Consider the following 127,117-nt stretch of genomic DNA (forward strand, 5'->3'; position numbering starts at 1 on the left):
ACCCCACCAACATATTTCATGAGAGCTCAGCATCGAAACCGGTCGATTGGGAAAAGAAAATCGATATTATTGATCTCGACGCGGCATGGTTCGATTCTTCAGTCTGCCGTCAGCATCTCTGTGGCAGATGAGGAATGTCGCATCCATTGTCGAGTGAGAGTAGAAGGCTGTTTTAGGGTTGCAAAGTAAGAAAAAGAAGACGTGAGGAAGAAAAAGAAAAAGAATGGGGGTTATTAAACTTAATTATAAACGGCATCGTTTGACTTTCTATAAGTTTTTTTTTTTTAACTTCCACCTGATAAAATGACGTCGTTTTACTCATTTAAGTGAAATAGTGCCGTTTTATATACATATATTCAAAAAAAATAGACCAGATCAGCTGAAGGGTTCAAATTGGCGCCAAACGGCTCAAACCGCCAATAACGATTTTCCCTCAAATCCTCTCGCCCGCCGACTGGTTCCGGCCTGTTCCGTGCTTCGACGACCTGTTTGATTGTTTCACAGCCGGTTTCAGCGGTTCCTATACACTTGTAACAATTATAAGATGACATAAAGGGTCCATTTGGATACAGTGGTGACCTCATATCATCTAATTTAATTTTAACTAATAATCTCATTACTATTCATAAATCATCTAAATTCATCTCATATCGTCTCACTATTTAAACGAACCCAAAATTAAAAATATATTCAAAAAAATGTGGCATATAATAGTTAAAAATGGCTGAATTGATTATAGCTTGACAAAAACAAGACATAAAAGAAGGGAAATAAGATTAAAAATGCAAGACACACATCACGATGGTACTTCTTCACTTATACACAATTTGGACATCTTTTTTAACCTTTCGTTCATCTTTCACTTCAAGTTCCATCATCATTATATTAGTGAGTTAAAAGTGATTATGGAAGTTTGTATAAACACAACATGTCGTGGGTTTATGCTTATAAGACTCGTGAATGTAAGCCTTGGTGTGCCAAATCATGCAGATTATTATAACTTTTAATAACTTAATTTCTTGAACTTTACAAAGTGTTCAAGCTATAGAGGAACATTTCAAACATTACACCACCGTCCAAGCACCATCAAGGAATTGCTCGTCCAAATAAAGCTTAATTCATTGGAGAAGAAAATGTAACTACTCATGCATTTGAAGCATGAAGATTACGAGTAATGAGATTGATATGTGTTGTCCACCTGAGAGCGATAAAAAACAATGGCACTCCGTATAGAGCTTAATTCATTGGTTAGAAAAACGGAATTGACCTCACTAAATTTGCCAAAGGAAATTGTGCCACCCAATAAGTCATTGTGCATTCCAATCACCCAAACTAATCTAAATTCTGGCACTACTTTTATAAGAGAGTGATCACATTGTCCTATGTTTGCCTTGCTTTTCTCACCCATTCTGGAATCGGATATATAATATGTTAAAAATATTATATTAGAGTATGCAGTGAAAGCGATATTACTTTGTCAAAAATATATTGGATCTAGTGCAGTTGTTCCACGGATTTTCTGTCATCATTGTTCATATGAAATTTTCACATATCGATAGTAGAGTGTGCTACGTAATAAGACCAGAGCAACACCCGTATATTTCACATCCTAAATGCCGAAACTAGAGAAAATTATATTAGAGAGAGATTTTCAACTTTTGTGCTACATATCCATCTTTTTCACTAAGGGAGGAGGGGCTATATAATAGCCCTCTATTTTGTAACACGCGTCTGGGCTTAAATGCCCAACCATAATGTACAAACAAATATGCGAAGCATAACTGCTATGCATATGAATAGCAAGGGGTACTAATTATGGGTGTCCCTTTATTACATCTCTCACTCGTACATAGTGGATAAGACCTAAAGTTTGCTTCTCTCAATATATTTTCAATCTTGTTCATACTGGCAAATAGGTTGTGCGACCACTGAGCACACCTATAAAAGAAAAATGGGAGCATTATACCAAATTTCTCTAAAAGAAAATCGATATAGTAACATCCCTAAAAGTGTCTCGTTATGCCCCGACTCATTTGGTCACATCAAATTAAGTATATTTAATCCCTTCTAAGTCAAAATGACAAAGAGCAATGCTCAATAATCATAAAACATGATGTACTCATAGCTATGTCGCAATTTCCAAGAAGCAACACAACTTGCCAGCAGTGAGTACATACAATTATCGATGTATTATCAAATAATTTTCCCTTTGCCCTTATGTTATTTAGTTTCATACCAGTCGTTTTTTCAGCAATATTTCTTTAGACCGTATCCTTCATTGTCATAGATAACATGTTAAAGTAAAAGACACTAAAATATCAATCACGTGACATAGTCAAAGGTATCCTAAGGGCATAAATAAATTAAAGTCATCAATTATGACATACAGGACACACTGTGAAGAAGCAGGGATCCATTCACTCGCCTCTATTGTTAATCGCAAAAGCAAATGTAGTATGAAATACATGCTATGATGGAGTTCTATTTATAAAGAAAGAGGGTATATATAATCTCAATACATCGTACAGGTTTATAGTCGCTATCTTAGCACTTAACTTGAATCCCTCCATTTACTCGCTATCCACAGCTTCAAATAGGATCTCGTATCTGGCTAAACCACTGGTTACATGGATTATGAGTAACCACGTATGATCCTTTTAAATATGATGGATCTTATCTTAGCTCACACTAAGGCGATATATCTTTTGTGTCTTACAACTTATTATCTCTGAACAAATACCGAGTGACACATTGTCTCATCTTTACTCGCTACTCCTTTATAGCGTCAAAGACGATCACTCGTTTGAGTGAGATTCTACTTTTATATATAAAAGTTATTTGCACAAGTATGAAGTCAGCGATGACTCATCACGAATCTCATTTAAGGTCAAACTCATAATAAATAATCTATAAGGTGACCTTAAATGCCATCCAACAAACTCAATTTGCGACTTCAAGGTTTCATATGAATCTCTTGCACTTAACAACAACATGTGAGATACCAATATTTATTTTTTTATCAAGGCTAAAACGATTAAAGTCTTTGCCCCCAAAGACAATCACAACAATCTAGCCATTACTTATAATAACTTGTCTAAATCGCATCACGAACTCAATTTATCAAGTAAGCTATATTTACCCCTTAACAAAATTTCAACATCTAACTCCCAAGCAAATTATAATGAAAATATCAAATAGTATAAGTAAAACTAAATTCTTTAGTATTTTCTATCTCATTAATTGTCTATGAATTCTGAATAAGAGTTCTTAGAAGCTGTTTTTCTTGTAAACAGTCTCACAATAAAAGATATCTGAGCTACTTTTCATAAACCCATATCCATTACTCCGTAGTATGGAAAACCTCTCATTAGGTAACAATTAATAATTTAAGACAACTAGATCCTCATCAACATCAACTCTTTTTAAAAACACACTTTTATAGGATTGTCAACAGTGTTCAAAGAATTCATTTAATTTAATAGGTCATTAATAAAAACGACTAGGTATATTGGGTATATTTGAATAGATGATTGGTTTAGGTTGTACAAAAAAAGGTACAAGCAACAATCATAGGCTCAAAGTACTTTGCCACTAAACATCACAAAAAACAAACTATATAATTCTTCTGTGAGAATCGACTATTTCACTCTTTCTAGAAAAGTGTCAATAAATGTGTGATCAATGGTTATCTAAATGTAACTCTATTAGTGTCAAGAGATAGATCTATACCTCTATTAACTCTATTTTTCCTTTGTCAATCAGATAAACAGTCCCAAATTTGATCATATAAGTGAAGTGAATCTAAAATTCTATGTTAGAGTTCCTACTATGTGAATTTAATACATTTAGCGGAATCATATTACAAATATTTTCATATAATCTCTAAAAGACTAGAGATTACTTATATATAGCTTCCACACTATTTATGAGAATATTTATATACTATAACTTTTTGAAGTCATTATCACTAATGGTACATCATCGCTAATTGATGAATTACCCACACTATTTTAGGCGTTCTTTTATAAAAAGTTTTGAAAAAATAATATTAAGATAATGTGGAATGAAACGTAACGAAATGTTCTTTACAAAAAATAAGTGTTACAAAAATTCACAATATCCCACTCTCACCGAAAATACGAGTAATTTTTTTTATTCAACAAAAAATATTCAATGTTAGATCCTCCTCATGTCCATCTTAATTGAATTTGTGTATACACAAAATAATCACTCAACCTTACTTCAAAGTGAATAAACTTGATTTAAGGACCACAAGTCATAATTAAGGTCGCAATCCCATATTACATCAACCTAAGTGTGATGTAACAATAGTTTTGCGCTATAATTCACTTATAACTTCATTTTCATAAAGTCATAAAACTACGAGATAATTGTTCTCATCATATAACTTATACAATTTACAATTTATAAAATATTTTATCTAAAAAATATATTTTTCTTATGGTTAACAAAAAGAAACTTTGGAATCGCATTTATATAATGAGATCATATTTATTATTTCATGTCCTTAGTGTGCATGTATATGAACTTTAACGTAGAAAATGTTCGTATTGTATTTTCTCTTTGACTTTTCTAAATAAAGGAGAAAGATCTCATTAGCGAGAATACATTTCATTTCCTAAGTTTCACACCCATCATCATATGTCTCCATAGCACATTTTAGCATGTCATCTCTCAACTCGAGAAATAATATCACTGACTCAATAAGTGATCATCCAACTTCTAAAAATCTCTAGGAATTCTCACTAATATTACTGTTTTCAATGAGTCTTAAATCAAACTAGGTCTAGGCTTCTCTAATATCGCATTAAAAGCGCTAAAAAAATATTGTTCTATGCAATAAGTGCAGTATGTGAAGTTTTAGATGCTAACTAGTGATATATCCCTATTTCTCACTTATTTAATATTTTTTATATTCTACAATCCACTGTAGGATAGAAAATAAAAATTTTATGAGAAATTATCTTAACTTAAAACCTATATTGCATCAGTACAACCACGAGCAAGATTTTTAGACTTAATTAAATTGTACCTAATTATTATTTGCCACAATTACCACGCAAACTTCTAAAGTACTTGGTATTAAATTACTCTCAATGGGCGCTCTTAAGCTCATATATTTGTAAGAACTTATTTGTTCTCGCTAGAGATAAATAAAACTTAAGTAAGATTACCAGTGCTAATACCAGAGAGGGGTGCATTGTTAAAACTTATAAAATGAATGTGACAATCAGGAATGTCCTCAATACTCTTGTACACTCAGATTTTAATGTCCTTACTTGTCAGACATAATAGTAAGTTTTAGAAAATATGTATTTATCTGTGAGTTAAACTAAATTATTTTAATATTATAATACTCAACTTCAAATATAGGAGCAATTCATTTTTGCATTACAAAGAAAATAACATCCAACTTTCGTTAGTATCCACGTGATTCTCAAAGATAAAATAATAATTTAATTTTATCTTATAGTTGATTCTATTTATTTTTATAAAAATTATAGTGCATGAGTCATATTTACATTTTTAATTTTACTCTAGACTTTTCAAAAGTCTTCACAACAATGATGATCTAAAACTAACACACACATCACACTCAACTAATAATTAACTCCAAACTTGAGGGATAGCACGCAGAAGTAGCAGTGATCGAACATTATTGCCAATCTGTTTTTTATTTGTATATATTTTTAATAATTTTTTATGTATATTTTAGACAATTGGTTAAAAGAAAATATTCCTCCCCCGTATTTGAAATATCGAAATTATTTTCATGAAAAATTATTTTGAAAAACTCTAGCTTGCACCTTTATAATTACACGTGCATTACACGCGCTGCATGCCTTGGAATCTTCAATATTTTTCAGCTCTCCTGTCATGCTGACACCGAAAAAGGAAAGATAAGAAAAATGCTAGTCCCTCACCGACAGTTATATGCCGACAACATGGAGCATAAAGATCGATCCCACCCTAATTTTTCTCTGATGGTGCCAGTTTATTTTGGAAGTTAGTGAAGATAAAATCCAAATTTTTTGACTTTAACTAATTTATTGCAGTCGATTTTTATTATTTAATAATTAAATATACGATAAATTTAACTTTAGCTAATGACGCTCCGAGACGCGTGTTCTTTTCTCGAACATAGACTTCCAATCTTCACTCTCTTCTCCGTAAATCAATTATTATCGGGAGAACTGCCACCGCTATAAAAAAAAAAAAAAAAAAAAAAAAAAAAAAAAAAAAATTTAAAAATGTGTCCTAAACGTATATTTTATTTTTTTATTTTTAATATATTTTTTAATCATTATTAATATTTTTAAAAAAATAAAAAATTCACAATATCATTAAAAAAATATTTAAAGATACTGCTTCGAAACCGAAACTCCAAATCAAAGCATTTCACTTATCATCGGTCATCGATTGGCTTTCTTTTTGGCCTATAAATGGAAACAGCAGTGATACACTGACAATTGATCTATAATTTGTCTACTATTTCTTTATAAAACATAATTTTTTTCAAATTTTATATATATCAAATCAAAATCAAAATTAAAATTAAAATTAAAATTAAAATCCAATTTAAAAATTATTATTTTATTTAATAGTAATTTAAGAGTAGTAAATTAGTTGGTAATTTATCATTTCTCAAATGGAAAACGCTCGGATTCCTTTCAAACATCGTTCCAATTTTTTATTTTTTTTAGTTCTTTTACAAAAGATTAAGAAAATATTTTTTGAAAAAATTTATAATATTATTAAATAATATTTTCTTAATTATTAAGTAAAAAAAAAAATTAGAGCGGGATGTTTGAAAGGGATCAGCGGGATCCCTACCATCGCCCGCCTATAAATATCTGCATATCTGATCTTGCTGGACTACAGACTCGCTCACACACTCCACTAGCTACTTCGATCCTCTCTCCTATAGCTAGTTAGCACATGCTAAAAATTCTCTCATAGCTAATAATTACGCTTTATTTATTTTTACAAACAAGATGAATTAAAATAAAATATTATTAAAATATATTTTATTAATATTATTATTATTTAGAATTTAAAAAAATTAAACTATTTATTTTATTTTAAATAAGAATTAAAAAAAATTATAATGATTGAATAAAATGATAAGTGTTTAAAAACAAAAGAGAGCTTAGTTTTTTTTTATTAATTTTGATCTTCAATTCCATTTTATTTTATTTTATTTTTTTATCTTTTGGGACTGATCAGTAGTAGTTTTTTAGACATAGCTAACATATATATCAATTTTCCCGTCCTAGTCGTTATTTGTGAGATAGGGGCACACGAATTTCTTTATTGGGACATAATTAGTGGTAGCTAGCTCGATTGCGATCACACTTTATTATAGATCTTACTCGTATATAGTTTTAGAGACATATAACTATGTTTGTCATTTCGTTTATGGCGAAGATAATGTACCATCTTATAAGCTATTATAACATTGTCAGTAATGAGTCTATCCGAAACAAAAGTATATTGAGACTGTGAAATTACAATAGATAAGACATGCTTCAGCCGATTAACTAAGGTTTTTTAGACTAACTTATAAAAGACATTACAAAAACTTATTGGTCTAAAATTAACAACATACTTAGATTTTGTCTTTTTTAGAATCAAAGAAATAAAAATATGATTTAGAGCATTGGCATTGGCTTCATCAAAAGCCTAGCCAAATATAAAATTTGATGAATTTCATCAAAAATGGCTGCATTGGATTAGTCAAATAAATAAATGTGAAACTCTGAGTTACAGTAAATCTATAGGTTTCTTCAAATTTGAAGGTCTACTATTCATTCATCAAATCTATTTTTTATTCACTTTTAATCTTCAAAGATTTTTTTTATTCACATTTAATCTCCAACCGTCTTGTAATAATAATGTAAAAATCAAATTAAATTATTAATCAATATATGATTAGTGTAATTGTAAAATATAAAAAAAATAAAAATATTTTTATTAAAAAAATAATATTATATTATTATTTTGATAAATTCAATGACTAATTCAATATGGAATTATGACTAGAGAAGTTTTAAATTTATAGAAATCTTATACTTTTCATCAAATTTTAGAGATAATTTTGATGAAATCAATACCAATACTCTAATAGAATTATAAAACACACCAGAATTCAAAATTTCTAGCGCAACAGTTATAACATCTCTCCCCACAATGCTCCAATATTTTTTTATAGAAAATAGGCGTCATGCCATTACATCCAAGTGCTTTGGTATGGTGAATTTGTTGTAGGGCATTATACACTTCCTTTTCGTAAAAAGGTTGGATCAGTTCCCTGTTCATTTCATCATTGACTCTTCCTTCAAATCCATTCATAATATTCATGTCATCCCACTGTTTTGATGCAGTAAACAACCCCTTAAAATACTGCAGAATCACATCATCTCTCCTTCCACCCTCTTGCCATCTTCCCTCACTATCCCAACTCCTCTAATATAGTTCTTTTTCCCCTTCATTTTGTAACCCACGGCTAAATTTAAATGTCCAGCCTGATGCGCAAATATATGTCAAGCATAAATGTTAAGCATATGAGTAAATACATGATTTATATGAAAAAAAGTTAAATTTTTTAATAGTAGATTTTATTTTTTTTTCATAAAGATTATTATATAATATTTATGTACTACGTAACTATACCTAACATTATTCAAAATATAATTATCTTCGAATAAAGCACAATTCACAGAGTTTTATGTTGGCTGGAAGAGAAATACATATATAAAAGAGAACTATACGTAATAGGATAAACAATATCGAACACTTGTTTAAAAAAGGACATCAAATGAATTTTGAGTTTGACTATGATGAGCATAGCCGATGGGATTGACTTTGACCATTCAATGTGCAGTGTCCACTATCCCCCATTTAAAGGAGTTCGGTTTCTCATTTCTTCCCTTTAACAATAGAAAAATGATAAATACATAATATTTTATACAACATTTTATATAATAATATTTTAAAAATAATAATATTTTTATAAAATATCTTATAAAATTAATATAATTTTATAAAAATATCTTTATTTTATAATGTGTTATAAAAAATATTGTATAAAATATTTAATGTTTATCACTATTGTTAGTAATATGCCAATATATACGTATAGTCAAATCATTGGGATTTGGTTCGCTGAAATGCTGGTTGTTATCCTCTGTAACTCGGTCTCATCAGGCAACGCCGCGTCTGCCAATTATATCCCGCATTCGTCTCAAAGGTCTTGGGCATTGCATTGTTTTTGTTTCTGTTTTGCAAGCTAAATGGATCGAAATCCTCTTTACCATCTCACGATCTAGATTTAATAATTTGAAGAGAGATTAATACAATTTGTGAATTTTAAAGTATTAGATGCTGTGTTTTTTTTTTTTTTTTTTAGGAAGATGTCATTCATAATATTAAATATTTATATTTTGTATTTATATATCTCTAAATTATTGAACGTATATGAAAAAAAAAAATTTACAAATTGGAAAGCACGTCTCTCTTTTATTGCCTTTTACAGAATTTTAAGCACATGAGTAATTAATTAAGCAATAAAGATAAAGGCATAATCTCGTTTATAACTTTATTTTAAATATAGATTTTTTTTTATAATATAATGATAATTATACAGTTTTTTTATTGAAATTTTTAATTGTCATATATTTAAAATAGAGTTATAAAATAATATTAATTTTTTTTCAATATATGTTATTTTTAGGATGGTTTTGTTTTTTGTTTGAAAATTGCACTTGCTGTCATCTGTCATTGTGTGTTCATTTTCTGAAATAATAAAAACAAGTACATGCTACTAAGAGCCCTCTCATTGGCTTGAGCAAAGTTTTAGAACAAATTTAACTAATATGTCACTTTTTGCCTTACATTAAAGTTTTATTTGGAAACACAATTCATCTCAACTCATTATTATAACTTTTTCAAATTTCAACACAAAATATAATAAACAATTCAATTTTTTTAAATTCTAAAACAATAATAATAATAATAAATAATATTCTAATAATATTTTATCAACTCAACTCAACTCACTTCAACATCCAAACGCACCCTAATAATTCAAAATTTAGACTTCACTCAAATTTATTCTCTATAATAATAAAATATTATTATTTTTTTAATTTTTGTATATACTTTTTAATGCATTATTTAATTAGTTTTAAAATACTTTTATTTTAATTTTCATAATGGATGGATATACTCAACACACCAAAACCCCATTAAAAACTATTCCTGCATGCTTCAATGTCACAGTTCCATCAGTCTTCTTCAAACCAACAAAGTTTGAGATTATCAATCCTAAAAACCTATCTTTACTTGCTGCTATCACAGATGATTTTGGAATCTCTGATATTCATCATCCATAAAATTGATCAGCCCACTGCAACAATTATGTTTCACTTACATACAATTCAATAACAAACAATAAAAACCATATCATACCATTGGTACCTGATATAAGGAAGTTGTCTTCTTCCACAGTGAATGACACATTCTGTTGAAATTTTGTAGTTTATGTTCTTACTTTTCCTTTAGGTTGTGTCACTTCAACCTCAACCTCAACATTATCTTACAAGACACTAGCCATGGGGGGTTATTAATACATTCTCCACCACTTTGCAAGAGTGGTGAAAAATGGATCGTCCTTCATTTGTGTATTCATCATTCATAAAACAATAAGCAAGCAACAAAGTTACAAAGTCTCATAAAATACATTACTTTCAAAAGCATAATAATAGAACCATAAAATAGCAAAGCGGAAAAGTACTATACATGACAACAATTCCACCTTGTGATGTTATATGCTTGAATTTTAGTTTCTGTCATGACAAAGTTTCTTGGAAAACTTCAACAAATAGAGCATGATTTTCTGTAGCCACTACATCAAGCAGATCATGCTTTAAGATTAGTATCCAGAAGATTTGTTATCTCTTTCAACTTCAATGCTAAAACTTGTAATTTTTTTTTTTTTTTTTTGCTTTACATCTGTTTTGTTTGATATTGATTGTGTAGTTTTTAAATTCAATTTCAGATGCTTGGAATGTGAAATAGTGTTGCAAAAGATAATTCTGAAACTTAATTGTGAGACCAAAATTCCAACACAGGGTCCCAAACTAGTTACTGTGGCCACTAACCTATACCACCACAATATTCCCTTCGTATCTCTCTCTCTCTCTCTCTCACACACACACACACCTAGGTACTGATGGATTTGAGATATGGAAAGAAACTTACAATTACATGTAAATTAAAGCACTGATCAATATAGAAATTAAAGTACAGATATGGAAAGAAACTAGAAAAAACAGGCACAAAAAAAAAAAAAAAACCTTTCTCATTAGTAAATAATTTTTTTGTTTTCAAATTACAACAATAACCATGTTAAAGAGAACTTTTACAAATCACAACAATAAGAGCAAACAATGATCGAAATTATGAGAGAGTTAGGAGAAGAGATAAACCACACAAATTAACAACCGGTGCTGTCGTTGAGGGTTTTGTGGCTGTCGTCAAGGAGGAGACATTTTGCAGTGGCTTCAAGCATCGCTAGGAGGAGGCTTAGTCGTGGTTGGTCATGAATGTTACGGGAGGGGCTCAATCGCTAGAAGAGGGCTTAGTCGTGGTGAGAGGGGGCTCAGTGGTGCTGGGAGGGGACTCAGTCGGTCGTGGGGGCTTGCTGTGAGGGATTGATAATGAGAGTGAAGGGGCTCAGTCGTGGTGTTTGAGCGAATAGGGAGTGGGAGAGAGAGAGAGAGAGAGAGAGAGAGAGAGTTACGGGAGTTGAGAGGGAGAATGAAGAGAATAAATTGGAAGGGTTTCAACGGGAGTGTTATTGCATATTTGCTCGGAGTAAGAAAATAATATTTTAATGTAGTTAACATTTAAATTTTTTTAGCAATACTCAATCCAATGTGGAGTTTTTTTGTACATATTAACTAAATGAGTTAATTACACTTTACATCCTCGAACTTTCACTTAATTCTGCATCTAGAACTAATAATTGCATCAAAGTAGACCCGCTTACTTTCAAAACTTACTAACCCTCCTATTCCGTCTATCAGCAGCGTCAAATCTAACGAAAATTCACTGTAAAGATGTAATTTTCATATAATTTATTATCATTGACCATATAAAATATAAAATAATATATGCTGTCAATTAATAATAAATTGTAAATTATTAACCATATATAAAATTATTTGATACCTAAATTGTAAGTAAGTATGAATAATCTATATACACAATAAAATTATTTATTTGATATTCATTAACCATATATAAATTAAAAAAAATATTTAAATTACTAAATTAAAATTAAGTGAATTATTAATGTGGATTATGTAACTAACTCATTAAAAAGATATTTTACTATAATTATATTTATGATGTTGATAGTTACTACTTACTAACTTAGACTTTACTCTTTAGTATAATTTATTATTAATAATATCATACATTTTATATATGGTTAATGATTTATGATTAATTGATAGTATATATTATTTTATATTTTTCATGATCAATGATAATAAATTAGATGAGAATTATATTTTTACAGTGAATGTTATTTACATGAGCAATATGTATAGTGAATTTTTGTTATATTTGACGCTATTGATAAACGAAAGAGAGATTAATAAGTTTTGAAAATAAATGAATCTATTTCAATACAATTATTAATTTTAGAAGTACGCTATAAATTTAGTAAAGCTTAAAAGACAAAATATAATTAATTCAAATAAATTTTAGCTATAATTAGACTTTACTCAACTAAAGCATTAGAGTGCTTTAAAAATTAAGAAGCCAGATGCCATAGCGTCCTTCCTCCAGCATTACAATACGATTATCGATAGATCTAGGTGGGATGGACCTAACTCGGAAGCAACTGGAGTCAAAACTTGTGTACCCAAAATCCCTATAAATGCCCATGGCTCTTTCCCTCCCAAAATCCATTTCCAGTTCCATTCCCACAACAAAACCAGCATGAAGAAGCTCTGTTTCTCTCACCTCCTCCTCTTCTCCTTTATCTTCACTCTCCAGTTCTTCGCAGTCGTATCGACCACTTGTCACGTCGACGACGAGGCTGGTCTTTTGGGGTTTAAATCCGGCATCAATGCGGACCCGTCCGGGATGCTTAGCTCCTGGAAGCCAGGTACCGACTGCTGCTCCTGGGCGGGTATTACATGTTCGGGCAACCGGGTCACAAGTCTATCTCTCCACGGCCAACCCGACAACCCCAACTCATTCTTATCCGGCGAAATCTCACCCTCCCTCTCCAAACTTAAATTCGTATGGGGAATCTACCTCCAGAATCTCCGTAACCTTTCAGGCCCTTTTCCAGGCCTCCTTTTCGGATTACCAGCGCTCAATTACGTCTACATTGAAAACAACAAGCTCTCGGGTCAACTACCCGCATCTATCGGCAACCTGACCCGACTCAGTGCACTCAGTCTAGCCGGTAACCGCTTCACCGGGCGGATCCCGAGTTCAATCTCCTACTTGACTGGACTGACTCAGCTCAAGCTCGGCCAAAACCGCCTCCACGGTCCGATACCTTACGGGATTCGTCAACTCAAGAACCTTACCTTTTTGTCTCTCGAGCGAAACCGCCTCTTCGGCTCCATACCCCATTTTTTCCAGTCATTCCCGGATCTCCGAATCCTCAGACTTTCCCATAACAAATTTACGGGGAAAATCCCGGCCTCCATTGCTACCCTCGCGCCTAAACTGGCCTACCTTGAACTCGGCCACAACGCTCTGAAGGGCCAAATCCCAGATTTTCTCGGAAATTTCAAGGCGCTAGACACGTTGGATCTCTCAGCCAACGGGTTCTCGGGAGTCGTCCCCGCGAGCTTCAGGAATCTGACAAAGATATTTAACCTCGATCTTTCTCACAATCACCTGGTCGACCCTTTCCCGGAGATGAACGTGAAAGGCATAGAATCCCTTGATCTGTCGTACAACAATTTTCATCTTAAGGCAATCCCAAAATGGGTAACGTCGTCACCGATAATTTACTCTCTAAAGCTATCCAAGTGTGGAATCAAAATGAGGTTGGAGGATTGGAAGCCGTCGGAGACTTATTTCTACGATTATATTGATTTATCGGAGAATGAGATATCGGGGAGTGCAATTGGGTTGCTGAACAGTACCGATTACCTGGTGGGGTTTTGGGCCTCGGGGAATCGGCTGAGGTTCAAATTGGAGGATTTGAGGATTGTAAAGACATTGAAGCACTTGGATCTGTCGAGGAATTTGGTGTATGGGAAAGTGCCCAAGGCTGTTTCCGGGCTTGAGAGATTGAACGTTAGTTATAATCACTTGTGTGGGCAACTTCCGGTTACGAAGTTCCCGAAGAGTGCGTTTCTGGGAAATGACTGTTTATGTGGCTCTCCGCTAGCTACTTGCGAAGTGTAGCAAAAGTGGAACATGTTGGCGGAGACACCAGAAACCTAGGAAAACCCAATAAAATTTGCACGTTTGCTCTTCCTTTTCGTTTGAAGTTAATATGGTCTTGACAGGCATATAGTCTTTGGAAATGCTTTTACCGAAAGAAGTGCTAATTTCTATTGCCATTTATCATTCATTTCTTCTATTCTATTCTGCGACTCTTTTCATTTTCTAGGCTCCTGGGGCTGGGGATCTTTCAGACAGAAGAATTGGGTCTCAAAAAAAAAAAAAAAAAAAACAAAAGAACACGAACAAAAGATAATAGCTTTTGGACCAGATATGGATGTGGGAGAGATGACGATGGGAAAACGTTGATGCTAAACTTGCGAAGGAGTAAAAAAAATGAGAGATTTTTTCCCCTTAGCCTTAAATGCGCATATGAAACGTGGAGATCATTAAATCTCATTTTATTATTATAATTTTTTTAAATTTTAAAATAAAAATAATATTAAAAAATATATTTTAATAATAAATTTTTTTAATTTTTTAATTTTAATCTCACTTTATCTTATTTTTAAAAACAAACAGTCTTAAATTAAAAATAGAAGGTAATACAATTTAATTTTGGCTGGAGACTTCGGCTGACAAATGACGCGCCTCACTCCTCTCCCGATCGTCTCGTGGACCTCTATTCTATAGCGGCCTCACGTTCCCCCTCTTGCTCTTGCATTTACGCTCCCTTGCCGCTTTCAGCCTCCAGGTAACCGTTCTCTCACTTTGTTGTAGATTCGTTGCTTCTGATTCACTACGTCCTGATCAAATTTATCTACTTTGTCGTTCAGCCGGGTATTGAGATTCCCGACTTGCCTTTATTGAAACAAAAATTTGTAATTTTTTCTGATTGGGTCTCACCAAACATATGTTGTTGGTATATTGAAACTTGAAATCAAATGGTGAAGAAGTTGACTTTCTTTTGTGCTAGTGCACTCTGAGAAACTTGGGACGATTACTCTGTCCATACTGACGCACCTTTGAATCGAGTCTAAAGCTTGAATTTTTTGTTTTATTTAGCATAATTGAGCCGAAACTGTACGTATGAATGATACCAAGCAAAACAGTTACTCTGTTTTGATGATAATTGTTCACCGAACATGGAATCATTACGATTGACGATTTTATATTTCAACCCTGCTTTACTTGCAATAAAAATTTATATATATTTCATCCATGCTTTAGTTTTTGCCCCTTTTTACAAATTACAGTCCACTATATGAACTATATTCTTATACTAACCAACCATCACAAGGTTTGCTCAGAAAACAAGAGCTTATTAAGACGCTCAATTCGAGAGGAAAAACCCCAAATTAGATCGGTACGAGCATGTGAAAATCAATAAACTGAGAGTGAGAGAGAGAGAGAGAGAGAGAGAGAGAGAGAGAGAGAGATGTGGAATGAATCGAATGATAATGCAAGGGGATAAGAAGGGAAAAAAAAGACTTGATTGGAATTTAGATTTAACGCAGCCTCTCCCCTCTCTATCTTCTCTGCTGTTTCAGGGCTGCACACACACTCCTTTGTCTATCTCTCTCTATACTTCTTCGTCCTTTGGATTCTCTCTCTCTCCTCTCTGCAAATCAGAAGGGCAGCTTTGTTAGATATTAATTTTTCATGTACTTGTGATGCTATTTTGTCGATGATATGGTTGTGGAAGTTTGAGCTATCTCAGTAATAGATTTTTGGTTTAATTTAAAGAGAGCTTTTAAATTTCAGGGATTTAGTTGAAAGTTGAAACTTCATTTGAGTATTCTTTGGCTTCTCCGCTCTTATGTAAATTCTATTATGCCCAAAATCTATTGTTTATTTGCTGTAAGTGAATTAATCTTGCCGTCCTGTTTTGGGACATAAGTTGTGTTGGGAGCTTCTTTGAGGTGGGGTTAGATGTTCCTTGGGTTAGGATTAGCTTCCATTTATTAAAAAAAAAAAAAAAGAAATTCCTAAAAAAATTAGGATGAGCTTCCAATAATTTTGAAATTGTTCCTCATAAGTTGTGATTCTTGGATTTGGTGATATGGGCACCCAAGTTTGAGCTTGTCCAGATCTAGGCTCTCGGTTCTTCTGGTTTCAGGTAAGGTATTTGTGATATGAGCATTTTTTGTTACAAACTTCTTGTGCATTAAAGCGTCTACAATCATATTTCCTAACAGATGCACTAATTAGATTATGGGTAAATTACTCTTTTGTTATGTTGGATCTGTTACACGCCTTATGAACACGATATTTTAGAAATTTGGTGGATGTGCTTATAGTCAGAGTGTTCTGAAAAAAATTATGGACTTGGGAGAGTAAACACAATGCAGGGTGGAGTTTAGAGAACCTTTATGTGTCATTTGGCATTAGTAGCAAATCACCGTGACACTAATTGATTATTGGGTGTATAGCTTTTTCCCAAATGCGCATTTCTCTCTCTCTCTCGGATTCTGCACTACATGTTTGATGTTACAGACATAATATAATTGTGAAACATATATATAAGCTGATCTTAAGTTTTGTGGAAAGGCTTAAATGATTTAAATTAAAGAAATGACTAATTGATGGCATTCCTTCCCGTTCTCTTTCTTTTCTATTTTCAGTCTCTCTGGGTCTTAAATTTGAAGAAGGAATCCATAGTCATTTGTTAGAACTTGATTTTTACCTCTTAAAAGTCCTTGGATATATATTTTTTCCTAGACTTTTGGCTCTTGTGAATGATCGAATCTGTCTCAAGATTGCTTCATCCTTTTTCTTCCATTGGAATCACTAGCACATTAAACCATGAGCTTCGCAGATTTTACACACTGATGATGTATCGAGTCAGTTTTTTTATGAGTTGATTTTATTTTATTTGATAAGTAATAAGAAATTTTATTGATATAAAGATAGGCGTAAGCCAGATACTCTGGAAGTATACATGTGAAAACACCGCTTTAAGAACTAGAAACTGTTACAAGGAAATCATGGAAGTTGAGACTATTAAAATCTAAAGCAATAGCCCACGTAAATAAAGTCTTTCATAAAAAACTCCTAAACTCTTCTACAGAGCGTTCATGTATGAGTTGAATTTTTAGCTTATATGTTTACTAAGTTAAGATTTACCAAGTCAGTGAGCAACTTACCTTTTGTAAGAAGCTTGTATAGACGTAGTATTTCTCTATGAAAAATTTGTTGGGCAATGACTACTGCAATCCAAATTGTTCTCTGGTTTGCACTATCTCTCTGTGCCAGACTCGTGACGATACATGTGAGTGTCTGTGTTGAATCAAAGTTGGGTTTCAATTCTTTTCTCGGGCTTGTGCTAAAGCTCCAAGCTTTTATTTGTTCTTACCAGCATGGTGGTCATTCTATAAATATCTTGAGAAGTTGTCTAGATAAAGATGCGTTGAATGCTGATTAGAATACCGCAGTGTTGTTTGCTTTTCCCTCATTTTCATTTTAAATTTATCCTCATTGAAGAAATAGAACTTTTAGCCTGTTGTGGCACCGATGATAGAGTAATACTACTCATCATCCTAATTTTCATCATCCTTTCATCATTCTATGATGTGGCATTAGGTGATTGAAAATTATTTATTACATTTTACTTGTGAAGCTATCATTTAATGCCACATCATGGGATGATGGGAGTTGGGATGAAAAAATTCCCGATGATATATACTGTAATATGTTTGTCAGAACACCCGATAATGTAGAAATTATGTCACGTTATCCCAAGGTGGGCATTTTTTTTTGGGTGGGTTTTCCTTCTACGATCCTAAGCCATATTAGAGTTCATCTATGGGCTTGAGTTTATAATTTATTCTTCAAGTCGTAGGGCCAGAATCTATTCAGCATCTTCGTGATTGGCACTCCTACATGAAAATCAATTTGCCCTTTTGCTTTGATTGTTTTGTAATTTGAATCTATAGTTTATGGGCATTAATCTTTGCCATGGTTTTCTAAATTTGAAATTGCAGAGTTACTGTCGTGGGGAAACATTTCTAATCTCCAATAAGCCATTAGTTCGTGTTTGCTGTAATGGATACAGTGAAAGGAAAGATCAACACTCAAACCGGGGACCCTACAGACAAGGGAAACAAAGCTTCATCTGTCAAGACGAAGATTCTGTTCTTTGCAAGAGCTCGAGATCTTACTGGCTTGACAGAGATGCCATTGGAAGTGTCGTCAGGAAGTTCTGTCCAGGATTGTTTGAACGATCTCGTTGCCAGGTTTCCAAGCTTGGAAGAGATCCGTGGCTGTATGGTTCTTGCACTAAACGAAGAATACACCACCGAGTCGGCAATACTCAAAGACAGAGATGAGTTGGCAATTATACCTCCCATTAGTGGTGGTTAGTTTTTGTATGAGTAGTGCTAGAGAGCATCCACTGTAGTGGTGCACACAATGTACACACTACGTGGATGCCTCTCATCCACTTTTTTTTTTTTTTTTTCAAACGCAGACGGCTTCTCTCTCTCATCAGCGTCTCTCTCTCCCGTCTCTCTCTCATCAACTCTCTCTCTCATTAGCATCTCTCTCATCCCTCATCGTCTATCTCTCATCTCAGTTCTCTCTCTCACCGACTCTCTCTCTCTCCTCGACTCTCTCTCTCATCTCGGCTTCTCTCTCATCGTCTCTCCCTCGTCGTCCTCTCTCTCATCTCCGCTCTCTCTCTCTCTCTCTCATCTCTGCTCTCTCTCTCTCTCATTTCCGCTCTCTCTCATTAGCTCTCTCTCATCCACCTTTAATTTTAAATTTAAAAAATGTGGTATAGATTTTGCCACATAATATGTACAAAAATAGCTACTATAAATAGTAGCTTCTCCCAATAATATTTCTTTTTGTATTTATTTTTTCTCCTCATGTAACGTTCACTGCAAAATGTGTCCATTCAATATTTCATTCGAAATAAACCTCGGATTTCATGAAAACGATGCCACTTTAAGTTTGTTTACTATTGTTTTGGAATGCAAACCATTGTTTTTTCTTTTAGAAGAGTTTTCCTTTGTTTGCTTGCTTATAAGCACACAGCATGTCTACATATATAATCAAGGGACAAGGATGCTACGTTTGGACGTTTTGGCTTGAAAGTTGGGACGATATTATTCTATTTTCAAGTCGACACGTAGAGTATATCTAATAAAATATTTATATAATATAATTTGATTTAAAAGATAAATTTTAAAATTTAAATATTACAACAAATTTTATTATTTAAGCGAGAGTAATCAATAAAATTGAGATACCGTCTTCATCTATAAAAAAAAAAAAAATGATGTGAACTGTTTGCTCGATTGAGAATAGAATAACTTTTCTGTTGTAATATTATATACTAGCGTTCCTAAATATTGACTTGTGTAACTGCAATGTGACGAACTGGGGCAGAGGATATATCATTCTCTTGCATGAGAAAAGCTATAAATCACATCGGTGGGAAGGGTGCTTTATTAATATAATTTTTCTTCAATATCTACCGAAAAAAGAAAAAAAACGAAAGGATGTACTGGGCTGGGTAGTTTTTAAAGAACCAGGCCACAGTAGGCCCGATCTCGGCCCAGCCTAGCACTCGGGCAGACCTACCTCCACACATGGTTGATTACACTGTGTACCGACAGTCTGACTGAGAAAGGGAAACGAGCATGGAAATCCGTTCAATCTGATTTTCTCTTGCAGTACTCTATTTACTTCCCAATAAAGTGAAAAAAAAAAAAAAATAGTCGTATTGTGCTGATATTCTTGCTCTGGTAAGTAATTTACTTTGTGGAATTGTTTTTAATCTTATCTGCAACTTGCATGGTGACTGAGGGTTCCAATTTTCCTTTCTAGGGTTTGTCGAAATGGTCCTGATGGAACTGAAAGTATCTGCCATGCAACTTTTTTTGCTTCTGATTTCTTGCGCCGTGCTCCACCTACAAGCTTCGGTGAATACGGTAAAAAAGAACATTCTCTGTGTATTATGATTGAAGGAGTTCACATTGTTGATAAAAGCTGAATCGAACTTTCTATTCTTGGATTTTTAGGGATTTAACGGTTCGGATCCTGGTAACGTTGCTGCTTCATGGAGTCAAGCCAGTAAAGGTATTTGTCTAAGTGTAACTTACTGCTTCCTTTTTTCTTTTGTCGAGTTAGTCTTTTGGTTTGTACTTGAAAGTCTTTAAGAAAAATTACTTCTTCTTTTTCTTCCCACGGAAATTTTTCGTTACCACCTAAAAATGACATGAGAGTAGTTTTTCTTTTTACAATTAAGAAGATTTTATGTATAATGAATGGCAAAATAAGCATAAGTAGAGGTAAATATGTTTTGCATTACACATTGGGTACTTTTCACCAGCAAAAGTTTTATACAGGATAAACCCTTGCTGTTCCGAGAGACTAGAGTGCTAGTGTAGCTATGCAATACATGAATACATTAACAAGATTCGCTTAAGGCCGATCAACTGGACTGAGAGAGGAATGCTGTTGTTTCCTCATATGTTGTGCTTATTTGTGTTCTTTAATGTAAATCCTCAACTCTAATGACATGCAACCTGTTGATTCAGCAGCTAAAACATATTTATATCTTGCACAATAAATGGTATTCTGAATAATTGCAGATATCGAAATATGTCTTGTTGTATTGTATTTGTGTTCTGTTTATGTTTCTCTCAACTGTGCACTAGTTACTATATTGAAGTGCCTCTCTCTCTCTCTCTCTCCCTCTCCTGTGGACAGCACCATGTCCTGCTGGTTGGGTATCTGACCCTGATAAAAGTAAATGCTTTGGTTATATGAGAAGTCCCAAGTCATGGAATGAGTCAGAGGCCCTCTGTAACGGATATGGTGGGCATTTGGCGGCATTAACATCATTTCAAGAACTGAGCTTTGCTCTTAAGCTATGTGGTGAAGTCATTAATGGCTGTTGGGTTGGAGGAAGAGGCATCAACTCTACTGTTGGTTTCAGTTGGACATGGTCAGATAATACTTCATATTGGAACGAGTCCATCTTTCTTGGGGCACCTGTTCCATCCAGTTGCACCAATTCTTCCTGCCACACCAACAATTCGTTTGATCCATGTACACTGGTAACTAATGGAGCAACATCTCTCATTAGTGAGAGATGCAACATGTCTCATGCTTTTATATGCATGCTTGATATAGGTATGCACTTTTTATCTCTCTCAAGTCCTCGCTTGTTTCAATATTGTTCTTATCAGTTATGATTTGTTATTTTCTATGTATACATGCTAACTACGTGGACCTAATTTTCCATTTCTTACAGGGAGCATATGCCACCACATGCACTGCCACAAGGAATATCTTATCATCCTTGCAGTTGTAAGTGCATTGATTCTCTGTACTACGTTGGCTGTAGTAGTTTGGCTTCTTGCATACAAGCGGAGCAAGAAGCGCAGGCGATCTCGCAAGCTATCTAATCCAGCAGCTTCTGCATTAGTGCCCCCGTCATGGAAAGTCTTCACCAAAGAGGAACTGAAGTCAATTACAAAGAACTTTAGTGAAGGAAACCGTCTAGTCGGAGATGCCAAGACAGGTGGAACATTTAGCGGCCTTCTACCTGATGGCTCAAGAGTGGCAGTTAAAAGGTTGAAGAGATCTAGCTTTCAGAGGAAAAAGGAGTTCTATTCTGAAATTGGAAGGGTTGCAAGGCTTCACCATCCAAACTTGGTGGCTGTGAAAGGATGCTGCTATGATCATGGTGATCGCTACATTGTTTATGAGTTCATAGTTAATGGGCCCTTGGATAGATGGCTACACCACATACCAAGGGGGGGTCGGAGCTTAGATTGGGCTATGAGAATGAAAATTGCCACTACTCTTGCTCAAGGAATTGCGTAAGTATACATCCTTAGTTCTTTCTTTAGTAAAAAAGGAACTTCTTACTTTGTAATTCTAGTTTTATCCATATTAGTTATGGGTAGTTGACACTATATAGTCGCTCAAGTCTCTAGGCATGGTATTCTTGTACAGAACTTGAGTCGGTGCCTTTGTCACGTGTTTTATCTGTAAGAATCGGATATGATGCATCTTGTTTCCAAACTTTGACAACTGATGGATGCTTCTAACGTGTTACTGTTTCCCACATTGCAATCTTTAGCCATAATAAATTCCAGGGCTAAAAGTGAGCGCTTCTAGCTGCTTAATAATGATAGTAGCAACAGATTAACAATTACACTACGGATAATTGTAACCATAGTGACAAGAACAACATCAATAATGATGGGTGAACCATATGTTATATTTCCTTGCTTCGAAGTTCCTTCTGCAGTTGTTCAAATATGACCAAATAATTTTCTTTTGGTGTGGTGGTATAGTTGATACGTAATGTGGTTTAAATTATAGTCTCACTTTTTTATTCGAAACAGGTTCCTGCATGACAAGGTTAAGCCACATGTCGTGCATCGAGATATACGTGCCAGTAATGTACTACTTGATGAAGACTTTGGAGCACATTTAATGGGGGTTGGCCTCTCAAAGTTTGTCCCATATGAAGTGATGCAAGAGCGGACTGTGATGGCTGGTGGCACATATGGATACCTAGCCCCCGAATTCGTCTACAGAAATGAGCTTACAACAAAGAGTGACGTGTATAGTTTTGGTGTACTGCTGCTTGAAATTGTAAGTGGCCGCAGGCCTGCACAGGCAGTTGATTCAGTTGGTTGGCAGAGTATATTTGAATGGGCTACACCTCTGGTTCAGGCTCATCGGTACCCAGATCTCTTGGATCCTCACATATCTTCTTCATCCTCCTCGGATATTCCCGAGGCTGGTGTTATTCAGAAGGTGGTAGATCTTGTTTATGCTTGTACACAGCATGTTCCATCTATGCGTCCCAGAATGTCTCATGTTGTTCATCAGCTGCAACAGTTGGCCCAGACACCTATTATAAAGTAAGTACTAAGTTCAACGACTCTTTAGCATTCTATAACTAACTATGAATTGGGGATTCTCTTCCCCCCAATCTTTTTCTGAGCTAAGTTGTTTTTGCAGAACCATGTTAACAACTAGGGTTCAGCACTAGTGTAGTTCTGTAAGACGTAGTTGTTGCAGTGTTGTGAGTAATATAGTAGTATCAGCTATGTATTTTTTTTTAAATGACGTCCATTTAATTAGAAAGTCGATACAATCTTCAGTTATTAGAAACAAAAGTGCCCCATGTTACTCTTTACCCCTATTCAGATCCACAGTGGCACCGTAGCTCTGAATCATGGCTATGAAAGTCATCCGAGCTCCTACCGTTTACTCTGCGAACTAGTTGAAGTTGAGTACAAAAAGTATATGAATATGGTTCAAGTCTTTTCCCATATCTAAAGAAATAACTCTAGCGGAAGATCAAAGCTAAAAAAGACGGAATTCACTGAATTCCTTTGAAGGTCATCTCGTTATTGATGAGAGACATCTTCCATCAGTATCTTTGATTGTTTTTTTAATATATTTTTTGTCTTCTTTTCTTGTCTGGGCCAGTCCATTTAACTCTTTAGCTTCTTTTGTTTTCACAATTTCTCTTTAACTTATTTCATCTCATCTAATTAATATAACTTTCTCAAATTTTCATATAAAATAAAATAAATAATTCAACTTTATCAAATCTTAAAACAAAAATAATATTAAAAATATATATTCTAACAATATCTTTGAATTTTAAGTATCTCATTTATGAAAACACTTAATCACCGCTGCTGCTGAGGTGGTAAAAAGAAAATGCCTGTGAAGATGTTAAACGACACGTCCTATTGTAGAAAGTAGAAACAACTCGAAATAGAGCCATTGATATTGAAGACAAGTCATTCAACTAATTAGGCTGTAATACATCATTCAGGACCCATTTGTAGTCGGCAAAAGAAAAAAACCACAGAAAAAAGAAGAAAAATTATTAAAAGGACACGCACGCAGTCGAGGAAGGTGAACAAGTCCAATGATCTGGAAGTGGTGATCGTGGGAAAAAGTTGATAGAAATCAGTGGGTAATAGCAAAGGAGTCAAATCTCCTGTAGCTTGGAATTGGATATTTAGGTCAGATTTGGTGGTCCTCTTTAAATTTGAAAGCATTTATTCTTCAAACAGTTGCACCCACCAAACTCTTGAGAAGAAGAGACGTGGCTAATATTCCACCCCCGACCTTCACGTTCACCAGCACCCATTAAAATCAACCATTACCATTCCGTGCGCAAAAAGGCCAAAAAAAGGGGCTCTAGTAAATGCCTGAGCTAGACTAGCCAACCATTTGCTTGAGTGTTTTGTGTGTTTCTTTACCTAAAAAAAAAAAATGCTTGTGAGCGGCAATCCACCCACTCAAGACCATATAACTCGTCTTGTCTGGTTGACAAAAATGAGCTTTCGTAAAAGCATCATCTTCACCCACGCACCCCACCTTTCTTTTGAGAAAACCACTTCCTAATCTAGAACAGTTCCGCCCAAATCCCAATGCTATGAATGCTCAAATGCCAACAAAATGCATTTTTTTTACTTTATTATCACTCTAGGCAATTCATACTCTCGTCAAAGTTACCGAGCTTTCCTTACATTCATTTTATAGTTTTCTCTATCAAATAAGCTTCCTCGCCTCGTTTAGAAATAGCATTAGACACTCGAGAAAAAATAAGAATTATTCCAAAGAGCAAATAGCTTGACTGAAAGATATCTGCAAGACAAGATCCTTTTCCGCCGAAACGGCAGAATGGACAAAGATACAGATCTTCGGACCGGAGGAGTTTGTTTAATGTCACAAACCAGATAACAGATAACATTCTTAGCTTTAAATTGGTATAAAACTCCAAGCAAGCCACTAACCACATCTTATAAAAGAGTTGAATGCATAATTTAAGCATCATGACAGAGAGGAAGAAAACAATGTGCACCGAAAGAAATAAAAAGTAGTCTGCACTTGTACACGATTTGATCCCCGAGTGTCTCGACGACTTCAGGGATCAAACATGAAGGGAAAGTTGGTTCACACTATCTCACACAAACCCACATATAAATCTTATATACCATCTTGGTAGACATTGCGTTGTTTTCCTAATTGTTATACAAGAATTTATCTCAAACTCATCGCAGGCCACGGAGTCACGCCAGGGGCTGCCAGCTGAGGTCGTATAATTGGGACCCGCCTCACCACTGAAAACGCTTCATTAAGACGTGCAGCACGGCTCATGAACTGCGACACCTTCTGCATAAAATGTTCAGTAAAATATGTAAGGTTGACAATCTACCTTTCATCAAATCTCACAAGACTATTTTGAACAGAAAGTAATCGCAAAAAATGTAGCTGTGCCACGTAACAATTGAATCACTAATCTGCAACAAAAATCAGACCCAGCAACACCCACACGAAATACGAAACAAACCATATTTCCTTGGATGACTGACAACACATTTTGATGCCTTGATGCTTTCAGCATTCATGTCAAATCCAAGATGAGATAAGAATGGAACTAAGAAAAGCACTCGGTGAAATAGAAGAAAAAGGTACCTAATAATTATCAAACAGCTTCCAAATCAAAGGAAAATGTATCTGAAGTAATTTCTGATATCATATGCCATGATCCAAAAAGTTTCCAGAGCCTAGTTTCACTAAAATAGGTGTAGAACTACTGTCCAGAACATGAAGACAATGAAAAAAAAAGAAAAGAAATACTCACCCCCTTTAAAAGCCAACAAAAGAGAAGAACAAGTAAAAAAGAATAAAAGAAAAAGCAAGGAAAGAGAAGAAAAAGAATGATTAAATCAGCAACTTACTTGCACTTGACATGGATTCTAAGAACCTCAATACAACTACTACTCCACATAAACTCAAAATTCCCTTTTCTTGCCAACTGGCTTTGCTTCAAATCCCCAATTCAAGGACCACTAGGATATCTCCTAATAATCAATATATCAAGATTACCAGAAAAGACCCACTCTGTTTTGATTTCCATCGGTCAAAGCTCCCACCATTCATAATTTTCAATTTACAAATGTCAAGCGGAAAACATGCGCCTTCAGCAACATACCAAGTTGGATTTAAGACATATTTTAGGCATCAGACGTCAAACGGCCATAACAAGTAAAGTCTAAAGTATTCTGACAGACCTCATAAAACTCATTCCACCACAGTATCTTTTTTCTTAGTCTGCTCTAGTCGACCAACAAATACATCGCTACAAATACAAACAACTGCTTATGAGAACATAAAACATCGTGTTTAGCAATACGCTAGCATACTTCCTCGATTACCTCAATAGCAGAATGTGATCTAGAAAACACGTAACACGCCATGCAATAAACAAAGCCACCTAAAATACCAATAAAAAGTCAACGAAATGCAAAAACTGACCTTATCATCAACCGTAACCTTCAGCTGCAAGCTGTGGCTCTTCCTCTTCATCTTATACAGTCTCCGTCCCAAGATAACGAACCCCATCACAGCAGCCACCACGGAGAACGACCAAACCGGGCTCACTCTAAAAACACAATACTTCAAGATTTCAAGAGGAACCTTCCACCAAACTCCCCTCCCCTTCTCTCCCTCGCCGCCCGATTCTGCGTCAGATTTCAATTCTGTAATCGCATCAGCTTTGTGCTCGATCGAACTATTTCCACCGTCCAAATCACCCGAAATCTTCGAAAAGTCTCGTTGTTTCACGTAATTTTCCCCAAATTTCATCGAAACCAAAGCGTCTCCGCCAGAATCAGACCAGAAGTTGCTCGAAGGCTTATCCTCGGTCTGAATCAACTTAGCCAAATTTCCATTCTTGGCTTTTATTTCCACAAATCCTTCAAAAGCCATTTGGCTTTTCGCAGTTGCTGCGTTACCTAGTCCGTGTTTAGCGTCAAAATCACCAAGTTTACGATCGTCGGAACGATCGCTGCTCGAATCGGACCAGAACTCACCCGAGTTCTTCCTCGCATACCGTGTCTCGGACCCGGGATCGATCCAACTCGGATTGTCAGAGTCGACTTCGCTCACATCACCCTCTGTAGCAGTCTTGGCATACCTCTCCTTACTCTCGAGCGAGAAGTAATCGGACCTGATCATGCCCTCCGAATCACCATCGATTCCCTCAAAATTTCTGGGTGTTTCATCCGACTTGGACGGGTCAACAATAGCAGCACCGTCCGACTTAACCAGTACAGTATCGGAGTTGTGAAGCACCTCCCAGTCTTGGAACTCACCAGCCTCTCCTTCCATCCTGTTTGTTGGTTTGATTGTTTCAGAGGATCAAACCGAACAAACAAAGGAAAAAATCCCTAACCCCTAACCCTAACAATTAGATGTAGAAGCCCTTCTTATTGGTAGGAAAAGGTAAAGTTAGTTGATGCTTTTCATACCGACTCCACATTCTCTCTAGATTTTACTCTATAGATTCTCCATCACTTAGAGAAGGTCAGACATAATTACACGGACTTTTTTGGATATAGACCAATAGCTAGAAGACACGTGACGAGGACGAATGACATCACAAGTGGTGGAATTTTACAGTGGAAAGACTTGGACATCGTTTTCTTGACCGACAGGAATCTCGAAGAGGCGGAGGAACAAGACAACCGACGAAGTATAATGTGGGGTAAAATACAAACGTAGATGACACGGCTAGGCGCTATCGGGTAATCGCTGGACTGCCCAACTAAATACGTTTTTGCTGCTTGCCCACCCGCATCTATATGTGTGTGTGTCATGTGTAAAACTCCTGAACCTGGTCGACCTTCGTCCAAAGGCTTGCGTTGTGTAAGCGAGGTTTTGCCTGATGGACGTTCGTGAATGGAAGTTCTTGAAACTTATTATTGATTGAGTCTTGCTATGTACAAGTAGGCCGACCCGACTTGGCCCGCGCTCATAAAATAACCCGACCTGTACCATTCGGTTCGGGTAAACTTTTTTTTTTAAAAAAAATATAAATATTTATTTATTTATTTAAATCGCTGCTTAAAAGCCCTTCTCTCTCTGCATTTCCAGTCTTGAAAACTCAAAAATCATATCAAACAGATCAATAACTATAAAACTCGTTCATCCAAAAAACGGAGGAAAGAACAAAAAAGATGATTTATAACAAAAATAATACAAGAAGGAAGGTTGCTTTGTTCTGCAAAATAATACACGAAGCTGCTCATCCATCCACTACATGACATCCCATTGGCCATTCATGACATAAACAATAAACATCCATAACATAAGTAAGCATTACATTTTCAATTTTGTATCCTCCTAACGGTAAAGCCCTTTTCCATGGTGGTTCAAGCATAACAGGAATTAATCCAACTAACTATCGCGTATCAACCCAAAACTAAATAATAAATTCAAGAAAAACAAGCAGAACTAAAGTGAAAGAAGGTCCATGTGCATGCTAGGTGTGGGAATCTGCAGTCACATATACTGGGAAGAAAGAAATTGAGGACTACCAATACTCATAGTCGTGTATTTAAAATGATTCAGAAAGACGAAATAATTAGAAAGAACTGTAGAAAGATAAGCCATCAAAACAGTAAAGAAAATAGGACGTGGCTACCTTCTTCACCAGGGGAGTTTTCCAATTTCTTACTGAGCTGCACGTCCACAGATTTCACATGGAAACAACCCCAACATAGGAATCTAGATAAGGTCAGTGGATCATGTACCATCCTTGTTTATCAGTTTATACAAAGAGCTTGAGGTTGTCAACCTAGGAAACTTTAATGTGTATCTATAACCTTATTAATTGAAATTCCAAGCTCCATGATAGCTTCTGTTCCTTTCAAAAATTCAGTGTATGCATAAGTGTCCCAATTTCTAGTCAGAATTTGGCCCCAATGTCATAAGCATGGTCCGAAGTGTGACACCCAAATTTTTGCAGGACTGTCAAACCAGGCTTCAGAAATTTCAAGAATCAGACTCGGGTGTAAAAAGTAGGAAACTTTCATGTGATCAACTCACAGCATATCATGAATAAAGCACACATAAGCAGGCAAACAATGTAATCTACAACAAACTAAAGCAAAGGCTCGAATACATCAAATCTGAATATCTCGAATACGTCAAACAATGTTATGTATTAGCCCCATCGCAGTTCCAAAACCCATACCTCAAATCTCGAACCCAAATCTGAAATCCCAAAAAATCCACCTCTTGACCCTCTGTTTGGTCCCCCTCATAGCTGTCATTATCGTCCAAGCCTCCTAGCTCAACCCACCTAGCTCAACCCAGATGATGTTCATCAACTCTGACTCCATGTCCAATACAACCTTGTCACCGTCGTTATCTTTTCCTTGTTCTTGTATTAGGTTCTTATATTCGGATCCACCGCCTACATCATGACCCATCCGAGATCTGTTTACCTCGTCAACTACTCATGCTATCGCCCGCCGTTGCATCTTCAGGTCAAGTTTCAACAGTTCATGGAGCACTCCAAACTCACTGGGGATTTCAAAAACTTGGTCGTTGAAGTTCCGGCACAAGATTCTTGAACACTCCGGTCTTGGCAAGGATGAGAATGTGTGAGAAGCACACGATAGAGAAGGAGAGAACCACAAGAGAAGCCTTTTGAAGAGAGGGGTTTCATCTGCTAGGGTCTTTTTGCTGGAGAGAGAGAGAGAGAGAGAGAGCATCTACTTCAACCCGATTTTATCGGAGCTGGTCGGATCAATTTTGTCGGATGGGTCAGGCCCATTGTGTTTTTGCACAGGCCTAGTTGATAGTTTAGATTCATGAGGTCTCTCATCCCAAACAAATAAAATAAAGAGTGTTTCTCTATAAACCATATAACAACAAACATACGCCACTTAATGATTATGGGTAAAGAATAATGTGTACATACCCTCCAAAAAGCATTGTGTTAATACAGAGAACAAAAGTCTGGCTTTGGAATTGTGAGTTGGCCAAATAATATTTTTCATTGGTTCAACCGCCGTTTGAGTTCCTCCACAAGTTTGCTCCGAGGAATTTCTTCTTCTTTAGCAGCCTCAACGTCTTTTAGCTTCACAATCCCTTCATTCAGTTCCCGCTCACCCACAATTACCATATATGGGATCCTCGACTCTCTAGCACGGTCAATGTGCTTCATCACTCTTTTATTGACCAGATATTCTGTTTTCAGTCTGGCATTCCACAGTTCGGTTGCCAGTTCTGCAGCTTGAGTCAGGTCATCCCCAATTATACTCACTAGAACTTCTGTCTTTGTAGCTCGTGTTGTCTGCCAAAACACCCAAACAAGAAGTGGAAGATATAACACATCAGCCTCAACCACAGGTTGCTGGAATGTTTTATTATCTTGCTAAAAATATATAAATAAACAAATAAGAGACTTGCCAAAAGGGCAAACGCAACTTTTGCTAGAATGATTTCCAAAAAAGAGCAATTGCAAGATTCTTCCCACGGCAGGCATAAATTTCATGACGTAATTGTTATTTTTTTTTATGATGTGTAATCATGTATGTTCATTCATGTATATGTCTCTTATTGTGCACCTATCACCCAGAAAACCACATACCTATAACTCATGATATCAACCTCCACCCCTTCTTAGGAAGAAGAAAGTGACAATTTATTTGAAGACCAGTCCAGAAATGTACTCTCTAATGTTTTTGTTTTTACAATACCATATATCTGTAAGTGTGAGAAGTTCAACCAAGTACAGGTTTAGCAATCACATGCACGTATTATGAGTATTATTATCACCTGGTTCTGGTCTTTCTGAAGCTGCTCCATTATAGCAAATACACGTTCAATCCCAAGGCTGACACCAACTGCTGGAACCTGCTTTGTACCAAACATACCTATAAGGTTGTCATAACGTCCACCAGCAGCAATTGAACCAACCTGAGGACATCCGAAAATCAATGACATACCTAGAAATACATACAAGCCAATGCAAGCAGTGAGATGACATTAAGAGTTATAAATTGTAATTTGAGTAACATATATTGGTGGTGTTGGTGCGGGGGGTTACATTCTTCTGTATTTGTACATTTCAATACAAATTTAGCTACACTTTTTAACCCATCATTAAAATTTCAAAGATAGGTCTGGCTCCCATCCCGTGAGCATCTTCTTTATAGTAAGTGTTGTTTGGATTCCCCTAAAGACAGAAGAAAATAAGCATAGGAAAAATGACATTGGAAATCATTCGTGAAAATTTACTTCGTTATAAAGTTGATATATAACCAGTCATCAGGCATTACCAACCTTTCTTTTTTAACAATTGCAAAGTGCATGCCCACGATTGAAAATGAGTTCCGAAAATTGGAACTTTACATCATTTTTCACCACCAAAGCAGTAGCTCATAACTTCAGTTGGCCTCTAGGCCAGAAAATCTCAACCCATCTGCTGTACTGCCTGTAATCTGTTTTTAGGAATGTTACTCTTCATTCTATATTTTGTCATTCTCAGTCACATATGTTGATGCGGCACATGTCAAGTGGTTGTTTCTATCAATCACTTAAAATATGCCACATAGCAAGTATGATTGAGGATGACAATTTTTTTTTTGATAAGTAAGAGTAAATTTATTAATACGAATGAAATAGGCATAGCCTGAACACACACGAAGTATTCAAAAGAACACCTAAATAAATTCTATGATCAAGAGATTAAAGACAAGAAGCCGTGCACATTGTTTCCATTAAGTACAAGGGCTGAAAACCAAAGCATTAAAGTGTGTATAAAAAAATTCTGAAGCCCACTCCCCCAATTGAACAAGATGGAATTTCTTTTCCTCCTCCACTCCCCCCCACACGAAGGTCTGAAATAATTTCTCAATCCTATTCGCCACCCCTATAGGCAAAGGGAACAAAGATAAAAAATAGATGGGAAGATTCACTAAAGTACTCTTTAGTAATGTGAGTCGACCTCCTTTCGATAAATACATTCGTTTCCAACCAGCCAACATTTTTTCTATTTTCTCCACAACCCCATCCCAATTGGCTCTAGCCTTAAAAGTCGCCCCCAACAGAAGGCCTAAATATTTCATAGGCAGCGAGGACACTTTACAATCCAAGAGGCTCGCCAAGCTGTTGATACTGGGCACCACACCCACCGCAACCATCTTGGACTTACTCAAATTCAACTTAAGCCTTGACACGGCTTCAAAACATAATAAGAGTGCTCGCAGAGATTGAATCTGACCATGATCCGCTTCACAAAAAACTAGAGTACATCTGCAAACAAGAGATGTGAAATTATGATAGAGCCACTAATACCATTACCCACCGAAAATCCTGATAGAAAGCCACCTCCAACAGCCGCATTTACCATCCGACCAAGTGCCTCCATAATTATAACAAAGAGAAAAGGAGATAGTGGATCCCCTTGCATCAATCCACGAGAACTGTTAAAAAAACCAGCAAGGGTGCCATTCACTAGCACCGAGAAACAGGCGACTGAAATACAATGTTGAATCCATGAAATCCACCCATCACCAAAGCCACACCTCCTTAGCAAGTACATAAGAAAATCTCAATTCACATGATCATAAGCATTTTCCATATCAAGCTTGCATGGAATACCAAGAACTCCCTCCCACAGCCTATGATCCAAGCACTCATTGGCAATAAGAACCGTGTCTAGGATTTGTCTCCCCCGAACAAATGCATTTTGAGGCTTAGAAATAATTTGTTCCAATACCAGGCTTAGACGGTTAGCAAGAACCTTCGAAATGATCTTGTATACTCCACTCACAAGGCTTATGGGATGGAACTCCTCAACTGTTGTAACCCCATATTTCTTTAGAATAAGAGCAATGAATGTCGCATTGAGGCACTTTTCGAACTTTTTAAAGGAGTGGAACTCCCCAAAAAACCTGCAATACATCACATTTTATAATATCCCAATAGGCTTGAAAGAATCCCATCGAAAAGCTATCCGGACCCGGTGCTTTGTCCTTGGCCATGCTAAGAATGACCTTATAAATCTCATCTTCATCAAAAGGTTTTTCCAGCCAATTCGCACTTTGTGAATCAATAGGCTTAAACAACAGATTATCAAGCTTTCGGCCTCCAATAGGCCGGTTCCGTGAGGAGGTTCTCACAGTAATGCACAATATGGTTTTCTAATTCATAGGGGGAAGTAAGCACTTGAGTACCTGAAAGAAATGTCTCAATGGCATTACTGCACCTATGTGAATTAGTCACTTTATGAAAGAACTTTATACATTTATTGCCTTCTTTCAGCCAAAGGGCTTTGGATTTTTGTCGCCACGAAGTCTCCTCCATCAACAGTAACCTCTCCAAATCTGGCACTACTGAACTCTTCCTTAATGATACCTCTTCCGAGGTGTCTCCCATCAACTCCATCCCCTCTAACACCTGCAGTCCCTCCATAAGAGTAGTCTTTTGGTTGTCAACGTTACCAAAAACTTCAAAGTTTGAGCTTTAAAGCCTTAAAGCTTGCCTGCAAGAATGAAACTAGGAGTGCCTGTAAATTGATAAGAAGCCCACCAATACGCACCTTCTCTACAAAACTATCATTTGCTAACCACATATTTTCAAACTTAAAATACCGGTGTTCCCCATGAATACCCCCACAATCTAACAAGATAGGAAAGTGGTCCGAGCATATACGGGGCAGCCTCTTCTGACACAACCTCGGAAAATGGGCCTCCCACGAAGGAGAGACAAGAAATCTATCCGATCTCGACCAACCTCGACTATTAGACCATGTGAACTCACCACCCACCATGGGGAGATCCATGAGATCAAGATAAAAAATGAATTCCGAGAACTCCTCCATGGCTAGAGAGATTCGATAATTCCCCGATCGCTTGCTAGAAAAGCGAGTGATGTCCCCACCCATACACCATGGCACCCCCCTAACCAATATAAACCTGCCAATTCCTCCCAAAGCCTTCTCCTATCTCTATCCATGTTAGGCTCATAAATGCCTACAAAAGCCCAAGCCCACTCCCACCCATCTACCACATTTTTAAAATGGCTAGCGACCGAGAAAGTACTAACACACTTCTCTTCTGCCTCCACCACTTTAGGATAATGAAGAGTACTACTTAATTAACTAACCTTTCATTCACTGGATCAAAACACTCTTTCATATGCATAACACCATAGCCATTTTCAGCTTGATCAATTTTGAGACTTATCAGACCTAAGAGAGCATTTTGCACTACAAATTAAGGACAATAAATCTCGAAAAACCTACTACAGCACAAAGACCTTTAAATACAACAACTATAAATGGGCATACAAGATCATTGTCATTTTAACTCTGTTGTTCAAGTTCCTAAAATGCAAAATAATTGAGAAAAGATATGCTAGAGGAATACCATTAACCTATTACTTTTTTTCTGAAAAATGAATGCAGATTACCTATTGCACAATGTTTGAACATATAAATGAAACATAACACACCAATTATACATTCCCATAGAAAGCAAAATGAAGGCAATTAATAATCATGTTTTTTCCTACAACTTACCTGTGTACCCCCTTTAAAAACAGCCTCAAATATAACTCCAGTGTAATAATCAAGACCTCTGGCAAGACTCAAGTCAAAAACGACTTTGTCAAGACATTTCGATCTTTCAAGAGCTTTGAATAAAATATCCAGTTCATTCAGTGCATCAACTGATCCATTGTGTCCTAAGAACTTGCTTCCCTCCAGCTTAAGTTTAGATAATAATCTCAAAGGGGATCCCCTTTCCTTCACAAAAGTGCCAATTGCATCAGCTGTCTCAACAGTTAAACCCTTTTCCTCCACCTAACAATAATTAACAAGAAATACATATGAATAAAACAAAAATACTTCATGCAAAGATACATATAATAATAGATATTAAATCAACATATTATAAAAAGAGTTATTCTATTCTCAAGCCGGTGTGTAGAGCACACTATCCATTTTACTTAAATAGTAAAATTTGATTTGTAAGATTCAAAAAAATTATCTTCCAAATCAAATTATGTCATGTAAACATTTTGGATGGTATGATCTACATACTAGCTTATAAATAAAATTTTTCTCATAAAAAATATACTAACAGAACTATCCTCATAGAAGTAAAAATGGAAAATAACTGGATCCATTATTATTGCTCTTGATAAATATATTCAAAACAGTTAAGAAAAGAGAACATAGTATAATCATTATCAAACAAAATGAAATCACTATATAAAAAAATCCTTATCGAATAAAATCAATATTTATTGATAGGTCATTAGTACATCGTGGTCTCTACTCCTCCCTATAAGCAGCAGCAGGGCATAGTCACATATATACAGACGACAACACCATATGCATGCAAGTGCTCTTACCATCTCTTTCTTTATCTGCTCGAAAGATTGCTTATCTAACTTGTCAACACTAGAACATATGGTTCTGAATTTTTCTGGCGGTACTCCGCATATTTCCAACATTCCATCGAGTAACTTTCGGTGATTCAATTTTATCTGTAGAAGAATACAAAAGAAATCAATTATTAAAAAAGTGTTCAGGAAAGCACTTTAGGTAAGATTTTAAACCCAGATATGCAAGGAAACATATCGAATAACATATTTGATGAGGTGAAGGTTCCAAGATAAGGTCTGGGTCCAAATTGCTTTATATCAAGATTGCAAGTATGAAAAGACTAAGGTCTGGTTTGTTTTCACAACTCATCTCATCTAATCATTACAAATTTTCCAAATTCTCATACAAAATAAAATAAATAATTCAAAATTTTCAAATTCCAAGACAAAAATAATATTAAAAAAATATATTCTAACAATATTTTATACAACTTTCATCTTAACTCATCTCATCTCATCTACGAAAACAAATGAGACCTAAGGCCTTCCCAAACATCACTCGAGCACAAACAATTTTCAATTTCAAATCTTCAACTTTTTCATCTAATTATATCTAATCATTACAACTTTTCTAAACTTCCAAACAAAATACAAAAAACAATTCAACTTTTTCAAATTTCAAAATAAAAATAATATTTTAACAATATTTTAACTTTATAATATTTTTATTCAATTTTTTCTCTCTAATTTCCCAAAATCCAATAAAATATTTTAATTCAAACTATTTCACTACTATTCATAGATTTCTCATCTCATTCCTCAAACGAGGCCTAACTCAACACCATGCTGTATCACACAGTAGTAAAGGAATCTATGAATACAGGAAGCATCTTGGTTTCAATTTCTATTCATTGAAAACAAAGGAAATTCTAACTTCCAAAAGACTAAAATATCAAAACTACTTCTAGTTACAACTCATAACTTTAAAGTTATTCTTTGATGCTTTAATACTTTAGATTTATTCATGTTTAAAATTCCACTGTACAACTAAATGTTAGATGTATCATATATATGCCCTACCACAAGCCAGTATCAATGTAAAAGAGAAAATAAAGTATAATATGTGACCCGTAATTAAATTCCATGTATTACATTTTTTTTATAAGTAATAACAAATTTTAATAAAATATTGTTGAAAAGCACAAAAGGTGCAACCCTAGTGCCCAGAATATATATAAGTGAGAACCTATCTACGAAGAGAAAAAGATACAAAAAAATCATGAAAGTTAAGCCCATTAAAGTCTATAGAAATTGTTGAAAGGAAGACGAGCGTGTTAAAAATGAAATTCTGTACTAACATGTATAGGAGGAAAATTGAGGTTACCTCATAGTCTCCAATGTTAAGTTCATCGAGAAGTTCAGTCAAAATTTTAACGACCTCAAAATCTGGCCCCATCTTTTCATATTGGCCAGCAATGTCAAAATCACACTGATAAAATTCACGATATCTTCCCTTAGATGGGTTGTCCCTCCTGTAAACCTTAGCTATCTGGTACCTTTTAAATGATGTTAGACCATTCATAGCCACATATCTAGCAAACGGTACAGTCAAGTCATATCGCAAAGAACAAAGCTCTCCACCCTGCCAAAAAGCTTAACATAAAATTACATTTATGTGCCAAAAGATGAAATGGAGTGACTTAATTCACCTTTTATCATCATAGGAAACTAAACCAACTCATAGATAGAATGAAAAAAGAAATGTGATTTTAGTTGAACCAACTGAATATAAAATATATACCTGGTCAGCAAGATCATAAATCAACTTTGAATCTTCCCCATATTTTCCCATGAGAGTTTCTCTCAACTCAAAAGCTGGAGTATCCAAGGCCGTAGCACCGTGCCTCTCGAAGACCTCCTCGATAATTGAAAAAGCTTTCTTTCTTATTGTCATCTGTTCTTTCGCAAAATCACGAGTACCCTAATTTGTAAAATAATATGCTCACAAGTCAGCATGCTAGTTAGTGATGCATTGCAAGAGAAAAAACTAATACAGTTATAAATTCTTTTTAAAAAAATCTCAAGTAAAAAAAATATCAACACAACAGAATCTTTGTAAAAACTTTTTTTTCATAAGTAAAACAAAAGGCACTTCAAAAGTTAAAATGAATTGAGAGTGAGCATTGAAATTTTGATTGATTAATAGAGTACAGATTGTTTTTAATTTATTGGATATTTTATTTAAAAATACAACTAGCTTAAACCCAAGTACACGGGAGGTATACAAGAAGAATGTCTGACTATAAATAATAATAAAAGAAGAGACAAGAAAGTCACGGAAACTCCGCCCAATAAAATCTGTAAAAACTGCCCAGAAATATAGAGTATTTTAAGCACCTCCATCCTTGCAATTTTCAAAACTTCTCAATAGAGTTGAGAATTAATAACAGCTCTTTGCCATAGTTTCAATTAATTCGAAGTTTATTAACCAAAATCAGGCATAATACCAACAGCTCCAAAGAGAACCTATATCAGCAATAAACGCCGAAGGGTCACACAACATAATTACAGAAAAAAAGACGCCAAGCTTTCAATATGCCCAAACAAATCCCCACTTTTAGCTTAAACTCAAGACTGTTTCTAAGCGACATTCTCAATTATTTGAAGAAACATAAATGCTGTAGTTGTTTCCAATAAAAAAGGAAAAAAAAAGTAAAACCCCACTGTTCTGATTTGATAAGAGTAATGTTTTCTGTATTCTATTTCTCCCATTAGCTACAAAGCATGTACAATATAAACCATGCACACCAATTCCAAAGAAGTGAGATAGTAGGCCAAGATGCCGTGCCGGTGCAGCCTGTTTTGCCGAATCATGGGTTACCAACACTGGAAATGGATGTTTGTCATGGGCATAATTCTGGGGAAGATATTTTCATTGAAAACTTGGTTTCAAGTGATGAACCAATTTCTGTGGGGGAATCGGAACTGTCTTTGCTTCCCAAGGACAGTGTAGGCGAGGAGGGGCAGCTACTCCTCTTTGTACACTTCCTCCCAGTTCTAACTATGGGAGTTGCTCGTCTAATTGGATTTTTAAGAAGGTAGAGGAGCTTCGAGATATTTTTGGGGTTTCTTTTGGAGGTTATGGCCTCGTTTGGATTTGAAGATGAGTTGAGATGAGTTGAGATGAGTTGTGAATAATAGTGAGATAGGTTGTGAATAATAGTGAGATTTGTGAGTTAAAGTTGATGAATAGTATTGAATAGTAATGAGATTAGTTGAGATGGGTTGTGAATCCAAACCGGGCCTATGAAGAGCAATTTATGGCTCTTGTTGTGGCTATTGAAGCTAGCCGTTCGAAATCAACAACAAAACAGAATAGGGAACTTAAACGTTTAACGTGTTCCATCAATTATGATGTCAAGGAAGGGAGTAACAGAAGTGATAGACCGAAAGGGAGGGGCAAGTTAAGCTTTTTATGAAGCCTAAGATTATATCTTGGAACATACGGGGACTCAATGATAGTAATAAACGTCTTCGTATCAAATCCTTATTGAGGATGTGGAAGGGTGATGTGGTATGTTTACAAGAAACAAAGTTGAGTCTCATAGATAGAAACATTGTGCGTAGTTTATGGGGATGCTCACATGTGGGTTGGTCGTATTTGGCCTCACTGGGAGCATCAGGTGGAGTGTTATTAATGTGGGACAAAAGAGTGGTTGAGGCGATCGAGGAGTGTGTTGGTGAGTTCTCAGTTTCAATTTTATTCAAAGATGTGAGTGATAGATGGGAATGGGCTTTTGCAGGGTGTTATGGTCCAAATATGGACAGTGATAGGCGAAGGTTGTGGGAGGAATTGGCAGGTATATACTCTTTATGAGATGTGCCGTGGTGTATGGGATGTGATTTCAACAGTACTCGCTTTCCTAGTGAACGTTCAAGGCATCATCGGCATTCTAGGGCCATGGAAGAATTCTCTGAGTTCATTTTTGATCTGGACCTTATGGACCTTCCCTTGGTGGGAGGTGAGTACACATGGTCTAACGGTCGGGCTTGGTCGAAGCTGAATAGATTCCTTGTCTCTCTGTCATGGGAAGCCCACTATCCAGAAGTAAGTCAAAAAAGGTTAGCTCGAGTCAATTCATATCATTTTCCCATTCTTTTAGATTGTGGGGGCATTCATAGGGGCCGCCAGTACTTCAAGTTTGAGAACATGTGGCTGACAGCGAATGGGTTTGCAGAGACGGTGCGTGCTTGGTGGGCATCGTATTAGTTTAGTGGCACTCCAATTTTCATTTTAGCAGGTAAGCTTAAGGCTCTAAAATTAGATCTGAAAAAAATGGAATTTGGAAGTTTTTGGTCACACAGACAATCAGAAGTCATCTTTGTTGGAGGAATTGCAGGAGAGATAGAGGGTAGGGAATTATTGGGAGATGTCTTGGATGAGGTATTATTGAGGAAGGGCACGGTTGTGGCAGAGTTGGAGAGGGCTTTGTTGTCAGAGGAGATATCATGGCGTCAAAAATCCAGGGCTTTTTGGTTGAAAGAGGGTGATAGGTGTACAAAGTTCTTTCATAAAGTGGCTAATTCACGTTGCCCGTAACAATGCTATTGAGTCGCTTCATTCTGGTACTCAGGTGTTATCCTCTCCTCCAGAAATAGAAAATCATGTTGTACATTATTATGAGACTCTTCTCACCGAATCAACAAATTGGAGGCCGAAGCTTGATGCTTTGTCTTTTGAGGCAATTGATCCGCTATATGTGAGTGTTTTGGAGAGACCGTTCGAAGAAGAAGAGATTTTCAAGGTCATCTCTGGTATGGCTAAGGATAAAGCGCCAGGCCCGGATGGTTTCTCAATGGGTTTCTTCCAAACTTGTTGGGATGTTGTGAAAGGTGATGTCTTGCAGGTGTTCAGTGAATTTCACGCTTTTCAGAAGTTTGAAAAATCTCTTAATGCGACATTTATTGCTCTCATCCCCAAGAAACACGGGGCCTCAATTATTGAGGATTTTCGTCCTATAAGTTTGGTTAGTAGTGTTTATAAGATTATCTCGAAGGTTCTTGCTAACCAGCTTAGTCCTGGGTTGGAAAATATTATATCTAAGCCTCAAAATGCTTTTATTCGTGGGAGACATATTCTTGATTCAGTGCTCATCGCAAATGAGAGCCTTGATGCTAGATTGCGGGAGGGAAGCCCATGTATTCTCTGCAAGCTGGACATGGAAAAGGCTTATGATCATGTGAATTGGAAATTCCTCTTGTACCTGCTTCAGAGGTGTGATTTTGGAAATAGGTGGATTTCTTGGATGAGTCATTGTATTTCAACTGCCTGATTTTCAGTTCTATTTAATGGCACACCTGCTGGTTTTTTTGATAGTTCGAGGGGTTTGCGACAAGGAGATCCGTTATCTCCTCTTCTATTTGTTATCGTTATGGAGGCATTGAATAGGATGGTGCACGCTACTGTTGATGGGGTTTTTTATCGGGTTTTAAAGTGGGAAATGGCTCTGGTGGCCCATTTTTCATCTCCCATCTTCTGTTTACAGATGACACTCTGGTATTCTGTGATGCAGATAGCAGTCAGGTCCAAACTCTACAAGCATTGTTACTTTGTTTAGAGGCAGTGTTAGGGCTTAAGGTGAACCTTAGCAAATCTGAGATGGTACTGATGGGTGTGGTTTCTAATATCCGCAGTCTAGCAAGTCTTTTGGATTGCAAGGTGTCCTCTTTACCAATGAAATATCTGGGTCTTCCGCTAGGAGCAGCTTTCAAGTGTAGAGCTATATGGAATGGGGTGGTGGAGAAGATAGAAAAAAGGCTGGCGAGATGGAAAATGGTGTATTTATCAAAAGGGGAGCGGCTTACTCTTATCAAGAGTACACTCACTAACCTCCCTACGTATTTCTTATCGTTTTTTTCCTATGCCTGCAGGGATGGTGAATAAGATTGAGAAACTTTTTAGAGCATTCTTATGGGGAGGCTTAGGGAAGGAAAAGAAATTCCACCTGGTTAGTTGGAAGACGGTATGTGCCCCAATTGTGAATGGTGGGTTGGGTGTTTGTAACTTGAGAGTCTTTAATAAAGCACTATTGGGGAAATGTCTTTGGAGATATCATCGGGAGGGGGGGCATTGTGGAAGCAAATTATAGACGCGAGATATGGTGTTACTTGGGGCGGATGGTATTCCAAAGAAGTGAGAGGGGGGTATGGAGTGGGGTTATGGAAGTACATAAGAAAGGGGTGGATATGTTTTGAAAATCATATTCGCTTTGTAGCCGGTAAGGGCAACCGAATCAGTTTTTGGCGGGATGTGTGGTGTGGAGATCATGCATTAGAAAGGGGTTTTCCGGCTTTATATCGTCTTGCAGCTAATAGGGAGGTTTTAGTGGCTGATGTGCAGATATTTTCTCATGGTTCGCATCAGTGGAATATTCTGTTTTATAGAGATTTTCATGATTGGGAACTAGATATGGTTACTGACTTTTTCAGCCTATTACATTCCTCGGGGACTACTAGGGCACAACATGATAGCTTGAAGTGGAGGTCTAAGGAGCATAAGTTATGTACTGTTCCGGTGTATTATAACCTTTTGATAACATAGGACCATATTCCATTCCCTTGAAAGAACATTTGGAGGTCTCGTGTGCCTTCCAAAGTTGCATTCTTTGTTTGGAATACCGCTCTTGGGAAGATCTTGATCACGGACAATTTGAGGAAGAGAGGATGTGTAGTGATGGATCGGTGCTACATGTGCAAAAAAAATGGAGAATCGGTGGATCACCTATTACTATATTGTGACGTATCAAGAGTGTTGTGGGATGAGATCTTTCGGAGGGTTAGTGTCACTTGGGTAATGTCTTTGAGGGTGGTGGATTTGATGGCTGTTGGAGAAAATTGCAGGGCTGTCATCAAGTAGCAGCAGTTTGGACAATGATTACGTTGTGTATCATGTGGTGCATTTGGATGGAAATGAATGCACGTTGTTTTGAAGACAAGGAACGCACAGTGGTGGAGTTGAAGAATTTCTTTCTAAATACCTTATTGCTTTGGTTTTTTGCTATTGTTTTAATTGGAGATAATATTCATGACTTCTTATCTTTAGTTCATCGTTCTTAGAATGTATTTAGGTGTTCTGTGATATACTTCTTGTGTACATGGTTTAGGCCTATTTCATTCATATTAATAAAATTTATCTCTTACCTATAAAAAAAAAAAAAAAATTCCAAAGAAGTTAATGACAAAATTTCAGCAACATTGTCACCTTTGGAAGCTTGGGCAGTCTTCTACTTTCATTGCTTTCCACAATCTCCTTCACTCTCAGCAACAAACTACCAAAATCCTGGTCCTTGGGATCCAAAAACAACAAAAGATCCTCTACCCATTTCTCCAACAACTCCAAACCCCCAATCCCACCCCTCCCTTACTTTGCAACCTATCCTTAATCATTTGCACAATCACACTAGTCCCTTTCCCCAAAACCACCTTCTTCTTCTTCTTCTTCTCGCTCTTCTTCTCCACCTTGACATTCCCTACTCCATTCGCGTCAACGCCCTTTTCACTCTTTCCAAACCATTCCACACCCTCAAGAGCAAAGAAACCCGTTATCGACTCCCACGCAACAATCTTCCACACCATTCCCAACAACACGTTCACCTCGTGCACAAATTTTTCATGATCCTCTTCTAATCCCAATTCCGAGACCAACTTAAAACCATCTGTAAAACTGTCGCTAGTCGGGCATTTTCCGCCAAACAAGTCCCCCAGAGTCGTCTGCAAATCACCATCATCTATCGACTCCAAATTCGATTTAGCGCGGCTCAAGCTACACTTCCCTAAGTCATATAGCGGCAATAACACTGACCGCACTGCCGAACATTCCGCATTCGCCAACTTCATGCCCGAATTCAACTCGATTCGCACCTTGGAGTGCACCAACTTCACTATCTCCCTCCAACTCCCGTGAACTTTGGGGATTTTTGAGAACCACACTCTCTCAACCTTACCAACCAACTTAGACCCATTGAGTAAAACCTTCATATCACTGGCAACCCCAACTTCCTCCTTCGACGAAAACCCGTCCCCCGAGTCCATCGAATTGAATGCTGCCACGTCGGCTCTGGCTGCCTCGCACGAAATCGCGGCAACGGCATCGACAATGGACGATAACGCCGTGAACTCATGGTCCAAAATGGCAGAAATGCCGTGCAAAGCTGCGTATGATCTCTCCAGCACAAAGATCTCGTCCTCGGTACAATAGAGGGGTTCGAATTCGAGGGTTTTAGAGTTGTAATTCAGGACTTCGGAGATCCTAACTGGAAGGACCGTACGAACGTTTGAGGAACCGTAAAGGAGGAGCTTGCTAATAGCGACGGTGAGGAAAGCACGGGATTCAGGTAGGGTCAGGTTTTCGGAGAGTTTGATTCGGTAATTGATAGATGGCGGGCAGCATTTAGAGGAGGCGGCGACAAGCCTATCGAGCGCAGACGAGTCTATGCTCACACGAGCGAGGCCGGCGGCGATGGCGTATAGTGAGGATGATGATAGATATGAGCCCTTGCCTCCTAAGGTTATCACAGGGGCTTCGGCTCTTTCCGCCATTGCTTTTCGAATCTCAAATACAAATGGGAGTGTTTCGGCTGCAACGACTGGTGCAGGCGTTAGGGTTTATTGTTTGTCGCTTGACTTGGGCTTCACGCTGTCTTTAGTCGACCCCTCTGTCATTGGAAGCTGTGGTGATGTAAGATATTTTGATTTATTAATAGGTGTAATTATTTACATCAGCGGCAGCCCACATGTGCGTGCTGAGTTAAAAAAATAAAAAAAATCATGTGAGGTATGAGGACAGCCGCACTCTTATTAATAGTAATATTTAAGAAATTGTATTAAAATTTTTAATGTATAATTTTATATGAAATTTTAGTAAATAATTGTGTCTTATTAATAAATAATAATTTTATTTATATATTTTGTTTTAAATAGAATTTTTTTTTATAAAAATTTATACAAGATTTATCTATTTAAAATTTATATAAATAATTTCTTTAAATATAAATAGATTAAAATATTCATTTGAATGTATTAAATAAATTGAAATGAATTTAATTTTTTTATTAAAAATTAAAAAATTAATAAATTTCATCAATAATTAATTTGAAATGATATTGACATCCAAATATAACCGGAATGTCTTTTGATTCAAGTGGGAACCAAACATTAGATCGATTAAGTTTTTAATTTTCCTCTTACAAATGAAATTAGTTTTATTTAAAACAATATATATCCATGGAAAATATGTGCTTGAAGTGATTAATTAATACTGACCATAAAATGGTTTTAAGGAAGACAAGAAGCATTTAGCGTCATCATCCAAATGTAAATCGTGATCATGTTCATTGTCTCGTCAAATGGACTGTTGCTAAAACAGCGGGTGGGGAGTATCCCAATAATCATGTATGCCCCTACAGGTTTGGCAGATTGATGTTTATTAATTAGATTTTTATAAATTTATTTGAAATGGATATTCTCCCCTGGCTCATTGGGTTCGTCTTAGACTAGACACTGAAATCCATCTCGATCCGAATCCTTTCCTCTTACAGTCTAAGAATCACCAACGGAGCCCAACCCATGAACTGTATTAGTAGAATGAGATACATTGCACAGGAAACAAGTCGGGAGGACAGACAGGACACACTGATCCTAATACTCGCCTATGACACCTAGAATTAAAGGATTTATCCCAGCAAATAAATGGAGAACATGGACAACCTTCCATTCTTTGATAATAGAGACGAGAAGTGACAACACTGACCACCTACTGTCGAGACGCCACCCATAGAGCCACACTCAATTAATGGTTCCACCCCAAACGCCACGCCGCATTAAAGGTCATGCTTTGGCAACAATGGGCATGACGCAAACCCTGGACATATGGTATGGGATGTTCTCCCAAAATTTGTACAAAAGTTGTGTTTCAGGTACGAATAACTCTCTCTAAACTCTCCAATTCTCCTATAATTTTTCGAGAAGAAGTACTGATTTTAGTATCGAAGGCTCCCTTGAATCACCATCAAGTCCACCTTCGTCTCTCTAATTGCAAGTTGAAAGATCCTAATCCAAATTGTTGGAGCTTATTCCAAGTGTACGAAACATGGCATTAACATTATATATAGGTGGAAACAAAAGTGAAAACCAAAAACACAAGTTCAAGCCTAGCCTTTTCTACCAGAGTAACTTTTAGCCCTTTAGATTGCACTAGGAATTTAGTACTTTTTTTTTTAATACTACATGTCTATGAAAATAATTATAAGATAATATCGTAAAAACAATAAAGAGGGACATTCATAATCTAGGCATTCCAACCTGTGAGGAAGATCACTCCCAGGTTTGGTGGAACCACACAGGCCTAGCCCATGAGACCCTAATAGGTCTAAGGTAGCCCAACAATAGAAAATCAGTATAAAGTGATAGGATGAGCCAGGCCTAGAAGGGCGAGTTTGGCCCAAGAAGACTAGAAATGAGTAGTAAAGTCGCACGCGCGGAACGTGGATCCTTGAGTTAGAAGGCCTGACACCACTATTGGCCAACAATCCACATATGCAGTGTCAGGGACAACCCTGATTCTTAGGTGCCAACGGTTGGACAGACCTGAGAGATGGGCGTGCCATGCTGAGGGACGAACACACCACAACGTGAACCCTGGACTGGCAACGACTGCCACGATCAGTCATGGATGACTTGTCGCATAACAGAACGTTGGGAGATGGCACAACCTGAGTACAGAGCAGCACCACCACGATTGACTTGCCGGGAAACCACCCCAACTAGATATATACCCCCCCCCCCGGCAGAGGCAATAAACTCTATAAGCACTTTCATTTGAACGCCCTTAAATCATAGATTAAGAATCCAAGCTGACTTAGGCATGATCATAGGTGTTTTTCACCACCTCGAGCCCTCATTTCTCCATATTTACAGGAACGGATCAACTCAATGCGTAGTTGCTCGGGCTGCAAAACATGATATCAACAGGCCTTTTGACAGCCAAGGGCCCAAAATTAATAATGCTTATTCATTTTGGGTCTTAATGTACATGATAGTATAAGAGGATTTAATTTTTACAATAGTTAATTAGTTTTGAGATTTTTTTCAACCACCAAGCTCACACATATAAAAAGTATGTGTGTATTATGCTAAAATGGTCGGTATATCGATAAAATTAGGATATCATTCTCTTTATACACTCTTTTGGGATTGCAAATTATAATTTTGACGGTAAGACTTTCTTGTCTCCGGTAACAAGTGAATCAAAGAATTGATTTGAGAATATATAGGAGAATAAAAAGAAAGCAAAAGATTATTTAAAATAAATATAAACGTGAATTCTATTCTCATCTAATTATGACTAATGTTAAGTATAAGTTTTAAATAAATAAATCTTATACAAATTTTTTATAAAGAAGTAATTCTTGACCAGTAATAAAGAATAATTTTTTTTACATTTTTTTTAAAGTATAATCGATTTTTTTACAAATGAGCGGACTTATCTATTTTAGAACTGTACTAATTATTATTTCTTATTTGTTGGCAACATTGTCTGGCCGTACGGTGCAAAACCATCTTCTTCTTCTTTTTTTTCCTTAAAAAAAGATGCACCACGGTACTGACAAAAATGTGATAGGTAGTAGTGTAAGCAACTTAGATCACTTTAATAACCCACACCATCAACAAAACATTGGGTCGAGTCATCAATATTATTACAAACTTGAATAAATGGAATGCAACGACGAAAACAAATCCATCAAAATTCTGATACTTTTTTTACAAAGAAAAGGAACAAGCAAGAGGGCAAACCAAGGTTTAAACCTCCTCCCATCATTGAACCAAGGGTACTTCATATTCTCCCTTATCAGACTCTTCCACAGCCAAACAGTTTTCTTGCAATGTGATCTGCAAGCTGGCAATTCTTTTCTTCCCTGATTGTTCCTTAGTCACAATTTTACCCTTATTATTGCCTTTACTCTGTTGAATTAGCATTTGGCCGTAGGTGCAAAACCATCTACATACAGCATTGTTCCATCAATATCTTTCTCGATCCCGTAGGTGCATGCAAGCTGAGATGCGTGATCAACAACCGGATACAGCAAAATATTGAAGATTGATCACCATAACAGTTATGTCATCTATGTTGCCTCGGCTACAAGACATATCTACAAGTTGTTTGCAAGACTTTAGCAGATTCTTCTCTCTCGAAACCACATCAACTGCCTCCTGATCATTTACCTGATCGATCACAGAAGCAAGGACAATTAATTCGACTTGCTAGGGAACTATATATATATATATAGTCTATTTCATGTTTTCGCTTATAATTAAGTGTTTTGCTTTGCCCTAAAAGGTATATATTAGTACTGTACCTTATCCCACAATCCATCAGAAGCCATTATCAAGAAGTCGCAGCCCGAAGTTATACGAAGGCTTTTAATCTCGGGTTCGGATATGACCCAGTCTTTCAAATGCAAGTCCCCGATGGCTCTAGATACAGCAAGTGATCCTTGAACTCTCCACACTCCATTCCGGCAATGCACTAAACCACCCTGCAACAGTACGTACGCGTCATAAATATATACAATATAGCTCAGTATAATATACTCTTTTTAACTTAATTAATTACGAGGCCAGAGGGTGGGAAAAGAAAAGGCTGTAGCTACGAACCGAAGAATAAAAGGAGACATGAATATTAATCAATAAATACTTACGGAGTTTTGGATTCGAAGGCGCTCATCTTCCCTACTTGGACGGTGGTCATTTGTCAAAACAGTAGCTAATCCTTCTCGACTCAAAACTACTCTGCAGTCACCCGCACTTGCTACATGCAACTCTCCGTCCTTTAATAGCACGCTAGCTACACATGCTCCACTACTTATCTCCTGCATGAGGGTAATTAAAGATCATTTCGTGCAAGTAAATTTACGTGTATTGTCGACAAATCATGTAAATTAATTCATGGATGATTCAATGTACGTACGTACGTAAATCCATATATATTCTCTATGATCGAGTGGTATTATGATACACATGTTTTACGCATGCATGCACTTTGTTAATTAGGCGAGACTTTTTTAAGAGGGAAAAGGAGGTGGTCAACTCTCTCCAATTCTTTCGAATATTGAATGTGCCGGTAAATCCAATATAAAATTGAATGCGCTGTACGTGGAATGCCCGCCCAGAAGCGTACTGAATCTTCTAGTTTATAAAGGCCGAGTCAAGTTAATTACTTAAATACTTCATATATACCATTATGAACTATGGGGTTGAAAAGCTCAATGTACATGTTAAATGCAGTTAAATTTATATGTACCTGACTGAGAAATTCCTCGTCGGTGACCGAGTAGCCTTTGCGAATAGCTTTTTCCAATCGATCATCTTCTTCGCCGACATTATCAAGGGCTTCTACAATGTTCCGTCCTAAGTTTTTGGCAACATAATCGGCGGCAGCATGACCTCCATGCCCATCAATCACGGCAAAAAGTGCCTGCAGATGAAATATATGTACCATATTCATTGGGCTGGTTTGGTTTTACAAAATTAAATTATCTCATTTAATTTCATCTCATATAATTATTATAATTTTTTTAAAATTTCTCATAAAATATAATAAACAATTCAATTTTTTCAAATCTCAAAACAAAAATTATATTATAACATACAATATTTTATTCAACTGTACGTTGACAAAAATATCTTTTTTAATTTTATCTGACCTGTGTAATCAAACTAGACTAATTTGTTGATCATATATATATGAAAAGATAGACTAAGTTCCAAAACCAAATGGCCTGAAAAAACAAATGAAGCTGAAAAAAAGGTGAGGTTTTACAGTTATCGAGATCGATACTGAGCAAGATATTGCACGTTTGGAATTCATTGATATTATTAAGGGCAATAATTAGTATATATGTAGCGAAAATATTACTCCAAAAATAAGGAATATATATGCGTAGTAATTATATATATAAAGCCTTCCAAGACTAATAATCGCCATGCTTTTGATCATTAACTTATATATGAGATACGGAAGAGCTTAAGATCACATTCTTCTGAAATTATGAGCACATGATAGACGATTACCTACCTGCTTAGGATCTCCCAGAATATCAAGCATAACCCCATACCCATCTTCCATGACCATTCTTCTTCCTTTCCTGCTTGCCAATACGAAATTTCTCCCTTCGACCTCAAATTCCTTGTTCTCCAACTTCCTACCCATTTCACCAGATTCCATCTCAGGACAATATGCAGCCGGCACAACCAGCTTCGCCGGCCTCTTCCGCGACTTGAGAGCCCCAGCCTTAACCCCCCAAACTTCGTCGTTTCAAAAGAATCCGATCCTTGATCATTCACCAAAGCGCTGGAGTTCTCTTTCGTGTGCATATCATGGATTAATATACCCTTTTGATATATTTTATGATGTTTATTTTCTTGCATGATTTTCTCTTCGTGGAATGGCATATCAATCATCAAAACACCAGATTTGTCTTGAGCCCTTTCTCCGTAAAAACGTGTTGCGTCTACTTGATCACCAAGGCCACCTATATATTCTTGCAGGGGATTCTCTTGTTGGCATGTAACGCGAGGAAGTTTCTGATCTCCTCGAGGGCTTTCTTCACGTGTTAGGGTTGAGCTTTTTGAAATCTCAGGATTCAAACTCTCAAAGATCAAAGACCCTCCTTTTCGTCCGACAAAAATGTTGCCGACACGAGAAAGAGATGTCATGAAAGGATAATGTGAAGGGGAAGTAAGGGTGAGAGCCATAAAAATGGCCTTTCCGAGGGCTTCAAGAAGGTATAAAGCAATAGAGACGAGGGATAGTGGCAAACCCCAAAGAAATTAAATTCTATCACATGCGTAAAAATAAGTGTGCTAACTTGCTACGTGGATCCCAAAAAAATCGCAGGTGATGGGATTCGCAGAAGAAAGGGGTTGGTTTTCATAAAATGAAATATGTGTGAACAGGGGTCCTTATAGATTGGATTTGGGGGCGAGGACTAAGGAAGGAGAGAGAAACATAAAACAATGATCATTGACGGGTCAGAGGGGAAGACCCTATCCAACTGACAACTGTAATACAAAAACATGTTTTATAAGGAAACCCAAATCAGGAGCTTTTGAAACTTTCAATGCGAAGGAAGAAGTCACGCAAAAACTTATGTTTGGAACGTCCAAATTTATTTCATTAATTCCATTACATTTCTTTTATTGGCGATATTTAGCCTTATCCGGAAAGGAGATGTTTGACCAAGCTATCGATACTGCAGCCCAACCCAATAAAAACAAAACAATACAATCTATACTAATTTATTAAAGACTTGTATTATTGTAGTTATGATTACGAAAGTTAAATGTTTAATTAAATTAATATTCAACGGTGTTAAGATTTTTAGATCAATGGTTTGATACTTAACAATTAATATAAGAGACAAGTTAATTATTTAAGAAATAAAGTAAAAAAATTAAAGAGCCGCTAACTACTGTACTCATACTAGTCAATTATTTGTTCGTTAATATATATGTCTACCCTTTTCTTTCACTATAAAACAGAGAGGCAAACATGTTTTATGCAAGAAAAAATTATTCCAGAACACGTGTACTAGTTCTAAGTATAACAGCCTACTGAAGGTCATATATTGAATGTTTCTCATAGATCATTATGCAATGAACAAACACTAGTGAAGGATGAAGAATCAAATCAATCTTGTAATTACGTTCCATTTAGCCAATTGAATTAGTTGAAATGAGCTGCTTGCCATTGTCTTTGACAAAGCTCCCCATCAAAGAAGAAATGGTGTCAAATGCCGAAGGTTGCACGCACCAACTATATTAACTTCACGTAATCACGTCTCGTGACTCTCTACGTGGCTAAAAAACGTCATCCTTTACCTCATTAATGATCCCATAGTCCATGCTGCATGCTGATCAATCAAGTCCACGCTTGCATGCTTGAATACATGACGATTAAGCCCTTCTTCCGAACATGAACTCATCTTAACTCATCTGAGTTGAATTTATAACCTAATATTCAAATATATAACTCAATCTTTAAACATCACTCAACTCAATATCTCTTTATATTAAGGTTCACAATTTTTTTTAACTTTTTATAAATATATTTAAATTCATCTTAACATCAAAATATATTGGTTTATTTAAAAAAAAAATCAAACACATCTAAACTTATTTTAGGTAAACTTCACAAAACTCACTCTACTATCTTAACTTACTACTATTTATAAAGAACTCAATTTATCTTAACATCCAAATGAGTTCTAAATATTAACCGAGGATAAATGTAGCAACAATCTAATTTATTTGTGGCTCTGCGTTGTCACAAATAATACTAGAGATATTTTTTCTATTATTTAATATTACATATAGGGATGAAAAAAGGATAATAAAAATAAATCATTGCCAATTAAGAGAAACTCTCGATTTTAATTTCCTTTACATAAGCAAAAGGTCAAGTCAAAATTTACCCAATTTTATTTTGTACCTGTGTTACTAAGCTTGCTAGGTGGATTTGATGACATATTTTGTTTGTTTATTATTAATAAAAGCCTGTCTATAATTTTTGAAATATTGTGAGAGTCCTTTTACTTCTTTTTTTTTTTTTAAATGACATTTTTTTCTTAGATATATTTAAGATATAAAAGCGTACTCTACAGTGAATGGCTTCGATCAATTGCAGATATTTAGTAAAATTTTTGAAATTGTATTTATATAATCAATTACGATGCATATATAGTGACGCCATTTTTACAGCCAAAAAAAAATCCAAATGGAGTCTCTATTCTCTGTACAAAAATGAATTCTTTAATATATATATTATATATATATTTTTTTAAAAGTGGAGTCACATTCAAACGGGACCACGCATGGAGGCAGAGCAGTTCACCTGATCTGAGCCACTGAAAGTGCTGAACTGATCACCGTAGCACTGCTGACTGAGCTCCGAATCTGACGTGGCAAGATTTTATTCGTTCATATATTGTAAAACAATCTCGGACAGTGGAGTAATATGGAAAGGAAAATGATAGACATTAAGATTATGAGATTTTATTTACTAATTAAAGTGAAATTATAATTTTAATTAGCCTAATTGAGCCGCAAAATATCAGAAATTATGAAAAGATTGAAAGATTATTAATATATCGGAATTATTAATTATAAAATTAATGTATCACGTATCACCACCGTCAACAAAGTTCATAGCGAAAGGCCGCCAGTCAGACTCCCAACTCGCCAGAAGCCAAACCACCCCCGCCCCCTCCTCGCGACGCAGCCATGCCTTCGCTCTCAGTTGCCATTTCTCACTCTCCGCACATTCTGTCACCGAACTCATTGGCTCGCGACACGAAGACGAAGAAGATCTGCCAATCGCAATACCGTTCATTCTTCCTTCCTCTCCGTTCTTCTATTTTCCGGTATGCTTGCTTTGTTTTTACTTTCCCTTATTATTTCCCAACTTTAGATTCTGCTAACTAAAGGAAACGAATGAATGGATTTTCAAACAGTTCTCAGGTATTTATGGAAAACTCGCAAATGTATAAGATCTCGAGTTTTGGTTTGGTTTGTTTTCCTGCTTTTTCTCCCAAAACAAACGGGATTTTGGTTAATTTTGAATATAAGCTTTAGTATTGGACGGACTGGCTGTGGTTTCTTTATAGTTATTTCGCTATACCTCTTGCAGTCACCTCATCAAAGCGTAGAACCGGACCCTATCTATAGCTGAACTAATGTAGGAGATGGATTAGAATTAGGTGTCATTTGCCTGATGCAAGGTAGAGCAATTCTTGAAAGTGGATTTACCGTACAAAATGAGAGCAATTTAGGTCAGTTGAAGGAGTCAAAAGAGGTAAGAGAGAGTCCTAAAACAACATGGATTGATGGAGCGAAGAATGATATAATAAATAGGAAGGTGAGGCAGATTATAAAGCTAGTTGGGATAGAATGGAAGTCTGACCCCTAATAATTGAATTGGATTTTAAGATAATGACCTTCTCTACTTTTGTCCCTGAACTAATTTGGAGTAATGACATTAGATGGGATCATAATTGATCTTTAGTTCTGTGTCTAGCTGTTCTTGAATTTTATTTTATTTTATTTTATTTTTTTTTGGGGGGGGGGGGGGGGGGGGGGGGGGGGGGGGGGCTGCCAGGGAGAAACTAATCAAAGTCTGTTTGTGAGGTTTCTTTTCTTTACTTGAACTGTATATAATTAGTAGAACAAATTTTGCAATTGTAATTCCATGTTGTATGTTTGTGATACTATCATGCTTAGGGTCACGTTGTAAGATGTCATGTTTATGCTTGATAATTGTACTTTTTTTATTCAATTATTCATATTAGGTTGCTGCAATTTCTTAATTGAACAATATCTTGCCTTTTAGATGGGAAATCCTATATCATACGTAAATTATATGAAGACATCCTCATATTGTCCTTTCTTCTAAAGAAGCTATTCAGTCCTATGTTTTCTGCAAATATTGTGTTTCTATTGTTTTGTGGTTTATATATTTATGAAGCCATCTTCTTTACTTTTAATTTTTCAGAATGGGTTTTGTTTCTTGTCGGGGAAGCAAAGAGACTTCAAATACTCGTATCTTTACTTCAGTTACAGGTTCTTTATCTACTTCTGTGTCACAAGATATTTGAACTCATGCTTATGATTTTGTGGACTATAATTCTAATGTTGTCTATTTACTAGCAGATGTTTTACTGGATGAATCGGCAGAAAAAGTTCAGCTTCCCAAAGGTGACACATGGTCTGTTCATAAATTTGGTGGTACCTGTGTTGCAAGCTCAGAAAGAATTACGAATGTTGCGGATATTATTGTTGAGGATGATTCAGAAAGGAAGTTGGTGGTTGTCTCTGCAATGTCAAAGGTCACAGATATGATGTATGGCCTCATTGAAAAAGCTCAATCACGAGATGACTCCTATGTATCTGCATTGGATGTTGTTTTAGAAAAACATAGATCAACTGTGCTTGCCCTACTAGATGGGGATGAGCTTGGTAGTTTCTTATCACAGTTGCATGATGACATCAGTAACCTTAAAGCAATGCTTCGTGCAATATATATAGGTATTGGACCATTTTCAATCTCCCTTTTGCTTCACACACATACACACGTGTGCACATTTGTGCTTGTGTACCTCCTGTACCTCCATCCTTTTACTATATGCCAAACCCATGCCTAATTTTTTCTTCTTCGGCTTAAGATAAAAAAAAAAAAAACCCTTGCCTGTTTCACGATCTTTTACTTGCAACTTGCTTGTGAATGATTCCTTCTTATATTTTGTTATCCGATTTCATCTACTGACACAGTCACACTATATTTATTGATATTTTGGTTCATTTTGGGGAGATTAGGGTTTCCACAAATAGTATTGACTTACATGCTTCATGCCTTACAGCTGGTCATGTAACAGAATCTTTTATGGATTTTGTTGTTGGACATGGAGAGCTGTGGTCTGCCCAGATGTTGTCATCTGTTATTAGAAAGGTTGGGTGATTATTTGCCCATTTTTTAAAGAATCTGCTAGATGTCACTTTTCCAACTATCTTATTCATACCCGTTTATTTTTGTGTTGGCTCCTGCAGAAGGGAATGGACAGCAAATGGATGGATACAAGAGAAGTCCTTATAGTAAATCCTACTGGTGCTAACCAAGTTGATCCTGATTACTTGGAATCAGAAAAAAGACTTGAGAAATGGTATCACCAAAATCCATCTAAGATAATCATTGCGACAGGTTTTATTGCCAGCACACCTCAAAATATTCCTACTACCTTAAAGAGAGATGGGAGTGACTTCTCTGCCGCCATCATGGGTGCTCTGTTCAGGGCCCGTCAAGTCACAATTTGGACAGATGTTGATGGTGTGTACAGTGCAGATCCCAGAAAAGGTTTGTAATGGCCCTCATATTGATGCTTGTCTACTGTATTACCAATCACATTAAGATTTGAATCCATGCCTGAAAAAATTATTAGTTCTAAGGATCTACCTTTCCATATGTTGCTTGCAAAATCATTCAAATATTGAGTTAATGCCTTTCTGGGATGTTCAGAAACAATATTAATGTCATTTTAATTTAATGCTGATAATCATCTCATCTGCAGTCAGCGAGGCAGTAATTCTCCAGACACTGTCTTATCAAGAGGCATGGGAAATGGTGAGCTTGAGCACACGCCTCTCCCTCAAACTTGAGAATTTCTATACACATGTTAACACAAACTTCAAAAAATGTGCAGTCATATTTTGGGGCGAATGTGTTACACCCGCGTACCATAATTCCAGTGATGCGATATAACATTCCAATTAAAATAAGGAATATTTTCAACCTCTCTGCTCCTGGAACAAAGATATGCCACCCTATGGTCAATGAAGAAGATGGCCAAAGTGTGGAGTCTCTTGTCAAAGGATTTGCAACAATAGACAATTTAGCCCTTGTAAATGTTGAGGGGTGAGCCACGGATTGTAGTGATTTTTGCTGCCTATTTTTTGAATTGATAAATTTCCTGTACTTGCACTATAAAAAGTATTGAGTTTTCTTTTTACCTCCACTTATTACATTCCTTCTAACTATTTGTTTTTCTTTTCAGAACTGGAATGGCTGGTGTTCCAGGTACAGCTCATGCTATTTTTGGTGCTGTAAAAGATGTGGGAGCTAATGTTATTATGATATCTCAGGTTACTGTATCTTCAGTTTTTACCAATAAAAGAACCTTTATCTTCCCTTTTAATTTTATGGTATTTGTGATGGTACAACATTGACGATGCACTTTAATTTGCGTTGTAGGCTAGTAGTGAGCATTCTGTGTGTTTCGCTGTGCCTGAGAAGGAAGTAAAAGCAGTTGCCGAGGCATTGAAGTCTAGATTTCGTCAAGCTTTGGATGCTGGGCGTCTATCTCAGGTGGATACTTTGATTTATTCAACTTCTCAACCTAATTACAAGAGATTAACTAATAAGACTTTCATGGGTTTAATGGGCTTAGACTTCTTTCTTATATCTTTATTCACATCTTGATAAGTATTTCTCATGTATACATCCTATGTACCTAGGTTATGCCTTTTGCACGTTTTAATGAAATTTTGTACTTATAAAGATAATAATAGTAAGAAAATGAGTTCAATTTACTGGAAACTCTCTATCATAGGACAATTCTTTCTCAGCTTTGAACTCCTTTTAGAATATGAGTCCCAAAGCCATATAATTTTTCCTCTCTTTTTGTTCACTTGCTTATATTGTTTTTTTTAATCAATAAATAAGGATTTTATTGATGAGAACTAGGCATAGTCCATGTACACGGGATGCATACAAGAGCAGCACCTGCTTATCTTGTTAATTGTACTTGTTTCTAAATTTCTGATTTCCTATTTTTCTACTTCAATTGCCTTGGTCAGGTTGCAGTTATTCCAGACTGTAGCATTTTAGCGGCTGTTGGCCAGAAAATGGCAAGTACTCCTGGTGTTAGCGCCAGTCTTTTCAATGCACTGGCAAAGGTGAGGGTATTATCTATGTTTGCATTAATCAATATGCAGTGTCTTGATTTATAAATTTGTGTTCTTGTTATCTAACTTAAGCTTATTTGATCTGTGCATGCTGAACTAATCATAGACGTAATGGACAATTTTGTGTTGGGATTTTTTGTTTTTCATTTTTTTTGTTTACTTGATTTCATCAGTGACATGTCATACTCATTATTTCAATTTTCCTATGATTTCCTTCTCATTGTCCATCTATTTTCTTAATGTAAACAATGCAGGCAAATATTAATGTTCGTGCTATAGCTCAAGGTTGTTCGGAGTACAATATTACTGTGGTGGTCAAGCGAGAAGATTGTATAAAGGCCTTAAAAGCAGTCCACTCTAGATTTTATCTTTCAAGAACCACCATAGCAATGGGTATCATTGGACCTGGATTGATTGGTAGCACTTTACTTGAGCAGCTAAGGGATCAGGTTTTTTTTTTTTTTTTTTGGAGAAATTTTCTCTTCTTCAATATTTAGTTCCATATTTCAATTATATGTCAGAATTCCTTGTACAACGTCTTTTTTACATCAAATTACTTGAGAAAGATCCCACAGTGCTGATTAGGGGTCGGTTCTTGTCATAATAATGTTTTCTTTTCTGTTCTTTATTGATCTCTTGACTAGTAACTGAAGGTATATATTGCTGACAATTCTTAAGTGGTTTGGATTTTAAAGTTATAGACCTTTGGCTATTACATTTTTGAACTTGTATAAATTTTTTTAAAGAGGACGGTACCCCAATTTTATTAATCAACCCCAACCTTTTGAACTTTTGTACATAATCTTGTTTATTTCTTTTATTTATTTATTTATTTCTTTTTTCCTTTTACTTATAAAAAATTTGCTTTCTTTCTTTTAATTCAGGCAGCTGTCCTTAAGGAAGAATTTAATATTGATCTGCGTGTGATGGGAATCATTGGCTCAAGGACAATGCTTTTGAGTGATGTGTAAGTTAAAATATTTCAATTGAATTAAACCTTTTTACTTTCTAAAGCTTGGTCTCATTTAAATTCGAAATTGGAATTTGATCAGAGCGTGCCTCTTTTCCTTGATCTTGCTCTCTCTTGAAATCACTGTTTGTGTCACTACATTCTTATGGCATTGCCCACCACAAAGGCAAAAGGAAATGACTTTGAAGCTAAACTAATGATGCATTAGTTGTCAAATAAGATTCATGGTGATACAGGCATTTCTCATCCTATGATGATTAATCTTGAATTGTTATCATCTCTGGTTTTAGGGGCATTGAATTATCTAGTTGGAGAGAACTTCAAAAGGAGAAAGGAGAAGTGGCTGATTTGGAAAAATTTGCACAACATGTGCATAGGAATCATTTAATTCCAAATACTGTTTTGGTAGACTGCACAGCTGACTCTATTGTTGCAAGCCATTACTATGATTGGTTGCGTAAAGGAATTCATGTGATTACCCCCAACAAAAAGGCAAATTCAGGACCACTTGATCAGGTAATATTGGTAGTTTGATGTCAGACTTTCAAGATTAGTAGACTCATTTTTTTGTATCAGCAGTATAAACCTAAGAATTTGCAAATGATGAGTTGTGTTTTAAGGAATCAACTATAAATGCTCAGCAGAGATCCACAAACATGGTAAAAAAACCAACTTTTGATTGAAAATAAATAACAAGGGTAAACCAATGCAACTAAGGGGGATTTTTAATACTACAAAAGAGGAAGTGATAATTACTTGAATTAAAAATGCTATCTTTTTCCTTGCAATTATTCATGATGGGTATATTGCAATATTCTAGTATTTGAAGTTGAGAGCTCTTCAACGGCGATCCTATACGCATTACTTCTATGAAGCTACTGTTGGAGCTGGTCTTCCAATCATTAGCACTTTACGAGGTCTCCTTGAAACCGGGGACAAAATATTGCGGATTGAAGGCATCTTCAGGTTTTGTTATGTAGAACCCTTATTTCCTTTTTCCTTTTTTTTTTTTCTTTTTTTTGTTTTGCCTTTCTGCATTTTAGATTTCTTTTTTTTTTTTTTGGGGGGGGGGGGGGGGGGGGGGGGGGGGGTTCAAATAATATTGAGCATTCCCCACCCTTCTCCTGGCCCAAGGTAAAAAAAATATAGAGAAACCGGAACCTAGTTCGATTCTAAAAAAATAAAGATTTCATTTTTACATGCGTACCAATATACTTATCTTATATTTTGTTATTGCAGTGGGACTTTGAGTTACATCTTCAACAACTTTATAGGTAAACGAGCTTTCAGTGAGGTGGTGGCTGAAGCAAAACAAGCCGGTTACACTGAGCCAGATCCTAGGGATGATCTATCTGGAACAGATGTTGCTAGAAAGGTACTATGTGCTTAATTTATTGTAGCTGCAATTTTAGTGGAGTGGAATGGTATAATATTTTTTGTCAGCCACCACTTATTGCTAAATTTGAAAGGGGGACATTTGAAAGCAGTGTGATATGTGTTGAAATACCTAAGAAAATCGATTATACTTACCTAACAATTCAATTTTAACATGTTTCTTTTCTGAGACAAACTGTTTAACTTGTGTTGACATATGCCTGCTGCTATTTCAAATTATTTCCATTGGAGAGCTTGAGCTAGCCAGATGGCTGGCATGTCCCCGTTGTGGTGAATGCATGGTTATGGCTACTTATTGGATCATTTGGGTGTCTGAATACATATGCTACTTTGGCTGTTTGATATTTTTACTAAAAGCCCGCACTTAACCCTCATTTTCTTATTTCTTTTCATGTTGTAGGTGATAATTCTTGCTCGGGAGTCTGGTCTAAGGCTAGAACTATCTGATATTCCCATTGAAAACCTTGTGCCTGAGCCATTGAGAGTAAGAACTAATTTTGACGCTCATAGAGTTTATTTACTGAGCAAAATTTGCCTTTGATTTGGATATCCCTATGATTGGCTGCAGGCTAGTGCTTCTGCTGAGGAATTTATGCAAAAACTACCTCAATTCGATCAGGATATGGCTAAAAACCAACAGGATGCTGAGGATGCGGGGGAAGTGAGTATCTTTAAGACACTATTTCTTGTTTAAACCTATTTGAAAGAGTAGACTAGGTGAATTAATGGGTCGGTAAATATGTATCTTTGTTAGTGGGACGTGTGGAAGGTATGCCATAGATCTCTATATTTACCATGGTTAATTGTGTGAGTGTCTCTGTAAGTTCATGAGACTTCTTTGGGCAGGGTTTGTTCAGCGGGTTTGCTGTAGCAGCCTTGGTCATATATGGGAGACCTAAGGAATTTTTCTTTTGATTTTATGTTTTGAAATTCTGCTTCGGTATTTATCCTGTTTCTGACGAGCCTATAATATATTTGAAGGTATTGAGATACGTCGGAGTTGTTGATATGGTTAATGTGAAAGGTGTGGTGGAGTTGCGAAGATACAAGAAAGATCATCCATTTGCACAACTCTCTGGATCAGATAATATAATTGCCTTTACGACAACAAGATACAAAAACCAGCCTTTGATAGTCCGAGGACCAGGTGCTGGGGCTGAAGTCACTGCTGGTGGAGTATTCAGTGACATATTGCAACTCGCCTCTTACCTTGGTGCTCCATCTTAGTAACATCATTACACGCACGGTCCATCTGTAGCACCTGTGTCCTTCAGGCCTTTTTGCCTGCCGGGCAATGTGTTGGTAGCTAATAACTTCATGGTTAGTTTGTAGGGTTACTGTCTTGTTATATGGTGCTAATAGTAGATTCATCTACTAAGCGGCTTTAAGAGTAAAAGACCAGAGAGGTTGTGACTGTACGAAGCATTTTCCCAATTGGAAAGTGGAGCTTTTAACTTTTTAAGAATGTAGATTCAGTGAGTGCTGTTTTCAGTTCCTGATTATATGACACGCCGCGTGAGCATCTTTTAGCCCTGCCGACGATGCTTTTGTAATTTCATAAGACTGTTTTCTATGAAAAACTTTGCGCAGGCAACGGGGAGAGATGAACATGTGATGGACTCAACTATCACGTGTTGCTTAGGCTGCAACTTCGAGGTCAGCCTCGTCTCAATTTCTGGCGCTACTGCTTGTCTGTTACTGTCCTACTATTATTTATTTATTAGTGATTAAGAATATTAAAAAAAACTTAAAAGAAAAAAAAAAAATTGAAATGCACTTAAATAGTAGATCTATCACTAATCTAGTGCCATTGGTATGTCCGGCCCAGCCCCAGCATCAATTGCCCATAAAATGGCTTTTCTTAAACTTTCCTCAAAAGGCCTACTTTCCGCACCTCAGGTATGGCGGGCCTACTAATAGATGAAGGATGACGCATGGTAAATTTAAACTTTTATATCTAATGTTAATAGACGAAAACGAATTAATATTATAATAACTGTTTTTTTTTTATTAATTCTATAAATACGTCAGGACACTTTAGAATTCTTTTTAAAAAATCCTGACTACCAACCATAGGTGGCTGGGACAGCATATGCCGAGTCCACGTATCCTTATAAATGGTATCTTTTTTTATGAATACCGATGGCCAACATTACATAGCTTCGACCATTAACCCATAGTCAGACGCAAACACTACATGGCACTCCCTCGACCACTGCTTCCAGCGTACACTGCACCACACAAAGCGTGCAACTTTCCCCTTTTGCCCTTTTCTATAACGGTTCCACGTGGTGCCGAACGCTGTAAAAAGCATGAAAATCCAATGCCTCTAGCGGTAACCAAAACAATTTTCTTCTTATGTAACCCCCAAAACGAAACCCCACATTCTCTCTCTTGACCCCAAATCTAATCTAAACCAACCCATGGACGTAAAACTAAACACACGTTTCTCATCACTCATGGCACTACTACTTCAATTCCTTCTACTGGAGCGTTCATCTCATATCCTACGCCACACCTACTCCTTAAAATGCGCACCCTCCTCACTCTCAGGCCACCTCCACCGCCATGCCTCTTCAGCTTCTCTTCTCCTCCTTCTCCTCCTCCTCCTGCATCTTCTTCTTCTTCTTCCTCATTCCTCTTCAGCTTCAGACCAAACAAGCGCTTCCACTTCCTCACTCCATGCTCTTCTTTGAAACAAACCAAGAAGCAGAGGAGCAGAACTGCTCCCAGCACTGCCCCACAGAGCCTCAGGTGGTTCTTTAGCAATCCAAAGAGTGAAGAAGAAGGCGGCGGAGGTGGAGGTGGTGATAAGCGAGGAAGTGATGGCGATGAGGGTGGGTTGGAGATGGAGGGTGACACTGCGTTTAAGGGTACACTTTTGGCTGGTGTGTTGTTGGTGGGTTTTGTTGGTGGCTTTGCCGCTGTTGGGTATGTCTATAAGGACCAGATCAACGCTTTCTTGAGTCAATTCTCGACTTTTATTGACGGTAATTTTGCTAGAATTTTGTACCCTTTGAGAATTATTGTCAATTTAGGTTGGATTTTGTTAGGTTCTGGTGGAATTATCCGTGTGATTTTCTCCAGATTCTGCCACTCTTTTGAGGTTTTGCTGGAGTTTGATGTGGATTCTGTTGATTGATTAAAGCTCCACGTCTTCTTAAGGCTTTATGTGAAATTGGCGTTAATTTTATTGTTTAATGTTGGAGTTCTGGTTAATCGATTGCAGTTTCGCAAGAATACTCTTCTGACATTTTTTAATGTGAACTCGGGGCGGTTTTGTTGATCGCTATTGGAATTGTGAATTTGGGTTTCACGGATTTTGTGGAAGAACTTTGGACCCATTTTTCAGTTAGTGATAATTTTCTTGCCTCTTATTAGGATTTGGGTCTCAGTGATTAATATTTTGCAAGAATTCTTTGAGGATTTCTACGAAATTGGTATATTCTATTAGAATCTGCTTTGTTGGTGTTATTTTTGTCGAAATTCAAGACCCATTCGAGTACTGCAGAAGGTCGAAGCAGTATGTAATCCCGCTGGTTATGATAATTACATCCTTAGTAACCATATAAGTGCATCTTTCGAGATGGTTGGCATAAGTGCAGTCTTTTGGGATGGTTTGCATACATGAATTTTCACATTTCAAAGAATCCTTATTAAAGTGATTCCCTTTGATATATCTGTCCACATGTGCCTCTGTCTAGGCTCCCCCTCCCCCGTAAGGTGATTATAGGTATAGTATAGAGAAAGAGAAAAAAAGTAACTGGAAAAAACTGGGATTTTGTGCATGTAATTGCTTTCCCCTTTCAATAAATTATAGTTCAAATGACACCTCCTTACCCTCATAAGAATGGATTGCAAAGTAAGATCGTGAGTTGAAGACCACTTGTGTATGCATCAATTATCCAAGAGAAAAGGAAAAGGAAATGGAATTTTGCATTCCCGTGAAAAGTTTCCCTCTCATTGAATACCCTCATTCGCTTTTTTTCTGGAAGATAGTTTGAGAAATTACCCATAGAGGGTCGTCATAAAAGCACTCCTAAACCGTGTTTCTTCTCATCCCTTGATATCAACATTTTCAGCTAGTATCTGGACAACAATATAACTATTAGCTCATCATAAGAGAAGAATGCACTTTTTAGTTTAATCTTATAAAGTTCTTTCACCGAACAGGTTATGGTCCTGCTGGATATGCTTTATTTGTAGCGGTTTATGCAGGATTGGAAGTATGCACTCGAAACTCTTTCTTGAGTATGGCACCACAAACACACACACACCCACACCCACGCAGGCACACACATTTATCTGATAAAACTGACTTTGAATAGTTTATGTTCTTAGATACTTGCGATTCCAGCCATTCCTCTGACCATGTCAGCTGGTCTTCTTTTTGGTTCTGTTATTGGTACTATCATTGTCTCTATCAGTGGCACGGTGAGTCATTTTCTTTTGCAAGTTAGAAAGAACAATCAATGATAACCATCTCTCTCTCTCTCTCTCTCTCTCTCTCTCTCTCTCTCTCTCTCATATCTTCAACCTGTTACAGGTGGCAGCAAGTGTGGCCTTTTTAATTGCTAGATATTTTGCTCGTGAGCGAATTCTTAAACTTGTTGAAGGAAACAAAAAGTTTCTAGCAATTGACAAAGCAATAGGGGAAAATGGCTTCAGAATTGTTACCCTCCTTCGTTTGAGCCCTTTACTTCCATTTTCTCTGGGGAATTATTTATATGGATTAACGTCTGTGAAGTTTGTACCATATGTGTTGGGAAGGTGTGCTTCTTGTTGATCCACTTATAGTGCTTATGCCTAATATTGTTTTTGGTTTACTCTAAATGTTGATTCTGGATTTTATAGTGACTGAAGTTAAATGCCCATGCTTATGGGCATCTGAATTCCTCAAGACAATTTCACTCTAAACTTTAGAAACAATTTCCCCTCTAGCTTGAAATTCATGGAGATGTTATATTGACTAATCTTTGCTAGCAAATAAAGAGCTAAAATGTGACTGCGTTATGCATCGGCTAGCTGGTCATTGTTTGCTGAATCATGGCTCCAGTTATCGTTTCTTTTTCTTTTAAATATTATATATTTATATATATGGGGGGGAAGAATACACACACACACACACACACACACACACACACACACAAGGGGGATGTTCAATTTTGTCCATCCGTTAAACTTTGCCTGTTAAAGTAGAATGCGATTCAGAATTAGGAGACTATGGTTCTCTTATTACTAATAAAAAAAAAAAAAAAAAATTAGGAGGCTGTGGTGATGCCAAGGTGATGCCAAAATGAGGAAAGTTGGTTTGTAACCTAGCCAAAACTGGAGGATTGTGCTATATAAAATAATCTATTGAATCACCAGGAATAACTTTCTTCCTATTAAAAAAAACCAGGCTTAACTTTCTTAACAATTCCCAACATAAATTCTTGCTATTTGGCCGATGCATGGTGAATAAATAAGAGAGACAGTACCAAACTAAGAGCACAATGTGATAGGATTCAGCATGATATGTTATGATGTAATAGGTTTCATACGAGCTTGTAAAGTCCTTCCTATCTTTCTGTTTTTTTATTTAAATTTAAACAATAATTGTTGTGCAGTTGGTTGGGGATGCTTCCAGGAACATGGGCTTACGTGAGTGCTGGTGCATTTGGGCGAGCTGTTATTGTGAGTTTTTAATTGGTTTTTCCTCTTGCTGAAAGTCCTGTATGCATGTATTCTAATCACAAAACACTCACAATAACACTCACATGCACACACTCACAGACAAGTAGGGCTAAAGTATGATGAGACAGCACCTCGCAAGGTTGGTGCAGTCACCATTTTTCAAATGTACATTGGTGGACATTTGTCATATTTAATATGCAATAGGGCAAACATCTCTTAGAAGATGGATAGTTGGGGAAAATTATAGATTCAAGACATTAGAAAATCAAGGTTATTTTTCTGGATTGTATACTCTTAACTGATTCAAGTCAGATTTGAAAAGAACAGTTTAAATCCACGAATGATATACTATTATATATACATATGGTATGATGTCATCAACCTTGAAGGAGTGTCGCCTGTTATAATTTCTCCGATATTTATAGGCACGTGACTGATATGTTTGCCTAAGATGTAGTAGTGGTCTTCGTTACTTTAGATAGTCTACATAGGCTAGAGATATGATAATCACTGCAGTACTTTAACCAACTAATCGACACTATTCACTTCTGTTGAAAAATTCCGCCCTAACTGCCCAACTTATTAGCATCATGGGTGGGTATAGGGTCTTTTTAACGATTAACAGGGATGGGCATAGTGTAAAGGAGATAAGAAATAGATTGGTAAACTAGAAAGTGTACATTTAGTAGGCGTGAGCCTTTTACCTTGGCTAAATACAATTTCTTCCAACCTTCTAGATTTAATTAAATCATTCAGATGAGTTGATTCCTTATCAAAAGAAAAAATAAAATTCTGCAAGACTTCTCGTTTTTACCAGATTTAGCAGTCATTTACTATTTTCCCTTTTAGTTCTCAAGTTTATTGCATGTCGGCACATTACAAATCAACTTCAAGACTCTTCCCTTCTTTTGGATTAAGAACGTCCATTGATGAGGATGATTGATAGAGTCAGATTCAATCCGGTAGTTTGGCTTTTCATTTTTTCTTTGGGTGATGTTTCAGCAAGAAGAATCTGAAGTTGGTTTACCGGGAGGAAACGGTCAGCTATTGACACTTGGGCTGGGACTATTGGCCACAGCACTGGCTGCAACTTATGTGACACGGCTTGCAAAGGTAATACCCCTATGGAGCAGTGTTTTGTTTTTCACCAACACTCTATTATGTTTGTGGTTCTTGTCCTGACTGCTCATTTGCCAACGTAGATAATTGGTGTTATTTCTTCCGAAGCTATTCATAGTGCTTGCTCATCACTTTTCCACCATGCTGAGTCGCTCTATTTTGGCACTTACATTGCAGGATGCTATAAAAGACATTGAGTAGACGCGGATATGAATGGCTTATGCCCAGAGAGTCGATAACAACTTGAAACGGCAACATGAGCAGCAGGTGCATCGGTCATGTGAATTGTAGTATGTGAAGCAAATCGAACGGGAACCCTTTGATTTTTTCAATTGTATCATCCAATATATGGTACATATAAAAAAGAAGCATGGTTATTATATTTCAATACTAGACTTGCGATGGCCTTGGAAAAAGCGAACGTCTGCACGAAGCCAAAAAACAAAGACCGGCAAAAAAAGATTAATGCAAGGAAAAGCTCTCAGTTTTAACTAAACCATGCAGCGTTATTGGGTCTTGATTTAACTAACCATCCAGCTATGTTTTCTTTGCGTAATGAAGTGGTTTTGAAGCTCACGGGCTAGTACTTTGGTTTTGAAGCCCATGAGTCTCCACGTTTCACTTTGCGTGCCCGTATGGAGGTGCCAAGTGTCCCTTCTTAAATCGGAATAGCCTAGAAACAACCGACCTATCTCATTACTAGGAATTTTAAGAAGCCAGATTGGTCCCATGAAACTGCTCAAAATCTGCCACGACTTCACCTACATGCAAACCAATATGCCTCGTGTTCTTTTCGATCGGCCACTTGTCCTGATGTCATAGGATATGTCTGGCTGCCAAAACACCCTAATTGGTTGTAAGAAACTTAAATTGGCTACATGAAGCAATCTTCCAAACGCTATAAAATAAGCCACCCAGAAAAAGAAATTGCTCATATGCCCATCGCCTTTGTATGTCCTCAAGTCCTTGCTCAAAACCAGCTTTCAAGCGATCTTGGACTTGACCATTTTGACAGTGTTTCTACATGTACTTGCATTTCCTTTGACAATGGATTGGTCTCCAGAAGATGCCATGAAAGCTTACCTACACACCATTCAGCTGGTAAATTTCTGCTTCCGATTGCTTTTAACTTGTGAATAAAGTGCATGCATATCATATAATAATACATTCTCTGCTTTACGATGATATCAAAAAATAATTCAAATAGTTCTGTACTTTGTTGGTGACAAGCATCTTTGCTTCTAACAAGGTTATAGACCACATATGTTGATTCCATGCAATTGTCTCCAGTGTAAGATACACGACTGTACCCTTGGACTTGGAACCAGTACAAGATTGATTGAACCCAAATATGTGGAGCTTATATCAGCTTTGGCAGCTGGAAAGGGGGCCAAACTAATGGTGGAAATCACCTCAAATGGCATATCTCCATTAACACTAGCACTAGCTGTTGCTGCCAAACAAACGGGTGGGCGACTTGTTTGTATTATTCATGACGATCATGATATCGAGAAAAGCAAGGCTCGGCTTACAGAGAATGATCTTGAAGACACGATCGACTTTGTGTATGGGAATCCTTGTGAAGTGATAAACAGATACAAGAGCATTGATTTTGCAGTTATCGACTGCAAACTTGAAGATCACATCAAGTTATTCAAGACTATAAACCTTAATCCAAGTGGGTCGATAGTGGCAGTAAGCAATCTACAACATAGAAGAGATGGAAGAATATCATTTGCTGAAGTTCTGAAGGGGAGGAATATCGGTGTAAAATCTGTTACTCTTCCTATAGGAGAAGGAGTGGAGTTGACAAGAATCGGGTCAACCGGTAAACGCGAAACTGGGAGATCATACAAAAGATTTCATGTAATATTTGAGAATTGAAAGAAATCTCATGACGACAGATTTGCAAGGTCAGAAAAGGAAAATGGAAAGATTGTTACGTTTCTGCAGTGAATTATATTACTAGGAAGAGTCTTCCTTACCCATGTATATATCACACAAGAAAATTAGTGTGAGATTTATGACAAATAATATATATATTATATAATTTAAACATGAGATTTATTATGTATTAGTTACTATTTATTCTCACACTTGACATCTATAGTTTTTTTATAGTGTGTGATTATTTTTTATTAGATGTGAGGTGGTGAATAGTGACTGGTGATAATATTTTTTCTTTAAACATATATATATTATTTCACTAGCTGATTTATTTATTATTTATTTATTTGATAAGCAGGTGGAGATTCGAATTCAAAATTTTCATTTGGAAAATCGAACTATATGTCATCGGACCACTAGACTCTTGGCAGCTAGTTTATAAAGTTATTTATAATTTATAATATCAATATGGATTATGGGTATAAAATAATATATATAATTTATTATATCAATGCAACTTGTCCGTATCAAAATAGAAAAATTCTAACATAAGTTACTTTTTTATTCTTATATTTCATAAAATAGGAAATTTGAAATATGAAAATAAAAAAATAAAATTATAGATTTTTTTAAGTAGTGTGACTAGTGTGGAATTTCTGTGATATGATAGAAGTTGGTGTTACAAAAAGAGATTAGTAGATAGATTAGGTGGCAAAGAAATTCGAGCGCCGAAGTTTGGAGATTTGGTAGTCACGTCACGTGTTGCCGGGTGAGAAGATGGCGTAGGAGATTCCTCCTCCACTTGGGTCCTAACTCCTACACTCCACTACGGATAGGGCAGAGGAGGAGGAGCGAGCAGTTTGACGAGAAGGCGAATGACCTGGCTGCCTGAACGGCGGTTAGTTGGTATGTGTCTGTGGCATGTTTGTTCATTCTTCTTGATCTTATGCCCGATCGTCTAGACTCGGACGTATGCACTGTGGAGAATAACAGTAGAGCAGCAATACACTTATCGAAAATATGTCCCGAATAGGTGTCTGAGGACAATTTTTTTTTTTTTATGTATTTTTTTAATCATCATAAATATTTAAAAAAAATAAAAAATATTCACAATATTATTAAAAAATATTTTTTTAATCACTAAGTAAACCAAAAAAAAAAAAAAAAAAAAATTCATTCGGGACACATTTTAGATCTCAAATTCGGGACCAAACATTTCTCATAACAGTAACTTCCTTTTCTAATGTTTTTTGTTTTTTGAGAACATTCCAAATGTTTATTTTCCATCATGTTTCGAAGTGTCAATTTTTTTCCCTTAAAGTTAGACCACCGTACCAATACCTGAGATTTGTTTGATTGCTTGGAGTTTGTATGAGTTACCATTTTGGCATAAACGCATCGATTTGATGGGTCTGACTGAATGCTATTTATACATATACGCTTGCACGGATCGATGGATTTATGCGGGTGGCTTCTGTAAGTATACAAGTAAAGCTCACCATATATTTGAGGAAAGTCCTCTATGAACGCTGTGTGATTGAAAGAGACTAGAACGAGATAGTGGCTGATATGATTCAATACTTTCTGTGGATTTTTCGCTATCTGTTTTTGATGGATGCGCTTCCACGATTCTAAGCTTGAATGTGGGTTGGATTTGTTTTGTTATGAGTACTTATGTGTTGGTTAGAAGTTTGAAACATGTATCTGTTGCTACTGTATTTGTTGATAAGTGCTTACGTTACATGTATAATTTGTGACTTATGATGAATTTTTGGTGATTGTGCACAAGCCCTAAAAACGATCTTAGCCCACTCAAAGAAAAAACATCATTATAAGAAACTTGATTCAATAATATACTACTTCTAACTTACATTGCTAATAAGATGTTTGAATGCTCAGTGCTCGCATTCTGAGCTTTTGGATTTGTTGTCTTAGTTTGGATAGGACATCTTCTGTTCTTTTGGTATTCATCAACTTTTCTCTTGTAACCATTATAACTGTAAGAAGTAAGAGTTCTCTTCTCTTTGCTTACAAATAGGCTTGGCTTTTAGTTTATTTTGAGAATTTCCTTAGTGATTGTTATCATTTAAAGTATACAAAACAAATAAACACTGTTTTGTATTGCTCTGCAGTGTGGGTGTTGATTGCTTTTTTTTTGTGGTTGTTCTGTTTGAAAAGCATATCCAGTTACAAACTTGGTGAGAAGATGCCATGGGAGCCTCCAGTGGTCCCAGGTTTTCTGGAATGCAGAAACAAGTACTCAGTCTATACAGAGGGTTTTTGCGAGCTGCTCGGTCAAAATCTGCCGAAGATGGACGAAAGATTGAATCCATTGTGTCAGCTGAGTTCCGTCATAATTCCAAGTAAATAGATTGCAAAAACTTCCTCTACATCGAGTACTTACTTCGCTGAGGTAAGAAACAGCTTGCTCAACTCAGAAGTCCTGATACCACTGGGTTGTCATCTTTGAACATCAGTGTCTCTGAAACTAAATTTCCTAAGCCTTGAAGTAACACAATTTTTTTTTTTTTTTTCAATTTCTATCATGATACCTTCAAGGGCAACTTTTAAGACGAACAAAGTTGTATACGCATGAAACGTATAGCTGATTTGATCGATTCTTTAGAGAAAAAGTATTGTACACTATATGTCTATAATATCTTGCAGGAGAAAAAAGCCAAATCAATTATCCCCACTTGAGGTCATTGTTTTAAGGCATTCAACTAGTCAAGACAGAATTTAATTAGGAGGTTATTTATGCTCATTCTGTTTTCATGTACGGAAACTAGAGCTAGGTTGAGAATTTCAAAATTCAGGACAACTTCTATTTCGGGTTTTACTTCTATTTCGGGTTTTACTCGTAATCTTGTATGAACCCAATTCGAATGGAAAATTCGATAGTATTACATGAAAATTACGAATTATGTTTTTTTTTTTAATAGTAATCATAACTAAAAAAAAAAAAACTGATATATTCGGGTTACGCAAAGACCAAAATTGATGGGGTGGTCACTGTCCAAAGGCTAAACCTTAAATGTCAATGCCGTGTTGGAAAAAATCTGTAGTAACGCACAAAAGTCATAATGTCGCTGAGAACCCACCCATACGGCATATGTCACTATAATTTATTGTCACTGGAACGTGTAAATATTAACTTTTCACTCTCAAATCTCATACTAAAATTCTCACCTCCAATTATTGAAAAAAGAAGAAAGAAAGAAGTCAGCGCACCAAATTTGTTACCGACCGAATCCACCATCTTTAAGATTCTAATAAACGGAAGTCAGTGATTCGGCTGGCTAGTGTGTTTATGATTACTTTTTTACTTTATGAGAGAGAATCTACTCAGCCTGCTGGATTTGAAATCGGTATTCTTAGAAGTGCTGGAGGCAGAGAAAACAAAACAAAATCACGACTACATCTGAACAGAAAGGAACCAATTAAATTAAGAAAATCGCGTAAGATGTGGGCCTCGGGCTTCAAACTTTACATGATTTGTCGTCGGTGCAGCAGGCCGGAAAGTTCCTCAACTTTGACCCCCCAACATCACGTGTAAAGAAAAACTATGCCCGGTACGTTCTGTGTAATAGGATCTCTCTCTCTCTCTCTCTCTCTGGGGTCTGGAACTCTGGCTTTATCATGTCTCTTCATGGAATGAATTAGAATTGAAGGTCGAGTGCTCGGGGGGAAAAGATCGAGGGGGAGAAAATAGTATAATATGGCCTTACTTCCAGTGGACTACACCATTAGCAAAATAATTTCCATTCTCGAGAACGAGGTGTCCTTGGTGGCAGGAATTTCTTATGAGCTTCACGAAATTAAGCACGAATTAGCAAGCATGAGGTCCTTTCTAGAGGATGCAGATACGAAAGGAGCTTACACCGAAGGTGAAAAGGTTTGGGTGGCGAACGTGAGGGATGTAGCATATGATATCGAAGACATCATCGACGAGCTCGTGTACCATATCAGTCGGCCACAACAATCTCTCAAATTCACACAGTTGCTCCAGAAAATCATCGAGTTTCCGAAGAACATTTGGCTGCGGCATCGCCTTGCAATCAAATTACGAAAAATCAGTACCATCACCAAGTCTATTCCGGAGAGACGCCAGCGATATGCTGTTCATCATGTCGAAGGGGTAACCGTAACCCTCCATGATGAGCCAAAATGGGTTCGGAACCTTCGCGAGTCGGCTCTCTTCACCAGCAATGAAGAGCTTGTTGGGATTCAGCATGACAAGGAAACGTTGTTACGGTTATTGATGGATGAAGAACCACGTCGCGCTGTTATTTCAGTTGTTGGCATGGGTGGTTCAGGTAAGACAACTCTTGTTGCCAATGTTTACAATACTCCTATAGTGAAGCAACATTTTGATTGCTATGCGTGGATCTCGGTGTCCCAAACTTATGCCATTGAAGACTTGCTTAGGGGTATGATCCAGGAGTTCTACCAAGCTGCAAGGGAATTCTTACCGAAGGATCTCAACTCCTTGAGCTTCAGACAGTTGGTAGAGACGCTTGCTAATTTCCTAAGGCCTTTAAGGTATGTTGTTGTTTTAGATGACGTATGGAATGTGAATCTTTGGACTAAATTAAAGTATCACTCCCAGATGGTGATTTTGGAAGTCGGGTGTTGCTTACAACGAGGAAAGAAAATATTGCTTTGTCTTCCTATGGAGTACAAACCTATGTTCACCATATTCAACCATTGGGAAAGGATGAGGCTTGGGCCCTGTTTTGTCTGAAAGCATTCTCAAGAAATCCTGATAATTTCTGTCCCCTCGAGCTTGAATTCATAGCAAGGGACATCGTGGGCAAATGCCAGGGCCTTCCACTTGCAATTGTAGCTTTAGGAGGTCTGATGGCCTCCAAGAAGTTCGAAACGGAATGGAGAACAGTTTTGAATAGCTTGAATTGGGAATTAAGCAACAATCCAATGTTGGAAGTAGTCAAGAGCGTGTTGTTGCTTAGCTTTGATGATTTGCCATACCGACTGAAGCATTGTTTCTTGTATTGTTGCATATTCCCGGAAGATTATCTGATACGGAGAAATAGACTGATCAGGCTCTGGATGGCAGAAGGTTTTATAGAAGAAGTTAGAGGCCTGACACCAGAAGAAGTTGGTGAGAGCTACCTTATCGAACTTGGACACCGAAACATGCTTCAAGTTGTAAAGAACTCATCTGGTCGGCCAAAATTATGTAAGATGCACGATCTTATGCGAGAACTTGCTCTCACGAAGTCAGAAAGAGAAAAACTTTGTTTCATACATGATGGCCGCGAACCATTAAGAGAGAATGGGGCACGTCGATTGTCGACTAAACAATGTGACAAGAAGTTCGAAGCATGGCCATGCATTTCTCGGCTTCGATCTTTCTTTGTTTTCCTCGATACAATTGACTCTCCATCATCTCTATATTCACTTCCATCTGGTTTTAGGCTTCTAAGAGTCATAGATGTGCAATATGTACCAATCCACAAGTTGCCGGATGAAGTAGGGAATTTGTTCAACTTAAGAAACATGAACTTGGAGGGAACTTGCATACAGGAGCTTCCAAAATCCATAGGGAGACTTCGCAACCTGCAGACTTTAGATCTTTTTCAGACAAAAGTAAAGGCACTTCCCCGAGGAATATGGAATTTGCAAAACTTGAGGTATTTGATCGTGTGCCATTACAATCTTGAATTAGTTGATGATTTCAACTACATATATGGGTCACCGGCACCATCAAATCTGAGAAATTTAAAGAACCTTCAAGTTCTGCATTTTGTCAAAGTGAATGATGCTATAGCGAGACATGTGGAGAAACTACCCAACTCACTTGCATTGGCATTAGGAAAGAAAGAGAAGTGGACGAGAGGGTCCTGTGCTCTTCAATTGAAAAGCTGAATCGCCTTTGCCACTTAACGTTAATGGCTTCAAGTGAGGACGAAGTCCTTCATCTGGATGCACTATTATCACCTCCTCCCAACCTTCGGAGACTTAACTTGATTGGGAAATTGGGCAAAGTTCCACCGTGGTTTTTCTCACTTCAGAGCCTCAAGTCTTTGTTCTTAAGTTGGTCACGACTGCCTGAAGACCCACTTCCTTACATCCAATCGCTGCCTAACCTGCGTAGGCTTACTCTTGTCAATGCTTATGTGGGAAACTGGCTATGCTTTCGTACAGGTTTCTGTCGTCTAAAAAGTCTGATCTTGCGTAATTTCCCTCAGTTGATTGGCATAGTCATTGAGAAAGGGGCTATGCAAATTCTTGAGAATCTATGGTTTAGCAAATGCATGGAGTTGAAGATGATGCCTCAAGGTATCGAGCATCTTACAAATGTCCAACAAATTAGTTTAACCAGTGTTCGGCAAGAACTGATTGAACGCATACGCGATGAAGAAAGCGTGGATCGCCCAAGGATTCAGCACATCCCAAAAATTAACCATTATTACTGGTCATCATTTGGGTGGCATTATGAAAACTTATCCTAATTCCTAAGAATGACGGTATTAGTTCACTGCTATCTCTATTTCAGCCAACTCCTCAGCTTTGCATCATTTGTTAGGAAAGTTTGTGTGCATCTCAGTTTGCTTCTTTGAAAATGTTGTTTGATTTTCTAAGTTATACGACCTGCATATACAATGCATTGGCGTTTGCTCAATTTGTTTCACACTTATCCTAATTCTTAAGAAAGCTGCGGGTACATCTTCTCATGTGAAACTTTGCATTATATAGTAGGATTCATTCTCTCTGCTTTGCATCATTTGCTTCCGAGTGAAACCCATTTTTTGTAGCTTAGACAAAATGATAGCCTTTATTTGTACTATTGGCTTTAAGATTGTATGCTGTAGCTCAATTTGCCTCTTTGACAATGTTATTTAATTGTCTGAATTGTGTAACCCACATTGCCATTTATTTCATTTTGTGTTACAGACTGGAGACAAACAGAAAGAAGGCTGAGCTAAATTCATGCGAACAAAATCAAACGGCAGAGCTAAGTTCTCTACATGTTGTCAGAAATTAAGTAGAGCTACATTAATCTTGGGTAGATTCTGGCAAAAAAATTGTCTAGGATGCACCACTTTGCTGTCTCTTTTTACTATCTGTCTACTCCCTCAAATGGCTGTTTTACCCTGTCTGGGACAACTTGTTAATAATCCCTGTGACTATAGTACTTAATACAGCTATATATGTTTTAGTGCAGTCTTCGCCAAGCTTAAACTATCATTAATATTTCAGTTTCCTAATAATATTATATTCTTAATCCCCGGAAGTAGATATATATATATATATATATATATATTATAATTTATCGCTTCTTTTATTTTTCTAATCAAATTCTGTGCCAGAATCAAGCAGCAAAAAATTTTGATTGAACCCAATTAATTAAAATAGATAAACGATGTTTGTAGTTTTAAGGAGTACAAGTTTTGCATATTCTTTTTGGAAAAAAAAGTGAGTAAATATGAGATTATGCATGAACAGCTTAATATAAATTGAGGCCTAAGACGAAATTTAAATGAGCAATTCGTAATTATAATACAATAAAATATAAATTATTATATGAAATATTTTCAAGATTTTCAATAAAATGAGATTTTATTTAAATTATTTAAATAAAGTTTTTTTGAATTTATATTTAATACAACAAGTTAAAATGAGGCATCAATGTAAATTTTGTGTCTCAATTTAACAAGATCTTAAAAAAATTATTTAAAAATATAAATAATTCATTATATTAAATATTAACTTTAGTATTATAGGGCCTTGCACACAGTAAAAAATATAAAAATTATTTAAAATTTTATTTAATGAAATGGATTTTTTTTCTCAAAAGATTTAAAAAACACACCCTCACTTTTATTTTTGGAGGCCTCAAGTAATGGCCAGAGATCCACATGAAAAAAAAAAAATTAATGATAGATTTTATCCATCATTTTTTAAATAGAATATGCGAGAATTGTATATTATATCACTATATCTAACCCTACTAGTTAAACTATGCATTATATATAATGCAATAATGTAGCTTGAAAAAGGAGTTTCCTGATTAGAAAAGGTATAAATACTTTAGAAATTCTGAGAAGATTTTATTCAATTACGAACGGATAACGACCCCAGTTCATTCTGACCAATTGAATGTCGAAGTCTTACCAGATTTTAATTGACGCGCAATAGTAATTTAGTTTGTTGCTTCGGCTTCAAGCTTGTTATAAATTAGAACCACAGCCAGCCTCTTAGAGATTTGCCTTTCACTCTCTCTCTCTCTCTCTCTCTGATCTGATAATCCTTGAGCGGAAAGGAATTATGGCTGGGAAAAGAAAGTTAAGTGAATGGGTGAATGGGTGAGAAGTTAACTTTGAGGAATTTAGCGAGAGTTCAGAGCTGCTATGACTCTTCTAGCGATAAAGCATGCAAAACCGGACGAAAAGCTAGCGGCTTTGCTTGAACGTGCAGAAAGATCAAGATTTACCGAGGAACATGCAAAAATCGAGCCAAAACCCATTCAAAGTTCACACTCACAGACATACCAACATTTCGGCCCCTACAGTCCCACAGACTTCCCCCTGGTGCCGAGCCTCAACGGCCTCATAGGAGCGTGCTCTAAGCCTTTTGAGAAGCAGTTGACACCCACTGACGTGAGGACTGACCAATGCAGATTGTCGTTCAACAAAGCAGACGTCGAGAACTTCCTCTCGCCACTTTTGAACAAGAGCGACGATCTTGTTCGGGGAACTCCGGTCACTGTGTATAACATGAACGGTAAAGAGTGTTCGATGACGTTCAAGCGTTGGGCTTCCAAGTTTCACGTTCTTACGGAAGGGTGGAATAAGTTGTGCAAAGAACATGAGCTGCGAAAGTATGAAGATTTCGTTACGGTGTGGATGTTCCGCCATGTTCGGTCGGGAGAACTTTGCTTTGTCTTGCCCATGAGAAGAATGCCTGTGTTCAAGCCCTTAAAGAGAGGACCACAAATGATAATTAATTGAGCAATGAATTGAGATGGAAGTTGTACGTGGGATCGATCTCGAGCAATTCATTCTGAGTCACTAACAAATTAACAATCTCTCGGTTTTGGTTAATAGTAGAGAGAGATCAGAGAGGTTGCCTAATTAATTAGCAGCTGCTCGTAATTAACTGGCTAGCTAGAAGTTTTTCGTGTTAGTACGTACGTCGTTTGAAGGTTGTCATGAGGTTATTGCCTTAATTAGGTTGTTGGTATTATGGTACATATGTAGTAAAGTCAGTCTTTCATGTCAGGCAATGTCATGTCCATATATATGATACAATTTAATTTGGGATGATATCATGAATTCATTTTGATTTTGATATCATGGTACTTTTCCGTTCTTGATTTTGATTTTGACAATATATTTATTGTTTTCAGAACTTTATGATGAATGAAGTCGATTAGGAGGAGCTAGCTGCTGCATGGCCGTATATATAGGAATTAATTAAAGAGAGTATTAATTAACCAAACTGATCAGAATAATTAAATCGGATTCATGGTAATTATAATAATGACCATAAAGTAATTAATACGTACAGTAATAATGATAGCGAGATTCACGTTGAAGTTCATGGAGATCGAATATATATAATTATTACATGATCGATCATGATTCTATCAATTAGCTTGATTGTACGCGTAGCAATTAAAATTAATCAACACGGGTGGTATTATCATGATCAAAATCGACCGCAGCGATCTACGTATACGTCTACTCCATGTGATTCCAATATCTCCTTGAATCTATCCTTTCAAAATTAAGTTCGCAAGAGAAAAAAAAAAATCAAATAATTCCATCTTTTTTCAGGATTTATAATGGAAAAAAGGCATCATTTTCTAGGATTTATTTGTAGCTATCAAGAATAATCTTTTATGGATTTCTGTCTTTTTCAGTCGAAAGCGTCCATGAGTACTACTACTACGAATGTAGTTAAAACTAATTTGAAGTATAAATTATTTGAAGTTATGAAATTACGAAGACTTGTACATATATAATTAATTAGCTCCTCATGATATATATAATCATGTTGGTCATGAAAGATTGTGTATGATTCCTTAGATCATGATGATGATGATCAGTTCCATATATATAGGCTAATTTTCGAGTTCTTAATAATTAATTAATTAATGCGGGTTGATCATGATATTGCATGCAGGTACGTAACTAACCCTGCGTATTAAATGGAGATATATATAGCCCATTTTGAGTAGTTATAATGATTGATTTTTGGTGATTTTGATTGGGAGATAGATCATGATGACCGATGGCAATACATACATGGAGAGAGAGAGAGAGAGAGAGAGAGTATGATTGTATTAATTAACGGTAACAGCAACGTATTCATGGATAGCACCTTTAATTTGTTGGGGGATATATATCATGATGAGCGCGCATATAGAAATGCAGTACTGATTTGAATCCTAATTTGTTTCAAAATGATATTTTCAGATGCGTTTGCATCAAGATCATATATAGTCTATTGCCATTTATATTGTATTACTCAGCAACTTGAGCTTGCTGTTGCTGATCAAGAACATCCACTTTTGTTTTCCTAAAAGAATTATGAGTTGATCTGCTATGTACAGTTACTTTTGCGTAATATTTCTTACGCACTTCACTGATATGATTGGTCAAACTAATTATTTTATATTAAAAAAAAAACATATATTAGTGAAATGTGTAAAGAGTACTCAAAAGTAACTGAACATATAGTTTTTGAAGAATTATATAGATTTAAAAGTTCGACTAATTTATCTTTTGTCACCATTTGTATAGATTTTCCATCTCTGTTACCATTTGTATAGGTTTCCATACACGAAGCTAGCTAGCTTGAATTTGAGGTACTAAAACAGAAGGAGATTTCTGATGATCTTTGATTATATATTTATTTATTTGTTTTTTTTCATGGTATATTACCCAGCTTGCTCTATAAAGTTCTGAAAACAATAAATATATTGTCAAAATCAAAATCAAAATCAAGAACACTGATAGAAATTCATATCATTATTAGTCCGATATTATTGTTAAACACTATGATATATATATGTATATATATATATATATAAACACATTGCCTGACAACGAAAGAGTACTTCTACCTAATTTTACTACATATATACCATAATGCCAAGAACCTAATTAAGGCAATCAACCTGAAAAACTTATAACATACTTCTAATGTACGTACTAACACGAAAAACTTCTAGCTAGCCAGTTAACGAGCACTTGCTAATTAGGCAACCTAGCTCTCTCGATCTGTTCTATTAATCAAAATCGAGAGATCTTGTTTATTAGTACTGACTCAGAATGAAACTCGAGATCCCACAACTTCCATCTCAATTCATTGCTCAATTATTATTTATGGTCCTCTCTTTAAGGGTTGAACACATGCATTCTTCTCAAGGAGAAGATAAAGCAAAGTTCTCCCATCTGAACATGGCGGAACATCCACACCGTAACGAAATCTTCATACTTACACAGCTCATGTTCTTCGCAAAACTTATTCCACCCTTCGGTAAGAACGTGAAACTTGGAAGCCCAGCGCTAGCTTGAACATCATCGAACACTCTTTACCATTCATGTCATAAATAGTGACCGGAGTTCCCCGAACAAGATCGTCACTCTTGTTCAGCAGTGGCAAGAGGAAGTTCTCGACGTCTGCTTTGTTGAAAGACAATCTGCATTGGTCAGTCTTCATGTCAGTGGGTGTCAACTGCTTCTCAAAAGGTTTAGAGCAAGCTCCTATGAGGCCGCTGAGGCTCGGCACCGGGGGGCAGCCTGGGGGACTGTAAGGACCGAAATGTTGGTATGTCTGTGAATGTGAACTTTGAATAGGTTTTGGCTCGGTTTTTGCATGTTCCTCGGTAAATCTTGATCTTTTTGCACGTTCAAGCAAAGCCATGGCTAGCTTTTCGTCTGGTTTTGCATGCTTTATCACTAGAAGATCAGTCATAGCAGCTCTGAACTTCTCTCTAAATTCCTCAAGATTAACGTCTTTGTCATTAACCCATTCACTTAACTTTCTTTTTTTCATAATTCCTTTCCTCTCAAGGATTCTCAGGGAGAGATCTAGAGAGAGAGAAAGAGAGAGAGAGAGAGGCGAATCTCCTGGATTACTGATCTCTTTAATTAATATTTTTTTGAGAAAATTTCCTTGTACGTGCTATAATTAATGTGGGTTTAATTATGGGAAAGTCTTTTTTGAGAAAATCTCCTCGTACGTGGCACATGAACCTAGGCAACAAGGTTTGTCTTGCGCATAATTTTCGGGCGGTACAAATCAATTATTGGCACCTGTCAGTAAAAATCAAGGCAAATAACGTCCCATTTGCGAGTTGGCGTTGGTGCATTACCCAATCATAACCCTTATTGTAGTGCTTGTTCCTTCTCAACTTTATTCCGTGAGGAACAAAGACAAGGCAAACGAAAGGAAAAATCTCCCTCTCCCACAAAAAAATAAAAAAATAAAAATTACAAATTAAATAAGGGTACTACTTAGCAGTCTTCTTGCATTTATAAGGGTCTTTTAATTCCAGCACTGGTCCGGCAGATTATGGAATGTGCATGCATGCCGCCATTTTACGTAGCTATATAGATATGCCTTTCTGCTTCGATGCAGCACAATGCGGTAGGGAGATAATTGCAACCATTAGAAATTGAAATCCTCCAGCTTGGGCCGTGGCAACATATTATTAATAGAGTAATGATCATCTTCTTCAACATATTATTAGTAGAGTAATGATCTTCTTCACTTTAGAGTTTATTACCTTATAAATTCGTCACGACTCATCACACTTACTATATATGTGATAAATCTTAAGAAACTGTCGTTTAAGTAGTTGATAGAAGCAACCTAGCTAAACATGTATGATGCGAGAAACCATTAAAACAAATCCAAATCAAAGTTAAAAGAAAAATCTCGGGTTTATAAAAGAGAGAGGGATAGGGATAGATATCTCAATTAACAACCCTCCATATCATTTAAACCTGTCCATATAAATATTGATTGAAAAACACCACATGACTCGTTATATACTTCCATCAATTGACATATATAAATCCCACAAGGATTAGTTTCATTGACCAGCAAGTGTGCCACCATATTTCCTTTAAGGTACACAGAGAAATCGCTCTGCCATTTAACTAACAGTAACTCTACCACATAGCACAACTGGCCCTCTCTCTCACTCTCTCCCCCTTCCTTCCTTTCAAGGGAGAGCCTTATGTACCTCCGTCCATATTCACAGGCATATATCCTTTCCAATGTACCTCTGAGTACTGATTCTTGCATTCCCATCACCATATGGCATATAATAAATTTGAACTTCATGCAATGCAAAGTATATGAAATAATTTGTAATTTGGCCCAGAATGCAGTGATAAGATAATAGCAAAAATGGCTTCAATTTCCACCAGTTGTACTTGCATTTATAGGCATGATGTAGCGAGAAGTACTATGCATACCACCATCATCGGCGCTTCTTAAAAATCTTCTTGGCTTTCCTTGAAAAATTTTTAACCATAATATTGTCGGAGAATGTCAAAGGAAGCTCTTCATCAACAGTCTCTCGCTGATCACACCAGCCTGTGGAACCACTTTCTTCTTTTGAGTTGGTTGCACTGGATTCCTCTGATGAGTTAGGGTCTTCAGGTATATCTCGATACAAGTGTTTTAATATGAAAAGTGCAGTATCAGAATCCCTCCAATAGTTACTGTACACCAAAATTCACAATTAAAAGAAGAGCCAATAAACAAAAGCAATAAAACATGCAGGCTCAAGTTAATCACTGAGGTTATCATTCACAAGCATAGCAATGGGTAAAACATGTTTGCCAATTTTTAGGCCACAGACTACCCATTGATTGTGGATATACAGAAGCACTTCAACTAACATGAAGTCATGCATCCCGTTCGCAAGCAAAAGGGATACCGGACCTTCAAGAGTTGCCGCAAAGGAACATTCCAATGTAGAGCTTCTTTATGAGGTAGCCCAAATGATAGTTATACGTGGCATTTCCCAAAGAAAGCCAAACAATTATTCAAGGTATTCCTTTGAGACATTACATGCTTTCCATTTGACAAAATATGATTGATATGCGTCCAGAAAAATAAAAGAATGTCACAAATTTCATCAAAATCACTTTCAGTGTGGAAGCATAACAATGGGTTTGTTGTCTTAATATTAATAAAACTAGCCTATGCTCATTTCTCAATAGCACAGTAGTACTGCCATTATGCGTCTCGATACAAAGTAGAGAGTGGATACTTACGTATGTGATCCAAGGGCTTGTAAGTATGGATGCTCAAATGTTTTATCCTGCAGGATCAACATCAAAACTCTGATTTGAAACTCAACATAAATAGCTAGTACTCGATTTATCATGGATGTTTCAAATTAAGAGGAAGTAAGAAATCAGGTATAACTCGTCATGCTGGGAACTATTCACAGAATAAGATGGTTACTACTGAGAATTCTTTACCATGACAAATGTTTCAAACATTTGCATACAATTCAATCTAACATAAGTCATCATTGAAAATAAGCACATAAGTTTTGGGTCCATTTAACCCTTTACATTTCTTTGAATTGTATTAACTCATGTATATCTTCATTGCATAAGTATGAACCATCTTAGATAACTCTCCACATCTTTATCTTGTATACACCGTGTACTTGGCCACACCTATTAATAAAGTTACTAGAAAAAAAAACTCCCCCACATATTATCCTCAATTGGTGCAGCCCACACCTCTGTTAAAATATGAACATTGCTCATTTTATCTTTCCTTTTGTGGCAAGTCATCCATCTCATCTCAAGTCTCTCCACATTCACATCATGATGGCATTTATCTTGAGGCTGCCATGTCAAAGACCTACATGTGCTAGGTTCCATAACCTTTGGTTTCAAAGATGAATGCAACAAGGTGGAACACGAGCAGTATGGCAAGAATGCTGCTCCTAGATCAAATTAGGTCCTTGTACAAACAATTAGTAGTTTATCATCAATTTTACAATTTGTTACAAGTACATTTCTTCACTTACTCTAATCCAGCTACGAATAGATATATACATGCAGTTATTAGTGTGTGCATGAGCATATTGGAGTTTGTCTGTGAAGTTAAACAACAATAGACATGAAACGTATGGTTCTAAGGATTGGTATCAAATTGGTAAACAATGTACTTGAAGCATGTGATCAATATGTCCTTCTTCACTTCCAGTTAATCTCTCCATCATAAGAGAACCGTATGATCTCTCTTCTTTTTCTTGGGAATCCCCTCCCGACTCTGCAATATAAAGAAAAAATTGGAGGAATGTATTAACAAATGCAGAAAAGGAATATAGGTTGCAGCCCCTGATATGCTTAAATAGAAAAATAAGGGCTTATGCAACATATACCAACTAGTTTGAATTAGGACTCTGCTGTACTGGGTTATATTATTAAATTTAATTTTCTGTTTTCCTCCTTTTTGATAATGTGCATATGTGGGACATGATGGGGGAGAGAAGGGGGGGGGGGGGGGGGGGGGGGGGGGGATGGGTGTGGGGAGGAAGTCTTCTTTGCTGACATAATATTCTGATTCCTCCTTACTTTGATGAGCAGGATGAGGACAATATTGAGGTAGAAAGGGGGGAGAAATAAAACAAAGCAAACCAGAAGGATGGAATATCATGTTACCTTCTGCGCTATCTGCATTTCTGGATTGGCAAACCGTGAGCACTTTGACCTGTTTAAACAGAAAACAGCCCCAAACTGTAACATCTTGAGCATGACTAAAAAGCAAAGACCACAAACATTCAATGTGGCAAACGTGAACCAAGCACTGATAGATCCAACCATAACTCAAGTTCACAGGGTAAAGTAATAACCAATACAGGGCTATCAATCCTTAAAAGCCTATATATGCATATACATTTACGTGATTACTTATTGAGCTAATGAGGAGAATGTTTAATTTCAACTGCTAAGCAAAGAAACCAACACTAGTTTTAAAGTGCCATAAATAGGTATATAAAAGAGACTGAAAAAACTTACTCGTTTGTTTTCAGAGATGAGATGAGATGAGATGAGATGAGATGAGTTGAGATTAAAGTTAAAAAGTTGAATAAAATATTTTTAAAATATATTTTTTAATATTATTTTTGTTTTGGGATTTGAAAAAGTTGAATTGTTTATTTTATTTTGTGTGGAAATTTGGGAAAGTCGTAATGATGAGATGAGAAGTTTTCAAAGTTTTGAGTTTTAGTCTTGAAAGCAAACCAGGCCTAAGGGGCTTCTCTCTCGCTTCTGGATACATGATTTAGACTTCCAAATCTAAATTAATAACATGGTGTGCAAATGTAGTTGAAACCAATCACAACCTGAAACTCCATCTTTCAATTTTACTGAGTACAGTGTCCACAACAACCTCCCTACCCCTTCCCACACCTTATATTTAGACCACCTATTTCTCAAACTTCTAAATGCTTCTTACAAAAATTATACAGATGGGGAACCAAATGCAAAGAAGTATTCCATGTTCCTTTGGTAAAAGCTCAAGAAACTTTCCCCACTCAAGCTGTCCATATCTATATCCTTTTTTCTGAAGCCCCCCTCATAAACATGAACTATTCGTGCGGATAGGAAGTATCAAAGAAGACCAGAATTACAAATCAACTAATCTGAATCATGAATACAATAAACTCAAGAGACAACTTTTGAAGGTCTGATAGGGCTCTCACCCTTACAGAGTGCATGTGATCCATTAGTGACTGGGTACGAGCTGCAAAATCTTCAGTAAATTCCTGCACCACATAGTGTGATCATATTAAAACACACTTGGGGAGAGAGAGAGAGAGAGAGAGAGAGAGAGTTGAATCCACATTTATGCATTGTCAAAAGGCTTACCTGAAATCCAATATGCAATCGCCTTCCACCCTTGTGATAGGGTATAAGAACAGGGCGCTTACCGATGTATTCTTTACAGACAAGTGGTTCTATTCTGTAAGAAATTCAAGAAGCTTTCTATCATATGTTGTAAAACTGCCACATATGACCAGATTTCAATATACACGTAAAAGAAAAAGTGTTTTGATGTGTATTTATGTGAAAGTCTGATGCCAAATGCAGAATAAGAATTATTCTGATGGCTACCTAAACAACGGAAGCTAGAGTTGAGATTGAGAAAAACACAAACAGAGAGAAAAACTCTGAGATTAGGGTTTCTTTAAAAATAATTGAATGTGTGTCTTCTGGAGCCCACAAGCCGGGCTTAAATAGCTACGGAAAAAGAGGCAAAATTACAATTATGACCAAATAATAAAATACGGAATAATATAAGTATCTTGCTAAAATCTAGCTGAAAAATCAGAATAAAATCATTCCTCAAAATAAACATTACCATAAAAGAAAAATCTTTTTTTTTTTTTTTGGATTAGCGCTATGAGGTAAGTAGCATGATTATACCCTTCCACGTATGTAAGATAAACGACATGTCTTTTATAAAAAGTATTATGTATGTATACCTTTATTGAAAGCCCATTTTTATGTACCAAATTATGATATGATGAAAGTGAGTTTCAATGCATGTTAAGATATGTTTTATATGCATCATGATATATTTTCATTTATGATTACGATAAGCTATTATGTGTTCTACATGCATCACGGTAAAAAAGATAAAGACATGTTATGAAAGAAAATTTAAGAATGGTCATAAGAGATGCATGGTACAAATGTAGTTAGGGGTGGATGTGCAAGTCACGGACCTAAGCGTGGTTCACCAAAATATGTTATGATCATAGCGGTTCCCTTTGTGGCCACAAGATGTGGAACCGGTGTACAACCTTGCACACGGGGTTAAGGTGTGTTGGCCAGTCAAATAAGTTGAGTTAACTTATGATAAGATTAAATGAAAGAAAGATAAGTTATGTTAAATGTTTATGTTAGTATAAGTATTAAGCACACATGCATTTCATGAAAACTCTATTTATTATGTTTACTCAATGATGTACTACTTATTGAGTATTCGACTCATTTTTATATGCTTTTATTGTTTTAACCACCCAGGTAAGGATATTTATAATGATAGAGCTGCAGAATGGGACTTGGCATAGGGAGGCGTGGCAGAGGCTTAGATCATTTACAAAGCTTTTAAGTTATGATTTTTTTTATAGTACAGAGTTTCAGAAATTTTAAGAAGTGCTTCCACATACTCTCTTTTAGATTTTAATGAAGTATATTTTATTTTAAATTATGAAATCTTTTATACCTGGTGCTTCATTGAAAATAATTTTTTATTTTTTTTTATAGGCAAGGTTAGTTGCACTCCGGTTTCCCAAATAAATGACGTTGTTCTTAACCATGGGGAAGAGGGTTGTTACATATGAAGTCTACTAACCAAACGAAAACAGAAAAAAGATGTCCAACTGCAATGAAAAAGAGTTGATTTAACAGACCTGTATGCCACAGGATCAAACGGGTGAAAAATATTAAACATTTGCCTACATGCAGGCATCTCTTCACTTATATTTTCTTCTTCCCAATAGTTCTTTCCTTTTCCTGGAACCAAAAAGACAAATCAACTCATCAGATCTAGATTTTGTTAGTTTCAAAAACTGCCACATATCTGAAACTCCTTTTTTTGTGAATCAATAATTTTATAGATGACTGAAATAAAATGCAAGTCGATATTCTATGTAATGGTTAAACTAACCATTTTGTATCGGCTTAAACAATATTCATGCACCCATATAAAAGCATCTTAAATCCATAGATGTATTGAATCTCACCAATCCCAATGCGAATATTACGAAGTGCAAGGAATACTCCAAGAGGTGATCCAACTGCAAAGAATGTGTCAACCTGATGTAGAAGGATTGAAGCAAAATCAGAAAAATATCCCTTCCAAAATAAATCTGGATCTGATTTGCACCTAAACTTCATAAAGAACAAGTTTCACTCTCCTTCAAAGTTACAAACATTTTGTTTAGAAATTTACAAGCAGTAAATAGAAATATAGACCAAGGTAATATACCATGCAAAAACAGGAAACAAATAAATAACAAAATCAAAGAATCAGTAATCCCCCTCTGTTTTACCTCAAATTCAAGCTTCGTATACTTAATGTATGGAGTATAATTCCTTGGCGCATCATCTTGCCCAGGTAGCTGCTTCTCATGTATGGGGGGCTTTGCAATAGTTGCAGGAACCTCCATATTTCCTGTATCTAGAAATATTAACACAAACGGAGTTCCACATATAGATAAAAGGAAAAAAGATTATGTGATGATTGGCAATAATTACCTTGATGCAAACTCCTATCTCCACCTCCGCACTGCTTTTCCAATTTTACTATCTTGGTCTTTAGGGAATCAATCTAAAGCAGCAAATATTAGATGTTAAACAAATGGTGCACAGAGAAAGACACGGAGAAAATTATCCTTTTTATAAATTCCAACCTCTTGCCTCAACAATTTGATTGTTTTATCTTCATTACTTGTATCTTCACACACTTCCTTGGCCTTTTTCTCCAAGTCATCAATTAAGAGTTCAGAACTCATGTCTGTAGTTTCACCGAAGCCTTCCCTTTTTGGAGAAAGTATGTCACTAGAATCACAAGGCAGTTCATCAAAATCTTTCTGACCACTTTGTTGGTTGGAGTCCGTAGCCTTGGTACATTCATCTAAATTTGAAGTGACAGGACCCACAATTGTGGAAAAATCTTCAGAATCTCCTTCCTCTTTTACCAAAAGAGCTGTTCGTGCGCTGAACTTGTCTTCAAAGTGACCCACCTTGTCCTGAGTTTCATTAATTACTGTGAAGTTTTTATCCTCCTGCTTGGTCAAATAGTCGCTTGGAGAAGACTGGTTGTTCATATCAGGAGATGATTCTTCATTTCTATTGTGTTCTTTGTACATCCAATCCATTGGAAATGGGGAAGATAAGTTCTCCTGATGGCAGAGAATATCATAGGAGAGGACACTTCCCAAAGAATGTCCGTATATGGAAACCTATACAAATGGTAACAGAGATAAATGTATCGAACTTTTAAGGCCATATAATTCTTTTAGGAAAAAAAAAACAATGGATGCTCTTCAGCTTCAAACCTTTCCGTCATAACCCGGATTCCTCTTCAGAAACCTCAAATACAACCGATTTAATTGGTTGGACACCTGGAGGAGAAGTATTTTTTTTATCAATTCGAGGTTTAATAATGTTGTTACCTCCAATACCCTTAACAGCTAGAGTTGGTAACTTCTAAATAAAAATCTTTCTTTTTCAAAGAAACAGCTCAAGTTGCTGAGAAAGACAATATAAATGGCAACCTTGATGCAAATATCATTTTGAAACAAAGGATACAGATCACTGTATTTGTTTCTCTAAGTTTTAGAATGTAACTAGGTGTTTCTTGTGTATACTTCCTGTGTACTCAGGCTTCGCCTATTTCATTATGTTTAATAAAGTTCTAACTTATAAAAAAAAAAACAGATCACTGTATTTGTATATGCTCAAGATATCTCCAACAAAGGTGTTATCCATGAATACTTCCTTATTTAATCATTAACTACTCTAGTAACTCCTTAACAACTGTTGCATGTCTATATACCTGTACCATACCCCAAAGGTACACCTTTTAAAGAGAATTCCACCAATAATCTTGCTTTTCACCATCTTAGGTACCTTAAAAGTACAAATAAACTATGCCCCCCACTTTTTTGAGAGAGGGGGTTTTTTTGCCCCCGGGGGGGGGGGGAAGGTGTTGGAGGAACTTAATTGCTTTAATTGATCAGAAAACTTTCTAGACACATATTGTGGAATAAGATTTTTTTTTTTTTTTTTTCTCAGAGATAGAAACTCCAAAGCTCGGCGGGCTCCCTTGGGACTAGCCACTACTTCACTATGACTTAGATTTTGGGAAATATCTATAATCATAGTCTTCTGAAAGGTAATGTAGGCTGTGACTTGCAAGTATACTGGAACAGTCTGGTAAGGCTGATATGAAAAACTCTATATGCAGGCGAGTTTGTGGACTCCTTGCTCACGAATGCCACTGGGATTAATGAAACTCTGCGTTTTGGGCGCATTGGGGTCTGCATTTTGTTTGTTTTTTCTTCTCCATCCGAGGGGGCTGGGCTGGGAGGGAAACTGAGAGAGGGAGGATCCCAGTTCTCTGTCTCTGAAATGTTGGACATTGTTGGTGTGCTCAGTGGTTCACTCGTGTGTGCACCGTGTTGCCTTAGTGTTCTGCTCAGACAAAAAAAAAAAAAGAAAAAAAAAAAGAGAGAACAAAAGGAGAAGAGAGAGCGTGTGTGTGACAATGCGTCTGCTTCCAAATTCGACCCCAACCCTCTTCTCTCTCTCTCTCATGGAAGAAGAAAAAGAATGGCAGATGTTAATGATGCCAGGTCTTTGACGACGACGGCGACAGATACATTGCTGCTATTTTTTAGGAAGTTTTACGCCATGGTGGACAACCGGAGACCAACTCAGTGGTTTCCTGGAGTGACGGCAACAACAACTTTGTGGTCTGGAACCCGCATGAGTTTGCCACCAAGCTTCTGCCCAAGCACTTCAAGCACAAGAACTTGGCCATCGTTCCAGAACCTCGTCCGGGAACGGGAACGTTGAGACCGCCACTCATTCCAGAACCTTCTTCCTCTCGGATCCATGGTGATTCAGAGCTCAAGATCAAATAAAAAAATTCTAACCTCCAAATAGATACAAATCGATGAGAATTGGAAACACCCCCCCCACAAAAAAAAAAAAAAAAGAATTGCTAAAAATGAAGAATTAGAAGGAAAAAAATCCAAGAACCAAATGGTTTTGTGGAGGAAAATATTGAAAAATAAATCCCAAACCAAAAGAAAAATCAATAGGAATAAATCACCGTCCCTGCAGGAATGAGGAATATATATCAGGAAAGAGCCAAATGAAAGGAAAACTTTAAAAGAAGAAAGAAATCCGATGGGTAATTTTACGGCAGACGGCCATACACTGTCTCTCTGCCATTACCCACTGCATGCTGGAGAGAATGAAATGGTGGGTGGCACTTGGCTGTTTGGAGTTGCCAGAAACAAAGAGAGAAAGAAACCCCTGCATGCTGGAGAGAATGAAATGGTCGATGGCACTTGGCTGTTTGGAGTAGCCAGAAACAAAGAGAAAAAGAAAAGCAAGTAAATATTTATGTTCGTGCGCAACAAGTGCGCAAACTTGCCTGTATCTAGCGGTATTGGGCTGATATTGGTCTAGTTATAATACTCTTTTCAGAATCTTATAAAAAGTTCTTTTCATCTGATATCCAAAATGTGAGACTTGAAGAATTTCGTGTCTCTAGACCCCAGAGACTTAAAATCTTCAAGCTTCAACTTCAAATCTTTCACCATCTTCTGGTATAATTTATTGCTTTATTGTTCACCTTCCACTTTACAACTGCTATTGTATTAGTTGAACAAGTGATGCCTTTTTTACACCAACAACCAGACATGACTTTTTTCATCATGTTGACGATGTTTGTCATATTTATGGAGTTTTCTCTAAATCCCAATCATATTTAGTGCAAGACACAATACTATCTAGATAGGAGCAGCTAAAGAATGCAATCCTATTAAAAAGAAACGGTAGTCCATGCCAATCAAGAATTTTACGTAACATAAATCTCGTTTAACTGGGGTGGTATGCCACAATCAACACTAATTTGGCATTTGAATGTTAGAAAGTCATTAATACTGTCATATTAGTTCCTCTGAATGGTAATCCTACCATATATTGCCAAGAGATCATTGTGCTACTACCTAAAGCAAATTTTTTTGATTAGTAAATAAGAATTTTATTAAAATAGGCGAAACCAAGTACACGGGACATATACAAGAGCAACACCTATGTATGAGTGTCTAAAGATACAAGGAAATCATGTACGTTCATGCCATTAAAGTCTATTACTATCAACCAATGGAATAAAGTATGAAGAAGTTCTAATCTCGTCTATTGTCCATTCACGATTCTCAAAATTTCGACCATTCCTCTCCATCCATATGCACCACCATAGGTAGATCGGTATCATCTTCCACATAGCTGCAATTTGAGTGGTACCTCGGATGCCTTGCCAACTGGCCAAAAAATCCACAACCCTTCGTGGCATCACCCAATGGAGCCACGCTCTAGCAAATATATCGTTCCACAAACTTATACCTAGAGCATTTGGAAGACGAAAACTTCCTCAAAAGCAACTTTCTTTGTCTGGACAACATCTTTGGACAAGATTCTCACTACAGATAACTTGAGGAAACGACACGTTATTGTCCTAGATTGGTGTTGTATGTGTAAGAAGCATGGGGAGTCAGTTGATCATCTGCTTTTACACTGCGAGATGGCCAAGGTTATATGGGATGATTTTTTCTCAAGAGTCGGATTGTCTTGGGTTATGCCTTGTAGATTGGTGGATTTCCTTGCAAGCTGGAGAGGACTATACGACGATTCTCAGGTAGCGGCAATTTGGGCTTGGTACCAATATGCTTGTGTTGGTGTATTTGGAGGAAGAGAAATGCTCGATGTTTCGATGATCAAGAGAGAACAATGGATGAGCTTAAAGTTTTCTTTTTCAAGTCATTGTTCTTATGGGCGGGGGCTATAGTTTGTAACGGACTTAGTGTCCATGATCTTCTTCTTTCTATTGTAACATCTAGCTAGGCGTTTTTCATGTATACTTTCTGTGTACCTGGGCTTTGCCTATTTCTATTAATACAATATCTTTGATTACCTATAAAAAAAAAAAAAAAGTAATCATTTTTTCCTAGAATCATTTTTTTTCTTATGATTAGAAAGCAAATTTACAGGCTAAATAGAAAGTTCAAAATCCCAAGCTCCAAGAGAGTCAACAATTCCAAAATAGAGACAGGAATTGAAATAGTGGAGATTGCAAATAGGGCTAGGACAGTTTCTCCATGGAGCATTCATTTCCTAATTAGGGCTAACGGATTTAAGGAAGGGAATCTTTATACTTCCAAAAGTTCTGTAATATTAATACACTTATGAGCTAGGTCTACAGTAACTGAATTCAAAGATGGGTTCCTAATTCTCTGGATGGCAGGAGAAAAGCCCAACTGATATACTTGTTGATGTGATGAAGATGCTTAAGCATCACAAAACAGAAATACTGTGATGGGCATCAAGATGGATCTAGTCTTAAAGATCGTTTGCAAGTTCCAGATGGGCCAATTACAAGGTCAAGAGCCAAAAAGATCAAGGAGGCAATGCAAGGATTGGTGCAATCCACTCAACGGGTCTAGATTCTCCATCCTTTGACTTGATTTTTGGCTTTCTTGGGTGAGTTTTCAAATTGATTGTGAGTTCAAGGATTCCATTCCCACGTGTTCATATCATACTGGCTCCAACAGAATATTTAATGGAATTAAATGCAGAGACAAAAGTACCAAGATTAAATGAGACTTGTCCAATATGTGATGTTTTAAACCCAATTACACAGAAAGTACCGAAACAGATGCTTAAAAGAGAGAAACAAGAGAGTAAGAGAATAGACAGAAGCAATACCGAGTTGATAATATCCTGACAATAGATGGGGCTCATGTAGTATAATACATCATGAACAGTTGCGCTCAACGTGACACGCAGACCTCGTACTCCATCTAGAGTAATTTTTTCAACGGTAGTTTCACCACTAAGCTTCAAGCCCTTTCTCCACTAGAATAAAAAATACCATAAAGTTAGTTACAATATGTAATGCTAATCCAAAAACTCCAACCCAAAAGGGATCAGTGGTCAAAATACTCCAATCCTCACGAAAGGGGTTAGTGGTTAAAATGTCTTTGCAAAACATGAATGAATAAAGCCAAAAAACTATAGGTATTATCTTTTTTTACTGGTCCTGATATAGAATGCCACAATGCTCTGATTGTAGGATAGTGCTTCCAAATTTTCATGGCATATTGGGTTGAGGAAATAATTGGAAATAATCCACGCCTCACTCCATTCAACTCAAGCTACGTGATTGATTCAATATAGTCTGCCTACATTAAGATTATCTACTTACCATTCCTCTCCCCCCCCCCCCCCCCGGGGAAAAAAAAAAAAAAAAAAAAAGGAAAGGAGAAAGGGAAGGAAAGGAAAGGAGGATAACAAATTGCTTTGTCCAAGTTATAAATACCTTCATATTTTCCATTTCCTATTTTCTTTTTCTTTTTCTTTTTTTTTTTTGATAAGTCATTTTCTATTTTCTCATAGTAAACAAAGCCTAATCTTATCAAGATCACTTGCAACTAATGCATTTTTTAACCATACCGTATTGTACAAGAACCTCCACTCACTTGACAAAAGAATCAATTCTACGCAAGAAAAAAGTGCCACATGAGAATGTTACCTGGCATGGGATAAAAATGACTCTTTGAGTGCCACGTTGGTGAGAAGTAAGATGCCGTTCAGAGAGACTTTCTGTGATATTGCGAAAATTGCTAACATCATCAACCAAATTAGACTTCTCCAACCTTTGACCAATACCATGAACCATAAAAACTAGGTGTCGCACAGGTACCTACACCAACAATTTCAGTTAAACAGAAAAAACAATATAGGAGCTTATTGTAATGAAATAACAAAGAGTAAGCTGAGTTTTTGGGTCATATACGTGAAACCTAGTTATGCATCTGGACTTGTCACTTAATTCAAAAGAACTGTCTAAACAAAACATGGCGTATATGACGAAAACATTTGTATGGTATATGTCTTTCGGACATGGTTGTGCCATGCCATGGATGCCAAAAAGGAAAGAAGAGGAAACATGAAAAAATAAGGAAAAAAAAAACATTTTTTCCCTTTTTTCTATAGCATGGGTTATTGGAGTTCTACCAGAGCCCAAGGAATAGGGCTACAACAAGGCTGGGCCATTTTTAAACAGATGAAGCTTTCGTTGGCCTCATTCATCTAAGGAACACACGGATCCCCAGCATCAAATGCAAGTTCATATAAAAAGGTCAAACTAAATATACTTCTATTTAGATTACGGACCCACTTGTTTTGGACATAAGAGTCACAAACAAACCCAGATAAGAAAGTGACACCAAAAGCCCAAGGAAAGCCAATGGCCCATCACAAGGCCCATTCAAATTGATCTGGGAAAGGCATAGTCTAGACCTTTTCTGATGATTATGGATTTAAGTAAAGGTATTTGATTCTATGTAACACCCCTTCTCGTAGGTACGGAATGTTACGTACATTCGTAGCGTAATGCCCAGTAAAGAGATTCGACTTCATAAAAATACCTCATTTATAGAATCATAAAACTAACTTAGCATAGCAACTATACTATGCTATGTATGGCCAATTCAAGGTTAGCCCCTCTTTATGAACCCTCAGTGAATTATGATCATATGTTTATGCTGCAGTTACGTATGCCATGCTTAATGGTATTGATAGGAACCCATGTCATGTGGCCCATGGTCAAGCCACTAGCCAAGTCAAGACGAGGTTAGACAGTCTCAAAACAGGCCCACGGGCATGCCATGGGACCTGCCTTGACATGCCCAGGGTGCCCAAGGAGGTTGGTGACCAAACCAGCCCATTCAGCATGGCCAGCGCGCACAGCACGCGCAGCCCAGCGCGCACAGCACGCCCAGCGCGCATGCCGCGCGCGCGCGCAGCGCGCAGCACGCCCAGCGCGCGCGCGCTCACGCCTCAGCACGCCCAGCGCGTCCCGCGCGCGCACGCCTCGCCCGCGCGCAGCGCCCGCGCGCGCACGCTTCGCCCGTACCCAGCGCGCACGCCTCGCCCGCACGCGCGCCCCAGCACGCCCCGCGCGCACGCCCAGCGCGCGCGCGCCCCAGCACGCCCAGCGCCCCAGCAACCAGCACCCCAGCGCCCAGACCAGCCCAGGGCCCTGTCAGCCAACTTAGCCCACCCATGGGCTCATGCATGCCATGGGTCAACTTGGCCCATGCCAACTAGGTTAATTTTTATTATTAATTTTTATTTAATTATTTATTTTCCAAGAGACCTATTGGGGGTTTCCAAATTGTTTTCCTTATAAATAGAACCTTATGCATTTGCCCTAGGATCTTTTGGCAAATTCCCTTGTGGGTAGACTTTGTTCTTGAGATCACATTTCGGTGCTAGAGCACTTGGGCTCTTTGGGTGCAATCCGTGAATCCCATTGAGAGGATCACACCTTGCAATCCGTGAATAGGTGTGATTCATTTATCTTTCTTGTTTCACAACTTGGTGCAATTCGTGAATCCAAGTTGTGGTTTTAATCTTTTGGTTCAAGTTTATCAATAAAGAGGTTTATTTCATCTATGTGCAATTCGTGAATCATAGTTGAATTGAATATCTTTGTCCATTTGGTTCTTGATAATTTTATCATTTGATCATCTTGTTCATCACGTGTTCATCTTGTTCATCATTTGTTCATTGGTGAAATCTAATCCATTTCACTCATCCAATCCGAATCAACCCCAATTCGACCAACACAAGTGTTAGTCAACTTTCCATAGTTGAGTGACCCCTTGTGACCTAGCCGTAACTTTCCATAAGCCACCAAGGTAAATTCGGCAATCACTTGCCTAATCAAACTTGCCCTAGCCGAAACCTACTCCCAATTTGAATTCAAATTCAAATTTCGGCAATCACTTGCCTTATTTGAAGTTGCCCTAGCCACCCATTCCACTTACCAAACTTGTGTTCCTATAATTTAGGAACCCTAGTTGACCCAACACTTCACCAATCTCGGCCAAATCACTTCCACATTGAGTTCCTTGATTCTAGGAACAACTTCCTAGAATCACTCTCTAACCTTGTTCGGCCAACCCTAGCCGACCACACCCATACCCCAACTCCAAAACCCTAAACACAAACCCTAGCCAAGTCCATCATCTAATCCATTGACCTAGCCATCCATCTCTTTGGCAACTTTCCTTAATTCAAGGATAGTTGACTCAATCCAATCACTCATCTAATCCCATAATTCTAGGAACTTCCCTAGAATCACTCCATCCCTCCAATCACTCATCCAATCCCTAAAATCTCTCAAGGCTCCCTAAAGTGATTCCTTCCTTTTAGGAGACTTGACTTCATCCAATTCAAATTCAAATTCAAACTTCCCTAATCACTCAAAGATTCCTTCCATCTTTCCAACTTACCTTATCCATTCCTAAGCCAACCAAACCCTAGCATCATCCTTCTCCAAACCCTAGCCGACCAACATTCTTTCCCAAACCCTAAACACCAACCCAAAGTGGCGCCAACCCTAGCACCTCCTAGTGCCGTGCGCCCACTACCATTCCTAGCCATACACTACCTTAAACCATTTCCTTGATATCATCATCCTTCTAGCCTAAACACCTAACCTCACCATATCATATCACCCCTTTGGTCACTTTGACCAACATTGGACGTGGACCAAGCAAGAGAAGAACTAAGACTCGGTCACATTGAAGCAAGCTTTGGATTGGCAAGGCAAGTGTTTGGGGACTTGACCGGGGTCCCTAACAGGTATGTCTGTTACGTTATGTTATGGAATGCTTATATTATGCTATGCCATGTAATGCTTACGTCATGTTATGTTATGTAGTTTATGTTATGATTATGTAATGCTCATGTTAATATGCCATGATCAATGCTATGCCCTGCATGTAAGTAAGATGCCATGAAAGTCAGGAAGTAAACATGTTCATATGCATCATGATAAGATAAGTAAGAATTGATGTGAAAAATAAGTTAAGATTGACCTTATGTTATGGGTGGATGTGCAAACCACGGACTTAAGTGTGGTCCACCATAAGTATGCTATGATGTATTTGGTGACGCGGACCTAAGCGTGCTTCACCAGATGCTAAGCTACGATGTATGCGGTGACACGGACTTAAGCGTGCTTCACCATATGATATGTTGTGATTTATGAAGTACCACAGACCTAAGCGTGGTCCATATGAATTATATGGTGCCACAAACCTAAGCGTGGTTCACCATATGTATGCCATGATGTATGAGGTGTCACGGATCTAAGCGTGGTTCACCATATGTTATGCTACGATTTTTGCGGTCAACGACAATTGGACCGAGACACGTATGTTATGATGGCCACTAAGTAAGTGAAAGACAAGATGAATAAGTTATGTACGAATGATATGAAATGTGTGGAGTCAGCCAGTCATGCATGCATGTTACATGTATGGCCATGATTAGGTTTAATTCTGCCTATGTTACTGAGGAATGATCTATATGCTATGTGTATATGTATGATGATGCATGAAAGTTTTCTAAGTTAAGCCTAATGTTAAGCTAAGTTAAGTTTATAGTATGATGTGCTATTACTGAGTCTTCGATTTATTTGCTTGTTTCTCTGTTTTTATATTTTAATGTCCCAGATGATGATTGTGTAGATACATAGCAGGAGTGCCAGGAGTAGATTATTCTTCTAGAGACTTAGACCTTGGATAAGTGTTAGTCCACATGGGTTAGTTATGATTAGACAGTTGAATAAGCGATTTTGGCACATACGATTAGTTTGTATTATTTTATTAATGTTTTAGCTTTTAAAATTATGAAACTATGTTATGCTAAGTTAGTTTTATGATTCTATAAATTAGGTATTTTTATGAAGTCAAATCTCTTTACCGGGCATTACGCTACGAATGTATGTAACATTTCATACCTACATGGAAGGGTGTTACATTCTAACATAGCCAAAAAATTGGGGTAATGCTCTCTATAGAAAAAGGTAAATAACTTATTGCTCATACTGATGTGCTTGCCAAATGAGTTTATTGAAGAATATAAGTTCTTCAAGTTATAGGAAGTTCAACCAAATGCCCTTGGAAGTTCATTCTCACACATCTCATTTGTAATATCAAAACTATTGAGATTTTCTAGTCTTTGTAAAGAGAGGTTTTTTGAACAAAAAAAGGCACACGTACATTATGTAATGACTTCATTGAAAAAAAAAAATGAAAATGAACAGCATGCTACGGTAGTACATACCTGTGAACAGTAATCATCCATTTCCTCCTCCTTTTGCTGACGTAATTCATCCTGAAAAAATAAAAAGGAAAGAAATAACTGTTACAAGGGGGATTACAGACAACTATTATAGGAGTGGAAACAATAGTTCCCGTACATTTGTGTGCATAAACACTCACACAGCCATTTGGAATGAAAACTTGACTTCACACTCCACCTTTTTATTCAGGGAGGAGGAGATTCTGTTTGGTCCCCAGTCCATTGGCATATTTTATGTACAATTATGTAACAGGAAATGAAAGAAAGGTAATGAAATTTCTGCCATGATAATGTTGGAGGGGAGAACATATAGAAACCTGTGTGGGCTTTGGTGAGTGAGATGTGGAATAGCCGCGCCTTAACTTAATTCCATTTCTACCTAAACCAATAACACTAGAAAAACCAGAAGCATCAACATTGAGCCAAGCCTCCCAAGTATCATCTTCTCCAGTAAAAAGTGCATGCAACCCCTACAAGAACAATCCTGCGATATAGTTATGCACCCAATATTCACAACAAAGAGAACAGAATCCTGATTTACAAAACAATATGCATACTGGCATAGATCCTTGCAGCTCAACTCGAGCTGCAAAAAGTCCTGACGGTTGAAATGTTCTTCGGTGCCAAACCTGAATACAAAAAAAAATCAATCTTTATGAGTTATATTCGCACCTCCATAAACAAATATGAGGAAAAGAAAATTGCTTAATTATATGTCACAACAAAGGATGCAATGAGCTTATCAAATTTATATTTCAAAAATAACAGAAGATTTCAGTTTTTTAAAAAAGACAGCAAACTGCAATAATTGAAAGCTGCACTAACCTGAAATTCTGTAAGCTCAAAGACGGAAAAATGCAATCTTGAACATCAAAATAAAATTTTCATTTCTCTTGATTCCATGCTATGACATACTTAAACAAAACTAACAACTAGTAACGGACAGGAGATAAATCCTCCTAGTCAAGACACTTAATAATTCGATATATCAAACCCAGTACTGTGTAGCAAACCTGGCTACGATATGCAATCTCTAGTTGTTCAGCAACATCTTCACGAAGGGGAAGCCAATCGAGTCCCCCTTTACGTGCAAACCAATGACCTCTTAAAACACGCCGATTTTCTCCACTCCAATAAACAGGGAAACAATGTCTCCTCACTAAATCTACCTGCATATATAATGTACTTTCACTTTTAAAAAGCATACACAAGACAAAAACAATGAAGTTATTTAGAAAGCCTAAAAAGTTGAGGCATATCAATTCAATGAAACTTTTCACACATTACAATTAATTAATTAATGAACCAAAACTTCCTAAAAGTGCAAGGAACGTGTATGCTTTAAGATATTGTTAATCGATAACAACAGATGATTATAAACAAAATCAGACACAGAGTTGATGGAAGGCCAGCCTATGCTTGAGAGGGTCCTGTAGTGAAACCTTGGCATGAACAGTCGGCATGAGGGAAGCCTTCTACCTAATTTCACAGTTGCAACTAGTGCAAATAGAGTAAGTCACAAAAACTTCCCATCTCTAAGAATTGGTCAACATGAACTAATTAAGCCCCCCCCCCCCCCCCCCCCCCCCCCCCCCCCCCCCCCCCCCAAAAAAACAAAAAAAAAAATCAGATTGAGAACAGATATTTTATAAGACAAGACAGCCAGTCGACAGGTCCAAGGGTTGCTTCCTAACATGTTTCAAACAAAATCTTTGTATAATATCATCATGGCACCAATAAGTTGAATGTGAAAGCAACTTTTTTCACCAATCTTGAAGCCCAAACCCATAATCCCTAGAGAGAAACTCAGAAGGGCATTAAGATGAAATGAAAACTTAGACCCTCAGTGGAAGATGCATGGTTCTCCTTTCACAATCCACTTGCATAACAAAATAAGTTTCAGATCCAGCAAAATACACTCCTCCCCTGCAAAAGTCAGAACCAAGTACAACAAAAAGGGCCTGTACATTACTCCAGATGTTGATCTCTAAGGATAATTACATATTTGGAGTTTGGTTTTAATGATGAATTAAAACGGACACTCTGAAATCATTGCAGCGTTAAAAAACATGCTCTTGACCACTGCAGTTGACCTTCCGCTACCCATGAGAACAAAACCAATTTTTGTGCTATCTTGTGAGCTTTATGTGAGAGTCTCCGCATCGGCTTAGGTTTTTGTGGGTTTGTATAATACATAAAAAGTTCAAGAAGCCGGTGCCTGGTGTTGAACTGTCACGAAATAAGATACTGGTCAACTAGACAAAGAATTGTCACCTGAAAAGATGCACTGGACTACCTCAATTTACTTTTTTTGTATGGGATTAAATATATTAAAATCACTTTGGCATACGATAATGAGGTCATACAATCTTTCAGATGACTTTTGTGTCCTTTTCTCCTCCAATTTCAAAAATCTTCCACAATATCAACATCCAAGTACAGAATCAACTGTAGTCCAGAATTATTTTTCCGATTTTCTGTAGGACCCCTTCTATCATCCATTATGTTCTCAATTTTCTTTAATTGAATAGGTGCTGGGAGTTTAAAAATCCATATGATTTGTTCTTTTTCTTTTTTACTCTACCGTTCTGTTTAAGTTCTCATCTCTGTTGATCAAAGAATAGTATGTACATCAAATTTGTAGTCGCCCTCATTCAAGAAGGTGCTTCCTAGAAAGAAGTTCGTAAAGACATCATGCTGAGCAAAAATGTAGGAGTACCTCATAGAGTCCTCCCTTTACGGGGACACCAACTCTCTCCTCTTCAGCTTCATATAGTTGGGCTGATCGAGCACCTTCTGAAGAAGATTCACCTAGTTGCTTATCTACCATCTTACTGGAACTTGGTCGTCTAATTGGACCTTCACTACACTCTGCATATTCCTTCCACCAACTGGAGAGCAAATCTTCCTCTCTCTGTAAAACGTATTGAACAACCAAATGACACAATTAATTGAGAAAATCAGTCAGATGGCTGCCAATTAAAGATATAACAATCATCTGAATTAAGTGATTTAATACCAATAGAATTATCAGCATTCTTTCCCAAAGTATGTCTCTTTTCTTCTAAAGATAATGTCTGGAAGATCTTAACTCAGTGCATAGCATGAATAAATGTATGCAATCTTATTACTATTAAACAAATTTACACAACTTATAGATTCAGAAAGACATCTTGCAATCCAAGTTGAACATGAAAGATAAAGCTTAGTTATTTAGAAAACTAAAAAGGCAACAAAAATTTACTTGTAGAAAAAAAGACTACAAAGATGACCTGCAAGAAAGATGCTTCTATTGCAAGAGAATCTCTCATCCCAAATCGAAAATAGTCGCTCTTTCCCACAATCTCGGTGCGAGGGACTGAGGCAGCTAGTTCTGCAGAAACAAAAGAACCAGAATGTCATCGAGATGTATACATGTCCTTAATATGGGTATCTGATGGTCATGAACTAAAAATAAAGAAAGATAGTAAATTAAAATAAGCAAATAAAGAGGTGCTCAGTATAATGTTTGATCATAAATCGGCACAAATAAACAAGAGGAATATCAATCTTCTCATTAATTCAGAGGCACTTCTCTCCAAACTCATGTTGAATAAACAAACATATGCTTGCCATTCCTGTGATATATTTGACAGATAATCACTGCAGCAAAATTTCATTCTTATGAAACTATCGTTTTTTTAATTGGTAAACAAAATTTTATTGATAAGAGGGATAGGCAATAGCCCAAATAAACGGGACATATACAAGAGCATCACCTATGCTTGATGAACTAATGATACAAGAAATTCATGAAAATTCGTACCATTAAAATCTACTAGAAAAATCCAATGGAATAAAGTATTAAAAAACTAAGCTCATCCATTGACCGCTCATGATCTTCAACGCTTCTATCATTCCTTTTCCTCCAAATGCACCACCATCTATGAAACTCCTAACATCTAATTATACAGAAATTCATGAGATTTGAATTGAGCATCACAATGATTTAACAATTATATCTGCCATGAAACTTGAACTGAGATTTTAAATCATGAGACTTAATTCATGAGACTTATTAAACCTTTAATATGTACACAATGCCATAAATCTACCTTATACTCAAGATACTCTAAAATAATTGGCTATAACTTCTTCATTCCTCTCCTTTGTTTTCTTCATTATTAAACAAGCCATTTAACTTAGATTAAAAAAAAACAGTTTTTCTCATAAATAAAATTCAAACTAAGATAAACGACAGAGAGAAATTTTCTGCTTTTGACGGTTAATCATCTATATAGTAAGATTCTGAATATTCTACTTTTCCTTCTCAGTAAGAAAACCAATCATTATAAGAAAAGCCAACAATGCAAGCAATACACTGTCACAACATAAACCGCATGCTGCATTATATGTAAGGGGAAAAACGAAAAATAGCTCACCATTCTCTGCCAAGGGCACCTTGCAAAAATACCACCTAACATCGCCCCCATCCGAAGGACTCCTCGTCTGCGCAAGATACTTCTGCCTACCCTTAGAGTGCTCAATCAAATCTTCCAATCTCGCAATGTTTGATGGTGTATTCTTCAACAAGTCAGGAGACGTCTCCTCAACCCCACGAGAACCAGAAGCTCCGGAAACCACCATAGGGTTTGCTTCGGAACCCGCCATGAAAGCCAGTTAAGCAATTCTTGTTATGAATTAAGCAATGAATCCAAAACAGAATTGTCCGATCATGTAAATTACATAAGCTCCCCCAATAGATTCTAGCATGAACTAGAGAAACTCTACACGATGTAATCGACAATCAAACCGACTCCATAGCAAGAATGTGCATTTTTTCAGCATGTTCTCAAATGTACAAACTCCAGTCACCGACTGAAATTTTCGAAAGAGGTGGGGGGTGCTACAGGATTGACCAAGAATGAAATTTCAAATTGGAATTTCAAGTTAATCAAACATGACCATCAAAAGAAGCACCAATTCAATATCAACTCCAAAAGCAAATGAAAGGCGTTCTCAGGAAGAGGACAGGAACAACAATAGAGCAAAATGGAAGAAGGTACAACTCGAATAGCAAGAATCTTAAGGGAAGGAATGGGAAGGAATTTGGGGAACCCGGATGGAAAGGTTTGGAATTTTGTGGGAATAAGAAAAACCCAGAACCCATAGAAAGGAACGATAACGACTTTATTGTTCGGAAGGAAGAATGGCAGCTCGGTGCTGAATTGAATGTCAGGTAGAAATAACAAAAACACGTTACACAGTGACGGTTGCGGTGCCATTTTCCTTCTTTATTCATTTTTGTTTTCATTTTCCTTGGCTCACGGGTTTTGGAATATCCAGAGAACGTGAGCCCGCTGATCCAATCACGTAGCTGGCTTCTGACTATTTTAATGAGTCGGGGGCTGGGCAGTGGGCACTCCGACTCTGTGCCTGTGGATATGGGCTTTGCAGTTTCATCTCTCTCTCTATTTTGACCAACCTACCAGCCTGGTAATTCGTGCAAATTTGAAAGAAGAATAAGGTATTGATTGTTTTTATAAAATTTCTTAATTCATCTCATATTATTTAATTATTATAATTTTATCAAATTTTTATATAAAATAAAATAAAAAATTTAATTTTTTAAATTTTAAAATAAAAATAATATTAAAAAATATATTTTAATAATATTTTATTTAATTTTCAAATTTTATCTCATTTCATAACGAAAACAAATGAAACTTAAAATTAGAAGCTTGTTTTCGGACTTATGCAACATGCACTCAAAACTTTGTATTTAATATTATTGTTAATAAATTTATTTATATAAACATATATTTTTAATATTAAAATAAAAAAATACCAGTAAAATTATATAATAATTAATACATTTTTTCTTATAATCTTATAAAATAAATTCATAAACTAAAATTTACTTTTATAATATTTTATGACGTAGCATTTAGACTTGTGCAAGAAGCCCGATGGGCCGATCAACCCGCATGACCCGATTGGATTCACCCGACAATAGTCGGGTTCATCGGGTCTAGATCATCTAACGGGTTCAATAATTCTCATGTTGGTTGAAACCGATCACCGACGGATTCGATCTTGCATCGATCTTCGACATATTTTGAACGAGCTACTCGCAAAAACCCGTCGATTTTGCGTCGATCTTCGACGGATTCTCCACTGCTAATCAGACCCATCAAGAAATCAACAAAGTTTTACATTTTTCTCCGAGAATCAAGCAAGCTACTGTTTTACATTTAATTTTTTTATTCTGTTGAATATATCCTTTAAGGTCTCAAAGACTGGTACGAGGTTCCACCCAAAGCCTCTGCTTCCTCCCAAGGTCAAAATCATCGAAGATTTCAAAGAAAATTAAATAAATATTGAAATAGATCTCAAAGAAAATGAAATACATCACAAAGAAAATGAAATACATCATAAGCTTCATCACCGGTAAGGCATTCGACAAGTTCTAGAGGTAGAAGCGACGATCAACGACGACGATCTGCAGTGGGCCCTGACCACCCTCGGCTTCGAGGACAACGTAGAGCCCCTCTAGGTGTACTGGGAGGGGAAAGGCTGAGCTGCAGAGGAGAGGAAGAGGAAGAAGAGGAATGGACGATGTGAGAGAGGCTGAGTTTGCAGAGGAGCAAGAAAGGGGCGTGAGTCTGCAAATGAAGGTGAATGGATGAAAGATCGAAAATGATAAAAAGCAAGATGAACGGGTTCGACCGATTAGACATCTACGGGTCGGGTCAAGTCGAGCTGAAACCGTCTTCCCTATGGGTTGGTTCGGGTCGGGCCCAATTTTGATCCGATCGGGTCTCTGTGCAGCCCTAGTAGCATTTCTCTTTCCAACAATTAAAAAAAGCCCTAATCTATCCAACGCAGAATATCCGATTTTTTTTTTTTTTTTTTTGAACAAAGAATATCTGACTTTTGTTTCCGTACAGAATTCCAGTTTGGGTCAAGTAGTTGGGTCTAATGTAAATTGTAAAATGCTACCATCAGGGGCACGTATACAACATAGCCGAATTAGAAGCCGAACAGTCGGGCTCAAGAGTAATCTATATATTGGGCCTAGATGATAGGCCCACTAGCCCATATTTCCCACAACAGCAAACATAATAAACCCATCACCGACAACCCAACCCCAATAAAGAAAGCCCAAAGTGGGTCGTAGAAAATATCTCTAGCCCCAATTCCTCGAGTCTTTATAAATCCCTTAAACCTCTCTCTTACCCCCTTAGCCACAATCTACACCTCTTGCTCGCCACATCGCTTAACAGAACTGAAAAACCCCGTTCTCGATCTGGTGGTACTTTTGAGCTTCCACGAACCCTATGGCGGAGGAAGAGGTTGTAGTGGCAGACGTGAGCATGGGTGCGCCTTCGGATCACAAGCGGAAGCTCGAGGACTTGGAACCCGAAGCCCCTGAACCCAATAAGCCAAGCACCGAGCACCTGGCCGATTTGAATGAAGACCCCGTTGATGATGCACCAGACGAGGAAGCTGATTTATCTGGCCCCTCCGACGGGCCCGAGGTGAAGCGGGCCCGCCTCAATGAAGAGCCCGACGGCTCAGGTATGTTAAAAGGAATTGTATTCTTTTCAAGTTAGGTTTTTTCATGGCTTCATAGATGTATGTGTGCATGTGTATATGCGCATATATATATATATATATATCTGTATGATATGCGTGTGGATTGATATACGTTGTGTTTATGGTATTCTCAAGTAGTTTTTCCCCTCTTATTTCTATCATATTTGAAGCTGGAAACATTTCCCCCAGTCCAATGAAAGAAAATGTAACCGGAAGTTGATGCATGAATATTTTATTCCTTTATATAATTAATAAGAATTTTATTATAAGCGCAAAAGGGCGGAATCCAAGTGCAACGAAATGTGTGCAAGAAAGTCCCTTGTCACTCGTCCCTCTTTTACGAAAATCCTGGGGTTTTTGCGTTTTTCTGAAACTAAAGTCGCTCGTCCAGCTAAAAATAGAGTTCCCTCACTAAGAAAGGCCTCCCGTGGATGGACAAGTTCCACGAAAGATATGGAGCGGAAGTTTATTCTGCTTGTGCGCCGTGCAGTGATTGAAACCCCTTTATTTTGTTTAGTGAAGCTAATGTGTCTAAATGTAGCATACTTCCTTGTATAAACCTGCCTCCATGTTTTCAATTAGTAATATGTTTAGTTCATTTTTTATGTTACAGCTATTGAAAATGGGTACCAATGTACGGAAGATAACAACGATGGACCTATCAGAGAGAACAATGAACAGCCTACGGTGGAGAGTTTGCAGTTGGGGGATGCTCAACCTCCCACTGAAGAAATTCCACAAACAGTGGTCGATGGCAATGAAGGACCTTGGTGGAAAATCCCGAGACTGGTGACTTTGAACAACCATCTGTCGAGGATTCTTTGACAGAAACTGCTCAGGAGCCATCTAAAGAGGAAGGTCAGCAACCTGAAAGTCAGCAACCGTCTTCAGAGGTTTCTCAGCAAGAAGATGCTTCTCAAACCATGACGCGCAAAATGGAGGTGCCTAACAACAAGGTGGGTTGAATAAATACTTGCTTCTCTAAGATACCACTGTTAACGTGGCTTAATTCCCTGAAGATGAGACTGCCCTGACAGAGAATAGGTGGTGGGGAAAGATAGAGATGCCATTCATCATCCTTTTTTGAAGACGATAACCACTCAAATAAAAAAATTACATCTTACCGTGTTTTTCCAAATCAAAATAAGCAAGCAACCACAGAAAGTTGAAAAGGAGGCTTCTCATACCCAACTGCCCATGTGTTTTTGTTTGCCCATTTCTTGGAGCTTTGTTAAAAGGATTCATATTTGTATTTCAACTTTTATAAAGTCAAATTCTATAAATTCTGGTGCAGGTTGGAGTTCTTATCGGCAAGGCTGGGGATACTATACGTTACTTGCAGTACAATTCGGGAGCGAAAATCCAGATCACTAGGGATTCGGATGCTGATCCTTATTGCGCAACAAGGCCTGTGGAAATTATAGGAAGTTTAGATAATATAACCAAGGCTGAGAAGCTTATAAATGCTGTCATTGCAGAGGTTTAATGCTGACTGAACTTAGCTTTATTTTCCGATGGCTACTCCTCATCACCATGTGCACTGCTTTCAGGTTGATGCTTATTCTGGAGATGTGAAACCGATTGCCTGATTTTCTCTTTGCTTTGATGTATTTTTCGACAGGCTGATGCAGGGGGTTCTCCTTCCCTTATAGCCAGGGGTCTCACAACAGCACAGGCTGCTGTAGCCTCTGAACAAATCGAGATACAAGTTCCAAATGAGAAGGTTACTTGTTTCTTTGTCTATTGATGACGAATATATATCTTCGATTTGACCCATTATTTACATATTGGGCATTGTTGGTCCAGGTTGGTATAATAATAGGCAAAGGTGGAGAAACCATTAAAGGCCTGCAGACTAGAACAGGAGCACGCATCCAGGTAGTTGATATCGCATCCAATTCTTAAGAGTGATGACTATTTTGTTCTTTATTCTGTTATATTGTTTCATCATGTGTGCTGACTTTCTCTCTTTTCCATTTAGTTGATACCTCAACACCTTCCAGAAGGAGATGAATCTAAAGAAAGGACTGTACGGGTGACTGGTGACAAGAAGCAAATTGAAATGGCTAGAGAGTTGATAAAGGAAGTTATGAATCAGGTTTGTTCTCAACCTATTGATTTTTCGAAAAATGCAGCTGAATTCTGTTATGATATATATTTTTCCACTGATACTTAAACTTACTTCCTCTGAACGTGTTAAATTATTCTTAGTTTCTTCTTTTTCCAAATGCACCTGGCATGTTACTATGTGAGAAATAATTAGGTTTTTTTTTTTTTTTTTTTAAAAATGGTAATTATAAGGTTCACAACTTTGCATGCACTGAGGGAGGAGTATGCTTGTAAATTTCTATTCGTTTGGATTGCTATCTATCTATTGTAGACTACCCGCAAGGCTTTCTGGTGAAGTAGCGAGGTTTTTATATACATGGCTGCCACATGTTAGATCTGCACAGTTGAAGTTATATGCTAGTTTAGATGCTAGCCACAGATGTATGGCTTAGATGGAAATCGTCTAGAGAATAATTGTATGCATTTTATTCAAGTTCTGTGGCAAATTATTTATATTATTTTGTTTAAGCTGTTGAAGAGACCGGGTAGTATGGTGCATATCTTGTTATTGTTGGTGTTATTAGTATCTTCTTTAGTCCTTTTTTTATTGAATAGGTTTCTATCGATTTCCCATGTTGCTTGTAAATTTCACGCTTTGAGTTAGTGCGGAACTGTTCTTTTCACTGGACTGGTTGAGAAGCATCTCGGTATCTTATCATCTGGCAAAGCAGAATATTCTGTTGTCGCAACATGATTATCTATCCAAACAATTAAATTTGTATGGATGACATATTTCCATTTATTTAGGCTGGAATTGTTTGATAATCTTGCCATGGGAGTGAGAGATTGATCTCTTAACAGGGTTCATAAGAGTGTGATATTGATGAATATGATCCATGCCAAGGTCATTTGAATGCTGTTTGGAAGACCATATATTCAATCCAAGATGTCGGTTGCCATGATTTATTTAATATGAAGGTGCCAATTTCGAATTGGTTGGCTTTAAAAATGCAGATTTGGCTATTGCCTTTTCCATGGGGTCAGCATTGCTTTCTTGGTGTGGCAATAGACAACCACTCTTCATTCCCATCCACAAAAGAGAGGTATCAGGCATTAAATCTCGCGATTGCAGGATGTTAATAGTTGGTAAGATTGCTTTGAGACTTGAAAGTTAAAAAAATATAATGTTGTAAGACTACATTATATTAACCTTAGCGCTCATTAGTGCCACCCATGGTCTGTGAATGAGATGTGTTGGAAGAAAGTGTAATGTCTGGTGAAGCCATGATAATCAAATGTGTGGGAGATTACTTTAAAACTTGTGACCAATTCTATGTGTGAAGAATATCGTACGTCATATGATATACATTAAGGAGTAGCATGAATCCTAAAGCATGGTTACTTGAGAAATAGGCAAGAACATTGCAGTCCGTTACGTGACCTAGTCTATGACATGCTATGTAACTTATATGGCCTAATCTCTGATTCAATGTGAAGCGTGTATATGCATGTGTGTTACAATTTTATTTAGTCACTTGAATACGTTTGAGATCTGCATTGTTAAGCTTGGAATTTCAATGATGTATTAAATGAAATGCTTTTTCTTTCATGATTATCATCTGAATGATTTGGTATAATCTTTCAGTTCCATCATCTTACAGCAGTATCTTTTTTTCTATATTTTACTTATTTCCTGTAAATATTTATCAGGATAGAGATCTTTTGTATGCTTCTTGTGTACTGAGGTAACACCAGTTTTTTATCACAATAAATTTATCTTATAAAAAATTTTCATCGGGATAAGATGTGAGAGAACCATAAAGTAGCACCATGTATTTTTACTTTTGTAGCAGAATAACTCTAGAAGCATGTAATAAGAAAGTCTTTTGCATTTGCTACTATTCTACAATTTTTTTGATTATCAAGTGAAAGCATCACCAGGCACTTAAAATTTCCAAAAGAGCAATTTGATATCCTTGTTGAATGCACTTTCATGTGGTTGGTTATGGTGGATATGATTTTCTTTTTTAGTAAAACGTACTTTCTTTTTTCTTATAAACTTCTGTGGACAATCCCATACCAATATAACTGTGGTCGTGGTATCATCCTCAGTCACTCTTCAGATGAAGGTAAATATATTTACACTTTCATTTTAGCATAACATCTATATGTTGGAGAAATCGCTAAACTAGCATGCGTAGGCGACGCTCTTGTATATGTCCCGTATACTTGGGCCTGTCTATTTTATGCTCAATAAAATTTTGTTTCCCAATTAGAAAACAAGCGAAAAAAAAAAAAGAATGAAAAGTTTAAAGAATTGGAAATTTGTAGGTCATTATCACCAGATATTTTATTTAGAAGGATGCTGGTTTCTTTTTAGGAGCAAGCAAGTGGATCTCATACATTGTATGAACTTTTGCATATTTTGAAGAGATGGAGCATGGTTTTGCTTTTTAGACATGGGACCAAAACCAGGTGTTTTTTACCTTGAACCATTGTCTCGTATTCATAGAGATGTATTGGTCTTATAGAATGAATAAAGAAATTTCATTGAGGAGTGAACATGTTGGAATGATCAATGTGATTGATAGATGGTATGTTTAGATTCTGATAGATAAAGTTGATAAATCCATTCCAGCAGGGAGGTTAACTTTTCTTTTTCTACATATTGTTCTTCCAGAAGAAATAGTTCTTCCTTCACTTCGAGAAGGAATCCTTTTTCAAGTATGTTGTGTTGATGGTTTGTTTCAGCATTGCATTGTTTGTAAGGCTTAGAAAAATCTAAAATGTGATGTGTTTTCATAGTTTGTGTGTTGATTTCATTCAATTCTCGTCTACTATTCTCTTATGCTTGATTTGTTTCTATTCTTGTCAATATTGTCATGGTGCATATGGTACACTCTATGATAAAGTTGATCTAGTAATTGCTATTTTTGTATCGCTATAAACTCATATATACCACATCTCTCTTCACTTCGCAGTGATCTCAGCTTTTACTTTCTCCCCTGATTTTGTCCAAGTCAAATGGATCCCATAGATTTGTTCTTCTTGTAGCACCAATGTGATGCCCAGGAGCCCCCCAATGATTTGAACTGGAGATATAGTTACCAAGCTATAATAGCAACTTCTGTTTCTGTCCACCTTATTAATGTTCTTCATTTAATTGTACTTACAAAAAATTAGAGTCAGTTTAATTGTGGATGGAACTGCTTCTGTTTTCTAACTTAGTTCTTTATTGCATATGCTTGGAATAGCCTGCGAGACCTTCATATGGTGGATTTAACCAGCAGGCTTATCGATCCCGTGGATCTGCTGGTCTGCCTCAGTGGGGTCCTAGTGCTGCAGCATATGATTACCAGCATCGAGGATCATATCCACCTCATAATTCACAGTATCCACCTCCGGCATACGGGAATTATCCTCAACAAATGATACCAAGAGGTGGCTATGGTGCTGGTTGGGAACAACGGCCTCCTAGTATGCATGGTCCACCTTCACATACCGGTGGTTATGATTACTATGGCGGACAAGGAGGTCATTTCTCTGATGCTCCGGTATCTGCCCAACTTTCTACCCTGTTCCTTCACATGCCTCTGGCCCTTCCCCTGCAGCTGCAATGGGTCCAATCCCATCCCATGCAAACTACAATTATGGACATCCACAGGGTCCCGATTATGGTCATTCAGCTCCTTTTTCTCAGGCAGCACCTCACCAGCATAGCTATGGGCATGGATACGATGATCCCAAATATGAAAATCATGCTCCGCAGCATCCTTACGGTGGACATGGAAGTTCTCAGCCAGTTTACCCACAGGCAGGCACTCAACCAGGTTATGCTGCACAACAGTATGGGAAACCACAATCATATGGCATGCCATCACAGGGTCCTCCACAATCTTATGGCCCACCCAGGGCTACACAACCTGGGGACATGCCTTATCAAGGTTCTGTTCCTGCCCAATCATATGGCTCAAATGCACCGCCTCAACAGCCCTATCCATATGGATCTGGTGCCCAGGTGCAGCAAACATATCCTCCGTATGGTTCTGCACCAGCTGCTGATGGGTATAGTCAGCCTCCAGCTGCATCTGGCCACATTTATCCACAGCAAGGAGTGCAGCCAGGTTATGGTCAATCTGGTTCACAGCAGGTACCAGGCTATGCACAAGTTGGTGCTGCTGGGGGTTATGGACCATATGCACCTTCTCAGCAAGGTTATCCTGAGCAGGCAGCTGCTAACAATGTAGGCTATGGTTACCAAGGGCCTCAAGATCATGCTGCTTATAGTGGTGGTCCTGCGGCAGCCTATAGTGCACCACCAAGCGGGCAGCCGGGCTATGCCCAACCAGCATCAACTCAACCTAGTTATGATCAGTCTATCCACAATCAGGCGGTTATGGAGCTGTACCAGCAAGTGCTCCGGCTGCTTATGGGAAAACATTGTCGCCTCAGCCTGGTTATGCTCAGTATGACTCGACCCAAGCGTATAGTGCATCTCGTTGAAGATTGACGTAGTGTGTCATTGAGTTTGGATGGGGATCTCCAAGTATTAGCTTTTTATCTAGGTCTCTGACGGTTGATGGAATTTCGGCCCCCTTTTTTTCAGATGTAATCATAATATTTATGTTTGAAATATGAACTAACAAAGAATCTTTAGGATGGAATTAACGCAATTGTTCCCAGAATAGTATTCTGTCAAGACTTGCAAGATCAAAGTATCTCTTCAGTTAATTTGAGTTTTGATAATTATTAGAGGAAAAAAAAAATCACATTTTTTACCCCTTCAATTTACCATGTCTCCAATAAGACCAAATTGTTAAAGTTCTTATTTAATTTTCAATTCGAAGCAATTTATTCTAGATAAAAGATAACTTCAGTATATGACCTTGATGTTACAGAAGATAACTGATAAAGGTAATTTTTCCTAATTATCAACTCCTGCAGCCTATAAGAATTGGACATTTAAAGTTAAGATTAAAGTTAAAAAGTGAATAAAATATATTTTTTAGTATTATTTTTATTTTGAGATTTAAAATTTTTCAATTTATTTTATGTGAAAATTTGAAAAAATTGTAATAATTAGATAAAATGAGATAAATTGAGTTGAAAAGAATTGTAAAAATAAAGGATTCAGCCTCTTGTTGATGGAGCTTCAAGTTGCACCATTATGTTGATCTCTAAGATGAGGAAGTTTCTGGAGTAAGCCATTCTGTGCTTGTCAATATACCCTGCAACTACTCATTAAACACATTCTGAAACCAAGTTTTCACGTGCAATATGTAGAAGGCTTAAATTCAATCATAATGGTCCCTAGTCAAAATCCCTTCTTTTTATCACTCTTTAACCAGCAATACCGCTCGGGTAAAGCACAGTGCTCACAATTCCAACTTCTGCAGAGTTCAAAAACCGTTTTCTTCACGGTTTAAGCAAATGTACTACACAAAACAACCTATAATGATGGTCAAATCTGACATTTTGTAAAACAAATTATTAGACAAGGCAAGTCCATGCGAGTGCTCGATTGAGCATTCGACTCAACTATAACTGAGCAACCGAGTTCGGCCGTCCATTATAACTAGCCAAAAAAAAAAATCTGACTCAGATTCTAGCTCTTAAACAGTAGAGTTGAGTCGAGTTTGCGCACCTATGCTTAAATTCCAACTTGTTTACAACTCGGTGCACCTGTTCCATGAGCTCAAAGAGCACAACAAACTCTCAGACATTCAAAGTCCATCCCGGTCAATTTGATATTTTATTTCTACCATCCATCTACATCCTGGGTGTTGGGGTGTATATTGAGATTAGTTTTAGAGCTAAAAATCAAGAAACAAAGTGTTTCCTCGATGTGCGCTCGAGCGAAACTCAACCCGTGAGTTTGCTCGAGTACCGCGCAACAGTGAGCTCGAATAAGACGCAAACTCTAGTGTTCGCTCAATCCCTGCTCAACACCCCACTCTAGCCAGTGTTGTTTGCTCGATAGGTGCTCAACACTCCGCTCGAGCGAAGAATGCAGATTTTGCCAACTTAGGGTTTCCAGCGCCGTTTGTTATAAATATATCATATTTGACTTGTTTTGTACGACTTTCAGCATGTTTTGAGAGAGAACAATTGTTTAGTAAATGCATATTTTGTGAAAGAGCAAAAAGCCCTAGGGAGTGTTAGTTGAGATTGAGTAATTGTAATCTTATCTGGTTAATAAGATTTCTGTAGGTCTGTAGATATAGGCAATTTGTCAAACTACGTATATTGTGCGTCGGGTGCTTGATCGTGATTGCTTTTACTTTATTTGCCACCGTTGGTGTGTGTTTTGCACAACATTTCACAACAGTGGAAAGGAATCTTTTGAAAGATAATGAATTTTGATCAGGAAAAAATAGAAAAATATAAATGAATATGTCAAATCTATAAAAGATTTACAATAGTGTCTCGGTGGGGTGAGATGGGGCTGGCTATCATGCAAAGTCATTGGATGCTTGTTACACTAATAGTTTTCCTTCGATCTTTTTGTGCTTTGGAAAGCCTTTTCTCTGAGAATTGGACGAAATAGCAAAGTTTTCTGGTTTCACTATTATAGAGCTGTTAAATTGCATTTGCATATGGAAGTCTATAAAGCAGTATCATATCCGATAAATGCATTACAACCAGCCTTGTAGGAACCATCACACACATTTGCTGCTATTAGAACGACAGTCTCTTGCAAATGGAATCGTAAACAACTTCTAGCGTACTTTTAGCAGCAGCATCCTCATTGGGCAACTTTAGAAGACGTGCAACCTGTGCAAACCCTGCATGGTGCCTATAATATTCTTGGTCCTCCCTTACTTCATGTCTGAGCTCCGGTTTACAAAGCTTTGGCTTTGACAAGGCCCACTGCATTGCCCATATGGCCAATGGCCGCATGTAACCAAGAGCTCTGTATTGGTCGTCGGTGTTCCAGGCTTCTGGAGTTTGAAAAGAATAGCTGTTTCCAGAGCTAATTGTAAGTGAACTGGAAAGGGGAGGTCCATATAGGGTGTAGACGTGTATAAAGCATAGGTATAAATCAAGGGAAGCATAGGGGAAAACAAAAAAGATTTATCTGAGTTATTTATCCCATTAAACTCGGACTCAATGACCAATCCACTTTCTTCAGTGTTAATGTCTAGAAATAATTTTCTATTATGGGAATCACCATAGATCAATCAGTAAACATCAAATAGTCAAGGACTCAAAATCCAAATAAATCCCTTTGTCTTTTTTTTTTTTTTTTTTATTTATCAATGATAATTGTGCAAGTCAAACACATGTACACTCAAATTTACAAATACACGTGTATATATGATCATTTTGAGTTGTGGAAGATGTTTTGACTCTTGTTGCTCTTTTTCTCTTTGCTATTAGTCATGTTTACAGAGAAGGCAATCAATTTGCTGAAGGCTTGGAAATTTGGCTAGCAGCTGGGCATAATGCTCTCTTTTCATCCTTAGCAGAACTACCACAGCATTTTTTAGGCATCTTTGTTCTTGATAAAGCTGGGTTGCCGACTTTTCAACATCTGTAGTTAGTTCCAAAGTTTTCTTTTGTTATTGTTAATGTTCACTGATGAAAAAGGTTTTCCTCCGCCATTAATTCACATGTACATACAATACCAATGCTAGTGAAACCCCATTTAGGTCCTACCAAAGTATAACATAGAAAAAATCCATTTGTTTCCATTAGAAAAAAATCCAAACGCCATATAGAGATGTATCACAGAGAGGATGTCTGGAATTTTTTAGCCATATGTATCATGTACTTACTAAAAACACAACATTAGCTTTAACTTAAATTTATAGAACAAGACAAGTTAGAATGATTTCAGCATTGGAAAAGGAATTAAACAATGTGCTCTATCAGCTGGTTCAGCTCTGCTATTACTTTGATACTCTGCGCCACAAAAATCCTATTGGAAACCCAAGACCAAAATCCAAATGTCATGTGCACTTCATGCCATTACCATATCTTCATGAATTAGACTTTGAATAAATAAGGATACTGGACCACCTGATAGTATTTTAGGGTGGACCAAAAGTTCTCAAATTATTGATTATTCATACAGAGACGTACTACTGTAAATTACACAAGATTAAATGACATTTTCTTTTTAGATTCCAATTAGTATTGTTAAATTATCACTTGTCTCAAAATTCAAGTGAAGTTAATCAAAGTATATAATGCACCCCTTGTGTGTGAGTTAGACTCTCTCTTAATATTTAATTGAAAGAAAATTATATGTGGAGTCAAAATTTGAACTCAAGAATATTCAACTTACCCTAAACCTTCTTGGGACCAAGCTGCTTCATAGACACCAACCGAAGTCTGAAATGCCATTTCCAACATCTCTTCCTGAATCATTGCAGCAGCAACAGAATATGTAACTCCAGACCAAATTTCTCTTGACTGCATTGTCGACATATCAACCCTTCCATCTGGCCGCATCCCATTCACTGCCCCACGCATACCTCCCTTAACCTTTAGGACATTGAAATTATAAACCTTCTCGAGGGCACTCGTCACCTTGTCTTTTTCGACAATTGGAGAAAGACCACATGCTCTAGCATACCTATAATATCTTTTATACATAAGTCCAAGCTCAAGTTCAAAAAATATGATGTTTAGATAGTTTAAAACATAAAAGGAAAGGCAAACCAAGATCATGATTTATTTCTTTGTTCCCTACTATTATTGTCACTTTGTTGTGATGAGTAATGAGTATATTAGTTAGTTAAAGTGGCGGTTGAACTTGATCATATTTATGCATCATTTTGAGAGAAAGATGATTGTAAGAAGTTTTTAATAGATAAATATGAAGGCACGCCATTGAAAATTCCGCATGACATGATTAAGTGGGGCTGGGAAAATCAGTCTTTATACATTGCTTTTTGACATTTATAGATAGAAGAAAATTCTCTTCAATAAAACACCATCTATACTAAGGCTTTATGTACAAGAGTATAGTATCAAGATACTATTCCAGGGAATAACTTTCTTGAACAAAGAGAAATACTGCCACCCTAATAAATTTGTAAGTAAAGAAAACCCTGAGCTTTTTAGTCAATTGTAAAGATGATCTGAACACGATGCGGTAATTGTTTCGAGTGTAAATTCAAGGGTTCAAACCTTAATTTATCTTTGTAACTTAGACAACAGCAAAGACAGAGGCCAGGAGAATATCATCTGTGATTTATAAAGCAATCAATGGGTAAAATGTCCTAATAATAGTAGCAAGGTGAGCATAATAGTTTATTACAAAGAAAAGTTGAAACAAATTTAAAAAAGAAAATATGTATTAAAACAAGAAGAGACTAACTAAACAAAAATAAGAAACAATTAATGAGAAAAATCTAGGTGGATCAGTAATGAAGCCAATACGATGGTGAGTACGGGTGTTTAAGATGCAAAATAGAGGAAAAATATATTAATTTGCGAAACTTCACAGATTTTGGACAAGGCACAAGAGATATTACCTTTTGACATTATGCTAAATGGTGATACTTGGAGAGATTCTGGTTCAGACCACTAATATTTAACCGATACCATGGCTCACACATATCATGTAATAACCAGAATGATATTTTTTTTATTTGTGTTTGCAATATGTTTGCTTCATATGTACGATAATGTACTCACCATTGTCCTGCCAATTGATCAGCTTGAATAGATGCACTGAAACTACCACCACTGTTGTCGTAATTAAAGTAAGAACCATTCCATAGTGTGTCATATACAGCTTTTGCCTTTTGATACCTAACCCAAAAGAAATTTGCAGATGCTTTATCACCTACTTCACATGCCATGGCTGAAGCAGCCTGGAGGGCTGCCACCCAAAGCCCTCCTGAATATGCACTCACACCACTAACGGACCATATATCATAAGTCTGATCAGGGAACCCCTCATTCTCGATCATCCCGTCTCCATCCTTATCGAACTGATCCATATAAGCCATTGCAACATATACTGAAGGCCAAACAGCTCGTGCAAAATTTTTATCACCGGTAGCAACCATATCTCTATATACTTGGAGAACAAACTTAGAGTTCAAGTCTTTCCACCTATCTGTATTATGCAAATTATAAGCATTTACTTCAAACCAAGGGTCATTGAACCCAATATCATGGGGTACAGCACCTAGAACCTTTCGTTCAACCCACTTTCCATCACTCATAATTTTCATCCTGTCAGGATCATGCATCATTACTGCTGCTGCAAAGTCTCTTTGGATACTAAGTTCAAGTTTGGGGAATAACATGAGTAGTGCAAAAGATGAGTAGAAGTGGACATCATAAGTGTTCCACATTAGGTATTCAGTTCCTTCCGAATAAAGAAGCTGACCAATGTTTTCTTCTTCATTCGGGAGCAAATAGGTTCCAAAAGCAGAATTTGATGTTAGTGGAGTATGTACTTGCTCAAGTGTTGCCGCCATCCTTTCAAGGATATCAATAGCAGTGTCATTTTGATGAGACATATCAGCTGTATTCTTCAGATTTGATCGGGGTCTATCAATGAAGAACTTCCTCTCACGAATGGTTCCTAAACTTTGCATTGGAGGTGATCCATCTATGAAGATGAGAATGTGACTTCAATTTAAAGATAATTTTTTTTTCTTAAAATAGATTTTAAGCTTCACAAATACCTGTCCAGATTGTTCTCCCAGCATTAAGATAATACAGCTCATTAAAGAGAGTGACTGAGTACCTGGGGAATAACCTCTAACCATTTAGAATATGTGAAAAAGTGGGAGGATTTTATGTCCATTTTCCAGCACAATTTTGTATTTATCTCACCATTCGGGCAGCCTTTTGTCATCAAGAACTGGTCTCTGCCATGCTTCTATCTGGGATTCCCATAGGGCGTGCTCTAGATATAAAACACAATACATGTACTCTCGATCAAATCTGTTCCTTTCACTGACAAATATACTACCATTGGCAAAATATGGTAACTGCAAGTGGGAATCCTACACCATGATAACAAAGATCGGAGGACAAGTATGTTCTCTTAAAATAGAGAACATTGATTGACAACAAAGGGGAATATGAAAGATGGCAAGTTGATTGCAAAATAATATCAGGAATTTCCAGGGAAGAGGTATATTATTTTTCTTAATGGAAATGGCAGATTATTGTTTGTAATGAAGATTCCTACAAAAGAATAATTAATGTTTCATTAACTTTAAAGATCATTTTCAGAAGAAAAGGTCAAGCAAAGTCTTAATAAGCATCTACAGAGAATTTCCTGGATCACAAAATCTAAAGCAGAAGGGTAACATGTTCTTTAGAGAATTCAAATGTAGGTTATGATATATATAGCATTTATGATATATATAGACATACCAAGTATAGCATCACGTGCAATACTTGCTGCAGCATTCCCATGAGTGCCATAAAATCTGGCGTAGCGCCTGGTGTAAAAGTATTTTGTTAGAAAAAGTTGGTATAGTTTAGGTACTAGGTTTCTTCCCATGTGTTATGGGGGCTGACATAACAAACCTGTGGTAAGTTTTTTGACCAAATCTCACTTCTGGGCAGTCCCATGCCAATGAAAATGTGACAGTTCGGATAGAATCAGAAGGAATAGTCAAAGAGGCTGCTATAGCTGCTCCAATAGATGATCCTGGTTTTGAAGGTGTTGGAGTTTCATTGTGGTCAAGGTGATCGAATGACCCATTCTATAAGAATAAAAGTGTTCAGAATTTGTTTTGAGGATAAAATTATTATAATAATGCTGAAAGTGGATTTTAGTTCCTACTTTATTTTTTGTTCATGGAAATTATAGACGAGTCTTGCTGCTTTACCATGGGTACTCTTTGGTGTTCACAGTAGCAAATAACAAGAACAACTTCCAAGGAAGATAATTTTTCTCACCTCAAGTGAAGGAAAATTGCATCTAAATACCGCCTACTATCTTTATTTGGTTGACAAATAACCAATATCAAATTCAAATTCAATTTAGACTACGCCCTGTCAATTGTCAAAGGCCTGAAATGTGTACATGTTTTGTGTGGAGATGTTACAGGTTTGCTAGAGGTTATTGTTATCATAAATATACCACATAGGGGTATACTAGTCTTCTTGTCAGTGTCCAGACTTAATATAGAATCCTCCTCATACACTTTCTCAGTTCTCTAAACAATTCTCTCTCTCTCTCTCTCTCTCTCTCTCTCTCTCTCTCTCTCTCTCATCAAATTAGACAATGAACATTATGAATTATAATTTTTAAGCACTCTTTTTGCAAGCTACAGATTAAGCTAAAAAGAAAAAGAAGATCCAAAAACAACTATTGCATCAATATGATATCCATAAGTTCCTTTCTGTTTCATGCTCATGCAAAAGGGAGAAGTTCAGCTGACCTTTTTAATTTCATGCCACATGTCTTTAGCTGTGATACCCTGGGAATCACCAGATATCAAAAAGCTAGGACACTCAGAAACATGAACATCACCTGTTTCCTCTGCTGCGATAGCAAAAGTAACCGGAGGGTGGTCATGTGCGGTCCTGAAAATTCATGCTTCTTTAGATGACGCATCCAGCTATGATATCAGTTATATAAAAGGGATGTTTCATTTGCAGTTTTAAAGACTCACTTGTGGTGTAAAAGTACTCCGTGCACTCCATCTTTTCCCCTGGCAGAAGTTAAGTATTGGTAAATGGCTAAATCATTGTGACAATCTAAAGTTCAGGTAGACAACCTAAATAATAGGTGGTATTGGAGTAGGAAATTTCTTGTGCCAAAAAAATATTAATTTTATATGAAAGCTACTTATGCATAAAACCCGGACACCAATAATGAAAGCCCAATACTGGGTAATCTTACACTATCTTTGAGTTGCAGTGGTGACCAGAAAATCCCGAGATCCCACCTACGGAATTCTGAAAAGTCAGGCATAGAAAATTCAGGTAAGTAGTATCAACAAATTTCATACGACATGCCAATCTGATAGCTGCAGGACTCCAAATATTACAGCTATGTAAGGTAAAATCTAGAATGATTAATTTTGGATTTTTTACCCAAAACTTGAACCATGTTCTAGAAGAAAAAAATGGCACAAAAATTATGGTCCAGTCTAAAGTGATATATGGGAAAATATGCACCGAGCACATTTGACCATCATGTCAGCTTTGTGTATCTGTTTTCTCTTTTACAAAGTACTGATTTTCCCCCATTCAACTTACATATAAAACATCAGCTAGAGATCCTTACTAAACTAAAGCACTTAAAAAGATCGAGGGGAATTGGCAGCAGGAAGCTCTTAACTTACAGCCCATGTAAAGAGCATCGTCACATCTGCAGGAGTCTTTCCTTTATTAGATACCTGAAGATGGCATAAAACGACCCCTTAGAGCTGAAGCATTATAGAAAAAGCAATTCTACCACGAATGAAATTTCTCAGATTTCTTTTCCTACCGTAAATGTAAATACTGATACAGGGAAACTGCTCTCCTTATAATTTTGGGGAATAAAAGGTGAAATTTGGCGACAAACAATTCTAAGTTCTGGGTCAGGTTCACCTACTTTGAAAAATCAATACAAAACACAGAAATTGTCAATAATATCACAAGTTTGAATTGTTATCTGTGGTAATAAAGCTGGTACCACCGTAGGTTGTCCAAGCCCTTGGAAACAAAGCTTGATATGTACACTTCTCGCCGTTCAAATTCCAATCCCAAGTTTCAATGCCAGAAGCAGTGCCTTCTCTGCATAATAATTCACAAGTCAATAATGCAATTTTCCCTCAAGCTTTTTAAATGAAAACACTCATCTCAAAAAATTAGAAAAACAAAAGTCCTGGATGATTTGTGACTTACTTGGGTACCTCTGGGCTCCCGGTGCATAATACAGTAGAATATTTTTTAGCATTAGGCCTTGAAACAAAAATCTAGAAGAGTAAAGGACATCCAGAGATTAATAATTACTTGAAAAGAAATAGAAAAGACAACCCTCTGGTATTTTTATTCTTTAAGCCCAATAAATTTAAATTTGAAAATAGAGGACAGATTTTGTTCTTGATGAAATTCAACTGCATGGTTGTAAAATATGGATGAAGACTTGAATAAAGAAGTTCCTGTCCCCCCAACTAAAAATATGGATTTGATCTTATCAGTGATAAAGTTTAAATTTCATCTTATCAGTGATTCTTGGATTTGATATATGAAATTTTCATTTGGCATTTCACTATTTATAGTGATCGCTACTTGCACTCATCCTGTTTGAGGTGACAGTGAAGATAAGATATATACCGGCTGAAAACAAACAATTCAATCTGTTGATGGTTGTATAATCACCATAATATGAGCTTGTCCCAGAAAATTTTTATTCCAAAAAGAATTCCTTCTCCGGCCATTATGTGATAACAATGAAAATATCTCTCAGTAGTAAACTCAATCCAATAAACTCTTTCAAGTCAGATCCTTTTGGCAATTAGTGGAACTTCTCTTGGCACTTTCTTACCAATGCAATGAAGCTCTAAGTTGAATTCCTTTTATGTTGAAAATGATGTTCAGCTTCCCTATATATATATACATATATATATTTATAATATATATATATATATATATATATAAACACACATTGTTGTCCTATAGTCTTTTTTCCACTGTCTAGGGGACAAGCAAGAGATGTATAAATAAAAAAATGTGAGAAATGTGGCATCAGCATATGTAAACTCACAGAAAATTGATTTGCTAACATGGGGTTCTCTTCACATTGTCCGGGGAACAGTTGAAATTTTTGAAACTCGCCTCTGTAGCTTCTTCCAATGCTTCCTGCACTACAATTCATGCTTCCAAATATAAGAATGGTATGCGCAAGGGTTTGCCTATGTGATCGACAATAGACTAGGAATCTTACAGCAAGATCATGTTAGAAAGGATTTTCAAATAGAAATTATTTTTGGTCATGTGCAAATTGAATTGAATGGAGAGGGAGTTATTTGGGGTATTTACAAACCTGGTACAAATTGCACCTAGCAAGATAATGTTAGAAAGGTTTTTCAAATAGAAACTTCCTGAGGTCTTGCGTGAAGTGAATTGAATGGAGAGGGATAAATTTGGGGGATTTATAAACTTGGTTCAAATTACACCTTATTTAAGAACACAATTAGTCAATGAGGGGTCAAGTCTTTCTGCCGAGACACCTCTCTGTGTGAAGACACATCCTTTCTAACCAACCTGCTGTTGGAAGGTTCCAGCAATGAAGTGTGCTCTCGAGTATTCCGCCTCAGATGTTATGGTGTGGTCACTAAGATAGGCTAACAGTTTTCTTATATGCGTGAATTACTAGATGGTCATAATTCATTTCAGACTGGAATAGCTTATAAGATCTTTGATCCACTATATGAAAAAAAAACAGAAAAAGAAAAAAATCCAGTGGCTAATATCAACAATCAGCATTAGTCTGCTTCCAGTAGTTAAAGATATACTCACCCAATACCACCTAAAGGAACACCATGGTGACATGTGGTGGTACGCCTATTGAAAAAATCAAATACTGGCAGCTGATAGAAGGACAAGCAGGTGTAAGAAAGAGTAAAGAACAAAAAAACACAGAGAGAGAGAGAGAGAGAGAGCGAGTATGCAATATTCAAATGATGAAGCAATTTGCAAAATGAAAAGATTGAGACATAATTTAAGGTGAGTGATATTACCCTTCCTTTGGCTACTTCTTCCTTAGAATAACGCATTAGTCGAATGCCAAACGGAGCCTTCAAAACCATATAACAATATTAGAGAAGATATCCATCCTTCACACTGTAATTTAAAAGCAAAAGTTAACCAAATGAATTAGAATATTTCCAGTCTGATCAAGTTGCCATTTCCCTATTTCCAGAGGCGACTCTCAAGCAGGCAGGATAAGCTATACTTCAACCATCAGGACTTTACTGACACCAGCTCTTCTAATGTTGAGAATTCTTATCGTGACTTGTGCACCCCTACCAATTTACTAATTGAAGGTACGACTTCACCTATTGTTGTTTTGACCATATAGAACTGATACATTATTTTAACCGGGGAATCAAACAAGTAGCAAATGAGTCCTCATATATTTTATTCTTTAACTATACTACATTATATTCTTTAGCTATACAATCCATTCCAGACTTAAAGGTTTCACAATTTTGGCAGACATCTTTTTTAAGGCAGCATTTTTTATCTCAGTTCTCAATCTGTTCTGTGACTCATGTCACAGGCCCAACTTTCATTCTGTAGCCGGGCAACATCCTGTGTATTAGTCTTTCTAAGGTGCAAAGATGGTTAGGGCTACAGTCACAAGCATACCATTTGTATTTTCTCCCGAAACGGCACTGTGAACTCTGAAGGCACGTTTCCCTGAAAATTCAACTTCCTTTGCCAAGTCAGTGGGGCTGGTTTCCCTGGGTCAACCTAATAATGTAAAGAATGCACAAACTAAGCGATTCGACAAAATTTTGAAGGAAATGAAACGCATTAAGATACCTCTGAGACATCATTCATCATCTTATGTAAGGACAGAAGTTGCCCCCGTGTGTATGTTTTAATCACGAATCAACAAATAGCATACCTTGTAATGAGAAAAACTGGAAGGAAGCTCTGTTTCGTCTTCATGTTTGAAACCATTTTCCATCTTTGCTAAGAAATATGAAAAAACATTGGTAGGACATCAGTCGACGAAACAGTTTAACTTTTCATACTTAGAAATTGGACGTCAATAAATCTTGGTCTGACCTCTCCAATGGAACATCCTAGATAGCTATTATCTATGTACTAAAACATTATGCCTAAATAACAAGAGCACATATATATATATCTCACTGGGTGGTAAAAGAACATCATTCATCAAAACCTCGTTGCATTGTTTTTGTCACACACAATCTGTCCTATGCTAAACATATTCAATGCACAGAGCAAAGCACGATCGAGCAACATGAACCGTCTGATCTTTTGCCTTTGCTTCGTAACTTGCAAACAATGGCCTTATATTATAGCCTTCCCTTTTTTCATTAAATATGTTTCCAGGAATGGCTTCTCCGACGAAACAAAATAAGTAAATTCTACGATAATTTTTTTTCTTCTAGATATGACCTTTGACAGCAGAGACTGGAACATCGATCGCTGATACAACTCAGGTTTTTTTCTATTTTCGACTCAAAATTCAAATTATATTTGCAAAAGGCAGTATATAGACAGTTAATTTTCAGAATAGACTCGTGCATTGCTGTCATTGATCATCATCTCTTTCGAACACAATTTTCCTCAAGTTTGCAAACACCAATATCAAGAAGCTTGAACTTCAAGAAGCATCCAAAAGTGAAGGATTTCGTCTCTCAAAAACAACATTAAAAACAGCAACAACAACTAAAGAATCATAAACTAGGATCGTGCAAATATCGAACTAAGTGCAGCACAAAGGTATAAATACTAATCCTATAAAAATTCTAATCATCATCGTCGCACCGTACAATACACATAATTTTTTATTTTTTTATTTTTCTTATCTGAGAAGAATAAATCAGAAAAATAAATTTTAAAAAATATTAAAAAAGTAAAAAAAATATATAATGTGTAAGAATGATTAACAGCAAAACTCCTATCCTGACCTGGAAGAATGAAACTACACCTTTGGGATACACAGTACAGTCACAGAGAGGAGAGAGAGAGGAGCTCTGAATTTAATAGAGCTCTGTTCGTTAAAAGCCAAGACAGAAAGAAGGCCGAGGAAGAGGAGAAGTCGTTGTCAAAAGTTGCTTGATTCGGCATAGTGAAAAAAGGTTAGTCAAATTGGAGTAATGGTTCGTACAGTTTCGTGGAATGCAAAAGTGATGTATAGTATTTGTGTACAATTTATTATTAAAAAAAATATATATATTTTTTATATATGTATCGTATTTATTTATTATTTTTAAAATAATTGTATAATATTTATACATTCACAATTATAGTTATCATTTCTCATAATATTTTAACAATCTTTCATAATTATTTTAAAATAATTTGATAAATTTAGAATTTATATAATACAAATATTTTTAATAATTGTCTTTACTGTTTTTTAAAAATAGTATGCTAGTAGTGCATACGTCAACCTTGTATATAATATTATTTTTTATAAGAAAGATTCTTATAAAAAATCAGTGTTGTTTTTTCTCATTCGACAAGATATTTTCTCAAAAGTGTTGTTTGCCTCCTCATTTATATAATTCATTTTGTTTTTTGGAATGTCAATTATTAAAAAATTAAAATTAAAAATACAAATATAAAATGATATAGAAGAAATTTAAAGTTTTAATTTTCATCTTTTTATATTTTTAGATGCTATTTTGTTTTAAATATTTTTTTAAATAAGTTATATAGTACCATAATTGATGCCACATCAAAAAATAAATTAAGTGATATAAATTAAGAGGCGTAATAGCATTATTTTTTTTTTATAATGTGTTAATGAGCAAATTGTAACATTTCCATCAAATTGTACGGTGCTTTTTTTTTTTTTCACTTTACCCTAAGCAAATTGTATTGCATGCGTGTTGCAGCTCGGAGAAAAATAATTGACTGGTTGATTGGTTAAACAAATAAAATAAAAATACATTGAAAAATACATTGACATGTTGCTCTTCCAAATAGTTACGCCATTTGAAAGAGCAACATCTCTCTCTAATATATATATATATATATATATATATATATATATATATATATAAATTTCTTTATATATATATTTCTTTATTTTTCTTCGCTGTTGTTTTCAATCTGTGTCGACAATCAGCAAAAGCCCTTTATTAGGAGAGATCAAGCAATACGATATATATTTTTTGTTACTTGTAATTGGGATCAGTCATTCTAATATTATGTAATATTTTCTCTTTACATAAAATTAACACTTTTCCCTCCGGGGATGCCTTTACAAGAGAAATGGATCTCGAATGGTTTTTTTTATTTTATTTAGTGATTAAATAAGTATTTTTTAATGATGTTGTAAATTTTTTATTTTTTTTAAAAAATATTTATGATAATTAAAAAAAATACATTAAAAAAAAGAGAAAAATAAAATAAAATACACTGTTTGAAACATTTTTTCGGACTATTTTTCGGTGGCTGTAGTGCACCACCACTCTTAAGAATATCGAGCAATCTTAATTCATTCGATTAAAGAATTAACAAACGTAATATTTTTTTTTTAGATACAAACCAATGATATATTCTGCTGCATACAAATTAATGTAAGAACTTTGAAAGTGACTGGAGACGGCTTCTCTCTCTCTTAAAAAAGTCT

The 127,117-nt window shown here is 36.7% G+C and overlaps 13 protein-coding genes and 2 pseudogenes across 27 annotated transcripts; 10 read left to right on the plus strand and 5 right to left on the minus strand.

The window, feature by feature from the left end:
* Window positions 1-12,870: 12,870 nt before the first annotated feature.
* Window positions 12,871-14,900, plus strand: LOC121249662 (DNA damage-repair/toleration protein DRT100-like). The gene has a single exon (XM_041148393.1). The coding sequence runs from the start codon at window positions 13,033-13,035 to the stop codon at window positions 14,464-14,466; it is 1,434 nt and encodes a 477-aa protein (XP_041004327.1). The 5' UTR covers window positions 12,871-13,032; the 3' UTR covers window positions 14,467-14,900.
* Window positions 14,901-15,035: 135 nt separating this feature from the next.
* Window positions 15,036-19,443, plus strand: LOC121249665 (molybdopterin synthase sulfur carrier subunit). 4 transcript variants are annotated; one of them, XM_041148397.1, is made up of 3 exons: window positions 15,036-15,199; window positions 18,429-18,808; window positions 19,290-19,443. In XM_041148397.1, the coding sequence occupies exon 2, from the start codon at window positions 18,490-18,492 to the stop codon at window positions 18,805-18,807; it is 318 nt and encodes a 105-aa protein (XP_041004331.1). In that variant the 5' UTR covers window positions 15,036-15,199; window positions 18,429-18,489; the 3' UTR covers window position 18,808; window positions 19,290-19,443. The 4 variants fall into 4 exon arrangements, with proteins under 4 accessions (XP_041004331.1, XP_041004335.1, XP_041004333.1 ...); XM_041148401.1 differs by lacking the exon at window positions 15,036-15,199 and adding an exon at window positions 15,877-15,995; XM_041148399.1 differs by lacking the exon at window positions 15,036-15,199 and adding an exon at window positions 16,218-16,564.
* A 594-nt stretch (window positions 19,444-20,037) lies between these two features.
* LOC121249661 (C-type lectin receptor-like tyrosine-protein kinase At1g52310) lies at window positions 20,038-23,580 on the plus strand. Its single transcript, XM_041148392.1, has 6 exons — window positions 20,038-20,195; window positions 20,278-20,381; window positions 20,472-20,529; window positions 21,163-21,588; window positions 21,710-22,280; window positions 22,812-23,580. Exons 2-6 carry the CDS (start codon window positions 20,289-20,291, stop codon window positions 23,338-23,340), a joined length of 1,677 nt encoding a protein of 558 aa, XP_041004326.1. The 5' UTR covers window positions 20,038-20,195; window positions 20,278-20,288; the 3' UTR covers window positions 23,341-23,580.
* Window positions 23,581-25,182: 1,602 nt separating this feature from the next.
* On the minus strand, window positions 25,183-27,811 carry LOC121249664. Of its 3 annotated transcripts, none has more exons than XM_041148396.1 (2): window positions 26,761-27,811; window positions 25,183-25,602 (listed from the first exon to the last, which is right to left on the minus strand). In XM_041148396.1, exons 1-2 carry the CDS (start codon window positions 27,613-27,615, stop codon window positions 25,483-25,485), a joined length of 975 nt encoding a protein of 324 aa, XP_041004330.1. In that variant the 5' UTR covers window positions 27,616-27,811; the 3' UTR covers window positions 25,183-25,482. The 3 variants fall into 3 exon arrangements, with proteins under 3 accessions (XP_041004330.1, XP_041004329.1, XP_041004328.1); XM_041148395.1 differs by having other exon boundaries at window positions 25,183-25,611; window positions 26,761-27,807; XM_041148394.1 differs by having other exon boundaries at window positions 25,183-25,614; window positions 26,761-27,807.
* Window positions 27,812-30,159: 2,348 nt separating this feature from the next.
* LOC121249660 (histidine--tRNA ligase, cytoplasmic) lies at window positions 30,160-44,366 on the minus strand. Its single transcript, XM_041148391.1, is given in 8 exon segments — window positions 30,160-30,589; window positions 31,075-31,215; window positions 34,823-35,104; window positions 35,659-35,793; window positions 37,016-37,273; window positions 37,433-37,612; window positions 42,893-43,032; window positions 43,035-44,366. Coding segments are annotated over 8 exon segments (2,631 nt in total). The 5' UTR covers window positions 44,230-44,366; the 3' UTR covers window positions 30,160-30,289.
* A 2,951-nt stretch (window positions 44,367-47,317) lies between these two features.
* Window positions 47,318-50,566, minus strand: LOC121249666 (annotated as a pseudogene).
* A 2,304-nt stretch (window positions 50,567-52,870) lies between these two features.
* Window positions 52,871-61,096, plus strand: LOC121249667 (bifunctional aspartokinase/homoserine dehydrogenase 1, chloroplastic-like). 2 transcript variants are annotated; one of them, XM_041148402.1, is made up of 18 exons: window positions 52,872-53,108; window positions 54,236-54,303; window positions 54,394-54,768; window positions 55,101-55,189; window positions 55,288-55,591; window positions 55,806-55,858; window positions 55,938-56,149; window positions 56,289-56,376; window positions 56,486-56,599; window positions 57,091-57,189; window positions 57,453-57,647; window positions 58,083-58,165; window positions 58,459-58,684; window positions 58,989-59,134; window positions 59,408-59,543; window positions 59,964-60,047; window positions 60,132-60,224; window positions 60,545-61,096. In XM_041148402.1, the coding sequence occupies exons 1-18, from the start codon at window positions 52,969-52,971 to the stop codon at window positions 60,788-60,790; spliced, it is 2,751 nt and encodes a 916-aa protein (XP_041004336.1). In that variant the 5' UTR covers window positions 52,872-52,968; the 3' UTR covers window positions 60,791-61,096. The 2 variants fall into 2 exon arrangements, with proteins under 2 accessions (XP_041004337.1, XP_041004336.1); XM_041148403.1 differs by lacking the exons at window positions 59,408-59,543; window positions 59,964-60,047; window positions 60,132-60,224; window positions 60,545-61,096 and adding an exon at window positions 59,252-59,380 and having other exon boundaries at window positions 52,871-53,108; window positions 58,989-59,220.
* An 882-nt stretch (window positions 61,097-61,978) lies between these two features.
* LOC121249669 (TVP38/TMEM64 family membrane protein slr0305-like) lies at window positions 61,979-66,746 on the plus strand. Its single transcript, XM_041148404.1, has 7 exons — window positions 61,979-62,553; window positions 63,737-63,789; window positions 63,905-63,997; window positions 64,110-64,333; window positions 65,173-65,239; window positions 66,242-66,352; window positions 66,536-66,746. The coding sequence occupies exons 1-7, from the start codon at window positions 62,094-62,096 to the stop codon at window positions 66,557-66,559; spliced, it is 1,032 nt and encodes a 343-aa protein (XP_041004338.1). The 5' UTR covers window positions 61,979-62,093; the 3' UTR covers window positions 66,560-66,746.
* Window positions 66,747-66,861: 115 nt separating this feature from the next.
* Window positions 66,862-68,404, plus strand: LOC121249670. The gene is made up of 2 exons (XM_041148405.1): window positions 66,862-67,459; window positions 67,649-68,404. Exons 1-2 carry the CDS (start codon window positions 67,406-67,408, stop codon window positions 68,240-68,242), a joined length of 648 nt encoding a protein of 215 aa, XP_041004339.1. The 5' UTR covers window positions 66,862-67,405; the 3' UTR covers window positions 68,243-68,404.
* Window positions 68,405-68,912: 508 nt separating this feature from the next.
* Window positions 68,913-70,888, plus strand: LOC121249671 (annotated as a pseudogene).
* Window positions 70,889-71,907: 1,019 nt separating this feature from the next.
* On the plus strand, window positions 71,908-75,444 carry LOC121249672 (disease resistance protein RPM1-like). Its single transcript, XM_041148407.1, is given in 4 exon segments — window positions 71,908-72,840; window positions 72,843-74,134; window positions 74,137-74,736; window positions 75,164-75,444. Coding segments are annotated over 3 exon segments (2,754 nt in total). The 5' UTR covers window positions 71,908-71,963; the 3' UTR covers window positions 74,722-74,736; window positions 75,164-75,444.
* Window positions 75,445-76,620: 1,176 nt separating this feature from the next.
* LOC121250927 (putative B3 domain-containing protein At4g03170) lies at window positions 76,621-77,352 on the plus strand. Its single transcript, XM_041150186.1, has one exon. The coding sequence runs from the start codon at window positions 76,621-76,623 to the stop codon at window positions 77,218-77,220; it is 600 nt and encodes a 199-aa protein (XP_041006120.1). The 3' UTR covers window positions 77,221-77,352.
* A 3,866-nt stretch (window positions 77,353-81,218) lies between these two features.
* LOC121249673 (phospholipase SGR2) lies at window positions 81,219-103,486 on the minus strand. Of its 3 annotated transcripts, XM_041148408.1 has the most exons (21): window positions 102,648-103,483; window positions 101,499-101,599; window positions 100,946-101,140; window positions 99,240-99,395; window positions 98,784-98,855; window positions 98,544-98,696; window positions 98,209-98,259; window positions 93,599-93,769; window positions 92,773-92,922; window positions 88,332-88,397; window positions 87,684-88,235; window positions 87,529-87,601; window positions 87,324-87,445; window positions 87,015-87,087; window positions 86,682-86,784; window positions 85,132-85,225; window positions 84,966-85,028; window positions 83,923-83,971; window positions 83,427-83,530; window positions 82,513-82,559; window positions 81,219-81,954 (listed from the first exon to the last, which is right to left on the minus strand). In XM_041148408.1, the coding sequence occupies exons 1-21, from the start codon at window positions 102,874-102,876 to the stop codon at window positions 81,711-81,713; spliced, it is 2,868 nt and encodes a 955-aa protein (XP_041004342.1). In that variant the 5' UTR covers window positions 102,877-103,483; the 3' UTR covers window positions 81,219-81,710. The 3 variants fall into 3 exon arrangements, 2 of the variants coding, with proteins under 2 accessions (XP_041004342.1, XP_041004343.1); XM_041148409.1 differs by lacking the exon at window positions 88,332-88,397 and having other exon boundaries at window positions 102,648-103,484; XR_005937625.1 differs by lacking the exons at window positions 81,219-81,954; window positions 82,513-82,559; window positions 83,427-83,530; window positions 83,923-83,971 and adding an exon at window positions 85,992-86,069 and having other exon boundaries at window positions 84,986-85,028; window positions 102,648-103,486.
* Window positions 103,487-105,432: 1,946 nt separating this feature from the next.
* LOC121249674 (far upstream element-binding protein 2) lies at window positions 105,433-112,584 on the plus strand. The gene is given in 11 exon segments (XM_041148410.1): window positions 105,433-105,786; window positions 106,418-106,570; window positions 106,573-106,760; window positions 107,099-107,284; window positions 107,426-107,527; window positions 107,611-107,682; window positions 107,786-107,902; window positions 108,868-108,999; window positions 111,108-111,426; window positions 111,429-112,229; window positions 112,232-112,584. Coding segments are annotated over 11 exon segments (2,436 nt in total). The 5' UTR covers window positions 105,433-105,545; the 3' UTR covers window positions 112,357-112,584.
* A 1,770-nt stretch (window positions 112,585-114,354) lies between these two features.
* On the minus strand, window positions 114,355-125,558 carry LOC121249675 (non-lysosomal glucosylceramidase-like). 7 transcript variants are annotated; one of them, XM_041148411.1, is made up of 20 exons: window positions 125,445-125,558; window positions 124,409-124,476; window positions 124,147-124,251; window positions 123,491-123,572; window positions 123,295-123,418; window positions 122,540-122,639; window positions 121,678-121,748; window positions 121,466-121,566; window positions 121,277-121,383; window positions 121,131-121,184; window positions 120,686-120,741; window positions 120,456-120,494; window positions 120,222-120,366; window positions 119,362-119,540; window positions 119,206-119,273; window positions 118,657-118,729; window positions 118,506-118,567; window positions 117,502-118,429; window positions 116,144-116,434; window positions 114,355-114,814 (listed from the first exon to the last, which is right to left on the minus strand). In XM_041148411.1, exons 2-20 carry the CDS (start codon window positions 124,469-124,471, stop codon window positions 114,532-114,534), a joined length of 2,931 nt encoding a protein of 976 aa, XP_041004345.1. In that variant the 5' UTR covers window positions 124,472-124,476; window positions 125,445-125,558; the 3' UTR covers window positions 114,355-114,531. The 7 variants fall into 7 exon arrangements, with proteins under 7 accessions (XP_041004345.1, XP_041004348.1, XP_041004349.1 ...); XM_041148414.1 differs by having other exon boundaries at window positions 121,277-121,380; window positions 125,445-125,557; XM_041148415.1 differs by having other exon boundaries at window positions 123,295-123,365; window positions 123,516-123,572; window positions 125,445-125,552.
* Window positions 125,559-127,117: the final 1,559 nt, after the last annotated feature.

Source organism: Juglans microcarpa x Juglans regia, chromosome 2D, assembly GCF_004785595.1.
Source record: "Juglans microcarpa x Juglans regia isolate MS1-56 chromosome 2D, Jm3101_v1.0, whole genome shotgun sequence".
In the NCBI taxonomy this organism is placed as follows: Eukaryota; Viridiplantae; Streptophyta; class Magnoliopsida; order Fagales; family Juglandaceae; genus Juglans; species Juglans microcarpa x Juglans regia.

Coding starts and splice junctions, on each gene's coding strand:
- LOC121249662 (XM_041148393.1), top strand. CDS start 13,033: ATGAAGAAGCTCTGTTTCTCTCACCTCCTCCTCTTCTCCTTTATCTTC.
- LOC121249665 (XM_041148397.1), top strand. CDS start 18,490: ATGGATACAGTGAAAGGAAAGATCAACACTCAAACCGGGGACCCTACA.
- LOC121249661 (XM_041148392.1), top strand. CDS start 20,289: ATGGTCCTGATGGAACTGAAAGTATCTGCCATGCAACTTTTTTTGCTT. Junction 20,382..20,471: donor TACAAGCTTCGGTGAATACG/GTAAAAAAGAAC, acceptor TTGGATTTTTAG/GGATTTAACGGTTCGGATCC. Junction 21,589..21,709: donor TATATGCATGCTTGATATAG/GTATGCACTTTT, acceptor CATTTCTTACAG/GGAGCATATGCCACCACATG.
- LOC121249664 (XM_041148394.1), bottom strand. CDS start 27,615: ATGGAAGGAGAGGCTGGTGAGTTCCAAGACTGGGAGGTGCTTCACAAC. Junction 25,615..26,760: donor AGGTTACGGTTGATGATAAG/GTCAGTTTTTGC, acceptor CATTTTATGCAG/AAGGTGTCGCAGTTCATGAG.
- LOC121249667 (XM_041148402.1), top strand. CDS start 52,969: ATGCCTTCGCTCTCAGTTGCCATTTCTCACTCTCCGCACATTCTGTCA. Junction 55,190..55,287: donor TGTCATCTGTTATTAGAAAG/GTTGGGTGATTA, acceptor TGGCTCCTGCAG/AAGGGAATGGACAGCAAATG. Junction 56,377..56,485: donor ATGTTATTATGATATCTCAG/GTTACTGTATCT, acceptor TTTGCGTTGTAG/GCTAGTAGTGAGCATTCTGT.
- LOC121249669 (XM_041148404.1), top strand. CDS start 62,094: ATGCGCACCCTCCTCACTCTCAGGCCACCTCCACCGCCATGCCTCTTC. Junction 63,998..64,109: donor TTGTCTCTATCAGTGGCACG/GTGAGTCATTTT, acceptor AACCTGTTACAG/GTGGCAGCAAGTGTGGCCTT. Junction 64,334..65,172: donor GTACCATATGTGTTGGGAAG/GTGTGCTTCTTG, acceptor ATTGTTGTGCAG/TTGGTTGGGGATGCTTCCAG.
- LOC121249670 (XM_041148405.1), top strand. CDS start 67,406: ATGGATTGGTCTCCAGAAGATGCCATGAAAGCTTACCTACACACCATT. Junction 67,460..67,648: donor ACCTACACACCATTCAGCTG/GTAAATTTCTGC, acceptor AATTGTCTCCAG/TGTAAGATACACGACTGTAC.
- LOC121250927 (XM_041150186.1), top strand. CDS start 76,621: ATGACTCTTCTAGCGATAAAGCATGCAAAACCGGACGAAAAGCTAGCG.
- LOC121249673 (XM_041148408.1), bottom strand. CDS start 102,876: ATGGCGGGTTCCGAAGCAAACCCTATGGTGGTTTCCGGAGCTTCTGGT. Junction 92,923..93,598: donor TCATTTTTATCCCATGCCAG/GTAACATTCTCA, acceptor TTTTTATTCTAG/TGGAGAAAGGGCTTGAAGCT. Junction 85,029..85,131: donor GATTGCATATTGGATTTCAG/GTAAGCCTTTTG, acceptor TATGTGGTGCAG/GAATTTACTGAAGATTTTGC.
- LOC121249675 (XM_041148411.1), bottom strand. CDS start 124,471: ATGGAAAATGGTTTCAAACATGAAGACGAAACAGAGCTTCCTTCCAGT. Junction 121,384..121,465: donor GGCTTGGACAACCTACGGTG/GTACCAGCTTTA, acceptor GATTTTTCAAAG/TAGGTGAACCTGACCCAGAA. Junction 118,430..118,505: donor TGGGAGAACAATCTGGACAG/GTATTTGTGAAG, acceptor TCATCTTCATAG/ATGGATCACCTCCAATGCAA.